The following is a 142,088-nucleotide window of genomic DNA, read 5'->3' as shown; positions in this document are numbered from 1 at the left end:
ATTGGGATGTGATCATGTGAAAATATGTACTTCACATGTTAACATGTGATAGTGGGAAAACTTTCAAACCATTGGTTTTATCAGAACGAGGCCTATACTGCTTCCACATTATCATTCTCCACAACTATTCTTCTGAAACTACGTTGTTTCACTAGCCTAATACCATTTTGAAGAATAGCTTTTAACTCCGCCATAAGAATAGTAGACTTTCCAAATTGCATAGTGAAACCTAGCAACCAATGATTACTTGGAGAGATAGATGCATCCGTATTGAGTTTCATCGCCCCAACTGGAGGATTGGACCATTTAGAGATGTGTTGGACTATTAACCCTTTAGCTTTCGACATAAACATCTTACTAGCTAGTTGATGTACTGATCGTGCTTCTTCCATCAGTAATAGCACGAATCTCTCCAGGTTAATTGCTCTTTGATTAAAAATAATCGAATTTTTGTGCAGTCATAATCTCTAACTGCCAAAACCAAAATAGAGCGACTAGAGAAGGTCCTGAGTTTGATTAACCTCATCTTGTATGTTCTGTCGAAGCCATTCCTAAATTGACACTATGGTGTCGAAGAACTTGTTTTGTATGGTAAGACTATTATAATCTTATTTGTGTCATATTGTGAAATGTTAATGATTTTCAATTTCATTAGGAAAAAGAAGACTTGATTTTAAGGTGGCTAATTTAGATTAATTTATTTAAATTACTGGAATTAAAAGAAAAAGAAAACAAAAAAAGAGAGAAAAAAAAGGATGGAGGGGATCTGGACCAATTCCCTTGAACTGATCAGTTGTACCGTTGGGGACTGTTTGATTTTGTTTGTGGGCCTCATTGTACAACGTTGTTTTCTAAAAGTTAAGGGTTTACGTTGTCAGCCCATGTCTATTTCACGTGGCATCCTGATCTTTTTATCTTTTTATTATTTTTTTAAAAATTATTTTCACCGGGTGTTTTAGATTAAAATTATATATACTCCTTTGTTTAATAATTTCTATCTATTTTTTTAATTATTTTAAAATTATTGTTATATTTTTTTATAATTATAATATATAAATTAATTATTATAATTTATCTTATTTTATTTTTAAATTTTTAAAAATATTTCTTAATATTTAATAAATTTTAATATATTTATAAAAAAATATAATTAATAAATTTATCTTTATTAATATATATATATATATATATATATATATATATATATATATATATATATATATATATATATATATATATATTATTTTCACTAGATTTTTTCTTCTCTGTGTTGAGTAATTTTATAGGCTATATTGATATTTATCTTTTTTAAAAAGGAGTTCTTGAAATTATAATTTTCAATTATACACACATATAAAAATATCCCTTTTAAAGAACAATCTTTTTTTTTTATTTTATTTTATTTTTTATCTTGATGAGTTTAATTTCTTTCGTAAATTGATTGACATTTGTTTTGGTTTATTAGCTAGGTTTTTATATGTTGGTAATCACATGCATGCGTGTATATATATATATATATATATATATTAATTTTTAGAATAAAGAAAAAAACGATTTATCTATCTCTAATTTATAATTTAAAAAAAATATTTAGAAGAGAGAATAAAGTAAAAAAAAAATAGAATTGTCTATTTTTATAAAATAGAAGCTATTTATAATGAAAAAAATAGTTGTGGTAAAAAAATTTTATAAATAAAATTTTCAATGATTATAAAATCAATAACATTAATTTCTGCGAAAAGAATAAGTCATACTATATTCCTATCAATCTTATAACAAGTTCCTAACTATAGCATCTGGTCCGTTGATATCTTTGGCATGAGATTTGAGTCGCAACCAAAACAAGAATTTCATGGTTTTCATCTGAATAATTTTCCTTCAAAGAGAACACTGTATGGACTATTAATCAACCTGCACAGTCCAACCACAAGAAATAGCATGAAATTTTAGTAAACAAAGAACGAATTTATCAAACCCTAAACATAAAAGATCAAGCTTGTTCTAAATTAAACATGAAATTTTCCATTTACAAACAAAAGCTTTTAACAAGCCCAGAAAATTTTAAACCAAATCATAGTTCCAAAAAAATGTAGAAATAACATAAAATAATAGAAAAATAGAAAGGAAAGGGCAAATCTGAAGAATCCATCATGAAAAGCTGTGGATTTTCATCAAGCGACCATGGGACAACCAAATCCACTACGATTTTCATGATGTACAGAAGCAGAAGAAGCATAAGAAAAATCATTGTACTTGAGACTTTGTTCTATATTCCAAACACATCATGTCCTCTTTCGATCCCCACAAAGAAAAAAAGAACAAAAGCAGATAATAGACTGTTTAAAAGTAAAATTATAATCAAGATCTACAGAAAGAAGAAGTAAATAAACCCTTCAATTAGCCAAAAAATAAAAGCCACCCATGATTCGTAATGGCTCAGAACAGAAGAGAAGTTCATCAAAGGACAGACATAGCTACTGAGAAACCAGGTGGTGGCAGTTAAAAAACCCACCTGAGAAAAAGCTAGTCAGAGAGAAAATGCACTCAAGAAAATGAAAAGCTATGGTAGCTGAAGATGAAATCTCCAGTTAACACGCAGATTTACAGCTTATTATCAAATGGACTATGGCCAACAGTAAACATAAAACGCGGTGCAAGTTGAGAACTAAGCACAAAACCCTAGCTGTGTCAGTGCATACATTAGCATAAACAAATCAACTAATATATAGAGAAATAGAGCAGCAGTATCAAGATCATGACCTTCTGTTGTATACATATTTAATGACTTCTTTCACCTTCATCTTTGGGAGCTGGTATCGATATCGATCTCTTTGTGGGTATAATCTGTGCTGAAAGTGGAGATAAAATTAGCCATTTATTGCCGCTGCAGCATCATCAAGATTCCCATATCAAAGGGCCGTTTGGATTGAAGCAAAAGCGACCAAGAAAAGCCACCATAAACTTCTACTCCACTAGCCCTGGATAAAGTGTGTGAATCTTGATGATGCTCCATCAGCAAACAGTGACTGGTGTAATGTTTCTCAAGATCTTAGCAATCAGCATCATCAACTGGCCATGCAAAAAGAAGATAAAAGGGAGAAGAAAGAGCGAAGAGTTGGTTAACCCTAACCCTAAATCTCATCCCATGAGAGAAAAAGTAAAGGGGAATAAAAAGCAAAGCCAAATACATCAATTAAAAAAGAAAAAAAAAAGCAAGCTTTAAAATGTTTAAGCCCATGTCTAGATGTATGAAACAGGTGAAGAATCTACTGTTATTCTATGCATAAACTTACAAGTATCGATTACCGAAGACTCTAAAAAAGAATTGGAGAGAACATGGAAGAATAAATTTTAGAACCCACTACCCATGAAAACCTAAAACGCTAAAGAAAAGAAACTCAAAGGAAGAGTAGAGAAGAAAAACAGATGCTTGAGCTTTGAAGCTTTGATGGGTATAAATACTTGTAGAGGAAGAAGTGAAAGGGTTGAATGGGTAATGGATTTGAGGATTGGTTGGTGCTGAGAGATTTGTCAGTAGAGAGAAACAGCGAGAGAGAGAGAAAGAGAGAGAGACTGTGTACCAACAACAGTTATACATCGTAATCCTAGGTACCAAATTTACCTAAATCTTTAATCCTCACTGACCAAGTCACTCTTCTCTACAAATGTGAAGGTGGAATAATGGCCGATCTGAGAATGGGTAAATGAAGCTAGCTCTCATTAACCCAGGCTAGTAATTTGTGGTGGATATTGATATACGGGTTGCGTCCTCTACAAGCATTTTTCAAGTGGGTGGGGGGATGGAATTGACAGGGCCCTGACCCCTACACACAACAAGGGTTGTGACCATGGCTGTGGCCTGTAACTCCTCCATTAACCCTCATTAGGTTCCTTGTTTTGATCCCTCATTTGCCATTTTTAGACCCTTTTATGCTTTTATTCTCTGTGTGTGTTTTTGCAGGTTTATGGCCGTTTATGGATATTCATCTAACATAACTTCAAAACTTACTCATGGTTTTATTTAATTGATACTAGCAAATTATGTGCAGGGCGTTCAAACTATACTCGAAGTCAACTGTATATATTACTACTACATTTTAAATTTTATTTATTAAATAAAATTTCAATATTATTATTATTATTATTATTATCAGCAGAATGTCTTTATACCAGTATTTTATTAATTTATATTGAAAAATAAAGCTACTAAAGTTATTAAATAATAGCATATATTTGATAAAATAATCTAAAAATTGTATTTACTTTGCATCTTTAATTAAACAAAATATTTTTAAAGTCAAAATATTAATATTAAAATTTAATTATCATAAATTAACTTAAAATAAAATAAAATATAAAAATTTAAACGCCTATCATTTTATTGGTTTTAATAAGCATATTAACATATTTAAACAGTATAAATTTATAATATGATTTTTTTTGGAGATATAATAATTTTATTTTCTTTGACGATAATATATTAGGTTAGTATCAACTTCAATTTTTCATTTTTCATAAATATTAATATATTTAATATCAAATAATTTTACTACAGTAGTAATTGTATATATTTTTTTTAAAAAAATATAAATTTAGAATTTGAGACATCTAAAATTTAGTCAAATGTACTTACTATTAAACTAAGCCTAGGAGTATCTTAACAAATGATACGTTTAATATTTTTATTCCCTAAAAATAAAATAAATATCAATAATATTTTTTTGAAAAAAATACTTTTATGCTATAAATATATGGATTATAATTTTAAATAGTAAATTATATAATTTTATTTATTTTTTATTTCATTAAAATTATTTTTTTATCCATTATGATATATAATTTTATGCTAACTTTTTTGACATGAGAGTAAATTTATTATAATAACTTTGAAGTGATTTTATTTTATATTCATGACTAACAAATAAAATAATTATTTTTAACAATATTAATTAAAAATAACTCATTACATAAAATATAAAATTTCATATAAAATAACGCAATTTATATAAATCTAATTTACTCTTCAATTTTAAACAACAAAAATGAATAATTTAGTTTAACCTTTGTGAGAATTGAAAAATATTATATGTTAATATTGGGGAGCTCTATTAAAAATATTAGCATTTTTTTTAATCAATTTTGATAAAAAATTTATGATCTGTAGGATTATTTTTTGGAAAATCTATTTGATAAAAAATTTAAATGTTTATTTTAAATTTTGGATAATAAAACTAAATTTTTTTTCAATTTAATACAATTATAATTAATAATACTAAATTGAATCAAAAAAGTTAATGATAAATAATATATTCAATTTGGATTACTATTTAGCATGTTTTTGAATTAAAAATTAATATATTTTAAATTGAAATTTTTATTACACAAATAAAAGTTAAAGAACGTTTATGATATGTCTATTTAATTAGTTGAACGATGATAAATCAAATTTAACAAAAATTTTAATAATATATAAATTGAATTAAAGGGAAACTACGGATGCAAACACTATATATATATTGAGCAAAATTAATCTCAAAAGCATATCTCTGTTGGCAAGAAAAGAAAAGAGAAAATACAAAAAGAAATGTTAATCTCAGTTTAAAATCAATAATTTTGTAAAAATTTAATTTAATTTTTAATAATTATCTTATTTGAAATTAAAGAATTTAATTTTTTTAAATAAAAAAAGTTAAATCTTACAGGATGAAAAATCAATAGGAAACAACCTGAAACAGTGAAATTGGTTTGATTTCGATACGAGCACATTATCCGAATTTGATTTTGATTTGGTTGCATTACTTCTATTTTAGAAAGGGATATTTGCTTCATATTTCAAGCACATAAATTAGGGCTGAGCATTCGGTCGGTTCGGTTTAAAATCGAACCGAATCGAATAAACCAAAACTGAAATTTTAGTATTTATAAAAACCGAATCGAATTGATTTTGGTCAGAAACCGAATCGAACTGGTCTGATTCGGTTCGATTCAGTTTGATTTGATCGGTTTTGATTTTTAATAAATTTTTTATTTTTTACACTTTATTTTTAGTTTTTTAAAATTTAATTAAAATATTTTTAATTTTAATATAATTTAATTTCTCTATATTATTAGAAATAACATATTATTATCACTAATCAGTTCGGTTCGGTTTTTTCAATTTTTTCTGATCAAAACCAAACTGAACCAAAATAACAGAAATTTTTGAAATTAAAAACTAAACCGAACCAAATTAAATAAAAAACTGAACCAAATTTTAAAATTAATTTGGTTTAATCAATTTTTTCGATTTGAACCGAATAGTGCTCACCCCTAACATAACTTACTTTTGGTACATTAATCAAAGTTGATATTATAAAAATAAATTATAAGATTTTTCTACTATTTATACCGTGAAAACTCTAATTTAAATATGAAGTTTTTTTAAAAAAAATTTAAAATTGTTAGAATTATATTATAAATAAAAAAACTTAGCATTTTTATTAATTTAGATATAGATTAATCTCTGATAAATATTTATTTATTTTTAATTTAAAATGCATGCTAGTTGATTATTTAAATATATCTATCTGAAAAAGATATATTCAACCGCTATAAACAGATATTTAGACAGTTTTATCTGAAAATGTGCCTCCACAGTTAAAAACATTTATTTTAAATTCTATATATTCATTCTTTTTCTCTTTTAAATATTTAATCTGAATTTTTTTAAAAAAATTACAAAATTACTGGAATTCTGTATTTTTTTTACTTGATTGCATTTTAAAGGAAATCCTATAATAAACATAACGGCAACAATTAGCTCAAGGAGGCATTTTATTTCATGTCTCAAAACTAATTTATACATTATTAAATTAACAGTTAATTGATTTTTTTAAAAAAAATTAATAAATAATTAGATTTTCCATTCTCAACTTGGGTGAGATTCGAAATAATAGAAACATTATATATGCTTTTAATTTTATTTCTCAAAGAAAAAAAAACAAGCATTGATTTTACAAAATTAATTTAATCAGAAGACCATCCTGATTTTTTTTTTCCCTCAATGTTATTAAGAAGGAAATAAAAGTACATGGAAGAACATAATTACCAATAATTATATATTATAATAATGTGAATCATGTATTACGTATTAAATCATTATTTTTAACTTATTCAAAATTTAAATATAAAATAATACCCAAATCTCAATTTTTTTTGAAATTTTAATTGTAAATAATAATAATAATAATAATAAATAACTAAAAAAATATTATTAATTAATGTAAATGTAGCTAAGAGCACAAAGGTTTATGTACTCGAGGTAATACATATTATAAAATTAGGGCTATGGTTGGGTCTAATAATTAAGTCGAAGATTATTATATAATTAATTAAATATCCTTAAAATCCAGCTAATAATATTCCTAACATTAAGTTAATCCACGGAATATATGTAATTAAATTAATCCCTACAGTATATGTAATGGTCACTTGTTTAATGTTGGAATCCTACCTCGACAGAATATGAAAAATCATGTATATAATAATTAATATAAAATTATTAAATAATTTGAATTAATTATTTTGAGAAACGGAAAATAGTTTCAAACGTTATTTGAATTTATTTGGAGCGAGTTATTTTAGTTGATATCATTAGACTCTGAGTCAGAAAATTGTATATAGTTAGAGGATAGAACTATTCATGTGGGACGAGTGGAGGATAAGGCTACTCATGTGAGACTTGGTGGAGCCGCTCGAGATACTAACGAACTACAATACTCGAGGATTCGGTTCTAACTTAACAATTATATATGATTTAGTTGCGACGAAAACGTTGTAAATTTAGCGGGAGAGAGTGTAATGGTCAACTACGGGAGAGGGTGTAAAGGTCAACTACTTGCTTAGCGTAGAAATTCTGGAATCCCATATCAGTGAAATACGGAAAAATAAAATTATATATAATAGTTAGGATGAAACTATCAAAGATTTAGCGGGAGAAGATGTAATGGTCAATCACTTACGTAAGGTGAAAATCTCACATTCACGAAATACGAAAAATTAAAATTATATATAATAGTTATAATGAAACTATTAAATAACTTAAATTAATCATTTTTAAGTGAAAAATGATTCTAAATGTCGAGCCGCCCGAGATATTAGCGAACCGCTATATACGAGGATTCGATTTTAATTTAACAATTATAAGACATTGCAAATTTAGCAGGATATTACAAATTTAATGGGAGAGAGTGTAATGATCAACTACTTGATTACCACAAAATTAAAAAACAGTTTTAAAAATTATTTGGATCAGTTTGAACCGTACTATTTTTATATAATTTTTGATACATAATTAATTAAAAAAATATATTTTTACAAGTAGATAAATAAAAGTGATAAAACCAAATAGAAATGTAGATCCCTTCAAGATTTACCAATTTGCATAACATGACATGAATTATTGATATAAAGAAGGCAAAAGTTTATTGTATTTTTCTGAAATTTATATCTTTTAATACTTATTTCGCATTATGTGATTGGCTAGTTTTGTAATCAAATTAAAAAGAAAAATAAATAGGTGCAATATTATTAATTAACTAGTGTAAATAAAATATATTTATTGTATACTTATTTAAAAAAATAAAAAAACTTATTATTACTACTAAAGTAATTACAAAAAAAAAAAGTTATGTTTATCAATAAAATTATTAATTATTAATCAGTAAAAAAATGCAATTGTTTTACATGGTTTCATTATTAAATTAAGAGGATTATAAAATTTTAAAATTAAATGGAATCAGAGATATTTATTTAGTATTGTCCGATAAATATGCAGACGCGCCTATCGGAAATAATGGCTTTGTGTACTAAAATCAAGAGAGAGAGAGAAATGATGATGAGACATTGATGTGGGAGCAGGTGTACGGACAATGTAAGAGAGCGAGGAACAGGCGTCGGACACGGTGAAGTGGATGAGTAGCTGCTGCCTAGTTGGCCACCTCGTACGGATAAATATTTTACTACTCAAAGTAGACTGATATTTACTATATTTTGGATTATAGTTTAAACTAAAATAAATTCAGAATTCAATTTTTAATTATTCTAATTTATTAATTAAATATTTCGATACAAAAAAATATGTATAGGGTAGACATTCAGTCTGTTCGATTTTGATTTAAAATCGAACTGAATTTAATAAATTAAAAATTGAAATTTTAGTGTTTATAAAAATTGAACCGAATCGATTTTGATCAGAAATCAAATCAAATCAGTCTGATTCGGTTCGATTCGATTCAGTTTGATCAGTTTCGATTTTTAATAATTTTTTTTATTTTTTACACTTTATTTTTAATATGATTTAATTTCTCTATATGATTGAAAAAATATATTATTATCACTAATTGATTCGGTTTGATTTTTTTAGTTTTTTTTTGATAAAAATCAAACCGAATCAAAATGACCGAAATTTCTGAAATTAAAAACTGAATCAAACCGAAATATATAAAAAATCGAACTAAATTTTTAAATCGATTCGATTTAATCAATTTTTTCAATTTGAACCGAATACTCCTCAGCCCAAATATGGACATGTTGATTCATACTTAGATAATTAATATGAATAAAATTTAATTTAAATTTAATAAAAAATACATATACTTATAAAAAAAATAAATTATTTTCTAAAATGGGTACCAATTTGGTACCAAATAAATTATCCCCACACACTCGTTCCTTGGCAAAATTGACATCCTAACAACAATTTGGTACCAATCAATATATTTCCATGGATCACCAAATCCTAAAATAACAAAAATTTCATATCATCGTATTTGTCTTAAGCCGTAAATATTAAGATTTTATAAGTGGTTGTTGTCCATTTTCATTCCTTTAGCTAAACAGAGATGCTTCCAAATTTATTACCATCAAAGATTCAGACCATAAATTAATTTCCTACCTGTTTCAACCAGCTTTTAATAAAAAAAAAAAAACATGTTTTTATTTTTTTATTTTGAAAAAAACTATATCATTTCTTTATATAAGAGAATTAACTTGATAAATTATATTTTCATAATAAAGTAAAATATAAATTACCAATTTATCCTTTAAATTATATTATAAATATTATTTTTTTTTATTTTTGGAAACATAATAATTGATGAGTAGGACAGAGAAAAAAAGAGAGGACATAAATGTAATGAGGTTGATTCCTCAGACTCATTGATTTGGTGGAGATCTACTTTTGACAGAGTGTGTGGGGATATACCTGCTTTTCTCTGCTGCCCTACAACCTTGTCATCTTTTCTATAACCCATAAATAATTTAACCTCTTCTTTCCAATTAATTATATTTTTTACAAAAATCTGTAATATAAATATTTAATAAATTATATATTTATATATAACGTTCCATTACTCTTACCATAGTACACTTCTTATTAATTAATTACATTTATAATTTATTTAATTTTTATTGAAGAATTATTTACTCTCAAAATTGAATTAATGGGTATGTAAACCTAATAAATTTGGTTAATAAATCTTAATCCTCTCCAATATCCTTTTACCTTGAGGACTCATTACTACACTTTTTAAATTTTAAACAATATTATTTTCAGCAGTAAATATAAAATTATTATCTTAAAATAATAATTTCTCAATAATTTAAAGTTACTATTAAAAAAATTAATTTTTTTATTATTCATAATATTATATTATAATAAATAATTTATTTCATATCTCGCACCTGTCTAATATAAAAGTAACGGATTAGTAATCTGTTATTAATTTTATAATAAAGTTTAGTAACAGAGTTTTAATTTATTATTAATTCTTTATCAATTAATTAAAATAAAAATAAAAAATATATCGAAACTATATTTTATTATTAATTTTTTAAAAAATATTTACACTATTTATTTTTCATTATATTTTACATTAAATATTAATTTAATTATGGTAAACTATTAATTTTACCATTATATTTTATATTAAATATTAACTTTAGGATTTTAAATTTTATTAATTTTATGAGAAAATTATTATAAAATTACATTAAAAAAATCTAAGAGAATGAAAAAAGTGAGAGAATAGAAGAAAATAATATACAAAAGCGAAAAAAAGAAAAAAAAATAAAATAATAATAAATATGAAGAGAAAATTAAAGAAAATGAGAAAAAAGAAGAAAAAAGGAAAAAGGGAAGAAAATAAATGAAAAATGGAGAGAAAATGAAGAAAAATAAAAGAGAAAATGAAAAAAATAGAATTAAATAGAAAAGAATGAAAGAAAAAAGTTAGAGAATATGAGAGAAAAGGAAAGTAAATGAAGGAATAATGAAAAAAAAGGAAAGAAAAATTATAAAAATTATAAGAGAAAATAATAGAAAATGGAAGAGAAAATAAAAGAAAATGGAAGAAAATGAAAGAATAAGAAAAAATGTGAGAAAATAAAGAAAATAAAAGAAAGAATAATGAAATAAAATGGAAAAAAAATTGAAGAAAATGAAATGAAATAAAAGATTAAAAAAAAAAGATATCAATAAAGAGAAGAAATAAAATAAGAGAAAAATGAAAGAATGAAAAGAGAGAAGAGAGAAAATGAATGAAATGATAAAAGGAAATAAGATATGCGGATATATAATAAGTAAATTAATAATAGATTTAGTAACAGATTGAATGTATTAAAAACATATTAGTAAGAAATTTAATAATGAATTCAAAATTTTAGATTAATAACTGATTATTGTCGTTACTAAATTAGAAAAAATGTTAGATTTCAAAATAAAAATAAAATAATTTTTTAAAATAATTTTTTAATTAATAATAAATTTATTGAAGGATTATATCCGAAAAAACATGTTAAATTTCAAAAAATAAAAAGTTAAATTTTGTTCCAGAAATAATAACATTATTATTACTAAATTGGTAATAGATTGCATTCTCTATTTATTATAATTTATTTATTTAATAATCAATTTAGTAATAGATTTAAAACATCATTAATTTTTTATTAATTTAATAATAAATTAGTAACGAATTTCAAATTGATTACTGAATTAGTAAACAATTTTATTAAATAAGTAACGAATTACAAAATTTGTTATTAATTTATAACCACTAATATTCATTACTATTCTGATAAATTTTAATAATAAAATCATTTATCCTTAACATATATAATAGTTCTTGATAAATAATTACAATTCAAATATACATACCTAGTAATCAATGTGTGACATTTACAAATTTTATCTATGTACTTGGACGTATTAATTTTATTATCCATCAAGTTTTTTCGCTTAATATAATTTAAGCAACATTTGTGTATTCCGAGAAGCCTACTAGCTAAATTTTGCTTGACATTTTCTATGTATCATATTTTGCCCTAATTTTTAGGTTTAATGCATGGGTAGCTAGGCAAAGGACTATAGAAGCCCTAATCTATAGTTGGTGGGCAGCAGCCTAAACAGCTGATTTGAAATGAAATGTCAAAAAAATTTTTAAAAAAATTGAAGAGAAACAGAAATACAGCCCAGAAATCTCTCACACGAAACACCAGATTTGCTATGCTGTTTATTAATGTATAGCTTTCTTCAAATGGAAACCCAAATGTTCACAGCCTACTCATCGTATAGCCTTCTTTCAGTTTCCCCCTTTTCTTCTATATATACTCATACACGTTATCTCACTTTTCTTTAATTTGCTCCTCCTTTTCCTTCTTTTAATATTCATTTCTATGAAAAATTCAACCACTTGCTTCAATTTATAAGGATAAAAAATTTTATTCTTCGTTGATTAGGGTTTGATTTCATCGAAAAATACACAACCCTTATTTCATAAATTACTATAAATTATAAGTCTGTTCTCTAATTAAAGATTTTAAATTTGAATATTGGGTATAGAGTATATCTAGATTTTATGAAGAAATTTTAATTTTTTAATGAGGCTGTTAGGTATAAATTTAAATTAATTTAATAATTTTTTTTAAAAAATAAAATATGATGTGGATATTAGGTATAAAGTCATGTGGAGAATCTAGCATAAATTAAATGGTTGCAATCCAACAAAACACAAAGACATACGAGGAGAGGAAGAAGGTGTCGTGAGTTGAAATAATGAAGAATTTTTAGGTAATCGTGTAGTAAAGTGATGCCAAACAAAATCACATCTGAGAAAAAATCTCATCGAGAGCTGAGAAAAAGATTAGCTTTTTTTATTTTTTATTTTTACTTCACACCAAGAATAAATCTGTAATCTGTAATCTGTAATCTGTAATCTATGATCAGAGTCTGAGTTTGACAACAACTGTGGGGTTCTTGTTCTTAAGGGTAAAACAAAACCTTCCATCAACTTCCCATTAAAGCTCACCTCTCTTTTCTTTCTACGTACCTCTGCAACTCTCTCTATCACTCCCATAATTATTAAAATTTACCTTTAAACTATAAAGAAAGAAAATCCAACTGTCAGCTTCTGTGTCTGAAACACAAGGCAGTGAAACTTAACGTAGAGTAAATGGGTGAGTTTTTGATCGATTTCAAAGATTGTTTTTATTATTTTTATTTTCTCTTCTCCCTATAGATCTCTTTCTCTGACCATTTTGTTCAATCTGATTTGACCCCCATGACGCCATTGCCTCTTCATCCATCCAAGAATATGTCTTTTAAGCTTTTCATATGTCCATTTCTCATGATTTTGAAAAAAAGTTATAGATTAATTATTTTACTAACAATGTTGATTAAAATGAGAAATATATTTAAGTAGAAAACTATATAATTATTTGTCACCTTTCATTTATTTATCAAGTACGTGGTCTTGTAGAATAATATTGGCAGCAGCCTGTGAAATCTAATAATTTCATCTCATTCAAGGGATGCATAATCGATTTCTTGACTACCTATACTAAATTATAAGAGATCATCTTTGATATTTTCTTCTAAGGCATGGTATCCAATGCATTTTGCAAACCCATGAATTAAAAAAAAAAAAAAAATCATTTCTAGTAGGAGAAATTACACAGACTTCTAAGACTTGTCTCATTTCCTCCCTAATTACTATCATTGCCTATCAACAGAAGATAAATATTGTAAAATTTAAAAGAAAAAAGCTATGGCTCAGTGAGTGGAAAGAAAATGGCTTATATTAAATGGGAATCCTGGTTGATAGCAGAAGCTTTAGGTAGGTGTCAGGAGGGCAGTGGAGTTAGCTACAGATAGAGGGAGATGGGATGATAGAATCAGATTCCAAGATTATTGTTCACTCCATTGTGTAATGTTTGTCACCATCTCCTTGGAAGATACATTCAGACAGACAGCAGCTAATTTGGTTGAGGATACAAAAAGTTATGTTTGCAAACAAAACTCAGGCATTTTCAGTCTCTCATATTAGCGGGCAAGCTAGCAGCTGTCCTCGTTGGTTCTCCAAGTGTCTGCTAGACTTTGTTCTTGTCTCCCCTTCCTTATCAGCTACAATCTATCTTGTCTTTCTTTGATTTTGTATCCTTCTCTCTGTTTCAGTTCTTTCTCATGATGAAATTCTCTCTTAAATTAAAGAAATAAAATAAAGTAGAAGATTGGAACAAAACCAACATAGAGCTGCAGGCCCAATTGAAGGAATAAGATCATTTTGGTTTGGGCTTGGCTCAATTTCTCTTTTAAACTAAAGCTCATAGGAGAATAATACTCTTACTCAAGCCAATCGCAGCACCAAGGAAGGAGATGCCTAAAAGATAAACTCAGGACAAACGCATGCAACAATAGATCAAAGAGGGAAAAGGAGACTATTTTTTTCAAAAAAAATACAACAAATTTAGCCATTTTGGTGCAAAAAATTGAATTTAGCGATGTACTGTCTAAAACGCTAGCATGGATAATTAATTATTTGACTGCACGATATAAATATTGTGTCGGTCATAATTATTAAAATCAAACCAAATTAATTAATCATAATTTATATTTCTCTTCATTTATTAAATCGATCTAACCAACCTAATAATTATTAAACTCGAAAACTCTTCAACAGATGCTAATGATAAAAAAAAATTGAAAAATCAATTATATTTTTTTAAAATTTTAAATATTTTAAATTAAAATTTTTAAATCAAACCGCTCATTTTTAATAGGAAAAAAAAAATATTGTGTTGTCATTAAGGCTTGATTCTAAGATCTCTTAGAGTAACTTATACCTACCTCCTTTACCACTTGAAATACTTTTAATATTATTAAAATATTATCTATATCTTTAATTATGTTTACATAAATAATTATTAATCTATAATTAATGATTATAAAAATAAAAATACAATTTAAATAAGCATATCTAATTTTTTAAATTAAATTAAATTATTAAACTTTTTATTTTTTATTTTTTTATAAAAAAATATAAATTTAATAATATATTAATTAAATTCCAGATCCATCCGATTGACTTTAAATTCTTATTTAAGATCGTGTTACATTTAATTTGACAAGGGTATATAATTAGGGGTGAGCATTCGGTCAGTTCGGTTTAATTTTAAACCGAACTGAATAAACCGAAAATCGAAATTTTAGTGTTTATGAAAACCGAATCAAACCGATTTTGGTCAGAAACCGAACCGGTTTGATCGGTTCGATTCGGTTCGGTTTAATCGGTTTCAATTTTTAATAATTTTTTTATTTTTTACACTTTATTTTTAATATTTTAAAATTTAATTAAAATATTTTAATTTTAATATGATTAAATTTCTCTATATTATTGAAAAAATATATTATTATCACTAATCGGTTTGATTCGGTTTTTTCTGATCAAAATCGAATCGAACCAAAATAACTGAAATTTTTGAAATTAAAAATCGAACCGAAATGTATAAAAAACCGAACTAAAATTTTAAATCGATTCGGTTCGATCAATTTTTTCGGTTTGAACCGAATACTGCTCACCCCTATATGTAATTGATTGTTTTGATTTCAAACCCAATAAAATTAAAATTAATTTTAGGTTTTAATCAAATTAAATCAAAATCAGTTATTTTTATTTTAAATTAAATCGAAATAAAATTAATTATTTTCTAATCAAATTTAATTTAATTTTTCAGTTTAAAAGTAAGATGAATTGTAATTTTTGTGAAATCGAAGTTATAAGTAAATGAATCTAACTGAAAAATTGAATTAGAATAAAAAATTAATTTTTAAATTGATTTATAAAAAATAAATTTAATTAAAAAATTAAACCGATTAATAATAAATAAAAAATTCAATGATTGGTTCATTTAAAATGTAGCGACATAAATTTTTAAATGTCAGTATATAATTAAAATTATTTGACATTTATACATGTATTATAAAATTTTTGACATTTGTATAATTAATCGATATTTATATTTTTAAATTGAAAGATTTTTATTAGTAAAAATCTATATGGCGACATAGTGTGGAGATATAATTAAAATTTGGAGACATATATGAAAATATTTTTTATTTGTATAATATATGAACGCCATATTCTTATTGATATTTGCATATCGCATCGAAAAATTTATGTCAAAATAGATGTATTTTATTGTAGTGAAATGCGCCATTGCAGGGAAGAAAAACTTGTGCATATCAATGCAAACAATCTCTTTTTAGGTAGAATAAAGTTTAAAGCTTATCTCATAAGATCCCGGTTAAGATGGTAGTGGTGAGCTTTTTGAGACTAGTTCCTCTAGCTACCATAGCATTCCCTTTTGTCGGATTGAGAATCAAAAGAAATGCAAAAGGATATATAACTTTACGACTAGGTGGGAGAAGTCTTCCTCTACCTAGAGAAACAAAAAGAAACCTTGTATTGAAATAGAAAATGGGCAAAAATTCAATAATTATAATTTTAAAAAATGCCCATATAATTAAGGGATTTGAAGATAAAGAAATTTTTAGCATTTAATATATGTATTTCGAATACTAAAATCGTTGATAGATGGACGAACCTATTGCTACAGAATTAAAACTTATATTCAAAATTATTAAGCTATGATGAATAATAAAGCCAAAAAGTAAATTTTTTCCCTAAATTATTTATGAAAATAATAAAAACAGAGTGAATCACTTTCTTCAAATATAAAAAGCTTTAATTAACTTTTTATATATACACACACACGTGCAAAGGTTTGTTGTGAGAAAATAATAAGGTAAATTACAAAAGCAGAATCCAAATCCTTACCTACGGCTTCGGGAACTGGTTGCCTACCTTACCAACCACAGCATTGCCCACGCCCACAGCTTTGACTGCCAAATTAATTTAATAACAAAAAAAAAAACAATTTATTTAGAGATATATTTTAGTGATAATATTTATATTTTTTTTGCATATTGTATAGTAAATAAATAAAATGTAAATTTTAAAATGTAAATAATTTAATCTAAAATAAATTTTAATAATAAAAATGATATATGATAAATTTTTCTCACTCTCACCTTTTACTATTTCTTAAATTTAATTTTTCCTTTTCCCTTTTCATGAAAAATCAATTGACTATCGATGAAAAAAAAAATATTATTGTCCCTATTAAGAATTGGTGAAAATATTTTTTAGATACAATTCAATCAAATTTCAAAATATATAGATTTTTTTGGCAGATTTATAACGTTTTTTAGAGATAATATATATTATGAAATTAGAGATAAAAAAATATATATTTCGATTTTTTAATAATGTTGATTTTAAAAATATAGTAAATGAGACTTTTAATTGTATAATCGGTTACTATTTATTTGGAATGAGATATAAATCAATAAACAAGAATTGGGAGGAGGCCTTTCGTTAGTGTAAAAGAGTATGTGTCTATTTTTGTAGTTGATTTTTTTTAAATTTTATTAATTCGGTTGTTTTATAAAGTAATGTAACATGAAAATTTACTAGTAATTATAAGTTTTCGGAATTATAAGACAATATCAGTTTTAAAATTTTATTCGAATTTTATCTCGTAAAAACTCTATTCCGTAATTTTGTTCAGAAGATTTTAATGATTTATACTCGAAATATGAAAAAAAACGAAGAATATCTTTATCAAATTATGGGGTTTAGACAGACACTTGAGAAGTATTTTTGCTAAATTATTTTATATATGGTTTGATTTTGAATAATTGTAAATGTTTGTTAGAGTTTAAAACTAATATTTCTATTAAATAGGTTCGTTGTAATACTATTCTAATTGCTCGTACTTTGATTATAAAATTTAAAAAAAATTGATATTTCTATTATACTTTAATTAGAAATATTTTTTAAATTTTAAAACTGATAATTTTATTAAATGGGTTGGTTGTAAAATGGATTTATTGTAATTTTCGCAATACTTACAGCTGAGATGGAAAATTACTGTGTTCACTAAAACCATATTTACAATACTGCAACTTAAAAACTACACTGCCCAGTACTTGCCGAGGAAATAGACCAAAAACAAAATTGCATAACAACAGCCACCTGATCTTTTCCGAGCTAGTCAAGCACAAGCCTCCTTTCTTGCTTTTGGTGCAATCACGAAGAAAGCTTCAAGGTCAGGCGGCTCAAAATAACCTTCCTTTGGCGGCATCCTTTTCTTCAAGTAAACCAGTTTCTTCTTCGGCGCCGGTGGACAGGCTAACGCCGTTGGTATTCTACTCTCCCAGCGTCTCGGTGTCTTGCACCCTTCATGATCCACTTCCATAATCTTGCAAAACAAGCTTTGAATCTTCAAAAAATCTCTAATCAAAGTGAAGAAGAAGAAAAAGAAGAAGAAGAAGACGAAGAAGTAATTGGGCTGGTTCCATTTGGGTTTGTTTGCAGAGTTCCATTTTATAGCCATAAGATAAAATGAGATTGTCAATGCCGCCTGGCGCCTTCTTCTTCGGTAAGGTGGCATTTGACATCACCAACGTGTATCACTTGCAACAATATATATTAATTTTTTTTAAAAAACTTAAATGTATTTTTTTAAAAAATAAATAGATGGAAATATTTTTATATACAAGATTAAATTTTTTGGCTTAAGAGTTGCGCGATTTTGATAATTTTTTCACAAATTAAATTAAAAAAAAAATTATTTTTTCGTTAATAAAAGGTAATATAATTAATAAATTTATCTTTTTATTTTAAAATTTTAACACTTTATTTTCCAAAATTAATGACTTCTCACGTGAAAATACTATTAATGAAATGAAAAATAATCAAATTACCTTTAATTCTTCTTTCCCTTTTACTCTCAACAAATTCTCTTTTTGTGTTTATTTTTTCATAGCTACATAGAATAGAAGTCTATTCACAAATTATAATAACTGAAATTTCAATTTTTATAAGTAAATAAAAATTTTAATAAATTTAAAATTTAAACTCAATAATCTAATAAAAATCAAAATAAATAAAATTTAAATTACGAAAATTAAAAAATCAACAGAACAATTCTTGCTCCCGCCGCCCGAATCTCACTGTCTCTCGCTACTCACCGTCGATTGTCGCTCGTATTTCGTGCTACTCTCATCGTCGACTGATCTATCGTCTACCACTCTTGTTAGCGCGTTGCTTCTTGTTTCTTGATGCTTTCGTTGTCCATCTTTCCCATAGATTGTATCGCTCTGGTTGCTTGTTGCTACCGTACCTGTTCATTTGACATTTGCAGCTCTAGTTGCTCGCGTCATCTGTCGCTTAGTTGCACGTCACTCGCTGCTGCTACTACATCTCTACCGCTTGTGAAGGAGAAAATAATTGTGATGGGAAAAAGATGAATTATGACGAAAAGAAGATGAAAAAAAATAAATGGATTTAGATTAAATTTTTGTGATGGAAAGAAGATGAAAAAAAAAAGGTTTAGATTGAATTTTTGATGTAAAGAAGATGAAAAAAATTTAGAAATTGAAGGATATAGTAATTTTTATTATTGATAAAGATATTTTTAAAAGTATATTTTAATTTATTTTTTTATTAAATTTAAAATTTTGATTTAATATAATTATTAGATGAAAAAATTTTAATTTTTAATGAAAAGATTTTAAAATTTAAGAAATAAAGCATTAAATTTTAAAAGTAAAAAAAAAAAAAGAATGACGCGTATCCTAGTCGGTAACGAATTAAAAGCGGAGCACACGTGAAGTCAAGTCTATGAGGACGAGGGTTAGTTTGGTCCGGTGCAAATGTTAAGTGCTTTGGATTCCAACTACGTCGTTTTCTAATAGGACGTGAGCAGTGAGTTTCTTGCCACACGTGCCAGCCTGAAAGTGACCTGGAATTGGTTCAGTTGGGAGACTTTTTCTTATATTTTTAGGGGATTGAAGACTCTTTTTTTTTCCTCTAATGAAAATGGGAGGTTTTAAAATTAAGAAACATTAATAACTAATAATGAAATTAATTCATAATTGAAAATTTAAATTAATAAAATAAGTGAATTACTGACTAAAATTTTTTTTTTGATAAATTAATAATTAATGTGTATTGACTATAATTTGCCATTCTAGAGCTGTTCAACCATGTTCCTGTGATGTCCATAGAGTCAGTGAGTTAAATTTCTACCTTATCCACGTTCTCTTTTCTTTTGGCTTTTTATTTTTTTAAATTTATCCTTTTCTATTTGTCTAAAATTTTTTATTTAAATTTCTCATAAATATAATTTTTTTAATTTTACTTTTTTTTTTTTTTATAGATATAGCAGATTGACTTGGACGCCTTGACTTTCAAATCTGTTGTGGCTTTCTTAATTTTTAGCTCCTAGCCCAGGTGGAACGACCTCCTATTTTGTAGTTTCATGGATGTTGTTTTTGCCATAGATTTTGTAGATCAAGAAAGAAAAAAGATTTACATAAGATTTAATATCACTATGTTAAATTTGAATTAAATCTAATTTACTTTAAAACTAATTTAAAAGGAGAATAGTATTAAATTTAGATCAGATCTAATTCACTTTAAAATTAATTCAAAAGGAATAGCTTTTAAAACGTATTAATTTTATTCTAAATAATTTAACAGTATTTATTTATTATTTTTTTATATAAATTTAAAACTTACAGATTAAATTTTTAATGCGTTAACTGCATTATTTACTCTGATACTTTTGACAGCTTAAATAAAATAGAAAACATCTGTTTGATTAGGAATGAATAATATTTAATTCAAATTGAAAAAATTAATCGAATTGAATTAATTAAAAAATTTAATTTAATTTTTTATTCATTTTGATTCGATTTAATTTTTAATTTTAAAAATTTCAATTATTTCAATTTAGTTGAATTTTAATTAAAAAAAAATTTAAATCAAACCGATTAGTGATAATCATATAGAGATTAGATGATATTAAAGTTAAAATATTTTAATTAAATTTTAAAATATTAAAAATAAAGTGTAAAAAATAAAAATTTATTAAAAATTAAAATTAATTAAATCGAACTGAATCAGACCAATTCAGTTCAATTCGATTGATTCAATTTGATTTTCATAAATATTAAAATTTTAATTTATTCCGTTAGATTTAATTTTAAATTAAACTCACCAAATAGTTACTGTCTTTTTTATGATGCACAATGATTAAATATTTACCCTTATTAGGATTGGAGGAAAATAAAAACCTTCTTTCTTTAATTGAGCGAAAATAATAAGAAAAAATAACATAACTTTTATTATCCCACATTTATTAACCTCTCCATTTTGAAGAGAAAATAACAAATTGGAGAAAAGTTACTAACCATGAAATTACAATTCCAATTTTATTAACTTATTAAAACTTGAGAGAATTTTAAGGGGTAAAATTGTAAAATTATATGTCATATTTTTTTTTATCTCTATTTTTTTTCTTTTCAAATAAGGTAAAATATTTTTATTTTATTTTCCTTTTCTTTATTTTGCTCTCATCTAAATAAGAAAAAGAAAAATAATAGAGAATGATTTTTCTTTTTAAATAATAGAGATAGATAATATTTTTTTCTATTTAATTTGTTTTTTTGTATTAAATAAAATATTTTGATTCTTACATTGTATAAAAATACACCATATGCAAAAATATTCTTATAACGGCTACATTGGCGTCTCAGACCAAATATCCAGCTACACAGTAACCTTTGCTTCATGTAATATTTGACCGTTAGAATCCAAACCTAACCACGTCACCATATAAAATGCAATTTCAAAAATCTACAATTTCTCCTCTTTCCCAAAACCTCCCCGCTCCTCCTCCTCTCGAATTTGACCGTTGCAAATCTTCTTCCACACGCACAAGAAAGAAAGCAGCAAAACCCCACCAAAACCTCCATTGAAAAGCCCTCTCTTTGCTTCCACAAAGAGAGGTCTTTTCCGTTTCAATCTCTCCCTCTCTCAGCAGAAATCTGAGAACCATTAATCTCCATAGCTCAAAATTAGTCCCAGTAGCTCAAAATTATCATACAAAATTCCCCAAAACATGGATTCGCCACCAAGAAGAAAGAGTGGCCTCAACCTCCCTTCTGGGATGACTGAAACTTCTCTGCGATTGGATACCTTTCCGGGTTCTGTTCGAGCTATAACGTGTGTATCATCACCTCGAGCATTATCAAGCCTGTCATCACCGTCTAAATCTTCCAATTGTAGTGATAGATTCATACCTTGTAGATCATCTTCAAGGCTTCACACTTTTGGGCTTGTAGAGAAGGGGTCTCCCGTTAAAGAAGGAGGCAATGAGGCCTACTCAAGGTTGTTGAAATCAGAGCTTTTTGGGTCTGATTTTTCTTCGTTTTCTTCTCCTGCAGGTGTTCAAGGGGGTTCTGCTTTGAGCAGCCCTAGCAAAAATATGTTGAGGTTTAAGACTGATCAATCAGGGCCTAATTCTCCATACTCTCCTTCAATCTTGGGATATGATAGTGGGATTTCTAGTGAGGCTTCTACACCTCCTAAGCCACCACGAAAAGTCCCCAAGACACCACATAAGGTAAGAGGAGCAAGCTTCCTTGGCGTTTCTGATCTTTTGAAGGTTAAAATTTCTAATTTTGAATAGGAAATTGCTTCAGGTTTTAGATGCCCCATCACTTCAAGATGACTTCTACTTGAATCTTGTGGATTGGTCCTCACAGAATGTACTTGCAGTTGGGTTGGGTACTTGTGTTTATCTGTGGACTGCATCAAATAGCAAAGTAAGTTTGATATTTCTTGTCCTTAGCAAACAGAAAAATTCCACCTTTGCATTGTCTAAATCTAAAATTGGTCTCTTTAAGGTGTTTAATTTCTTCATCTTCCTGTTCTCAGGTTACAAAGTTGTGTGACCTGGGACCTCATGACAGTGTGTGCTCTGTGCAATGGACTCGGGAGGGCTCATACATATCAATTGGCACTTATCTCGGTCAAGTTCAGGTAGCCATAAAAGTCTAGTTTTTTTGGCCCAGCTTAACATCTAATTATATGATGCTTAACGGTTCAATTCACAGGCTATTAATGGCTTGAGATATGTAATAAGGATGTTGACTCTTGTTCAGGTATGGGATGGAACTCAGTGCAAGAAGGTGCGAACTATGGCCGGCCATCAAACGAGAACTGGAGTTTTGGCATGGAATTCTCGCATATTGTCATCAGGAAGCAGAGACAGGAACATACTCCAGCATGATCTTCGTGTTTCAAATGACTATGTTAGCAAGCTTGTTGGTCATAAATCTGAGGTAAAAAAGGACAGTTTCAATTACATTGAATGATTAATCTGTTCAGCAACCATGACTTGAATTCCCAACACTTTGAAATTGAACTGGGAATTCTTTGAAATTGAACGGACTGGCATATATAATAATACGAGAGGTAATCTATTCCTTTTTCTTCGTTGTAGGTGTGTGGCTTAAAATGGTCTCATGATGACAGAGAACTTGCTTCAGGTGGAAATGATAATCAGGTAATGGTTATTGCATGGCTTTTATATCAATTTCAGTGTCCAATTGCCTGATTATGGAGTACTAACTGTTTGATTGATTTTCAGCTCCTGGTATGGAACCAGCATTCTCAGCAGCCAATTTTAAAACTTACCGAGCACACAGCTGCTGTCAAAGCCATTGCATGGTCACCCCATCAGAATGGTCTTCTTGCATCTGGAGGTGGAACTGCAGATAGATGTATTCGTTTTTGGAACACAACCAATGGTCATCAATTAAACCATGTTGACACTGGGAGTCAGGTTTCTGCTTCTTCTTTGCTTTCCCACTTTCACTTCATGTTCTTCAACAGGTTATCTTCTCCTGGAGACCCCATCTGCTTACCAAAATTTCAATGTTTTTTCAACTTCAGGTGTGTAATCTAGCATGGAGCAAGAATGTGAATGAGCTTGTCAGCACCCATGGTTACTCCCAGAATCAAATCATGGTGTGGAAATATCCATCAATGGCAAAGGTATGTAACTATTTTGCCAAAGTTGTCCAAAATAAATCCATCTATACACAATCCTACAGCAGAGAACTAATCTATGTTTTCTTGGCTTATGTCAGGTTGCAACTCTAACTGGCCATAGCCTGCGAGTACTCTATCTTGCAATGTCACCTGATGGCCAGGTAATATGTCAAGCCTCCAAGGCATTATACATTGTTGTGAATTTCTATGATCATAATCATGTGCATAATAGAATCATGTTCCTTGATTGTTATGCAGACAATTGTTACTGGAGCAGGAGATGAGACTCTTCGGTTTTGGAATGTATTCCCATCCGTTAAAACGCCGGTAAGTCCAGCAGCATGATGCTCCAATTTTTACTGGTTACAGTCTCCCCAGCTGCTTCCATTGAAACTGTTTTATGTTGTTGTTTGTTTTCAGACACCAGTAAAAGATACAGGGCTTTGGTCGTTAGGACGAACTCACATTCGGTGACAATCCCTTAGCTCTCTAACATCAAGTTAAATACTGTAAATGGAGAATGCTGCCACGATAAGCTTGTAAAGAGGTGGGAGTGTGTAATATGAAATTTTTTTGCCAGTGTGCCAATAATGAAAGTGAGTGTGGGGGTGGTGTTGATTTTTTTAAGCCAGATTTTTGTAGAGTGTTCTTCCTCACCCTTATAGATTGTAGAGTGTGTAATTGTGAAGCTAGAAAATAATACATGAAAAAGAAAATAAGGATTTTTTGAATCTAGAATGAATATTACATTGAAGTTCTGTTTCTTTCACATGTGATCAGTAATTTCATCAAATGTAAAGTGTAATTTGATGTTATGTTAATAAAAAGAATACGGGTCATCATCCTCAACCCTAACACGGTTGTTCACTCGAGCAATAAAGCAAACAGAACGAAGGAATTTCCATTGCCGGGATTTCAACCCGGGTCGCCTGGGTGAAAACCTGGTATCCTAAACCTGACGACGACAATGGATTCCATAATTCAAGCTTACTAAAACAAAGACCTGTGTAATTATTATTAGACTAATAACTAAAGGTTGTATGAGAGTTACTGATAACCAGACTTCGATTCCTTCCTCTCCCCTGAATGCCTACCGGGAAAAAAAAAAAAAAGAAAAAGCAAGCAGCATACTATGACTGCAGATGAGCCTTTGCCCAAAAACACAAGCATGAGAGTTACTGATAAACAAGGAAAACATTACTGAAGTTGATAGATTCTATACAAGGTCTGCTTGAAAGTTAATGCCATAGCCATGAAGATGACCTCTTTTGCAACAAAATTTTCAAGTAAAAGAACAGCCAGTCCAATACTGCATTAATTTTGAATCACTATTAACTACCCTAAAAATAAGCATTAATTTAGAATTGCTTCTGTTGAAACCATGAGAGAGGAGGGTTCAGGTACCATTCCTTTCTTTCTTCCCTTTCCTTTTCCTGCATTCATATATTTACCATGATACAAGAACCGGGCTTCATGTAGATCAGATGAATCTTTCACCTTATCAAATTGACAATTGCTGCTGCTGCTGCATGCAACTGAAGAATTGCCATTGTATAGCATCATAATCAGCAACAGAAAACAATCCACTGCCAATGTCCTGCTCAGCAAATGAGTAAAAACAGTGAGTTTTCAAGTTCTTATGGCCATTACGTAGAAAAACAATGGCTCGGTGAGGAGGCCAAGTGCCTTTACCTTAAAGTTATTGATTCAGAAATTCATGATAGAAACCATCATTGCATGTGGGTAGTAAACAGGCCACAAGTCGAACCTTATGATCCTGTCTACTGATATGAAGAGGAGCACATTTTAAGAATCAGGCTTCCATGAAGAGAGTGCATAAATAATCCGACCCTTCCATCCTTGGAGCAACCACTGGCTATCTTCGTCAATCACAAAATCTTTATGGTATAGTGCATTTACCTTCTCTTTTGCTGCTGCGAAGATCTCCCGGTCCAATGGTAGCTGCCTAAACCCAGCTCTTAAAGCACGAACCTGCCACTGCTTGTATGTCTCTGGCCTCTCAATCCTCTCAGCACCTTCACATGCAATGACATTCATTGCTTCCCATCCAAAAATATCTCTCTCAATCAGCATCCTCTCCGGGATTTCTCGAGGCACATTAGTCTCCAGCATATCAAACAGAGTTGTGTAGTGGAAGAGAGCCTCTCGGAATCGTGTGATAAAAAATGGAGCGCTGTACGCTCCATTTACAATCCCGGTAATGAAAACATCCGGGTTCATCTCCCTGATCAGATTGAGAACAGTATTTCTTGGACTTTCCACCACCACAGTCTCATCCAGTAGGTTTCTTAAACGGTACAGACAGTTCACAACAAGAACCTCATCTTTATCTATCCTGAGATCCTCGATTTTGATTGTATCCCACTTCTGTGCTATAGCATTAAACTCAAATGGAACATTGAAAGTTTTTGCATAGTTTGACAAGCGGCGTCCTGTCTCCTCGACCCTTACTGCTGGTCGGAAACCTGGATGTGGAAAATCAACCCCAGTAATTCGAAGCTTGGGAGGTCCACCCGGCCTAGATGAGAGACGCTGAATAAGGCAAGGCCATTGGAAACCATAAAGAATTCCAAAATCAACAATATGTAGTTTTCTTGCATTTTGAGCCACATTCATAATTGTTTTATTTGAGAAGAAATTGGACAGCTTCCTAAAAGGACATGCTGCAAGAAACAGATGGTAGGCTTTCAAGACATCAGAAGCTGATGTATGCTTTCTCATAAATGCTTTGTAAATCTGGGTTCCTGAGCCAGCCATGCGTGCCTCAAGGCCATCAGCAAAAATGTGGGCTACTCTCTGCATCCCATCGCCTGTAGAAGAAGCATTCTGTCTGATTTGCTTCAGCAGATCATTTGCATTCCTACGATCATCTGCCGCAACAGCTTGTGCACAAAGGGTCAAAAGTGTTCTCAAATCCACTACATTCCTTTTACCTCCGTGTTTCTTACCTCGACCCTTTCCACCACCAGACCCTTTTATCTGTCCATTCTGCTGCACATTCTTGCTTTTTTCATTCTGCAAAGCTTCACGAAGTGCAGATTCACTTTGTCCACAGTTCAGCAATATTGTATCAAAATCTGCTGAACTTACAGTTGATTCAGTACAAACTGCAGACTGCTTGTTACTCCTTCCTCCCTCTAAATTCAAATCTTCTGAATAAGGATTCTTCTTTTTCCTTGAATCATCTGGAAAGTACCCAATCTCCTGCTTCTCCTCAACCTTAACTGCCACGTCCTTAGACTCTTCATTCAGGTCTTTCAGAAACAGTCCATTACTCTCCAAATCAATAAACAGACTACCATTTGGAATGAACTTACTTGCTTCTTCAAACCCTTTTCTAAACTGCATAATAGACTCACTGTCACTAAATATCTCGGAAATTGTACTCGCTGGAGAATCCACAAACCAATCAACACCAGCACCTGTGCTGTTCCCAGAACTATGAGATGACTGGGAAGCAGATTGAGAAACATATCTCAAGGGGTTATACTCACTCAGATTGCAGTTCAACCCAGGATCTACCAAGTTACTACCACTACTGCAGCTTGAACTACTAGTATAATTAACGTAATTCGAGTCAGGATTTTGATCTGAACTTTTGTGGTTTTGATCTAACTCAGATGCTGATTCACAATTGGGTGAAGGAGGATACTTCTCCCCTATAAGTTCATACAATGATTTCTCAGCAGCTTGAAGCGCTGTTGAAGATTCTTGAAACATACATGTTTTCTCTTCTATATCTTCTTCCATAAGCATCTCACTAATGTACTTCAGTACCACATCACTAAAATCAAAATCCTCATGGGAATCCCCAATTTGGCTCTTACTCGAAGACGAGATCGAACTATTAGGGGTTAGAGTTAGATCAGGTAGCAAAGAAGGAACATTGGCATAGTTTTGGCTGACTAAGCAATTATCCAAGTTCGATCCATTAACAAGATTCTGACCTGATAAAACAGAAAGGATCTCATCATTGAGCTTTAAGCCACTCACAGAACCATATAATCCTTTTAAAGATCGATCCATGACCATCTATACAGCAAAAAAGCTATCAACAATGGAACATACCCAATACAAAAATTTTAATAAATCCAACTCTTACAACAAAACCCACTTTAAATTTCCCAATAACAATACCAAAAACCCACCAAAGCCAAAAGGTACCAACTTCAAAAGCTATCGCTTCCAATATTTCAGTGTTCCCTTCCACCGAAATAGCTTCTCAACAGGTATCAGCTGTTACCATGAATGACAAAATCAAAGTCCAGAACTTCAAACCTAAAGAAGCAGCAAAAGTACACAGAAAAAGAGAAAAAAAAATGAGATTTACAACAAATGAATGTGCATATACAAGAGACAAAATGTTAATAAGGGTTTAATTAAACATAAACACAAACAAAATGAATTAACAGATATTGACCAAAGCGATGACTTAGAACTATACTACACAGGTATATCAAAAAGAGGCACAAAAAGATAGATTTTTTTTTTTATCATATAATATTAAAAAAACACCATAGAAATCAATCAAAATAGATCCTTGAGTGAGAAAAACGAATAAATAGCATCATATAGAAAGTGAAGATATTAGATAAGAACCTCAACTAAGGCAAAGACGCAAAGATAAAAAGCTTCTCCAGTCCCGCAGGCCGCAGAAATTGAGAAGAGCTTCTGTCCCTTTTGTTTTCATGTTGATCAACAAAGGAGCATCTTTTCAAGCATTAAAAGGAAAGGTAGATAAAAAGGAAGGGTGATCGTGAGTCTAGTTGTCTGTGGCTGGAAAATCTAAGCCGTCCAAATATCGAATTGTCTGCCAAATTTACACTTTTTTTTTTAATGTTAAAATCTTTGCTCTCCATATAATTTTTTTTTTAACTATCCAAATACCAACACACAAGTCAATGAGAGGACTCCGATAAAAAATATTTATTATTATATTTTTTTATATAGAAAGATGGAAAATTGAGAATTGAATTTAAAATTAATTATTATATTTAATAGAGATAATTTTTAAAATTAATATTATTTAATATTCTAAAAGTAATAAATAATTTCAGAAATGGAGCAAGTCATAATCTTCCTTCCATCCACATCAAATCAAATCCCAATATATATTTCTGTTCGCATATGCAAAATTTTCAATTGTCCCACACCTTTAATGGTTGACAGTTTACAGAAGAACATGGGCATGGCCCAAAGCTCAAGACAAAATATTTAAATTTGGATTAAGGTTTTTTTTTAAGGATAATTTTAATTTTTTATTAATTTAAATTATTTTATTTTATTTGAAATTATGAAGTACTGGCCACAAATAGTTTACCTTTTTCTGAAGATGATAATTGATGAAGAAGCTGTCCTATTAGATTGTATCACTTTCATTACAGGTTCTTATCTTATGCATGCTCATCTTCTGGAATTGATATGATGCTCATGAAAATTCATAGGTTTTTTTTTTTTTGGGAAATGAAAATTGATAGGTGAAACTTGTCTTCTACAGCTTTATTTATTTTCCTTGGAATTTTCTTTCCTGGAAAAAGGAAGATAGCATATGGGATACTGGATAAAAACAAGCTAATACATCCAAACAAAATATACAGATAATCTATCTTTGCTTTGACGGGGTTTCTAGAAGAATATGAAAATAAATATATAGATATAAAAGTAGAAATCAAATCATCATTTTCTTTAATTTATTTTTAAGATTTTAAAAAAGTGAGTGATTTTTTTTCAATTTATTTAATTTTATTTAAATCCTTAGCAATAATTTAAAGATAAATTTATAAAAAATAAAATAAAATTTGATATATTTGGAAATTTTGGTCCAATATACCATCAATTTTCATATGTAAGCTATTTTTGTTCTTTCTTTTCTTATGTAATTATTCGCACACAATTTTTGACAACGTCAACCTTAGCTCTGTCATAATAAATTAGGTTAATAAAACATTTCATATAAGTACATTACATAATATTTTATGATAGTAGCCTATACCGAAATTCAATTAGCAGTTGAATTTAGCAGTTGAATTTTTATAGAAAAGCCAGATTCAAGACTTATCAGAATTTATTATACAATTTGATCCATTAGTACATAATTCTGTCTAAACTAATTAGAATTTAGACTCGTTAGAAAATAATTTAATTCATCTAACGTAATAGAGAGTAAAAGAGCAAGCACAATAAATCATAATTCTATGACGAACGCTATAAAAGAATTAAATATAATGGTGAGGAGATAGATACGTCTCTATATATTTTTATGTGATAAAGTGGCGGTTATATATTACTGAATAATAAAAAAACAAACCAGATATAAATTATTGAGACTAAATTTATTTATTTATATCAAGACTCTATCTCTTTTAAATTTCATATTATGAATATTTAATTATTTTATTTTATTTAATTAAAAAAATTGATACAAGGAAATAATGATAACGGAAGCTTAATATTTGTTAGCACATCATAAATAAAATTGAATATTATTATTATTTTATTTTGCAATTAAATATAATATTATTATAACAATTACTTTACACTACATCGTTCATTATATTATATAATTAAATACATAGCATTGTGATATAAACATTATATTATTATAATTTTAAAAATTATAGATATTTTAATAAGTTTTAAAAATTAATTTTTTAATTATATTATAGAACTAAATTAAAAAAATCATGCTACTTGTATAATAGTAAGTGGAGTTCCCACTAGAAAGGACAAATTGGGTCCAACAAAAAGTCTTGTCTTCTTCTTACCGTCATCTTGTATACTCACAATATCCTGTTGGAATAATCGAAGTCATCAAGCATTAGCCATGCACGCAATTTTTTTTTTTATTATTTTTTTTCTACTTTAATGATGTATTTTAATACTTATTTTTTAATAATTTTCACTAATGTTAAAAAAATAAATTTTAAATTTATATTAAATAAGATTTTAATAATCGAATTTTAAAAATTTTAATAAAAAATAAATAGGAAATTTAAAATTGAATAAATAAATCAACCCAGTTCCACAACTCATGTAAATAAATTCATGACTTGAAATTTTTGAACTGTATTAATAATGAGGAGGCTGGGCCCAACCCATCAAAATTTGAAAGGTAGGTTTTTCTTCTAATTTATTAATTAATTATAAGTTTATAAATTGACTAAGTGTTTTCTTAAATTGTAAGAAAAAAAATATATAAATAATGGGATGTAAGAATGAAGTAGTTAATATGTCCACGTTGAAATTTTATTTATTTATTTATTTATAATTATTAAATTGAGAGTCAATAAAAGCAAATGAGATTCAAAGTTTAATAATTAAATTGAATTAAATAAATTAAAAATTAAAATTTTAATATTTATAAAAATTAATTAAATCAATTTTAATATAAATTAATTTAAATCGAATCGATTTGATTTAATTTAATTTAATCGGTATTTTATTTTTAATATTTTAAAATTTAATTAAAGTATTTAAATTTTATTTATAGTATAATATCCCTACATTTTTAAAAATAATATATAATTACTCAATTTAATTTGATTTTATTGATATTTTTTTATTAAAATTAAATCGAATTAAATTAATTAAAATTTTTAAAAATAACAATTAAATAAAAAAACTTTTGTAAACTAGGTGGTGGATTGAAGCCCATGGCTGAATTCGGCCTATTCTTTCACCATTGTGAAGTCCTAGGGAGGCTAACCAATAAACCCTCGATTAATTATTTTCCTTTCATTTTCTTTTGAAAAATATATTTCTTTCATTTCTTTTATTATAAAGTTATTTTATAATTTAAACATGTTTAAATATATAGTTACACTTTAGATTAATCTATTAAACAGTTAAATTAAATTTTTTAATTTATTAAATATTTAAATTTATAAAAATTATAATTTTTTCTGTACTATAACTTTATTCATTTTATTTTTTTATACATATTAAAAAATATAATTATTTAATTATATTCATTTTAAATATATTAAATATTTAAATTATTTAAATTATTTATTTAAAAAAAATAATTAATAAGAGATTGTATTGAAAATAAAATAAAATTATAATATTTAATTTATATGTTAATTATGATGTAAAAAAATAATAATTAAAAATAAATAAATAAAAATTATAGCACGGAATGAATAAATTAATTAATTCATTAATGGCTTATAGAAAAGATGAAAAATAGTTTAAAGTATCGTTGATCCTATTTTAATTTTTATGATTGTATTGTAAATGACAAAATTATACTAAAAAAATAAAAAAGAATTAATTTTCTCATTTTTTAGAAAATTTAAAGCAAACTGGTTAATATTTAAAATATTTTTAATTTTATTAATAATTTATCGTTGAAATTATTAATTTATATTTAATTATTATTAATTTTATATCGAGCAAGCACAACATTATTGAATAGAAAAATTATAAAAAAAATGAAAATCACTTATATATTTAATCTGATGGTAAATGCATTTAAATAAAATTGAGAGTGTCATATTTTATTCTCTATTTTTCATCTAAATTTTAAAAAAAATACTAAGATTATTTGGTAATAATAGAATTTAATTATTTTAATAATTGTTTATTAAATTTAATTTTAGTAATAATGTTTTTATTCTCTTAATTTTTTTTCTTTACGAATAATTTATTGTTTATAAAGCAAAGCAATAGGTTGAATCTAATACTTAGAATAATAGTATTTAAAAATGGGAATATTTTTGTATGCAATTGCAAGCTAAGGCTATCCAACCAATCCCAAAGCTTCTTTCAAAAGTTAATAATTCTTCTTCCATTAACTTATTCCTATTTTCATATAATTTTTCTTAAATAAAAACTTTATAATATTTTTTAGCTGAAAAAACTATATAATTAAATTAACCACTTTTATTTTATTTACTCTTCCTGTTATATATATATTTTCACACTATATTAACAAAATTCAAAAAATAAAAGTATTTTACAGAAATAAAAACTCCAACCATAGTGAATGGATCCAAAATCAAAACAACCAAAGAAATCAACTCAGAGAATGAGAAGCTTCATGCAACCATTCGGCCTCTCAATCAACCATATATACGTAGTCCATTAAAATTAAAAAATTTAACTTTTTAAGAGGAGTAATTTATAATTTAGGATTAATTGAATAAAAATAAAATATTTTTGTGAGAGAGGAATAGAATAATTTATCAATCTCAATCAATCCCAAATAGGTTCTTCGTGGATCATTATTAGATTCCATGTAGATATGATCCACATGTCAAATGCCACCGACTGGACCCACCTGCTTAAACTTTTATACACCCACATTCCACATCCTAATCCTCAAATTTGGACCTACTTCCATTAAATTAACCACTTTTTTTTAGAAATTACATTAAATTAACTTTAAAATTTAAAAAAAATTGATTCACTCCCATAATGGAAATATCATACTTTTAATTATATTGCAAACACAAAGACATATATTATCCCTCAATTTAATGATATTAAAATTATTAAATAAAAATAATGAATTTGAGTTTTTCTAATTCTACAGGTATCTCCATATAAATTTTAAGAAAGAAAGTGATAAAAAGAAAAGAGAGCACGTGGTTTGGAAACGGTTGTAACAAGTAAAGAGAATATTAAAAGACTTGGGTTGTTGGGTTGGATGAAACCTAACTGCGTACCCATCTTCCAAACGCACTTCCAATTCGATTACCTAAATTTCCAATCAAGACTTATTTTTTAACGAAATAATTTACTTCAAAAAGATATTTTTCCTTAAAAACAAACGAAATCTCAATTAAAATATTAACTAACACACCAGCAAATGACACAGTCGCACACAACCTGCAAACTCGATGTAAAAACAAAATTTACATTTCACTTATTCAGAGTCTTCTGTTCAATCTGTTACAATTACAACAATTAAATCAATGAATTGAAAAAACACTCTAATTTTCTGTTAGACTATTCTTTATTTCATCCAATCATTTACAAATGCCATTAGGCAGGTGGCTATGAATCATGTGAGTGTGAGAAAATATTACACAAATTTTCAATCATTTGTACAAGTTTCTTCTTCTCTGTTCCTGTCAACAATTCCCTTTTCTTTACATCACAACAACTGAAGCTCACCTTCAACTCCATTTCTACCACCATGGCCATGGGTCTCGGTGATCTTTACAACTGCACCCTGATTCTTGCTATGTTGCTTGGCTTGATGCTGAGACCAGTATGCGTGAGCAGCCAAGACCCTGTCCAACACCGCCTGGGGCACGGGCTCCCCTCTTCTTTGCTGAGGGGCAATCTTGGCCGTGTGAACCAATGTCTTCCATTTGTCCTGCAAAGTCACCCTTCCAATCATCTTCTCTATTAAGCAAACATAAAAGCTCAACGTTCATGATTCCATTTTTTATTACGAAAGAAATACAGTACTTGCCTTCAAATCCACGTAAGTTCGGTGGTCTGCATTTTCAAAAGATCTTAACTTAACATCACGCCACCTGCAAGATGAGATGGAACATTATAAAGATTCTCACTAAGAAATACAAGATCCATAATGAATTCAACTTTGAGTCGCGCAGCACCTTCCAGTTCCCAGATCCTCAACTGCCTGCACAAGTGCTTCTACTTCTGAGACTGAAAATGGTCTCCTGGTTCGACGCTGTACCAGATCAGATCGCCTAGCTTTCTGGTTAACAGGAACAACAGCAAGTGCCTCAACACTCACAGGTGGAACTGCAACCAGAGCTCTAGATTCTGACATTGTTTTGTCGGCTAATTTGTCAGTATGGGAGGAAACTGATTTGTGATTACTGTCAATTCTACTTTCTGAATTAGTCAACATAGGAGGGTCAGGTAAGGCATCAGAAGTCCCCAAGTCTAAAACAGGAGCAGCTGGGGACCTGGAACAAAGCAAAACACTTCAGGCATCACAAAAATGTCTTGCAATACGTCATTGCAACAGTAAAAAATAAAAAACAAAAGAAAGCAAAGAAAAGAATAACACTGAATCACAATCCAAAATGTCAACCAATATGATATTAAGTTTAACACGAATGTGCACAAGACATTGCACCTTATGGTAAAGATAATACAGTGCAAATTTAAATTACCTTGGTACAAGTTGAGACATGTCACAAGGTAATGGAATGGGAGGATCTTCAGTGCACACAGTTGGAGGAGCTTGCACAGGACTAGGTTCCAATGTGAAACCCAGAGTATCAAGATTCTCTTTAGAACTGATACCAGTCTGTAGTAAGGTTGTGTTATCATCCCTAACCTTCTTTCCATGAAGAAGCACTCCAACGCATAAACCACTTCCAAGTATAGCTGTCACAGTCTCCATAACTGTCCTCTGTAGAGCAAGTCACATAACAAGATGGTACAAAAATCAGGAACCCAGCAAGAAATGATCCTTGGCAGCAACTTGCCAAAGAAAAGTATTTAAATTTAAATTTAAATGCATAATACAACTTACCACATTTTAACATGTAAAAGACACATTCGTATGTATTTGTTAAGCAATAAAATTTATCAACAGAAAAGTAGAAAAGAAACCATTAGAAAGGAAACAACTAACAGATATTGCTGTCTATGATAAGGTTCCTAAATATATTTGCAGTGAAAACAAGAAGACTGGACATCTATACCTTTAGTGAACCAACAGTTGCAGTTTCAGGAACCTCAATAACAAGCTCTGGTATCCTGAAGGACTTAATGCTGAACTTCACTGTACAAAGAATGACCCACATATAAGGACCTCTCGCTGATGTAAGTTGACAAAATAAAATGATATCAACAATGGTGCATCAATTCAACAATAGCTTTAGTACCATGAGAATTCTTGGAATGGAAAGATTGGTGGCCAATAATTGATGACGTTGAAAACCCATTTGCTGAACACAATAAGTAAAACCATTTAGCAAACCAACACTGGAAACTTCAAACACCAAGAAAATATGGAGATATCAACTTAACAAGATAGAAAAAGACCTCCACTAAACATTGAAGCAGGGCCATTCTTGTCCATATTTATCTTTTCTGGAGAATTACAAACACTCTCACTGCTGAACCCTCCATCAGATGTCGCAGTTAAGCTATGGTCAGAAAACTTCCTCCTCTTGTAAAGAGTATCATGTTGATATCTTTCACGACTGTAACATATTTTTCGCTTGCGATAAAGAGGCCTTATTCCCCCATCTGAAAAACCTGAGGCAAAAGTAACAGAATAAATCCCATTTACCATCCTAGGAACATTAAGACATGCAGACATACTAAAGAAGTAATTGAAGCATACTATAAACAAATCATCAAACAATTGCTTACCAACATTTGAAAGTTCGCAATCCCTCAGTTTTGGAGCTACTTTCCAGTATTTAGAGGCCAATAATTTCCTCATTCTTCGGTCCCCAATTCGGGATTGATACCTAAATGCTCTTGGCTTGGTGCCAGGTTTGTTACACCTAGAAAAATTTTCGTCATCATCTCTAATACCTAATTTGCTATCATTCCTAAGCCTTAAAACAGAGGCATCAGGAACAGGGTTCCTACATGGTGGAAATTTGACATTATTATCTGAATTGATCAGTGCAGGAAATTTCCTACACAAGTCCATAGGATCCTTTAAATTGGATGCGTTATCAATAGTCAGACCTCCATTCTCCATACCATCAGCCTCTCGCTGTCTGCTGAATCCATTTTTCACAAAATCAGCACTGTGTTCCTCAACATGAGGAGACCTTCCCTCTAATTTACACGAGAAATTATCACATGAAATCTTGCTTTTGCAAATCACAGACTTAACATTACTGCTATTTTTCTCTGAGGATTCTGAATTGGTGATTATTGAGGAGCGCTCCAGAACAGCTTCACTCTCTACATGTTGGGATTCCTTTAGAAGGCACTTTTTATCACCATTTGATGGACCAACCTCAGGGAGAAAAATACTTTCTTCACAGCTTCCCTGATCAAAGCATTCAGTTTTCAGCAGTTTATCTTCATTTCGCTCCTGTTTAATAACACCATCACCAAATGCAGATTGATTTGTATCAGATGCACTACTAGAAGCAGAAGAACCTTCACTCTCCAGCAATAATTTTCCAGCTAAAGCAGCAAGTAATTCAAATGGACATATTTGACCATCAACAACTTTCTTTTTATGCAGACCCCTCAGCTGGAAGCAATAACCAAGAAAATAAGGTCAGAAGAGTGATCACCGAGCATTGCGATTAAAAAGCTAGGCATACCCGAAAGTGCACTGAGTACTTACTCTAGCTGATCTAGGAGCCCGAGGAATGAAGGGAACATGGAAGCCATTGAAACCATAATCTTGCCTCTTCTTCATCACCATATCTTAAGCAAACATGACAATTACGCTGCCCACATTCCTTCACTGTCATCAAATCCACAAGAGATAAAAAAAACTAAATCAACCGACTATAGATGCAATTCGACAACTCCATCTGAACCGCATGGTACAAGGACGAACAAGCAACGATCTCAATCAAAGAAAAATAAGAAACATCGCAAGCATATATTGTGATAACCAGCATTTGCTTTTGAGAGATCAGAAAAACAAATAACATCGTCCAAATTTCACATGCACAAGAAAATTTAGGACCCCTTAAATGAACAATGATCATAACTGACCCACCAGCCATCATCCAAAACAGAGATCCATAATATCATGGCCCAATGAGAAGCAGAATATACCCAAAAATATTCTAGAAAAACACATCGATTGTGATCTGATAGGATAATAACATAAGAACCCGCTGATCAACAAAAAGAATCAAAGAAACACGTCTTCACGCTAAATTGTTCTAAGAAAACTATCACTGGAATTAAAAAATCTGCAGTAATTATATCACGTCAATTAGAATAAAATCCTCATAAAATTTGGCATCAATGTAAATAAAAACTAATTTCCACTGGAATCATCATATTATTTGAGATCCCAAGATTCCCAACATAGATCAGTCGAATGTTCACATCCGTGATCGATCCAACTTTTACACAGCAATAATTCATCTGGGACTGTGTTTCAGGAATTACAATTCAAGCTGCTACTTCCAAATTCAGGATTTGGTTTCTGCTCTACATGATCATGGAATTAGAATTGGATATCAGCTTCCATAAAACCAATCTACACACTCAATTTAACCAAATTCCACGAATTTAAAACTCCTAGAAGCAATTCAAATCAATTTGCAATTTTCTCAATGAACGATCAAAATAGAAAGACATCTAAATCCCTTAAACCCCAAACCAGTCCAGATAAAAACGGATAACCCAAAATCACAATCCTTTCGTAAAATTCCAGAGAATTCGAACTCCCACTCAAATACAATTTCCACCAAACCAACCAAAACACAACTTCGACGATCAGATCCCGATCTTAGTCTCCAATTCAGCAAAACATTTCTCTACAAGTGAAACTCCTGAGAATTCCCACCGAATGATAGATCTCAATTTGCTCAACAACAATTCAGAACAAAATTAAACCAGGAAAAACAAAATCCAACAAGAGAAAATACAAGCAAACTGAATCCCACGATTAATTCGATATACTCACCATAAAGAAACGATGTTCAGAGTAAATAAAAAATCTACAAAGTAGGTAGAGAGAAACAAATAATTATCTGCTCTGATTAACAAATGGAAAATGAAATTCCTTGAGAATTGCGAATCAGAAGATCGGAGAATTCAAAGAAAACGCAACGAATAATGTAGAAAAGAACAAAAAAGAAAGATTCAAGACATTTTCTCTTCTCTGTTCTGTCTCTGTGGTTTTGTGATGAAAATGATAACGAAGAGTTGAGATTTAAAAAAAAAAAAAAAAGCACAAAAACCTCTCCTTCTCTTTCTCTTTCTCTCTGTCTCTCTCTAAAAACAGTGGCTTAAACCTCCCTTATATCTTTTTAATTTTTATAAAGTCTTGACCACAAAACCGGATCAGCCAGTAGAAGGGCATTAATGTCCAGGCAATAGTAGGTCACCAAAAGCCCCTCTCTCTTTCTATGAACTGTTCAAGACAATATGGGTTTTGCCACGTGTCAATTTTCGGATTATCTAAAACCTTGTCAGATTTCTATATTTTTTAGGGATAAGGTAAGCAAGAAAAATTAGACAATGAATTGGGCGCGGATTTGGTGCGGGCGCCTACAGCTTATGCATGTGGTTAGGCTCTCGTAATCGAAATTCCATTAATTAAAAAAAATGGAAAAATAACTGATTATTAAAATTAAATTAAATTTTTTGTATTTGCCAAGGTTTAGGTTTGGCTCTAACCTAATTGGCAAAAACTGTTTAATTAATATATCATTTAAAAAAATATATTTAAAATTTTATTTTTATTAATAATATCAAATAAATCAATAAACTGAATATCTTACTCTAGTTTTATGCTTTTTGCTGAAATTTTTTTTTAGCTTAAAATTTTATTTTATTTTTCTTATTTTCTGACAATATAATATTTATAATAACATTAAAACATTATATATTGTGGTAAATCTACTCTTTTAGTATTTTAATAAATTAAAATATTTTATTTCATATTTTTAATTTTTCATTATCTTTAAATAAATAAATATGTATGTGGCGTCTAAAAGAGAAAGAAAGGTATCGAAAAGGAGTGGACCAAATTGTCTGTACTGTTAGTGTTTGACACGACTTGTTTAAACAGTTTTTCATCACTGCCAAGTGTCAAGCAGCCGGTTTCACGGCGGTAATTTCCTCTACACGTGCCAGTCACCATCCAGGTTAAAAACAAAAGGGAATAATCCGCTTCACTTGAAGAGATGCGTTTCCGGTTTTCCCTTTCCTGGTTTGGCAGTTGGTTGCTTGCTGAGAGCCGTTTGATAAAAAGGATGAATGTTTGTGCATATAACTAGAGCTAAACCCAACTAGAATAAAATATAATTTAATTAAAAATTATATTTTTTTTTCTATAATTTAATTTATTTTAATTAAAAATCTGTTGGGTGATGCACCCTACGGCTACAAGTAAGAGAAATGTTTTTGTCCCAATCCATTTATTGCAACTAAGAGCTTAATTATTAATCTAGTTTTAAGGCAGCACATTTCAATTAATGGGCAAATTAACCATTAATCATAGATATTAGGGATATGATTTGTTAGCTAAATTTTTCTTTTTGTAGATATTAAGGATATAATTTAATTAAAAATATTTTTTTATATAAAAAATTTATTTTAAATAGAGGGAAAAAAGTCAGTTATCCAACATTAGTGATAAAAAGTCAGAGTGAAACTGGCAAGAGAAGGGGAATCTCCCAGAAATATACTCCTAGCAATCAAAGAAAAAACATCTAGGCAAAGACCCACAAGCAGATTCCTTCTCTATCTGAGATTTGGCTGAAAAAGCTAATAAAGGGAGAAAATTTTTTAGAGAATGGTGCCTTTTGGTGAAGCTCCATAATGCACCCAATAATAATTAATAGAAAAAGTGATGAGTTAATTGAGTGTAGGAGTTAGCATAGAAGACCTCACATGATAGATTCATGGATAAGGGAGAATCCATGTGATTTGAAGAGGGTTATGGCATTAACTACATGTGATGGCATGTCTAGCTTAGCTATAGGCCAGCTAATTGTCTCACAACACACTGGAAGAAGCAAAAAAAAAAAAAGAGTGGAGAAAAAAGTGAAAGCTAAGCTAAAGATTGGCTGATGGATCCAATCGGTGAGAAAAATGTGAAGTTGGCAGTGGCAAATACACAAACAGATAGAGGACAACCAATTAATCACCTATTAAGGTTTTGATTTTTGATTTTTTAAATTTTTTTTAGAGATATAGAATAATCACCTAGTTAAATAAGATGATTTCAGATCTGGGGTTGGCCAGCTGATGATGTAAATAAGTCAATGTATTTTGTTTTGTTTAACTACAAAGACAAAACCATGTTGAAGTATCAATTTGCTTGAGACAAGTGTGGTGTAATATAAAATTCCAACCAGAAAAGAATAGTTACACACTGAATCTGACTGTTATTATAAAAATTATAACAATTTTAATTTAAAGAATTTACTTGGTGAATGAATGAATGTTCATTACAAATAGCCCAGAGGCCCACTTCTCATACTTCAAGCCCAAGAGGGATCAGTGGCCCTTTTTCTTTTGCTTCCCTCACCTTTTCCCTAAAGGCAACTAAGCAAATTATAAAAAAGGAAAGTTAAGCCAAATCGGCTTAAGCTATTTTGATGGAAATAACTCCAATTTCCAAGCTCAACATGACTTGTTGATTGTCATTCAAACAATGTGAATCAGAAAATTTGACACAAATATTTCCAAGTGTAATCTTTGAGAATAAGAACCTCTTTTAATTAGCACTCATCTGGCCAACAATGTAATGGGCAAAGCAAATGCTAAAGACAATTGATTGTCTCTCTGTTGATGACCTATGTGCCCTGAAATCTCAGCATTTGATCAAGCATTTGCCAATGTTGCTTCTGCACTTGAACTTCCTTGTTACCTTAAACTATGATTTGGCAATGTTCTCAACTTTTGGTTGAATTTAGTTGGGCATGTGAGCTCAATTGTGGTATGCACAATGTCCCTACTCATCAAATTGCCTGCTAGCTGTTTGCGTATTTGCTTTGCTGTCTACCTTAAATCAAGTCACTTTTCTTTCATTGGGAAGGCACTATTGTTTAAATTCAAGAGCATCTACAGTGACCCTAAATCCTTATAAATAATATTTCTTGAATTCCATGTGGTTTATTTAGTTTTTATAGTTTCAAAAATATATTAATCAATTCCTCGTTGTTCAAATAGTTAATTTTACTAAATTATAAGGATCAAATAGTAATTTACCATATAAATAATTTTCACAAGCACTCCAAAGATTAAAGAAACAATCTAATAATTTCACCACAATAATTAGGTTTTAGCAGTACTTTCAAAATCCATCATCAAATTCTATTACCAAACAATAAAGCATAGTCCTTTCATATATATATATCTTTAGCTAAAGTCTAAAATGCATAGCAGAAACACCCTTTTCAATGAGTTATCAGTTTCAAATTGTACAAAAAATTTGCTTAAATTTCCTCTGCAATTTGCAGTTACATACCTTTAATAGCCCAAACCAATGGATTGGCCTCTTTTGGTTGGGGACCTCACCTTGTTTCTTGGGGAAGAGATGACCATGACCATCATGCATGTGAAGGACTGTGTTCATTTGCTTTTTCGTCTTCTGAGGCTTCTGTTCTGAGCCAAAAAGTTGAAATTGACTGGTTTGTTTGTGATACCTAATTATGTGGTCCTTAGTTGCAGCAATTTCTAGTATATCACTCAAATAATTTTCAATATCCCAAAGCTATATGTTGGAAAACTCCATTTTCAAGATTGAGAGCTTTTGATTTTGAAAGGGATACATGAAAATGACCTTTAGTCCAGGGATATCAAAATTTTTAAGTGGGATAAAGTCTTATATGGTGTTAAAGTTTTATTGCAAATAGATGAGACTTGGGAAAATTTTCAAACATGTATGATTATGTTCCACAATCATGAAAACATGCATGGCCATCTTCCTGATTATTTAGATTCTGTTGGACGAACCTTTTCCAGTGGTTGATCTTGATGGTGGTTAGGTTAGTTATAGTGTGTTAGTTAGTCTCCACTTAGACAAGCATATTTTAAGGAGAACTTATACTGTGATAAGATTGTTTATATAATATAACAAGCTATTTTTTAGGGTTTGACGTAAAAATCCTGTATGGTACAAAGGGTCAAAAAGTAAATAAAGGGCAAAGGGAGAGGACACAATCCTAGGGATGATGCAAAGAAAGCATGAGACAACATGGGCCGTTGAAAGAGAAAGTGGTGGTGCATGGGAAGAAGTAAAGAAGGGTGGTGAGATATGATTCGTATTGTTTTGCTTGCTCGAGAAACTTGGAACATATTTTTTAGGGATTGCGTAAAGCTCAATGGAGGCTACTTATGTTTATGTTGGTGTAGAATTTGAGTCTTATGTTTAAGAGTGGAGACATCAAAGATTAACATGGTCCCTTGCTCTACATAACGGTCCACAAAAGTGCAGGCAAGTTTTCCAGAAGAAGCACACATCAACACTTTATATTTCCGATCCATAAAATTAAATTATAATCGTACTGAATCGACTCACGAATAAATAAAAATATTTTTAATCTCCATATAAAATTAGGTCTCTTGCTTTAGATCAAATCTCAAAATAATGATAATTAATTTTCATTATATAATAAGTTGTGGAAAATTATGATGTTTCAATTAATTTATTAATTTGATTTTTCAGGGAGAGAAGCCATCTCTTCATCATGCTATACAACACAGTCAGTGTATAAATTAAAATATAAAATTAATAGGATGTCATGATTTTTAATAATTGTAGGAATAAATATAAATGATTATCCCAATTGTAATGAAAAGTATAATACAAGAAAAACTATAAGGATTACAATGACATTATTATTTTTAATAATATGACATTTAAACATTTTAAGAATCAATCATAATTATAACAATTTATATCATCAGTAAAAAATAATAAAATTTTAAAATTAATATGCAACTATATATATATATATATATATATATATATATAATATGTCAAATTGATTATAGGGAAAATTGATTTGTAAATTTAATTTGAATATGAAAAAAATTATGAAAACAAAAAAAAAAAATAAATTAATCTTCTCATTTTCAAGTCTAACAATCACAATTAAATTTTCTTTTGTTTTTCCTTTTTTTACTCTATTTAATAAATTAATAAGTAGTTGCAAAAATTAAAAAAAAATTTAAATTTCATCTTTTTATTAAAGTTTATTTTAAATTATTATTAAAATATTAAATAAATTCAAATAATATTACGAGTTAATGACAAAAAAATATGTATTTTTCATTTTGGTGCAATTACCCTCTTATTTATTTTTTATCAATTAAATTATGATATTTTAAAATTATTTTAATTGTACATTCATATTACTGTTACTTACTGTTAAAAATTAATTAAATTATCACACTACTAACTTAATTCAATTATTATATTATTCACCATATCAGCATGCTACTGACAAAAGAATGAAATCTGAGTCTATAATCTCATATGAATTACATATTTTTTAAAATTTTTTAATTAAACAATTAAATATTTAATTCATATATTATTAATTTTTTTGAAATTCACTTGAGTATAATTTAAAAAAAATTAGTGTATTAATATTATAATTTAAGAGTTAAAAGAATAATTTAAAAAAATATTCTAAAAAATTATTTTATTATTGTTAATATTTTTTAAATTAAATCATGTTAATATTATTTTAAATTATTTTTAATATTTTATAACTAATATATTTAATAAGATTATTTTATTAATGATAATTTTAAAAATAATGCAAAATAGGAAGCACATTAAACAGATTAAAAAAATCAGTTGATTGTTATTATAAAATTATTGACAAAAATAAAAATAAAAATAAATTAAATAATAATATAATATGTAATTTTTAAATACATTTAACAAAAAAAAATAAAAAATAATAACGTGATAATTTTATAAGTTTTCAATTATATAAATAAAGAGTATAGTATATTTGATTTGATTAGATATTATATAGATAGAATTTAATAAAAAAATATAGAGTATAATTATAATAAAAATAAAATATAAAAAATTTTTATTAATTAAATTTAAATTTTATTGACGTGCTGAGTAATATAACAATTCCTTTAATTTTTTTAAAATACAAATAACAGTAGAGTTAATTTAGAGTAATGTTAGAATTTAATTGAAAAAATTATAATTATAACAAAATAAAAGTATAAAATTTTTTGAATATTAATTTTAATATTAAATAAATTAAAAAAAGCATAGTTTATACTATTAAAGTTTATCAAATAATGACTTTAATATTTTAATAATAAGTCGATAGCAATTTTAAATAAAAAATAAATTTTGATATTTTTAATTTATTGCACAGTTTAAAGATAAATTTAATCTTTTAATTCATTTTATAATATATCCTTCTCATATTACATTATTACTAAATTATTTTTATAATCAACAAAATTTATTTTTCGATGCATATTAAATAAAAAAGTATTAAAACATAAATAAATAAATTATTATCTAAAAATAATTTATAATTTGACAAAATAAGTTTTTTTTTTTCTAAAAAGTAAGCCTAGGGGAGGGAGGGTTAAAACAAAACGTACCGTTTGGCATTCCATTTTCATGTGAAATCACAATGGAGAGAATATGTGAGGGACGACAGATGAGAGTCCACTGAATCGTACGGCTAATGCACGGCGTAATACGTGGAGCGATAAATCCGCAAAATTAGCGGGGCCCAGCTTCTCCACCTGCAGCCCAATTGAAATTAGGCTTCGGCTGCCGAACATCTCGAATTCGGCGGGTAAAGAGTCCAAGTCATCTTCCAAATTACAATTAGCTCCTCACATAATTATTTATTCCCACATTTACCTTTCTCTAATCCCTAGTGGATAAGAGTTGCTGCCTTTTGTTTACGCGCGCCATACTTTACCTTACGCTTTAGTGAGTGGTAGGCATAGACAAATGCATGTTAATCTTGTGCCTAATTTTCTATTTAATAATTTATAATTATTTTCAAACAAATTAAAAAATTAAATTAATATAATTAAAATAGTAATTTTTATATTATACTTCTTAATATACTCTCTGATTATATTATTCCGTTATTTAATTATTTTTAAAATTAGTAAATTTTATTTTTTTTTACCAATATAAATATTGTGTATTTTTTCAATACGTATAGATTTATGTACACAATTTAGTTTAAACTAGAACGAGCACTATACGATTCAACCAGAAAAAATTGATCGAATTGAATTAATTTAAATATTTAATTTAATTTTTTATATATTAATTAGATTTAATTTTTAATTTAAAAAATTTTAATTATTTTTATTGGATTTGATTTTGATAAAAAAAATTAAAAAATTAAACCGCACCCATTAATGATAATAATATATTATTTTCAATAATATAGAGATTATATCATACTAAGATTAAAATATTTCAATGAAATTTTAAAATACTAAAAATAAATGATAAAAAATAAAAAATAAAAAATTTATTAAAACTTTAAATCAATTAAATCAAATCGAATTGAATCAGATCAATTCAGTTTGATTCTATTTCTAATCAAAATCAATTCGATTTATATAAATATCAAAATTTTAATTTTTGATTTATTTGATTCGGTTTAATTTTAAACTGAACCGACTAAACGCGCCCCTATCCTAAACAATAAAACAAATCAAATTAATTCAATCTTAATAAAAGTAAATAAAATCATAATTACATGAAAAACTAATGAGTTACCATTAAGAAAGACTAATGAATTGCACTTATAGAATTAGGCCAATGATTAGTGAATTTAATTAAATTTTGAAAGATTTAGATAAAAAAATTTCAAATTTAACCTTAAAATTCTCATTTCCTAATAAAAAAAAAACCTAATAAATTAGGGTATATGCTTCAAAATTTTGGGGTATGAAAAACATTGTCACTAAGTATCTAACTATGTAGGTTAAAGAGTTTCTATTTTACCAAGTACTACCAACTAGTAGTTCCCTCCAAATTCAACTCCATCACCTCCCATTCAAGAGAGGGAAAAGTCTCAAAAAGAAACCAAAAGGAAAGGAAACCAAAGTAAAGGAATGGAAAGGACTTGCAAGTGAAGCAAAGCCCTTTCATACTCGGCCTTAAAGCATCATTCCCTCATATGCCCATACTTTTTACTAAAACCATAATGACACTATTCCCAAAATGGTAAAACCCTAAGGGCATTTCTGTCAAATAATAAAGAGCATTAAATTGCAATAAAGACCAATAAAGATTCCCAAACGTTGAAAGGATTACCGCCGTAGAGGCAAAAGAAAGAAAAGGTTTTTGGTTTAATTAACTAGAGAACAAATAAACACCATTGATTAAGGATGATAATTGGGTTTCTCTTTTTTCACAATCTCATCCCTCTTGCATCCATAAATACCAGCCCTCTCTTTGCTTTCTTCTCACACCCCACCACCCTAAAAATCCTCATCTCTCTCTTTTTCTCTCTTCTCTTTAGAGCATAGATTAGTGAACAAATCAATGGCTGCAAGGTCTGCATTTGGTGTTGTGTCTGTAGTGCTGTTGCTGACTCTTGCTGATGCAAGAATTCCTGGTGTTTACACTGGTGGATCCTGGCAGAGCGCCCATGCTACTTTCTATGGTGGTAGTGATGCATCTGGAACAATGGGTACTGCAATTTTCAGCTATACTACTTGTTAAGCTCATCATTTTTCAAAAAGTAGATACAATTTCCACTGATTTTATTCATCTGTATTTGCTCTGTTCTTCACCTCTCGAGGGTATCTGCATTTTTCATAATTGACCCATGATGTGTTGTGCATTTTCCAAGAAAAGCCCATCCGTTAGAAATTGAAAATGATCTTATCATTCTGTTTGTTTGTGTGCAGGTGGCGCCTGTGGCTATGGAAACCTCTACAGCCAAGGCTATGGGGTGAACACTGCAGCGCTGAGCACAGCCCTTTTCAACAATGGACTTAGTTGCGGTGCTTGTTTCGAAATCAAGTGCGCTAATGACCCACAATGGTGCCACTCCGGCAGCCCATCAATCTTTATCACTGCCACCAACTTTTGCCCTCCTAACTATGCTCTGCCTAATGACAATGGCGGGTGGTGCAACCCTCCTCGCCCTCACTTTGATCTTGCCATGCCCATGTTCCTCAAGATCGCCGAGTACCATGCCGGAATCGTCCCTGTATCCTATCGCCGGTAAAATGATCGTTTTCTTACTCTGTTAACTCCTTTCTGGTGTTCTTTCTTTGAAAAAATTTCAAGGAAAATTATTCACAAATTTACACCTTTTGGAAAAGTATTTGAATTTATTATCGCTAATGGTATTTTTTTTTTAATTTAAATAATTTATTTTAAACTTTAATTTTTTTAAATAGTATTTATGCAATAATTTTTTTTTAAATAGCAATTCTAAATTTAACTGAATTACATTGTTTGTAACACATTTTGTAAATTATTAAAACATAAAAGAAAAATAATTAAATTTCCATGATTTTGTAGGGTGCCATGCAGGAAGCAAGGAGGAATCAGGTTCACAATCAACGGCTTCCGTTATTTCAACTTGGTATTGATCACCAACGTCGCAGGTGCAGGAGATATAGTGAAGGCGAGCGTGAAGGGCTCAAAGACTGGATGGATGAGCATGAGCCGCAATTGGGGTCAAAACTGGCAATCAAATTCTATTTTGGTTGGTCAGTCACTCTCCTTCAGGGTCACAGGCAGTGACAGACGCAGCTCCACTTCTTGGAATATTGTCCCTTCAAATTGGCAATTTGGTCAAACTTTCATTGGAAAGAATTTCAGGGTTTAATTTTCCCTTTAAAATTTTGGATTTTCCCCCTTTTTCTGGGAAAATTTGAAATGGGGAAAAGTGTGCCGGCGAACTTTAAAAATGGAGTTTTTCTTTGCTTTTTTGGGGTAAAAGGTGAAAAAGTTGATGTAATGGAGGAGCTGAGGTGGCTGCATAGTCATATAGCCCGCAGCTTTTATTTACCGCAATATAATTTAATATAATACAACATATATACGTGTTATTTTAATTCTCTTAAATTTTTGCCCAGCGAATCTGTGGTTATTAAAATAGAATGATGATTATCCAATTTAAATAAAAAATTAATAAATTAATTTAATTTAATTTTTTATTTATTTTGATTTTATTAAATTTTTAATTTTAAAAATTTTAATTATTTCAATTTAATTTTAATAAAAAAATTAAAAAAATAAAACAAATTGATTAATAATTATAATATTTTATTTTTAATAATATAAAAAAATTAGATTATAATTAAATTTTAAAATATTAAAAATAAAATATAAAAATTAAAAAAATCTATTAAAAAATTTAATTGATTAAAACTGAATTAAATCGAATTATATTGATTTGATTCCATTTAAATTTTATCTAAAATCAATTTAATTTTTATAAATATTAAAATTTTAAATTTTAATTTATTCAATTTAAAACTGCATGCATCAAATCTTTAAATAGAAAGATTATGCATTTAATATATATTGTTTAAAATAAATATATTTTTATATCTTTAAATTTTATTAAAAACGAGGCTTAAACTTTTCAAAAGAGTATAATAAAATCATAATATAAAATACTATAAATTATAAATATATTTATATATATCTATAAAACTCAAATTATTACTTAATTTCATCATTAACAGTTAATATAGATTTTAAAATTAAAATTTAATATATTTTTTATATTAAAAAATTCTCTTTGAATTTAAATTCATCTAAAAATATTATCTCCCATCTCATAATTTTTATCAACTTTAATTTTTGTATATATTAAAAAAGAATTTTTATTAAATATTTTAAGTATATCTATTTTAAAATATTAAATTTTATTAAATACTAAAAAGTATTTTGAGAAATTTTTTATAAATAAAATAAAATTGTAATAGTTAATTTATATATGTTATTATAACATAAAAAAAAAATTGTAGGTACAATATTTAAAGCCTTATTAAGTGCAAACTATAGAGGACAAACTATAGATATCTCAACTTTAATCATAATTTAATAAATACTTAAACTTTAAAAATATTATTTTAAATACTTAAATTTTTTTAAAAAATCTATTTTTAAACACAATTTTAAAAATTACTTTTAAACATAGTTTTAAAACTATAAATTTAAAAAATTATTTTTAAACACAATTTTAAAATCATGAATTTGACAAAATTGTATTTTAAAATATATTTTTTTAATTTAAAGGCTTGTTAGAAAACACGATCAAATTTAAGATATTTAATAGATAAAAATATTAAAATACATGTGTAAATATCCATTTAATAAAAGATTTTTTTTATTATTATTATTTATGTACTTGAAGGAAAAGTGTTTGGATGGAATGAAATGGAACTTGGAAGGAACTAACTTTCCCTAATAAAAATCAGAGTGTCCAAGTTGAAATTGAACCAGTGGAATGGAAGTGCTGCTTTAGTATATAATCTTTTTCAGTTTCACACAAAAATATTCTTCTTTTACTTAAAGTTAAAGCTTTAGTGCCAAAGTAGAAATTTTCTTCTTGTCTTCCAATGGTATCAGACAATGAGATTAATGAATTAATGGTCATGATTAGCTATTTAGGGTAAGAAAGGAATAAAAACTAGAAAGATATTTCATGGATTATAAGAAAGTTTTTAACTTTTAGGGCTAAGTAGAATTTTGTTTATAAGTATTTATATAAGATAATAAGAATATAAATTTAAAAATATGGGAACTCTTCTAATCATAAATTAGTTTAAGTAGGTTAACTAATTAGAGGTGTGAATGCTATCAATATTAAACATATATAGTAATAAATTTATTCTTATCCAATTTGATAATAGTGAGAATAGGTTCATCATTAATACCCTCTTTTGTTTTTTATGATCTGAAATCCAAAAACGAATAGAGTTTTGGGTATGTATACATAAATTTAATCCGAATAGTTTACGTCATCTTTTTTTATTTTTTATTTTTTTTTTTATTTTTTGATGATATATAACCGCTATTTTACTACGGTGCTACATGTCGTTATTATACAGAACTATACGTATGGACGTACCGTTCCCTTTCTCCATTCTGGCATCCGTGCTGATATGGTTTTGTATGTGCAGGGGTCTATCCCCTCCTGACCTATCAAGTCAAGTGAGATAGATCCTTCTCTATTGGGTACGAGTGCCGTTCTGTCCAAACGTAATTTGAGCTGTGTGTTAGAAGACAAGGTTGCATATTGAACTCTGATAAGTTACGACCTGACTCTCCTACGTGGATTCGACTGCGATCTGTATAGCAGATATCCAACAATTATCAGATTTTATTTTTAAAATGTGGAATGGGATCGCACGATTTTTTTAATATAAGATACTTAAAACTTTGGGAGTCACTGCTTATTCACTTAATGAGTTAATCAAGTTTAAAGATTTAAATAATTAGTCGAGAAAATAAGTTTTCAATACTAAGAAAAATATCCATTAACTTTTAAGGACTTTCGCTATGCATAGAAAGAAAATGAAGGATCAAACTTTAAAGAATTTTTATCCAGCAATTGAAAGTTTTTTTATTTTTTTTTTAAAACAAAACTACTAATTATATTAATAAAATTTTATCAGAAATATTATCTCAAATAGAGAGACGATTATACCAGTTCTAAAATCTAATAAAAATTTACAATTATTTAAAATCAAATTCCCTACATAAGATAATTTGGTAAAAATATTTCTCAAGTGTCTGTCTAAATCTCTATATAAAATCATTTGACAAAGATGCTCCTCCTTTCTCATCTCTCGAGAAGAAATCATTAAAATCTTCCGAACAAAGCTACGGAAGAGAGCTTATACGAGATAAAACTCGAATAAGGTTTTAAAACTGACGTCGTTATTGCGATTTCGAAAATCTATAATAACTAGTAAATCTCTATTGAATATTATATTCCGAATCAACCGAATCAATAAAATTTGAAAAAAAGTCAACCACAAAAATAGACACATGACTCTTCCACATTAATGAAAAGTCTCCTCCCAATTATTGTCTATCGATTGAGGAGCAACCATCAAAATGTAAAAAAATTATAAAAAAAAATTTATACGAGAACTAAACATTTTTATTTTTATCAAAAATAAAATGTATTGGATTATTGTATGTGAGAAACATCCCCACTATACAGAAATTAAAGAGTATTTTTGAATCTCTTAACAGGGACAATAACATTTTTTTTTTTATCAATAGAATCAATTTCTATAGAGAAAGAAAAAAAAAATTAAATTTAAGTAAGAGAAAAAGACGAAAGTATCAAGTCACAAATAAATTATAGAAGTAAACTTGCGAAAGTTGAATGAGATGTCATTATGTTCAATTGAAAGTTTTAATAAGTTAAAACTTTGAGTGTATATTTTAAAGAATTCATGGATCTTCAAATAAGATTTGAGTTTTTATTTTTGGACAAATTTTCATTTTTTTTATCTCACTAATTTAAATTTTTTAAATACTTGATAACTTTTCATTAAACTTTATTTTAACACATTTTACTTTAATATAAACCTTACCTTATCTCTACTTAAAAAACATGAACTAGCTGCACTCGGATAAGCACATAAATCTATTTTATAATTGAAATATCATTTAAACTATTGAATTTTATTAAAAAATAAAACAAGTCTTATCGAAGATAATGATATTAATTATATTATTAAATGAAGTTGTATAAATAAAATACAAGATAAAGAAAATATTTTATAATTATCAGTTGGAACATACAAGACAGCCAGAGATTGTCGTAGCTTTATCAAGGATGGGCCAGTTGCATCAACGAAAACAATCAAAGGAACCATTTTGACATAAATCGATTCACAGTTCCCCATTCCGAAATTGTGCTCTGTTTTTTCTATTGATCATGCTGCTGCGTTGAATTGCTAGGTTTGCATTCATAAGCATACAAATAATAACAATGGAGCTCAGCCTATGAATACATCCACAAAAGGGAAGCTAAAGGCTTCTGCTCATTACTTACAAGCTCCCCATGTAATGCATCATCTAGGGCCAAAGAGATGACTAATTAATAGTCGAATACAGTCTTTGTTTCACAAACCATTTGCCGAAAGAGATTACTAATGTTTCAAGTCTTTGTTTCACAATCCTTGAAACGAAACACAAGGATGGTAAATATTGCAGATAGCAAATGCAAAATGGAAGATTTCAGCTTCACAACAACTTTAAATATGAAGAAATGGAACCAACAAACATGCCAATAGTATTGCATACCGACGCCAAATGCCAGAAATATGTTCTTAGCATTTAATATAATGTTTTGTCATTCACAAATATTCAACCAGGTGAAGTGGCACTAACAAATTGTAGAATGTATTCTCCTCTCTCCAAAATTATCATGCATCAGTCAAGAAAAAATTTATGAAACTTTAATTCACTTTACTAGAAAACATAAGCGGAACGAGCAGCACCATGAGTCCAGAAACATCATTAAAATTGACTCACAACATGTCATGGGCCAAGGCTCATGGTAAAGGTATTCCATCAGTTCTACCTGCTTATTTAAATGGTGGTAGAGAATTAAAATCATTTACTTGAGATTGACAGCATGTAAGCTGGTGTGCATAAGGTAATAGTTGAAATCTTTTAGGCATATCATCAAACAACTTGGGGGTTTCCGTTCAGCCGCTAATTCAGTACATCAGATTAAATAACTAGCAACACCCAACAACAATCTCATGAGTGCAATCAATGTCATCCATTAAAAATTTAAATGTGAGATGGGATTTAGTAGACAAAGCGGTATCAAAAATCCGCCATCTGTGGATTCCATCCCTACGGTTGTCTGGCCGCTGCCTAATTACATAACTATTTTCCCCAAAACAGCACTCTGCTTTGAGAAAACGAAGTAGCAATCAGGCTTTCTCTGTCTGCACTGTTGTTCAATGAGAAAACAAAAACAAAGTGCTTCCTCATAACAAAAAAAACAACAAATGCAAATTGTTACAAACTCCGAAGCAAAAAGGAGAAGAGATAATAATAATATGCATAAAATTTGAGATTTGGGTTCATATCTCAAGTGTAAAGGATTGAAAGATCCCTCACTGTGGGAAAACCCAACTCAAAAGAGGCAAAAAAGAAGGAAAAAATGGCAAATTGGAGACATCCAAGCTCAATTCCTTAAGAAGAATGGCGGCATCTTCTTTGCCTTTCACTCCCTTTACCCTCTGGTTAGATTTTTGAGATCCCCACTCAAGCCTCTCTCTTTCAAATCATCACCCATTAGTTTATACACCTAATTAAAGAATCAAAAGATGCAAATTTGGGAGAAAAAATAACGAAAAATTTTAGCCGAGGGAGGTTTTGGTGACGGCTGGAAACTCAAGACACAGATGCAGAGCTATTCCAGCAAGAATGCTTGAAATTCTAGGTTTTTTCAATTTTATAGGACAGTCCGAACTCCTAGGGCTTTCGAGAGCCCATTAGTAAAGCCCATTGTTCAATTTGAATACAATTTTGAGGACGACTAACACAAAGTGCATGGAATTCTATAGAATTCACTGAAATTACATTGGCTCCATGCTATTCGCCTTCTTGCTCATTATCATCCTCTTCTCTTTTAGCAACCAATGGCCGAAACAAATAGTATCACTGCCATTGCCACTAATCAAAATCCAACCCAGGCTTCTGAAAATAACCTTGTTCATCTGCAAAATTCAGATCACCTAGGCACAATGTTGTTGAGTGCTCCTTTGACAGGAAGAAATTACCTATCATGGAGTAGCTCCATGATTCTTGCCCAGAGAACCAAGGGTAAATTTGGTTTCATGGATGGAAGCTTTCCAGCTCCAGCAGTTGGATCTGCAACTAGTGAAAAATGGAATAAAGTCGATAGCAGTGATCCAAAGCATAAATAACTAGTAGATGCTAATTGGATTTATATATATTCATAGATTTATATGTTAAAACAAAGTATTATTAGCTTAAGCAACAATGGTATTAAGTAATGAATTCATTTACATAAACAACAACGGTCTAACATGGATCTATTATGAAGCTGGAACACCTCTCTCTCTCTCTGTGAACATGAACTATTAATAATGCTAAGTAATCCAGATTTATTCATAAAAACTGGAATTATATATCATCTTGCAATAATAATAATAATAACAACAACAACTAGATTACCATGTGAATATCATTGACACGCTCACGGGTTAGAATTATTAATATTTTTTTTTTCTTTCATGCGAGTATGTGTAAATAACTCATAATATGGTAGCAATTTAGGGTAGCACCCTGAAGGAAACTGTTTCTTCAATGATGCATTGCTGAAACATTCTCTAATTTCCCCTGCTCAAGGGGAAGAAAGCATTGGCTCTATAAGCTGCAATCCACATTTAGCTTTGAATCCACATGTCCCAAAGGCTCGTTGTTTTGACAGATTATTATCTCGTCAAAAGCGATCCATAGTCGTTCACAAAAGAGCTGTCAGGGAACCAAGCTTATAACCCACCTCTTACGTAACTGGAAACCATCCGATTAACGGCTGACTCCCCAAGACACGCGTAAAGACAACAATAAATCATAGATTTTAAAGTCAAGCCTTCTCCCTTGATACACAAACTTATACCAGACGATGCACATTTGCATTGAAAATTGGAGAGTCAGGCAGATTTCTCTCCAAACATATGCCTACAAGTTGTTGTAACACCGATAAACTACAAGTTACATGGAAAGTTGAGGCAAGCTGCTCCACAAGAGCAGCATCTCCTGCAACCATCATATTCAATATATCACAGCAAATAAGCCAAGTTATTTCTCCAGTTCTCACAAGCCAGAGCATTTCGCGACTGACGTGAAGCTGATTTGGCTTATGGCAAAGTCAAACACAACGTAAAATACAGTTCTGAAAGACAAACAATAAATCAGCCTAGCCTGCACGGAATTAATGCCTGAAGCAAACGAGAATATGAAATAAGAAGGCTGCTCATTTTATAACGCCTCATCCCCCGTTCAGCTGCCTCCCAACTTTGGGGCACATCATCTCAGCATAGGATATGATTGTTTCCTGTAAGCAGCATCAATGCTTCTATGTGAGACCAATGCTAACAATTTGATCGACAAATGAAAAGAACGAACATAACCAGTTTATGTGACTGTTGAATTATTTCCCACATCATTATTGTTATTTGCTTCAAGAAAAAGGTAGCTGATTTTCATCAACATGCCTTCCAGCAGCACGAGTTCTGAGCACCGCTTTTCTTCTTTTTTTTTTCCTGTCATTTTTTCTCCCCTGAATAACCACTCTTTTTTCTTTCCTTATTGAGACAATATAATCAAAGTGGACAATAACTATGCAATGCAAATAGGAGAAATGAACTGACAATTCTGTTTCAACCACTGGGAATTGTACCAACCTTCAAAGAAGCCTCTTGCGTTTAGCTATTTGCCATTGCTTCATTAAAAATGAGACTCCCTCTTTCAACGTAGCCTTCTGCCCTTCTTTATAATTCCACAGCTCTGAGATTATATACCTTCCACTGGGGTTGTATTCATTTATCTCCATTAAAGCATCAGTAACGGCCTTGTAAACTTCATCGCCCATCTCATCTCGCAAATCTTTCAATTTTTCGTCCTCATTGTTAATTACTTCCTGAACCAACAAATAGAAATATAGCCATATCATTGTGAAAGGAAGCAAGAACCAGGGTTCAGTTGCAAAGAAGGGAAAATTGAGGTATAAACAAATCCCATAATAACACATTAACTTGTATAAATTAAATTGTCCAGTTACTAAATATGCAAGAAAAGACAATCTTCCTAAATTTTCCAAAATCATTTACAGCAAATGACATGCACTTGGCCGCTTAAATTCTATCAGAAGTATAGCAAAGGCACATTATCAGCAAGGTAATAAATAAGCATACAATTATATAAATATGCAACCAGAGCTCATAAGTGCATAAGGCATTCAATTCACGTCAACTCTCAAAAGAAAATCACATTGAAAAAAATGTAGACATGAGAACAAGAAAGTCAAGAATTGAAAATGATGTTACACTGGGAAGATTACAGTGAAGAATACAAACTACAATTAAATGTTCCAGGCTGTGGAGCAATTGTGGTAAATTGCAGGCTCATGGCACAGAATGTATAAGTGCGCAGTTTCTTCAATTTGCCAATCCTCTCACTTGAGAATAGGTTAATAAAAATAAAAACATTTTCTGGCAAAAAAATAATTGATTACTGAAACACTACATAGACAACTATTTTGATGGATATTCATGCAAACGAATATACCAGTAACATAAATTAACAGAAAGTCCTTATGCTTGTTCATGTTCATTCCAGCACTAAAGAGATATCAAACAAATCCAATAACAATGCACATGATACACATTATTCATTCTGTGATATAGTGATTTTCTAAAGACAAATATGTGGCAGCCAAATGTTAAGAGATACTTGTCCAAAACATACCCTGTGTTCTCCATCAACCATGACAACTTTAAAAGGATGCCAGTCAGGATCCTTGAGATATTCCACCCACAATGAGCAAAGTTCTGAAGCCCTGACTTCTGCTTCATCTTCTGTATACTTTTTCTTCATTACTTCAAGGAATGGTTTACTGTCTAGTTCTCCCATTCTCTTAACACCAATATGAGCACGAGTTGATACCTCTTTCAGGCCCTGAAAGGTAAGTGAATTAGTACTCTGCCACAAGCAAGGTGTAGAAAACAGGTTCTAGTGCTTCAAGCATAACTTGATGAATTATCTGACAAATATTTAAATAAAAATTAAAACTGTCTTTGTAAATATCAGAAATTTTAATACTATGGCCAGTGAGCTAAGGTTTTTACGACACATCTGTCATCAACAAATCCTTAAATAACCATTTGGGCAAGCAGCTCGACTATGGAATAGAAAAAACGTTGTATCATGAATGAACCAAATAACAAAATGTTGCCAGGTTGTGAAAAAGGCAGATGCCCGCTCTATCATAACTTGAAACCTAACTGGAGGAAACTTTTAAAAACTGGAAAAATAGAATTACATTAATTAATTCCTTCCGAGCTTCCTGCAGTTCATCATTGCTCTTGCGCTCTTTTACAATAAGAGCCTGGTTCAGGGTTTCTAATTCCTCAAATTCTATTTCCTTTTCTCTCAGATTCTCAATTATTAATTCCATCCTTTTCAGAACTTCTGCATCGCCATCATCTCCCATATGCTTCATCACGTTATATGAGCCTCTAAGTCTCTCAATTTCCAGTTCCAGAGCTTGTTTGGCGTCCAGCTTCTTTTCCAGTTGAATGATTCTGTTGTGCAGTTCCTCTTTTTGCCTCTGAAAAAATTAAACATCAATTTGTATTTGTTTAACAGTGACTCCAGTAATTATTCGAGCACTTCAAACAACAAAAATACCTTCTGATCTTCAGCCAATTTCAAAACATTCTCATCAGCCTTCTCTTGCTCCAAAGAAGCCAACTGAAGTGAGCTATTTCTGATTGCATTCTAACAAGAAATCAGAATAGATAAACTAATCAAATGACCAGAATATTTGAGTAGATAATGTGATAAACATTTAAATGTGCCCTTCAGTCACAAATTATATCACAGTTCTGAATGAACCTTTTCTTTCCCTTTTTTACCTTTAAGCCATATCATAATAAGAAGAAAGAAACAGCTAATTTTCTGAAATTTCCCCCACAGAGACGCAAAAGATCACCAAGAAGGATGAATCTAAAGACCAGAACATTCACAGATGTTTTATAATAGCAAAAACCAGTTGTATGTGACAGTCTCCAGTAACACAGCTGAGGGCAGCATCAACACCAACTTCACCACTGTTCCTATGGCAACTGCTGCATGCTCCCCGTGCAATGGCTTCTCATAAAAGACACTCATTAAATAATGGATTTATTTTATCTTATGCATTATGTGGATGGCTGGATGCTGAAACAGGAGATAAAATCGACGAATAGATCACATGCACTAACAGCACCGTAAGAAGAAGCTTTGGGCCTGTTTACTTATGGAAAACAATTTTCCGTTTTTCATTTTCAATTTTCAAAGAAAGTCTCAATTTTCATTCTGTGGAAGCACATAATACAACTACTTATAGAAAACAATTTTCCGTTTTCATTTTCAATTTTCAAAGAAAGACTCAATTTCCATTCTGTGGAAGCACAGAAAACAACTAAAAATATGTTTTTAGTAAAACTGTTTTGTGAAGGGAACAGAAAAATGTTCTGCACCAAACATAAAATTATATATGTACATAATGCACAGTGTCATTTACTTCATGAAATGTTTTTAAATTTTCTCATTATCTTTCTTTTCACTGGTAAATATTTTTTATGTAAAAATAATCAATCACATATCAAATAGAATATTGAAAATAAACAACAAAAATTAAAAAATAAGACTATTTATTGAAAAAGGAAAAAATTATAAGGCAAAAATAGTATAAAAGAAATAACAAGATAAAATTAAGAATTAATGAAAGGGGAAAAAAGAAAAAGACAACCTAGCCAAAAAGAAATTAAAAACTTGGCACAAATGAAACCTTTACAGAAAAAGGGTACAAAAGAAAAGTTCATTTTTCTTAGAAAAATTTTCCACAAATCCATGCTAGTTTTCCTCAAGTAAACACACCATTAGCCAACAGGAAATCCCATGAGCATAAAATCATTCAGAAAACAAGCCTAGGATATATGAAAATAAAACCATTATATATTCCTGCTCAGTAAAGACAGTTTCTTTCTGGAAGCAAATGAAATGATTGGAACCAGAGACAGTTTAACTTCACGCAAGTAGTAAGTTACCAGTAAAAAATTAGAGAGATAGTGATCTGTTATTGATTCAATGAAACCCCCAATGCTAGTAGACTGTGAATCTGTGATAGCTTATAACTCGCTCATTTTACCAAACACAATGTACCTTTTCAATCTCTTCAGAAAGCTGCCTTCTATCAATTTCATTCTTGGCTTCGCGCATTTCCAATTCTGACCCACGCATTTCAAGCTCCTGTTTCTGAGATTCTAGTTGCAACTTTAGCTTTTCGTGTTCATTAAATATCTTCTGAAAGTGCTCCCTTGCACTCATTTGAATTTTTTTAATCTCTGAAATGCAAAGAGACGAGGCATAAATCAGTTCCCCCATAATATATCGGACACCAGAAATCCAAGGCACCTTTTCCCTAGAATATGGATTATGGAGCAATGTAAATGAACTGCAGAAAGCCTAAACTAACCAAGAAAGAGAGTCCACTGACTTTTCACAATCTTAATAGTAGTAAGTAAATAAAAGACATACTAAGGTATTACAGAAATTACCTTCATTATAGGCATGAAGAAGCCTATCTTTTTCTTCCATCAACTTGTTGAGGGAGATTGAAGTCTCACTACACTTCTGTTCCATCTCTTTTAAGTGTTTATTCTTAGTCTCAATAATGTTATTGAGATTGGATATTAGTTTGTCCTGCTTTCTTGCTTCTTCCTCCATGATTTCAGAAATTGTTTTAAGGTCTCCAGTCTTTCTTAGGTGTTCTCCAATTATATTATCTGCTTTATAATCATCAGCACGTGCAACCCAACAATAGACACCAAATTTTTCTCCACTACTGACAAACCAAGCTTTTTTCCCATGATGATCAGCTTCATAGGCCTTCTCAAATGAAAGGGCATTATGTAAACCAGGCCAATCTTTGTGGAATTCAACAACAGCAGTTCCTGAATGACCTCGGTAATTCCATAATGGATGAACTCTTATGGGATTAAAGCCCCTACTTATCAACTCGTCCCTAAACTTGGATCCACTAGCTCCTACACATCGTCCATCCTGTGCCATTGCAGTTGGAATATTAACCACAATGCCTGTCCAAGGCCACACCAGTTTCTCATTTTGGTTGCAACCACTGAGAGGATCAGTGTCACCCTTTTGCTTTGATGGGCTGCCTACATCTGCTAGATCCTTCTCCAAGTACTTAACTAATGCCAAGTGATTTGCCTTTTCCTTGGCAGATCTTTTTTTTGATGAACTCTTGCCCACCCCAGAAGCATGCTGGAGAAGATCCTTGTACAAGTAATCTCTCTTTCTTTTCTTGGGGCAGTAAGGACAAGTGAAAGTCTCATCTGAAATTTTCACAGAGTGATTTCCATTCTTCAGTTCTTCATAAGATTGAGCTTCATACTCATCCATTTCAGATTCACTCATATCTGTGTCCCCATCAGAACTTTGATCCATTGAACTTCCCATTTAAATTTGGCTATGGAGTACTGAAAACTGAAACAAATATTAAAATTAAGTGAGATATTCTATAAATAGTATTGACAGATTACTATTATTGACGAGCAAGCTCTGTGCAACCAAATTCCAAAGAACAGAATGCATTACCTAAAAACCTTAAGAATGATATTGACTTAAATAAACAGCACAAAAGTACAGAATGCTGTGGAAAAATTGAGTCAAAGGGAACAAGAGGAAGGCCTTCAAGCCTGACTTATATAGCAAACTGCAAAATCAAATCACAAAACTGCACTCTCTAAGAAAGAAACCTAACAATGAGATATGGTAGAAAAACAAAATAATATGGGAAGTGGAAAATTTTAGCAAAATTAAAATGCTGCAGGTTTAGTTCTTGTGGATAAATTGAGATTTAAAGGTCTCTAGCTGTTTTTGGGAAAATGCAGAGAAGACATGGACTTAAAGGTTTCTATTTATCAGAAAGCCAGAAAGAAAGGACACATTCAGAAGGTATTATTTTGGCCCAATTCACATTCTTCATCACTCAAGAACTCAAATTCAGGCTCACGAGACAAATGCAGTCACATAGTTGATCTGCATTTCACAGCAATCCAGTCAATTCATTAAGCAACAAAACGTCAAAAAGGGGATGAAACAAATCAGGTTGGAGTCGGTTGACCAGGTCAAATATGTAAAGCAGTGAACAAATACAAGAAAATAGTACACAATTCAAAAACGAACATGGCCCAGGCATATTCACTGGTTAGGAAGAACCCAAAAAAATGAAACATTCATTCTGAAGCAAAAATTTCATACCAATCCAGAAAATGGAAATGTAAACAATTGAATCACTATACAAACAGTTTGTTGGCTTGAACAAACCAAGTATATTTGGCATGATAACCTAATAATTGAAAAAAAAAAAAATCCCCCGCAAATTACTAAAACTTCAGGGTCGGCATGCTTCGCCAGGAAAAAATAGAGAACAAAGAGAAGCTGGTTTAGAAGATTCTCCTATGATTTCATATGCTAAGCTCACATATCATACACTGAAGAAATGGCAAAATATGTGCCCATTCCCGAGAAAAAAAAACAGTAAAAAAGGTAAAATTTCGGGTTAATGTCCGCGCTAACTTTCCTGAGAACCAAACAGAATCTAAATCAAAGATATGGAAAAAAAAATTGACCGCTACTTCTAGTGCACGTGATAATCAGAAAACATAATCATGATTAGCTAAGCTTAAACCAAAAATGGCACATGCAGATCAGGGAAAATAAAGGCCAGCAAACAAAGAAAAACATGAGACAATGCATTATAAATGCAACAATCGAAAGCCAAAGAACCATGCATGGATCAAAAATAGGTCAAAATAGACTATGAAACAATGACCAGATAAAATGCGAACAAACCAAAGAACGTCGCCGGTGGAAAAAATTGGAGGTTGAAATTAAGCAACTGATAGCTTCATGGACAGAATCGGCGGAGAAGGGAAGGATTTTGGGGGGATTTGATGGAGAATAATTTGGGCTTTAGCACTTTCGGAGGAGTTTGGTACCTGAAGAAGATGACAATAGAGTAGAGTGTGTCTGCGCGGGTTAAAGTGGCAGAGAGTTTGGTGGACTGCACGCGCTATTGAGGCGATTGGTGAAAGTGGGAATTGCAGAGATGCAGAGAGACGGAGACTCGCAAGTGCAAGTGTGCCCCTCTTTTTCTTTTTTTGTTTTATAGTTCTTCTGATTTTATTTTTAATTTCTTAGACAAATTTTTCTTTCTAATATTTATCATAAATTTCTTTATTATTTAATTTAATTTATAAAGTAAACTTTTCGTTTAAAAAACTTGTCTATTTAATTTAAATATGCTTAAGCTTTTTTAATGTTTTCAATTTGAAATTTCGAATAAAATAACTGAGGAATGTTTTACATAGGGGTAGAAATATCATTTCAAGTCAGGAACTCTGCGCACTGCCTCTGTTAGACTGAGAGCTATCACGTGCTTAAGCCAAAACAGGAAGATGACATCATCAATGGCAGGTGAATAATGCTGCTTTCATGATAGTGACAATTAACGCAAAACTCGTTTTTAACTTACCTTATTATTATCGAGTGTATCATTCTACATATAACAGAATTTTTGTACATGATCTTCCATAAGTTACGGAGAAGTTTTTATTTTGCTTTTTCACAATGGCAACAGATAGCGGAACTCAGATTCATAAGCTTGAATCTCCACCATTTTTGTTGAAGGAGATTTAACCTCTCCATTAATGCACTCCATCATCAAACGTTTGAGCGACCCAGAGCGTGGCAGCTGGCTATATATCCATTCCAACAGTGATTCCATGTTGTCTGCAAAATCTTGCATGTACCATTGAAGAAGCTTGGGAATCATAATCTTCCTCTTGCTTGTAACCCCAACTGAAGCTTCCAGATACTCCACTTTTGCTTTCTCCAATTCATTTACCACTTCTTCTGGGGTATAAACCCTTAGCTGCATACAAACTCTTCCTTCTAAACATAACATTCACACTAATAATATATGCGAATGGCATAATGTATATATACTCACTGCTGGGGAGGACCAGGTGCCCCGGCAAAGAGCGAAGGTGATGTTGGATTCTGGATACCCAAGACCATAAGCACGTCGTAGTAGCATTTCCTTCTCATCTGGAGGGCCCTTGGAAGTGAAAACATCACCTTGTTAAGCTTTTACATTGAAAGAGGGACCTTAAAGTAAAGTTACAACCAAAAATTTGAGACATCTAATCAATTGAGAACATTAAGTATGAATTTGTCTGTTTGCCTTACATGTTTTGTTTCACATGGATGTCGGAGAATAAAATGCTCGATGGCCAAGGCATTCAGCACTATCCCACCAACATTCAAGGCAGCCTGAGTTAAAACAGTCTCAGTAAATTTATAACAGCCCAGCCAAAACTGAATTGAAATGGTTTAACTTTTATGATAAATCAGAATCAGGATATTGACATACCTTGTTCATGATTGCCAACAGTTTCTCCTGAGAGGAAGGCAGCCCATGCTCTAGAAATGCCTGGAAATTTCATAAAAACAAGTGGACTCGATATTGATGTATGAGACATTTATTTGACTGACATGATTAATTAGCTAAAGATATCTTACTATACATGCATTATGCTGGCGTTGTAGATATTAATCCAAAATGCTAGCTTCTGCTTGTAAGTCAAGAATGTCAAGTCAACATTGCCTAATTTCTGAATTAAAACCCTGGAAAAAAAAAGCAGCAGAATCATGACATAAATGCATGGACAAAAAAAAATTATTTTATGTTCTCAGGAAACCTTTTCAACCTCATTTTTCCAGAGGATGACAAGCCTTCTGAAAAACGACAGACATCTAACGAGTTTCTAACAATGTGGATGAAGTTCTTGTAAGGTCCAATGTCTCTGATATTGCTGTCTAAATCTGGAATAATGCAGTAGGGATCAAGATTTGATGTATTGTGGTTGAGAGGAAACATGGATGATTTACTGTTGAACGAGGGTTTTGAGATTTTTGAACTCATGCATGAAAGGCCAAGCTTCGGGATAATGGCTGATTCTGCTCTATCCTGTGGTGGCTGATTTAGATCAAGAAATATGCCTATTAGGCATTTGATTAATTCTTCTGAGAGTTCATTTGGTTTCTCATCACAAATTTCTTTATACATATGATGTTCCTTCTGCATTCTTCCTCTTCTTGATTTTTCATCACCTGCATTACACAACAAAGACCAAATAAAATTTTAAATTAGCTCCTGGTGCAGCCGTGACTAAGAAAATTATTACTATAGTTAGGCCTTTTTTTTTCCTAAAATTAGCTCCGACTGAGGTTTGAAATTAGTTTTGAGTAGCTTCTCGTTTCCCACGGTTGTAATTTTGATAATAGTAAATTTTAGGTCAGTGAAAAATTCTTAGTGTTCTTCGTAATTTTAATCAGAGAATTAATTATCTTATAATAGATATTTGATTCTAGTTAAAGCCTGGATTATTTTACAATTAGCCATGCTTAACTGTCTTCCAAATTTTGATAAGCAAAAATGCCAACGAAAGAACTCCATGAATTGCCAAAAAATATATTACATATCACGAATAAAATAATTTCCATTTTTCATGGCTGTAGGAAACAAGCATCAGCCAATGCTGAAGGGATGTTCATACACAATCTTTTGATGGAGAAAATGGAAGCTTACTAGTGGAACCTGTTGAAATCACACAAGACATTTCCTCTGCAGAACCCACTGAAGCTCTTCTGAATTTCCTGAACTCTTTGAAATGCTGTGATCTTGATAGGTGACTGCAGTTATCTTCAAGCAGCGATGCATTACCTGGTCTGCATGGTGGTAAGTGATTCTGGTTTCTGAGTTTCCTCTGCTGCTTCCTTTGAAGTTTCCATTTCTCAGTTTGTTTCCTTTCTTGGTACAAGTTTAGTTTCAGCTCATCAACTTTTCTCTCTAGCCATATGATCTCCTCCTCTACCATTGCTAGTTCTGTAAGAATCCCTTGAACCTGCAGATTTATAATTCCTCTTTATAACATCATTCCCTTACAAAAACTACTGTCGTCTTAGATTATTGCTCTTACCTGTGGTGGAAGCAAAAAGGCAAGGCATGGCTGTGATGAGACAGGACCATGCAGTGCAGAGTGTAAGACCTTGTTCATCGTCTGTTCTTCTTCTAATTTTACTCTCAAGCTCTCAACCTGCACCAGTTATAAAGGGTCATTTGGAGTTATTTCAATGCCGAATTTTCATCAACCCAGATGGAAAAATGAAGTTTATATTCACCTCAAAAATGAAGTTTATATTCACCTCATTCTCGAGATCGAGCCTTTTCTGCTTATCATCACTTTGTTGCATCAGGAAGTCTTCAAATTTCATTATCTGAGAAGCCAAGGATCGAAAAAGAATCAAACTTGTCAACCTCAGGGCAACATGTTAGGAACTAGCAAGCAAAAGGTCCTTAATAAAACAGAGAAAAGGAAGGCTTACTTGGATCGTGGGAACCATTAAGGGTTCAGTTAGAAGAGCTGGAAAGAATGGAGTGAACAAAAGGGAGAGAAATTAACAATGTGCGGTGGAAAGAATTTTTAGCTGTAAAGGACGGTGGTAGTGGCGGTGGTGGTGGTGGTGGTGGCTGATATAAGTGAAGGAACATGGCTATCTCATGAACTTATTTCAAAATGTAAAAAACATTAAATTTAGAAGAAATTGACGAAGGTGAAGACGTGAAGCCCATGAATAGTTTGAAACTTTCCTATACATTTCTTGAACAAAAGGGCAAAAATTTTTCGTGGTCACCTCATCATCAAGATTCAAGAATGACTTTTATGAACAAAAATCTAGTAATTCTAATGGATATATTGTCTTTCGACCCAAAAATAATTAATCTAATGGATAAATTCCATTTGTTTTTTCTGTGAAAAATGGAAATAGAATCATTTTTTTCTTTTGGTAAATTATCAACGTCAAAACACAACGCCGTCTGTGGGAATCGAACCCACGACCACGTGGTTAAAAGCCACGCGCTCTACCGGCTGAGCTAAGCCGGCTGCTGCGTCAGATAAAAATAAATTTATTAATAAATTTATTTATTTTTTTGTGAAAAATGGAAGCAGAATCAATTTTTCAACGCCGTCTGTGGGAATCGAACCCACGACCACGTGGTTAAAAGCCACGCGCTCTACCAGCTGAGCTAAGACGGCTGTTGGGTCAAATGACAATAAATTTATTCTATTTGTTTTTTTGTGAAAATGGAAATAGAATCATTTTTTCTTCATCAAGAAAGTTCCCTGTCAAAGTAAAACAAACGCAGCCAAAAAGGTCAAAACACAACGCCGTCTGTGGGAATCGAACCCACGACCACGTGGTTAAAAGCCACGCGCTCTACCAGCTGAGCTAAGACGGCTGTTGGGTCAAATGACAATAAATTTATTCTATTTGTTTTTTTGTGAAAGATGGAAATAGAATCATTTTTTCTTCATCAAGAAAGTTCCCTGTCAAAGTAAAACAGACGCAGCCAAAAAGGTCAAAACACAACGCCGTCTGTGGGAATCGAACCCACGACCACGTGGTTAAAAGCCACGCGCTCTACCAGCTGAGCTAAGACGGCTGTCGGATCAAATGACAATAAATTTATTTTATTTGTTTTTTTGTGAAAAATGGAAATAGAATCATTTTTTCTTTATCAAGAAAGTTCCCTGTCAAAGTAAAACAGACGCAGCAAAAAAGATCATAAGACGACGCCGTCTGTGGGAATCGAACCCACGACCACGTGGTTAAAAGCCACGCGCTCTACCGGCTGAGCTAAGACGGCTGTTGCGTTCTATTTGTCAATTAGTTAATTTTAAACAAAATATTTTATTTTTCTTAAATTGTTTATACTTGATGCATTCTTTTATCAACAAATATAGAGTTAATTAATTATATTCATACGTAGGGGATTTTTGTGTTAGAAAATAAATAAGTTAAATTTATTATTTTCCTTTATTATATTTCCATTTGTCATTATGATTTTCGATAAGAAAAGAATATTGAATTTTTTTTAAAAAATATATTTTAAATACTGTTAAAGAAAATGATTTGAAAATTTCATTAAAATATATTAGAATTCAATTTCAAAAATTTGGAAAGAAAAAATCTCACACTCTGTCGGGGATTAAAAATGGATTCAATAACTTATGAAATAAATTTTAGTTTTGATATAGTTAAAAATATATTAACCCTTTATTTAAAATAAAAATTTTTCAAAGAATTTAATTTAATTTCCATTTTATTAAATTTTTATTTTGAATGAAATATTTCTTTTCTAATTTATATAATTTTTATTTTTTAAAAAAATAAATTATGCAACAAGTCGATTTATGCAACACTAAGTCGAGCAGTATTCAGTTCAAATCGAAAAAATTGTTCGAATTGAATTAATTTAAAAATTCAGTTTAATTTTTTATTCATTTTGATTTGATTTGATTTTTAATTTTAAAAATTTCAGTTATTTCAATTCGATTCGATTTTAATAAAAAAAAATCGAAAAAACCAAATCGAATCGATTAGTGATAATAGTATATTATTTTCAATAATATAGAAATATTAGATCATATTAATATTAAAATATTCTAATTAAATTTTAAAATACTAAAAGTAACGTATAAAAAATAAAAAATTTATTAAAAATTTAAATCAATCAAATCAAATTAAATCAATCAAATCAAATTAAACCAAATCAATTCAATTCGATTTAATTTTTTTATTAAAATCAATTCGATTCGATTTTCATAAATACTAAAATTTTAATTTTTAATTTATTCTGTTGAATTAATTTTAAATTAAACCGATCAAATTGCTAACCTTTTACACGGATAACACTCGGCATAGCAATATAGATTATATAAGTTTCATTGCATCCATACCTCATGAAAAAAATTTGCTTCAAAATTAATAATAAATTAAAAGTTAAAGAAATTGTTTTCATTTAAATTCAAACTCTCACATCAAACTAAACTACTTTGATATTTTAGAAAAAAAAAAGAAAAAAAAACACTCAAAAGTAGCTTTCCTTCCACCCACCAAACTCTTCATGGTTGCCACCATCTTCCACCTAATACAATCAACAAAGCAACCATAAGATTTAAATATTTTTTAAAAAATGTGGATATTTAAGTAAGGATTTTAAATACCTTGAGGGTGAAAGTGACGCCAACTTGAATCTCTCCACAGTAACACTGATCTGCTTGAACAATGCTATATTTTTTAGGCTGAATTTCAGCACTTCCCTTCTCCACTCCTAATTCCAACAAATCCTTCACATATATCCTATATATAAAAAAAAAATTTACTCTCTTGTCAAAATATTAATAAATTAATTTTTTATCTCAAAGACTTGATTCCCAATTCATATTTTCTTCCCCTTTTAATATAAGTAAGAAAATAAATAATAATTTAACTTAAAAAATTATTAAATAGAAATAGTCTTACGTGGCTTGGCCAAGAAAATCATCAGTAGAGAAGGTGTCCTTGTCCATGATTTTGAGAATGAGCTTGTAATCAGCACCTTGTCCTGGATATTCCACTTTGAATGCAATTTTCTCATCCCACACTGGATTCCCACCTGCACCTGCCCCGTTCATTAATCAAGTTGATCAGTAAAGATCATTGATGTGCTGGAAACAGCTCTACATGCTTATTATTCTCTGAAATCAAATCCTTCCCTTTGATTCTCGATTTATTACGTCAGCGCATTTATATTTTAATATTTTTATTATTTAAATAATATTTAAATAGTCAAATTAATTTAAAAATAAATTATATAATAGAATTAAAAATATTTAATTTATTTATTATAATAAGAAAATTGATGATAATTTGAATCGAGTAATAGAAAAGCTAACCTCCGGCGACACTGCTCTCGCGCTCTTGGTTTTTGTACTTGACGATAACATATGGATCTATCTTACCTATCATCACATTTCAAAAACCAAACAAAATTAACTTCTTAAATTTCACACAAAAACAAAAGAAAATTTTTTTTCATTTTCCAAAAAAATAAATAATTTTATGTGATTTTCTGATCATCAATAATATTATTGGAAATGATCCAGCTTTTAACTGCGTCTTTGAGCAGAATCAGTAGGAAAATCGTTTGAAACAAGAAGCAGTGAGGATATGGTGAAAAAGAAGAGAAGGAGAGAAAAATGATGGTAGAGAGGGGATTAGGCTTATATATATACCTAAGAAATCAGTGCCTCTGAGGCCTTTTGCATTCAGCAGCTGCACTTCCAATAATCCGATAGCCATATCTGTTTGTTTCTTGCTTTCTTGAATCTTTCTGAAGGATTGAATAGAACACCTCTGAATGAGAAGAAGAAGAAGAAGATATAAATAGCTTAAAGAATTGAGCATGTGGACATGGAAAGTAAACAAGAAATTTTAATACCTAAATTCTCGCAGAAAGAGAGAAGAAAGAAGTAGGAAAGCTCCATTGACATTTTCAATGTTTTTTATTGTTATAAAAAATTTAATATTTTTATTTAGAGCTTATTTGAAACAAGGAAAATAATATTAATATGATCTATTCTTTTATTTAGAGCTTATTTGAAACAAGAAAAATAATATTAATATGATCTATTCAATTTCATTTTTAACTATTAAAGAAATTTAATATTTTTATTATTAAGAAAATTGTGATATATCAAAATAAATAATCTAAAAATAATTTTGAACAAAAACAATGAACCCAATTGATAAAAAAGAGTATTGTCATCCTTATTAATTAAGCCATTTGGATTCTTACAATTTAATATGGTTGATGAAGTTTGCAGTTCATTAAGACGGCTATTAATGGTATTGACGAAGTATTTTTGATATACCAAGTCAACGTGAATAGAAGCCACCAGAATTTTCTTATTGGTTCAACTAATGACTGCTGTGACCAGTCATAGTCATTTAGCCTAACCTGCGTAATCAGTCACGACGCTTATGCGAGGAAAACTTTTTTAACCACATTAGGGTCTAAGTTCATAGATAAGATTTATTATAACTTTAGTTTTATAATATTTTTTTAAATAAGTATTCTCTAAATGCGTGATCAATTTGATTAAATTTCATGAATTTTGATGAAATTTGATGATTTGAGATTTAAAGAACTTAAAATTTAAGTGTGTATGAATAAATTTGATGTGAATGAGTCATATCTCTTTTTTTTTGTCTTATCTTCTAATTATATATAACCGCCACCTGTCACTTTTATACAAAATCATAGGTATCCACCTGTCCACTATTGTTAGACGCCGTTTAATTTTCTTTCAACGTTCATGCTGATAGGATCGCAGTATAATTGGACTTGCTTTTCTACTCTTTTATGTCAAATGAGTTGAATTCCTTTCTGATAAGTTCAGACTCCCAGTCAGTCTGGTCCATTTCAGCCACGGATTGAGTTGTGTGCTAATGGATCAATTTGTGCAGTGAATTCCGATAGATTTTAGGTTTGACTCTCTTATTTTCGATCTCAATTTGATTGCGTGACTCAGCGGTCATCAAAATTTAACATTTTTATGTTTTACAAAAATCAAGTGAAGAACCATTTGGAATTTGGGATTTAGAAAATTTTAAAACATTTTACCTTCCTCCACATGATTCAACAACAGGACTACTGATATGGCTCTACCAGGTTCAAGTTCAAGCAAAACATGTTACAGAAATTGACAACCGAGTAATAACACTTCCTCGTCTACTGCGCCTGGTGACAAGTCAGCTGATCTAGATCTTGATCTAGAAACTGACCTTGAAGCTCTATCAGATGATGCTATTCAAGTTTTTGTGATAAAGGACATATACTAAAAAATTAAAAATTTTATTAAAATTTTTAAAAAATTAAAAAAAAAAACAAAGCATTACAATTTATAATAAAAATAAAATTTTAATATATAAAATTATAAAAATATTTAAAATATATAAAAAATAATTAAAATAAAAAATTTATATTCTAAACTATAGAATTTTCGTATTGAATTTTATGATAAAGTCCGATTCAAAGGTCCGATTTAAATTTATCATAAAATTTAAAACTAATTGATCCATATCATCTCGTTATCTTGTCTACATTCACGTTTTTTTTCAATGAAGCAATCAAATTTTGATTATAGTATAATACAAATACACACGACCGGATTTGCTATCAACTGCACTGAATGGCAAAAACAACAAAATTTTGAAATGGTAGAATAGAGAAAACACTTGCTCGCTGTAACCATGGCATTTTTCATCCACACCATAACCAGGGGAATAAGACCTTCGAATGTGATCACCATTGCGCGCTGGTGGAGGACCCCCAGGAGATCTCAGACGGTCTGCAAGTCTTCTACCTGGGGAAGCAGAATAGTCCAGCCGTCTTGAAGCAGGAGAGTATGACCTGACAACATTTAAATACATTTTCTCACCAACTTTGACAAGCACAAGGACAAGTAAACCAAAATACTATTATGAAAGCTTACCTTGAACGATACCGAAACCTAGAACCTAAATGATGACGAGGGGCTTCTTACATATCATATCCATTTTTCTTAATATAAATAAAAATTATTATTTAAAAAAATTATTATTATTATAGTTTTAAAAAATATTTTTAATACTTTAAAAGCATCTTGATGTTCAACTGAATTTATGAATTAAGCTTATAAGTTAATTTATAAGTTAACTTTGCTCAAGAGAAACACCCTCTTCTATATCAAAATAGGAAACTGGAAAAGATGCAGTTTTATTTTCAAGTATAATGATGCTTACAACAATCCACGTCAACGGCAAAAATCTGACTCAAGATTCAGAAGAAATCCTCCATAATCTGACGTATGCTTGGGATCATTTTACGAGATCGCAGAGAAAATATATCACTTGTTTTCATGCAAGAGATCAAAGACCACATGGTCATACAACTCTTTTTCTGTGGTCGCCGACAATCAAAGCCTTCAATTGGATTGAAAGGCACCAGATTCCCATGAGAACCACGACCCACTTGTGGGGTAGCTCGGCAAATTTTATTACATATTCTGTTCTACCATTGACTTCATCTGTCCAAACAAATGACAACTTGGTCTTAAGAAAATGCCTTCACATGTACTTTCTGCTGTAAAACCTCAACCGAACATGGGGACATGAGGAAGCATAGGCATGAAAGTTCTCCAAGCTCAGCAGCTAAATACATTTTCTGCAAAAACTTTCCAGGTCTGTACAACATTCCTTCAAGGCACCCCTGTAGATTGAGAATCCTGATAGTTCTTTAGTTAATATAGGCTGAACAAAGGCACCTCCTACCTTAAAAATGTACTGGGTCACGAACGACGAGCGAAAAGAGAACACCGCAAAGAAATGTCAAATTTAGATGTCATGGAAATGAAGAACTGTACAATAGCAGACTCATTATGTTAACAAACTATATATACTCATACAATGAAATTCATAATTTCCTTTGGATAGTTGTGAGTAGCAAAGCATTTATTTCACTCTTCTAAGCACGCAGAGGAGAAGCGGTTGGCTTTGGATTAGAGGCAGCTTTTCCAGCAGAAATTTCTTTGGTACTTCTACGATTTTTAGGATCGTTGCTTGAACTTCGATAGCGTTTTCGGGGTTTTTCACTTTGAGAACCTCTAGATTCCTCATTGTCATTGGATTCGAGCAATAGTTCCAATGCTTTTACCAATTCTTCCACCTTTGGTCTAAACCTTGGCTCCGTCGATAGGCATTGTACTGCAAGATTAGCTGCTTTTAGTGCATCTTTCAGTGAATACTGGCCTTCTAGTCGGGCGTCCATTACTTGGAAAACTTTGCGTTTGCTGCCAAGATAAGGCCTTGCCCAGTCAACTAGATTTTGTTCCCTTGATGGTTTGCTTTTGTCTATAGCTCGCCTGCCAGATAAAATTTCAAGAAGCACAACGCCGAAACTGTATATGTCGCTCTTCTTAGTTAGATGACCTTCATAAAAAATGAAAGAAAGTGAGATATGGGTAGGTAAAAGAATATCAAATGGACAACGACCCATAAACATTTGATGGATCAGCATGATGATAGTTAGAGCATGCACCAAAATCAACTTTCAACACGCAAAAAGAAAAAAAGAACATAAAATATGAACTTGAACAAAGTAAAGAATGGAAGGCCAGGTACCTGTAGCCATATATTCAGGTGCTGCATACCCATAAGTACCCATTACTCGAGTTGAAACGTGGCTTTTACTACCTGTTGGCCCGTCCTTGGCCAACCCAAAATCAGAGAGTTTGGCATTATAGTTCTGTCGTTACGATTTAAAAAAGAAAAGAAAGGAGGAGGGTGTTAGAGAGGTGCAAATATTGTGACTCCAGTATAAGCCAAAATTAAAACATTTTCACATACTGAATCAAGCAGGATATTGGAAGCCTTAAGGTCTCGATATATCACTTTGGCCTTATCACTATGAAGAAATGCCAGACCCTTAGCAGCATCAAGAGCAATCTTGATTCGAAGGTTCCAAGAGAGTGGTTGAACATAAGAAGCCCCTGTTTACACCAGGAGTATTATTATTTCAAAACTTTTTTTTATTTTTTGAGATATTCTGAAGTCATAGAAAATGTCACCCATGTTGAAATGGCTGCACAAGAGAGGATATGAATTACTTACTTCTAAATAAATGATTCTCCAAGCTGCCCTTTGGCATAAACTCGTACACAAGAAGGCGATGGTCATCCTCTAAGCAGTATCCAATCAATTTCACAAGATTTGGATGATAAAGCTGCCCGAGAAAGTTGATTTCGGTCTAGATTCCAAGAAGCACCAAAAAATTTATCAATGATGCTGTCTTTAAATGCTAGCATTCATGCATATGAGTTAACAAGAGCAATATCCTTAAAGATGTTAATATGTCTGTTTTAGGTAATTAAAAAGCATTTTCGAGTGCTACACTTGCCTTATGGAATGTAATAATAAGTAATAAATTTAGGTAATTGGCGGTGCCTAATGACAGCTCTAGAAATAGGCAGCAAGGCGAATCAAAGAGGGGAATACTTACCAACCATTCCTGGTGACCCTGGAAACTCTCTTGGTTAAGCCTCTTCACAGCAATAACCATGCCAGTTCCAGGCCTGGCAGGTGTTAGTGAATGTTCATCAATCCATCCTTTGTAGACACAGCCAAATCCTCCTTCACCCAGCACGCTATCGGGGCGGAAGTTCCTGGTGGCTGCCTTTAGTTCACCAAAGCTAAAGCTCTTCAAATTGGAAGACTGCAAGATCTCGCCCTCAGTCCGAGGAGTTGAAGGCACTGTGCTGCTAGTTCCACTCGCATCATATCCACCTTTGCTGCCAGATTTTGGATCTGCCCCTACAGAATTAACAATTAAATATCACAAATCTTGCAAGTCCATCAAAAAGCTATAATGCCAAATAAAATAAATAATGAGCAATCTAACTCACCATCCAATAAATAACCAAATCTTTGCTCAATTAGCAAATCAATTTAAGGGAAAATAAACAACAGGAAGTAAAATTTAAACACTTCTATCATAATCAAAGCCCCTACTAACTAAGCCTTGCCAATTGCCAAATGGCAGAGCTAGTTAGGCTCAAACAACTAGAGGCTTGTGTTCTTTTATCTATTTTTGGTTGTCTACACTTTTAAGAAAACAAAATCAATGGATTGGATAATTCTTTGATGGTGATACAAAATTTCTAATGAGCAGAGAATGGTAATGCAACAAAATTTCGCAGTGAAATCAATAGAATACTGTGAAGATTAATTGGATCTTAGAAAGGAATCAAAATTTTCTTTTTGTCTAAAGGGCTAAAATTCTCGCTTTCTCTTCTTTCCTTTACCTTTTCTCAGGAACCAAACAGAATCTAACACCGAAAATGTAAGCAAAAAGTATCCAACATGATTATACTTTTTCAAGAAAAGCTATCTAAAGCTTCTGTCTTTCCTGTTTTACTAATCAAAACCAAACAGCTTCACGTTAAAAGAAAGATCCCGGAAAAGGAAAGAAAAACAAAAGTCCGCCGCTAATTACAAAGCTCAAATTAGCATTAAAAAAATGAAAAACAAGGCAAAAAAACATACCATGATGAAGAGGACTCTCAGCTTTGATTCTCACACTAAAGCACGAACCCATGAACAAAAACCTCAAAGCTCAAGCTTCAAGTTGCTCACTCTTTCTCACCAGCCTTCAGCTGCCAAAGATTATACAAAGTAGAAAAAACCCAACTCAAAATACCCGACAAAAACAAAGCAAGGAAGCTTGAACCCGTGAACAAAGGAAAAAAATCAAGTGTGAAACCGAGCTTTATAGGCAGAGTTAGCTGTCACCCACAACGATGACCAACCAATCGCACAATTTGACCGAATGAAAGCTTGAGAGGGAAAGATACTAATAAGAGTAAAGAGACGAGACGAGTACGCAGGCAGATGGGTGGTTTTTGTCGCTTTGTGCTTATTTTGGGATTTCTTAGAAAGTTCTATTTTACCAGAGAGCTTTAGCCATGGACAAAGTGGAAAAGGTTGACCATGCCTTCAATTATGCATTTTTATCAAACAAGTGGAAAAATTTATAAAGAGAAAAGTCCTTTGACTAATTATCTCTTCACATTCTTATGGGTATTATTAATTTATTGTATTCTTTGAATATAATATAAGATATTACTTTGAAATTTCTTAATAATTACCATGAATGTTCAATTTGTATTATGCACTTTAAAACAAACATTGCTTCATTTATTATATAAATATATATCCTTAAAATATTAGATTTGATATCTGGACGTTACCGATTCAGTATGAGGCTAGACTTGCGAAGACAATACCAGTCTAAAGTTTATGAAGTTTCTAGAATCGATCAGATCAACGCCTTCCGCCTTGATCCGAACGCATGGAGTGGATCAGATCACTCACCAGTCCAAGTCTAATAAAAAGAAGCTCAGTCAGAGAAAAAAATTAAATGGTCGACTAGTGTGAAAAAAGTGCATGACGTTTTCATACGTAAGTCCCAGTGTGACAAAAGCAGATGGCACAGTGACCGTTAAACGTCAATAGTTAAGCTTACACCACTACTATTGTAATACCTGGCTAGACTCCGGTATCGGAATCCCTACCGTCCGGTGGGACCTCGGATGTCGGAAACCTCTAGAAGGGTAAAACTATGATTTTATGAAATGTTTTCATGTATTTCATGTTTTTAAGTAAGAAATTAAATGAGTTTTTGCATGAAAAGTCTTTGGAGGAAAACCCAGGTTCGGCCGCCGAAAGTCAAGTTCGGCCGCCGAACATGCATGCGTTTTGGAGGCACGTTAGGCCCCCGAAAGCATGAGTGAGGGAAGTCCAGGTTCGGCCGCCGAACCTCATGTTCGGCCGCCGAACATGGCATGCATGCGGAGGCACATTCGGCCCCCGAACGTGGTCTGGCCAGCCACTATAAAAGGGTCCCTTAGCCGAAAACGGGCGAGTTTTTCCCCATTTTCGGCCAAGGTGAGCTTTCCGCCGCCCCTCACCCATTTTTGATGTTCTTCCTCTAAATCTTTCAAGATTTTCACTTGTTTTCCCTTGGTTTTGAAGATTTAAGCTTTTGAAACAAGTTTTGGGGCTTGGAAGTCTTGGAGCTAAATCCCTCCATTTTCCGAGCTAGGGTCGTTCTTCCTCTCGATCTTCAAGAGGTAAGCTTCGATCTATGCTTCTTTTATGTTTTATGAAAGTTTTATGCAAGTTGATGGGGTAGAATGTATGTTTAGGCTTGTTGTTAGGTTTATGGGTTTATGTTGTGATTTGAACAATGTATGTTGGAAATGTGTTGTTTGAAGTGTTGTAGTTGGGGTATATTATAGTTTGAGACCCCTAGGTGTGATGTATGATGTGTATGCATGTGTAGAAACAAGTTTATGCATGTTTTGAGGCGTTTTGGAGGCTGTGGACACAAGGGAGCCAAGTTTCTGCCCTTCGGCAGAAACTCAGGTTCGGCCGCCGAAGTGACTTTCGGCCGCCGAACCCCCTTGTGGAGGCAGTTTCGGCTGCCGAAGCCTGCCCCCGAAACTCAAGTTTCGTCTCTGTCTGGGAGGTTCGGCCGCCGAAAGTGCCGCCTAACCTGCATGACTTTCGGCTGCAGAGGGACTTTCGGCCGCCGAACCTGCCGCCGAAAGTGCCCTGTTCGGTCATTTTTTTGCATGTTTTCATGTGATGTTTTCAGGACGTTTTAGGGGGTTTTGGGGGAGTATTTTAGAGTCATATTCATGTATGTTTGGTCCCTCATTTGAGTCCACCTGTGTAGGTTCGGACCCGAGGAACCGAGACCCCCAGCAGTGAGCCAGCTGCTTCAGAGTCTCTTCAGAGCTAGCCAGAGGTGAGTGGAATAAACTTTAAGTTTTAAAGCAAATTAATGAAATGTTTTAGCATGATTCACGCATCATGAATGCCATGAGATATATTAGGTTGTTTGCATTAGAATTCACGAATATGTTGCATTGCATACCTTGTTGTTGATGTGGATGAATGTTGAATGATCCATTAGCCCTTGTATGTCATGATAGCCTATGTGAGTCCAGGTGTGCCTGCTACGGCTCTACGCCCCTGGCACTATGACAGATTATGGAAGTCCGGGTGTGCCTGCTACGGCTCTACGCCCCCGGCATGTATAAGTAAGAAAGATAGGGGCTAAATGGTGACAAGTTCATCCTTGTTGTGAAATGTTTGTGTTATGGCGCATACATGAAAGCATGATTTAAATTGATGTTTTATTATTCTGCTCACTGGGCTCTAGTAGCTCACCCCACTCCCTTTATCCCCAGAGTTGCAGGTACAGGATAGATCAGGAAGTCGGCTAGAGTGAAGTTCAGTCATGTATATTGTAATAGATAGTAGTGGACATGAACATGATGTAATGAGTAATTATGACCATGTAATGTAATGAATGATTTGATGATGTATTGAGGATTATAGTAGTGCTTGACCTAGAGGTGTGTGAATTCCCATTATGTACAGAGTGTTTAATGAGTAATGATGTTAATGACCATGATTATCCAAGCTGATATGTATGATGATGATACCCCATTGGAGTATTTGATGAGGACTCCAGTGTGGGGTTTATGTATGATTTTGTGCATGCACAGGTTTTGCTTGGATAAGAGAAAAGAAAATTTTTTTACAGATCATGTATATGTTGTTATGTATGGGATTCCACAGGTTTACAGGAGGTATGTAGGCTTGCTACGGGTCCCGGCGGCCTTAAGCCGATCTGGATTCTAGCGCCGGTAACGGGTCGGATTTCCGGGTCGTTACAACTATAAACCTTATTTCCTGAATTTCATAACATCAACGTCTTAATTAATTTTTTCCCTTTTGTCAATCTTATTTTCGCACAACTATATTAGGGTTGGATGTCTTGACCTTTGCACAGAAGGCAAAGCCACATTTTCATTTTGGCAATTGGATTAGAACATTTGTCCACATTAAGCATATCTTTTAATAATTAATTAATTATTAAGAGGTGGAGGGTGAGGTTGAAATAATTGTACAACTTCAATTATTTTCAAATTAATGCCGGCATGAAGAAGGTGATGGTAGCTAGAACATAAAAGTCTACCTTTGTTTTGATTGAGATGTCAACATTCAACAATTACCAATGCATTTAATTCTCCCGTTTCTTTCAATTTAATATTTTTCTCTTTTTCTAAATAAATTAAATCAAATTTCATTATCTTCTAATAAATTATTTAAATATTTTTATACATATGAAATTTTCAATTACAATTAAATTGTATGTATATTCAAAATTAAAAGATGATACCACTTGAAGTTTTTTTTTTAAAATTGTTATATGTGCAATTAACACTATTTAAAATAATTTTTTTCTCCGACTTAATTTAATTAAAAAATTAAAAGCATATTACTCATTTAGTAAATTTATATATTAATTAATTATATGATGTAAATCCTACCAATGACATACAAAAATTTTTTAAACAGATTATTTTTTAATTTTTATGATATAAAAAAACTCATTAATTTGTACCTTAATTTTTAAAAATATATTAAAATATTTTTGAAATTTTAAAAATTTGATAATTAATTTTTTTATTAATTTTAACTGTTAAATATTATAAAAAAATTTAAAATATCTCTAATATAAATAAATTAATAAATAAATTTTTTAAAAGTGTGAGAGACCAACTAATAAATTTTTTAAAATTATAAGAACTAAATAGTAAAATATTTAATTATTAAGATTAATCGATAAAATAATTAGTAAAATTTTTAAAATGTTAAAAATATTTTAATATATTTTTTAAAATTAAAAAATCAATTAGCTAGTGTTCTAAAATTATAAAAATAAAATAATAATTTTTAAAAATTTTAAAATATATAATATTTTCTCTTTTAATAGAAATACCTATATACCTACTAAGATTCATGAATACAATTTTTATACGTATTATGTTATGTGGATTCAATCCGTTGCTATTTTGACTAGATGCTCCAAGGTGGTGAGTCACAAGATGATTAGATTAAGATAGGACATAAGATGCAACAAAGTGGCATTGTCTCCTTGCAAAGATCCATAGTATGTAGTAACAATCATCTTCAAGAGATCATGATAAAATCATGGATGAGAAATTGAATTTGGAAAAAGAAAGGTATGAAGATAAAAGAAAATTCTCGTGATGCCAAACTTATTTGACTTTTTTTTTTTTTTTGAAAAAAGTAGATAAATGCAAATATACAAATCAGAAATATGATTTTTTTTTCATATAATCATAATAATTTTATTAAAGCATGCTAATTTATATAACTCACGTGGTACATATGTGATGTGGGATTTCAAAAAACTTGCAGCTCTTTATATAGTTAATATGTTTTAATTTTTTTAAATTAAATAAATATATACATACGAATGAGTGTTATTCTGTTGAAATTAAAAAATTTGGTCGAATTTAATTAATTTGAAAATGTAATTTGATTTTTTATTGATTTTAGTTTGATTTTTAATTTTAAAATTTCTAGTTATTTTGATTCAATTTGATTTTAGTATAAAAAAATAAAAAATTAAAGCAAATCGATTAGTGATAATAGTATATTATTTTTAATAATATAAAGAGATTAAATTATAATCAACGTTGAAATATTTTAATTAAATTTTAGAATATTAAAAATAAAGTGAAAAATAAAAATTTATTAAAAAATCAAACTAATCAAATCAAATCGAATTGAACTGACTTATACTGATTCAATTTGATTCATTTTTATTTAAAATTGATTCAGTTTGATTTTCATGGACACATAAATTTTAATCAATTCAATTCGATTTCGAATAAATTAACCGAATACTCAACTCATTATGTATATATTTTTTTTATTAGAATAAGTATACACATATACTTGGCAAAAAAGAAATAATATACATTAGATGTGAGCAGTATTCGGTTCAAACAAAAAAAATCGATCGAATAAAAAAAATCAATCGAATCGAATTAATTTAGAAATTCAATTTAATTGTTTATTCATTTCGGTTCGATTCGATTTTTAATTTTAAATTTTTTATTATTTTAATTTTGATTTGATTTTAATTAAAAAAATTAAAAAAATCAAACCTACTTATTAGTAATAATGATGATCTGAGATTCAATGGAATAGGGTTTTACAAGGGTTTTGTATTACAAGACAATGGTTGATACCACTTTTTTTAGACTCCTCTTCCCACCTCCCCTTTTATCTTTTCTGCTTGGCTCATGGTGACGTGTAAAGGCCTCTCTGTGATTGGGACACGCGTCTCTGGCATGCGGATTTGGGTGTACGAGGGTATCAGCCGCCTGCTCCATGCGTAACGGCTTCTGATTCTCCCCATGCGTACATCCGTATGGATCTGCCAGGCTGTCTGAGTTGGGTCTGACACTGGGCTGGGCTGAGAGTCGGACCAGATGCTGAGCCCAAGAGGAGAGGGCTTGCTTGGCGCGGGTTGGGCCGGCTTGAATGAAGGAGATGGGTGAGCCCGGCCTTTGAAGGCATACGGGTCAGGCTTGTCTCACGTGTGTATGTGGGCCTCTGCTTGATGGGCTTTTGGCTATGGTCGAGGCCCTGGTTCGGGGTTAAGAAATCCAGCGGTTATCAAATAATAATATATTATTTTCAATAATATAAAAAAATTAAATCATATTAATATTATAATATTTTAATTAATTTTTAAAATACTAAAAATAAAATATAAAAAATAAAAAATTATTAAAAATTTAAAATATCAAATTAAATTAAATTAAATTAATTTAATTTATTTTTATAAATATCAAAATTTTAATTTAACCGAACAATTACTCATCCTAATATAAATAAAATAGGTTGAGTGATAAAATTATAGCTATTTCATTAAGAAGCCCTACCCTATGAAATTGACTTTTGCAAAAGAATAGATATGTTAAAAAATTGAATATTGGTTCACGTACCCATCTGCCATTCTTTGACTCTCCTTTATGACGTGTGTTGAGAATTGTGAATTTTAGCTTCTTGCTTTTAACGAAACCCTTTTTTTTTTTCCTTTTTTTGGTTTCAGACCAATTCAGTGTATGCATACCCATCACCTAAACCTATTCATGCCCCATTACTGCCATGTTTGGATGGATGAAAATAAAGGGAGGACCACAAGTTTGAGAGTAAAATATACAAAAGAAAATAAATTTTACAAGCCATGTCTGTTTTCTCTACAAATTGAAGGAAAATGGAAACAAAAATTTTCAAATGGAATTTTCAAAATATTAATTATCAAATTTATATGGTTGAATTAAGGTCACCCATTAATAATTTGTGCAGTTTATTATGTATTTATAGAAAAATAATTAAATTAAATTAAAATTTTATAATCGAATATGGAATATCTTGATGGATATTTTCTCATTTTTAGAATCTTTTGATATTTTATTGAGTGCTTAATTTAGGAAGTTTGGTGTAATTCTGTCGTCACGATGCTTGTCCAACGGTGATGTCATTTGACAAACATCCAAGGACAAAAAATATTTTAAAGATAAAATATTTTTTTATTTTTTAATAATTTATAAAAAATTTTTAAAAATATTATTTATTATTATAATTAAATAATAAAAATATTATTTTAAAAAATAATTTTCCTTAAATATATTTCTCGCACAAATTTATTTTATTTGAAATAAATAGAGGATAATTATCTTATTATGATTATAGTATTTTATGAGTTTGGTATTCGTTGACTCACATGCATGCTTAGAAATTCAACTACTTATTCGTTTCCTATCTATTTTACGTTTGAATAGTTGGCTTTTATTATTATTATTATTTGATTCTCTCTTTGAACAGTCTGCAAAATGTTATCCTGTAGGAAATATATTAAAAAATAAAATGAATATATAGTTCTTTTACATTAATATCAATTATATTAAAAAATAAAAAATAAAAAATATTATATAATTTTACTCATTTTTATTTTAAAATTTAAAATTTAATTTATATTAAAATAATATTATTTCACTGTAGTAAACAACAGTAATATTGTTAAAAATTACTAATATAATCATTCATTAATATTTCATTTCAGGGTTGTGTAAAGTAAATATATAGAAAAATGTTTACAATGATGAATTTTCTAATTTTAGTTAAACTGATTTACTTTTATCATTTTAGTCTTCAAATCTTCATATTGATTTTAATTTTAGCAATTAAATTAATTAAAAGATTTAATTGATAAAAATAAATTAAATATTTATGACATTATATATACACCCGTATTATTTAAAAATGTCAAATATATAATTTTCCCTTTAAATTTTATTTAAAAGGAGCATCATTTTCAAAATATTTTATAATACACTTAAATTAATAAAAAATATAACTAAGATAAATTTATAATTTTAATATAAAGTAACAAAAACAAAAAACATGCTGACATATATCTACAAAATTCACATTATTACCTAATTTTTATTATTATCAATCATTAATTTAATATTAATAATAATTATACATCATATGTTAGGCTCACTCATATAAATTATCTCAATGATTGGCAACCTACCAGCAAGAATGGACAAATCCCGGAAAACAATATTATCTCTCAGAAGAAATTCCTAAAAGTCTGAGCTTGGAATTCCTTTCGAGTGAGAGGGACCATTAATTTAATTCCTACATCTTTTGATTTGATGAGAGTACAGCGTGAGAGACAATCATTTTACAAAGCACAAGGCATGCCATGAAATTCAATCCTTCCCTTGTAAACGTAAACTTCACTATCTAAATTATCTTAACATCAAGTGCCTAATTCCCAAGATGGCAGAATGGTTAGCTTTTTCTTCCTTCATTTGTCATTAGAAAATAATATCTTGAGCCCAATCCCATATATTCCATCCTTTTAAGTCTACAAGGGCTTATACAAAAAAATCTACTAAGCTTTTATTTTAACTAATGGATCCCTTAAATTTAATAATTTGTATATCTGTTTGATGCTATTAAGTAGTGAGCCATTGAACCAGAACCCTCAAATTCAATTACGAGCCATAAAATGCAAATAACAAAAGCAAGGATAAAATCTAGTTTCTTAATAAAAAAAACTACATCAAAAGCATGAGAATTGAGAAGAAATTGCCTACTTTTTCTCTCTCGTTGGAGAGAAGTTCCTTTGTATAGATTTTTTACTTTTGTGAGACAGTAAGTCTTTTTTTTTGCTAGAGTTGCGGCAACTCCCATCTGAGTGAGGTGTAAATATTTTTACTTTGATTTTTTTTTTTTCTTCTAGTTAGGTTGAACTTTATTTGGGAAAGTTTTCTATGGTTTTGCCTTTGTATTTTGTTTAGATGTTTTTTTGATTTTCTTTTTTCTTCTTCAAATAGGTGTTCTTCAAATAAATTCCCAATGGAAGAGGAACTTCTGTGGCTATCCCTTTTGCCAGCCCTGTTTCAGATATCAGATATGGAGTTGAGTTTTCTCAGTTTTAGCAATGACTGCTCGAGGCGAGAGACGATCGATGGAGCTCAAGGAGTGACAGCTTGCGATTGAGGTTGCTATTCGAAATCTCTTCTTCTCCAACGTTAATATTGATGTTCCAAGATTTTCTTTTAAGATCTCTTTCGTAATACCAGCTTCGGTGGTGTTCTTCCATTTGGTTCATACATTCCTTCTGGTCTCTCTCTCTCTTTCGTTCTTTGTTTGTTTTTAGAAATTAAGTTGCATATTGTTTTATGCTTTCTCCTAAGTTCCTCAATAAGTACGAATGTCTTTTGAGCTGCTATAGTTTTCTTCGGCTTCAATCTTTTCAACCAACAACGGTGATTAGAGCTTCCAGAGACGAGGAGCAATTCGTTTTTGCCGGGTCAAAATCAGGTCAAGTTTTTTGGTTTTGGGTTACTAGAGTATATGGTGTATTAGGCTTTTTCTGTATGAACTCTAGATTGTTTTCTATGACCTTTGGGCCTTTGTCTATTGCATTGGACCGTAATGCCTTTTTATTGAATGAAATTTCTTTTATCTTTGAGAAAAAAAAAATTGAGAAGGAAATAATATTATAATCTATTTAAATATAGAAAACCAGTTTGAGGTGCAGTATCTCATTACAGGAAGAAAATTTTATTTCCTCGAAAAAGCATGTCTAAAATTACACTCAATCGGTTCTGTACCTGCCCCGATATCGACACAAGCTTCTAAGAGTCACCACCAATGCCTACTGCCTAGTGTGCAGGTTCAAGCATTTTTCTTTACCTCTGCAGACTTGATGATTTCGATGAACTCCGGCTGATGACGAAAGCACAAAAAGAAAAAACAAGGAATGTAAGGACAAGGATAAAATTGGGGATAAAATTTAAAATGAAATAAGAACCACATCATTACCTTTAGCGAGGCTCCACCAACCAAAAAGCCATCAACATCCGGCTGAGCTGCCAATTCCTTGCAGTTGGCAGCACTGACCGATCCTGAAAGAGGCACCCAATTAGCAATCAAATGAAGAAGGAAGGAGGGAAGAGAGTTAAACACTAATCTGTTCTTTTTTCGCCATCCCTTTAATTACGAGGACAAAAGCCAACTGTTAGACAGTTGCAAGTAGAAATGATATGAACAGATTTTAAATAGACATCTGTCTATTCTGAAAAGCAGTAAGGTTTAAGGAAGAAAAAGGAGATCAAAATAAAATAGAGGTGCTTCTAAAACAAAGCCTGGTGATACAGTATTCTGTCACTAAGCTGTAAATGCCGAAAGGTCCATATAAAATCTGTTTTGCAAATACACTTCAGGTTCAAGATTCCATGAATGTTTCAATTGAATTATTACTATTTAGTTCCTGTCTTGTGAAAAAATTCATTAGTTGGTTCATGAATTTTAAAAAAAAAACCTACTTATTAGTTCTATATGCAGGCATTTTGATTTTTTTTTTTCTAACATTTAACAGCTAAATTTAATGAAGGGACCAATTAGTGAATTTTTTTAAAACCTCAAAGACAATTTAATGTATTTTTGAAAATGGAAGGGCCAATTAATCAGTTTTCTTATACTACAGGGACTAAATAGTAATTTTCTCGTGTTTTAACATTAGAGGCATCAGAGAAGGCGACCAAGGCATACCGGGCCAAGCAGGAATCAACTTGGTCCATTGAACAAACAAAAGCTTTACTTGTTCTGTGCAACGCTTGGCTGACCAGGCCAAGCTACAGGGATTGTTGTTTTACTAGTTTACATATTATACAGCCTCCTCCCATCGAAGTGGAAGGCTGTATCCATCTGTCTCTGCAAAACCCGCAGCTTCAAAATCCTGATCCACTAAGTCACTTTCCTAGCCCATGGTTAAGATACAGGCATACAGCCTTCTTGCAATGAAAGAGAACGCTGCATACACTATGTTGCCAAAACCACAGTTAGCAAGGTGTTACCAAACCACTGCAAGTCTATATCCGATTCAGTCATGGATCCAAGTCAAAGCAGCCACATATTGAGCCTTTGAATTAGTCAAATATTTCAGTTATCTTTCAGCTATTTTTTAGTTAATTGTTTTAATGATTTCCTGTTTGTAGGAGGGTATTCCTCCGCTTTTTATTTCATGCGGTTAGTTGAGGAGGGTGTTCCTCCATGTTGAAGTAGTACTCATTTGATGTCGAAAGCAGTTATACTTCCTTTCTATATTTAAGCAATAATATCAATGAAGATGACAATTTCCAAAATCAGTTACGTCTTGAACGCTTTAAGTCTCGTAGGTTTCAGGTTCCTTTTTTTAGAGCCTGAATTATTAATGACCAGAAGTTGTAAAAAGACTCTTAACCCAAACACTCAAACTCCTGCTCCTACTGTACCCTTAGCCCACAAACCTATAACCAGATCCACAACCCAGAACCATAACACAAGGCCTCATATACTATGGAACATTGGAACCCTTTTTGCATCTCATGGTGGCTCCTCCTAAACCCAGACTCAATTCACATGCAAGTCGCACAGGGGCATTGACCACGATGTTTAAAGAGTGGGAGAACATTGGAGAAGGTAAACTCACATTCTCATGAGGATTTGTGTTAAGCAGGAGCAAGTGTGAGAGACATTCAGGAAGATTGATCCAGATGTATTTCTTAGCAAGTGCAATGAACAGCCATGATTCAAAATGCTTCTAACGAAGCATTTGACTAATGTTAACCTGCCTCTGTCCAATATAAACTTTCAGCCCATATGGAAATGTCCTACGTAAGCTTCCTTATTCGATATATTCTCAAGAGCTATTCCCTTAAAATCTAGCATGCACTACATTTTATCCTAGATTTTGTTAGTCTGCACGACCGCTCTCAACCATAAGCTTATTCTTATGCAAATATCTACTCACGTTATGCAGTGCATTTTTCTCTGTGATAATATGATTCACTTTCAAGGAAAAAATGATTGAAAACAAAAAGAAATGAAGAGTTATAACCAAAATCCACATCATCTAGATTCTATATATAATGAATAGCATAATCAGAAAAGATAAAGAGTTAGATATAGCTCTGATAAACAAAAATACCTCCATAAATAATCCTGGTTGTTGCAGCAATTTCAGGACTGGTGTTTGCTTTAAGCCACTTCCTCAGTTCAGAATGTACCTTTTATATTGACGAAATGATTGCATAGAAAAATCAAATTGATTAAAAATAACAAAAAAGAAAAAGAAAACTGACGTTCCACCGGAAATATCATCTAGCTAAAATACACTAACACAGTACGCAATCAAGAAGCAAGCAAACAAATATGGGCAACATTATAATTTATCAGCTCTGTTTCAACTCTTTTGAGATCTAGAGTTCAAAGAGTCACAGAAGCCTTTAAAAATCTCCTTAAACTAGAGAAGAAAGAGAGATTCAACTCCACCTGCATGTTTGAATGTCAGTCTATTTGCATTTTTCAATAGAGAGGTTAGCAGCACACGTTAACACAAGCAATAACTAGTTGAATTATAAATTAGATTAATAGAAAACCAAATGCTTCAAGAAAAGGAGCTTAGGATGTCAGAAAAAGGAAATAGCTAATAAAGTTAATGTTTTGGCCAAACACCTTGAAACTCTCAGTTTCTCAAGTCAATCAAGCTAACATTCTATGTCCTAGAGCAAACAAACAGAGACGAATTAATTGGCCCTCTTCAACCATCACGGTAAAGCTTTAGTAAAAAATGATAGCCCTGGAAAAGAAGAGCATATCTATTTAAGATTCGAATCACTTCATCATGTACAAGCAGCTCTATGTATATTATTTTTTAAGCTCCACTTCCTGAAGGATTTGGCTTCCAAAGACATAACAAAGTTATATAATTGAAAATGGAACTGAGAGGACAAAAATAATTCTGTAACCAAACTATTATATGATAATAATGAGGGATATGAAGTTCATGGTTTTCACAGTTAGTAATTCAGTAATGCTACCTCTCCTTTGCAAATGACTCCCCCAATCACTTTTATATACTTGTACTGAAAACTTCACAAATTAATGACACTAAAAATACAAAGAAGCAACATCAATACATTCAGTGCACCTACATGAACATAATTCCTACCAAAAGAGGCAAAGGCTAGACTTACTTCCTGTGCCTGAGCAGGAGTTGCAACCTTCCCTGTTCCAATAGCCCACACAGGCTCATAGGCCAAAACCACATCTGTCCAATCCTTTACTCGCTCTACAAAGAAGCAAATTTGGAACATGCATAAGAACGTTTGAATCTTGTAAGAATTGGCATATATGTCGTTGCACAATGAATCTTTTAAGGATATTATTAATATAAACAACTATCTGGTCTGTCATTTAGACAACGCTCTGAGCCTAGCAAATAAATTGATTATCAGATGTACCACCTTTAGTGAAAGCACATATAACAAAAGCACAAACACTTATTACTACAAGTCCCATGACATGATAGAATTACATTTCTTTGACTTATTGTCCTAACATACACCAATTTAATGCTAATGTAGTAGAACAGTGTCTAAAATCACTTCACTAACCAAAGAGGAGACAACAGTTTACATTTCCATCCACTTACATCTAATAGAAATTGGTTGATAAAGTGCTTTAATCTAGAAAAATTACAACTTTATAGTTGAACATGAACTTAGAACTTTATGTTCCAGTCTTATAGTTCTTTTTCTAATTTCTTTATTTTAAACGGCCAACTAATCTTGAAAATCCTATCAATATATTACCCGCAATAGCTTTAGTCTGTGCAGCAACAACTTCCATGGTAGATCCTGATTCACGCTGCTCAAGAGTCTCACCCACACAAGCTATCACCTTCAAACCTTGAGAAAGTGCATATGCAACCTTATCCCCAACAAACTAAAAAGAACACATCTCTTCATTAATAAGCAATGAATGAGCCCTTGTGAAGAGGGATTCATCAAAATATCAATTTGCAAACTATTGGATGCCTACCTCATTTGACTCATTTAAGATAAGTCTTCTTTCAGAATGGCCAAGAATGACCCAAGGAATACCCAGATTTACAAGCATTTCCGCACTGTACATAGAAGAAAAATATATTATCTCAATAATGAATGTACCAAAATGAAAGATGCACTCATGGAACAAATGGTTTAAAATGTCAAACAAAAGTATTGCACGTTAACAAATAAGAAACACGATCTAATGTCACAGACGATATAAACAAACGGAATTGACTAAACTCCTTCAAAATCAACTTGAAGTTGTTGGATTTGTTCGAGTAACTTAAAGTTGTGTTTTCTTAAACTAAGTCATCTCTCTCTGTACACCCTTACAGTTACAATTCTACCTCTTCTTTTTGAAGGATGAAACTGAAAGTCCTAACAATGAATGAACTCTCTGGACCCACCAGCAAATCAATGAGAACAAATAAATGATTTGTGAAAACTGAAAACATAAAGAAAATAAAATAAACAGTAAATGTAAGCATACCTAACTTCACCAGTGAAAGCACCTCCTTTCTTGACCCAACAATTTTGTGCCGCAACATGAAAATCAGGTCTCAACAAACTTTTCACCAGTGGAAGATAGACAAATGGAGGGCTTATCACAACCTCTGGAAGAAGAACAAGTTTTAATCGCATAAATAAGAGTAACAATAATAGTTTGCATGTTTAAATTACCCACATTGCAACAAGAAGTTATCCAGTTCAGCCAATACACTTGAAATGACGCACCCTCCTCTTACTATTATGAAAAACTGACAAGTTTAGTTCATGCATGATGAATGTGAGGGGTGATGTACTTCGTTTGACACACCGCTGAACCGTGTAATTTCACCATGATGATACTCTTAGCGCCCAGTGGCTCCCAAATTATATATATATATATATATATATATATCTTACTTGCTACTTGAAGCACAAATCCAGCCCATAATTTTTAATCCATTTCTGTTCAGTACAGTTCTAGCAATTTTCATAAACAGCAGAACGGATTTAACAGAAGGAATGAAACTACAGTTTTTTAAACATTCTTTGGTTATAGAAAAGTGAAGCCGAAGTGACAAAAAATGCAGGGGGCAGAGTTAGATTAAACTTACCAACAACATCTGGGGACGGCACCTGACCTTCATTGAGAGTGGAGACTATCTTCTTCACTTCTTCAGTGGTTCCATTCTACATCCAAATTCAATTCAAAACAAACAAATATTTAAACCTCCTTTGTCATTTCAAAATTACATCAGAAATCAAAAATCCATCCGCATCATTCATAAATCTTACATTACTCAAAGCTCATCGAAATCACATAATAGACAAAGACAACCATCAGCTAAACAACAATGCTCCATTTGGTTTTCGAGACATCAAAATAACAAAAATATTCAGATTCATCAAGTTGATCAAACAAACATAAGCAACATTGCCAATAATTTTTTTTTTTTAAAAAAAAAAGGGAAACGGCGGACGGAGACTCACGCATTTCCAGTTTCCGCCGACGAAAAACTTCCTGGCCATTGTTCTTCGCAATAGAAATCTCCGATTTCGCCTTCTGCAAATAATAGGAGCTTCTGGAGTCGCCGGTTGATATTTATGGACTTTTCGTGGTCACAGATTATTTTCATACCAGGGGCTACAATAAACCAATTTAACTGATGAAACTATCATTGTGCCCTCGCATAAGGAATATGCTTTGATCCTCTAAAGGTTTTAGAGGAGTAGTGGTGGGAGGGTAGATTTGTAAATACAACTGAGGTAGTTGAGATGAGCTGTGGGCCATGGTCCTGGGTTGGGGACGCTCATAGGAAGTGCGTGGTGCACAGGGGATTTACCTGACCTTGTTGACCACTCATGGAGTGCGTGATGTCCGATGATGGATGAGTCACTTGTCACACGGCCCGCGCACTGTTTTTCCCCCTTTCTTTTTTATGATATTATAAATAAAATAAAAGTAAATTATATTTTAATTTTTAAATTTTAGTATAATTAATAAATTTATTTTTATATTTTTAAAATTATATACTTAAATTTTTTTTTATTTTTATTCCATTTAAATGTATAATTAATAAATCTGTTATTATTTTTTTTAATTTTAAATTCAATGTCAAACATTTTCTTAAAGTATTCGAAATTATATTTTCTTAAAATAAAATGATGAAATATTAAAAGAAGTTGAAATTGAGGGACTCATGTCTCTGTTTGTTTAGCAGAAAAATAATTTTTTTATTGTATTTTTTAGCGTTTAATATTTAAAAATTTTAATAAATGGTGGAAAAATCAAAGTTATTTTTTATATTTTAAAATCTTTATATATAAATTTATTAATATACTTTATTTTTAAATTAAATTTAAATAATAAAAATAAATTATAAAAAATATTATTCTAAATATAAATTAATTTTTCAAAACAAAACGGAGGGTAAATAAGAATTTTAAAAAGGGTCCACTCATAGTGAGTGGCTAAAAAATCACTCTAAACGCATTTGGGCGCCAAAGCTATTTTTCGTTAAACTTTGGTTACTTTTCCCGCCGCTTAGGACCTAGGTTTCAAAGGAATGAGTAATATTATATTCAAATATGAAAATAATCGAATGGATTTAAATTCTATTTATTATAAAAGATAATTTGTATTTAGAAGACGAAGTCATATTAAAAATAGTTAATTTTACTTTCAATTAGAAATTTATATATTTTTAAATTTTATTAAATATATTAAACATTAAAAAATAAAAAAATATTATTTGTAAAATATTTTTATAAATGGCAAATTGACTAAAAAATTTAATATACGTGCATATTTATATTTTAATTAAATTTAATAATCTACCTGATATATTATTATTATTTTTTTATTATAGATTAATGATTAAATAATTGAAAATTTTTGATATTTATATTAATTTTTATTTTAATCTAAACGTTTAATTTTAAATAAATAAATTTAATGCTTATATTTGAGTGTAATTTTGATAATATTTAAAATTAAAATATAAGAATTTAAATAAAATATAAAATATAAAATTTTATTACTTTTTAAATATAAATTAATTTTATATATAAAAATAATATGAGTATATATTTATTTATAATTAAATGATATATTTAATTTTAAAATAATAATAATTTAATAATTAAATATGTTATTGACATTTTTACCAGTAAATAAATTTTATTTTATATTAATAATTATAAAAATTTTATAATATATATATTATTTTTAATTATTTTATACATACTATTATTTTGAATTAAATAAATTGTATATTATAAAATATTTATAATTATTATTATAAAATAAAATTTATCATTGTTAAAATATATATTTAATAATTAAATTATTTATATTTAATTTTAATTTTAAAAATTTGTTAAAATTATATTCAAATTTCATGGTTAATTTTTTTATAATTAATTAATTAAAAGAAATAATAATATACCTGATGTATCAATTAAATTATTAAATTTAAAAATTTAAAAATTAATTAAACTTATATTAAAATATAAAAATTGGATGAATTGAATTAAATTAAAATACAGATATGTATAAATGTCGGATCTTTTGGTTAATTGCGCATTAAAAATTTGATTTTTATGTTTTTATAAATTGTGTTGAGTTTGATTTTCAAAACCAAAAAGGTAACCGAAAGTCGGTGTGTTTCAGTTTGGTTTCTTAAAGCTCGGGGGTTTGGTTCATTTCGGTCTTGCAGTTTGGAAAATTCGATTTTGGTTTGGCGGTTCGGTCCAAAACCCAGACTTCATCGTCGCTTGTTCATTTTCCGCGTTCAGTTCCTTCTGTCGTCCGAGTTACTCACTCATTCTCTAATTGAAAATCACAACCCTCAGACAGCTCAAACTCGCAGAATGGCTGGTCAATCTGACTCCCACCTCTCTCTGTTTTCCCCCGAAGAGGTCTATCTCTAGTGCATTTTGATCTCATTTATTACACGGTCGTTTATTTGTGTGATTTGTAATTGTTTGGGTTTTTTTCGTTTTCCAGGTAGAGTTCATGGCCGAAGATGAGCTGGTGGAGATTGTTCCCAATCTGAGGATGGATTCTCTCAATTTTATCTGTGTATTCTCCTCTTTCTCCCTCTTTTCTGTGCGTTCTTGTATATTTGCTTTTGTAGTTTTGTTTCATATGTGGGTGGTTTACTGATAATTCCAGGGGGATTATGGTCCATTTTATCCACAAATAGCCACGCAAGTGCCGTTGTGGCTAGCAGTGGCTCTGAAGAAGCGGGGGAAGTGCACAATTAGGCCTCCTCAGTGGATGTCTATTGGTGAGTTTGTGTGTATAAAATACACATGCGGACACACAACATAAAAGACATTACTCTGTGTGTGTATAGTTGTGATTCCTGGGTTTAGGCGTTGATTTTTGCCTTGGTCACAGATTCCTAAATTTGTTTTTGGTCTGATGCTATACATCTCATTGGAATGAACTGTGAACCAGTCAAGGAGGGACTCTTTTTTGCATAACAAAGATGGAAATATTTAGAGGGGTTGATGAGTACTAAAATTAAGGGTTGTTAACTTGTTATTATTCAGTTTCCATCTCATATTATTTTATTTTATTTTTTGTTTTGCCTATACATTATAAGGAACGACTGCATGTCTATATGTCATCTAAAAGCCGCCAATAGAATTCTAGATTCTCAAGGAGGATTTGCTTCTCTAAACCCTTGAGATGTTTGAACTCCAAACCACTTGCATACTGATGCATCTTAAGAACTGGAAAAACAATAAACACGCATCAAAGATTCAAATGTGAGCGTCATTGTAAAGATGCAAAGATTCAAAGATGCATTATAACATGATAATGCTTAAGACCTACTTGCTATTAGTTGTCTCCTTTTCATTCAATCAGCTTCAGCTATTCATTAAAAATACTCTTTAACAATGTGATTGTTTATTGTTATATGACAAATAGAAGACGTTTTCAGACAGTTCCAATTTTGAGCATATCTTCTGTCAGTGTCATAATTTTGAAGTTAGCTTTAATTATCAAATATTGCACTTTTTGCCTTCTCTGTCTCGTAAGAAAGATTATGAAATCTCAGGACTAAAGAGTTTTAGTTCCATCTGGTAGAAAGTAAATATTATGTCATAATCTTTATTAGCGTTTTTTTTTTTGTTTGTGGATCAGAAAATTTGACTCGGGTTTTGGAAGGGGAAAGAGATTCACATGCTTTTCAACCCCTACCTTTTCACTATGTGGAGATCTCTCGACTGCTTTTTGACCAGTAAATCCTCTCGTTTTGTGTTTCATACTTCATTTTGCAGCAGCAGGACATTGAATATTGACTTTAATTTTGTTGATGGCAGTGCACGCGAAGACATACCTGATATATATATGGTGAGTGTGAAAATGCATTTCATTATTTTTGCCAATATGCATCTTGAGTTATTTCCAGGAATTCTTTTCTATTTACAGGTGAGATCACTTATTGAGGACATTAGAGACGTAAGGTTTCATAAAGTGGAGACTAATCTAGAAAAGTTTACTGCATCAACAGTGACGGTAACATTCTATTCATGATTTCTTAATAAAGTACCATTTTGTTATATGTATATTTTATAGTTTTGAAAATTGTCTAAACATGTGCTTTTAATACCTGGTCGTTGTTGTGATTATTTCAATCCATCATGGGATTTTTTTGTTCTTTTTTGTTTGAACTTTTCTTTTTGCCTAAACAAATGTGGTACTAACCACTGAATCGAAGTGAGATAATGCTAAATACATCACGGGCAATTGAACAGCAAGAGTTTGAAAATAGCAGCCTAATACCATTGTGAAGAGCAAGAAAGATGATGAAAATTATGAACCAAAAATTATTTGTCTCACTTTCTTCATACTGAATTGAAGTGAGATAATGCTAAATACATCATGGGCAATTAAACAGCAGGAGTTTCAAAATAGCATTGTTCCTAACTGTATTGCGAAGGGCAAGAAAGACACTGAAATTTATGAACCAAATGTTACTGTCTCATTTTCCAAAGTTATTTCAATCCACCACAGGTTTCTTTGTCGTTCTTTCTTTTTGTTTGAACATTCTTATTTATTTATTTTTGTGTAAACCAATGTTGTACCACTGAATTGAAGTGAGATAATGCAAAACATATCATGGGCAATTAAACAGCTAGTGTTTGAAAACAGCGTTGTGCTTAATTCCATTGCAAAGAGCAAGAAAGACACTGAATGAACCAAAGTTATTTTCTCACTTTTCCAATTCAAACTTCAGCTTCCAGTAATCTCACATGATCAGAGAAAGAAAATATGAAACAGTCTGATTATTGTCCCTACAGCAAATATACAGATGGAAAAGGCTGTTGTTAAACATGGTTTTGCTCCTCAGATCCTGTGCTGTCCACACAACTAGCAAAAAAAGTCTGCATGATCCCATATGTATAGTAATATTAAGATTTTCAAAACTGTATTATTGTGGTTCATTTAGGAAAAATCTTTTTTTTTTTTTTTATTATGAAAATTTATTTATTAAGTTTAGGTCTTTCTGAAATCCATTTCTTGAATTCATGAATTCAGAAGCAAAGCAAGGATATCTGCGAGGTATCTGCTTTGGACTTGAAGTCTGTTATTGAAATAACTTAAAATCACTCCCTGAATTTGGTTGTTCTTTGCATCATGACTTTAGAAGCTTAGCTGAGTCATAAGATCAAATTTAGAACTTAGAAGGCACATATATCAAGAATATTTAGACATTAAGTGAAGTTAATTTGAGATGTGCTAAATCTGGGGTTTGGGTACCTATGATTTGTAAATTACACATAGTGTGATTGCAGTCTTTAAAAAATCAAGAGAACATACTGCAAGAAAGCTGAAAATAGAGATGGTTATCATAGGGTTTAGGAAATGGTTTTGCATCTTTCATGTGTAAATTGCTATGGCATGATTGCAATATTTCTGAATTATGTTATGATATGTTGTTTCTGTGGTTCAGTAGACTGCATGGATGCGTATAGAGGGGCAAATTGGTTCTCCTCAAATCTCCTTTATGTTGGATTACTTCTCTAGTTCAAACTTCGCTTTATACTTCTTTGTCCAGTGATTTCTTATGCTTGATGTTGCAGTGGAAGAATATGTCTGCAATGGAAGTCAACATAATACGTGCATTTTCTGGGAGAGCCTTACAAGCATTCTATAAGCATGAGAATGAACATATGATGCCAGATACAGATAGGACACAGGATAGACAGCCACAAATACTTAACGCACCAAAAGTATGTTCTTCATTAAAAACATCTCTTCTTTTCTCTTTCTTTGTGTTGTAACTGTGATAGTAGGCAAAGGAAGTGTTACGATAGAGGATTAAGCCAAAAACGTGTCCTTGATGGCTGAATTTTGCTTTTGGAAAAGTTAGGTGATTCTTCATGCTTTAATTCTTGAATTGCAGGGGACAAGTTGTGTAAAGGCATAGAGTGTTGCTATCTTCTTATTTTAGGAGTACTGTGTGCAGTATGTTAGGTATTCTTTAATTAATGAATCTTCTTTGTTTTGCAGCGGAATCTGAAGCCTCGATGATTAGTCATCAGCATTTCTAATCCCTTCCCATCTCAACCATGATAACAAATGATCTCAGCAGGCTACTATAGAAGGTATTTCCATTTGCTTTCCAGAAAATTCTTATCTAATGCTCATTGTAGTGATAAAAGTACAGTTCTCTGTTGAAGCCATTTGATTAGTATTCTAACAATTATTACTGTTATTATTTTAACAATCTGGAAAATGGTCATGTGCAATGGGAGGTCTTTGCTGCATCTTTAAAGCTATCTGAAACACTTAACTTCTAAGTTTTGTTTTTGATTTGACAATTCTGTGCCTTCAATGTGTAAATTGATTTCTAAGTGTAAGCGAGACAATTACAATACAACTTATAAGGGATTAGAGCGGCCTGATATGAAGATAGTTTTGTAAGAGACAGAGCGTGCAGAATGTTTGCATTAGATTTGTTTGGATCCCTAATCCACCTTTCAAGTAGGCAAGTGAAACATGCCGTTCCTAATATTTGATAACAAAAATGCGATCAGTTTTGGTTGAGCTTTTCCTTACCATGGTTTTGGTTCATGTAATGATTTTGATATATATGTCAGGCAACTAATGGTCGGCATGTGAAAAAAAATTAGGTTAGAATTTCTAGGTCCTTATCACTGTCCAGTTGTGTTACTCTGCATTAGCAATTTTTGAGTCCTGCAAAGATTGTCAGCTGAAGGAAAGATCTTATTTCCTCTTTATGATGTTAAAGAACTCAAATTGCTGGAATTTCTTTTTGTCTTTAAATATCAATGTTTATTTTATCTAAACAGAAAATTCATCAACTAACGTTTAATCTCAAATTAATTGGAGTCAAAAGTGTATAGATTCTTTTTTTTCATTTCAACTCTGTTAGATACCAAGTACATATCTATATTTAAAACTTATCAAACTTATGTGCTAACATTTGATACCGTGTATTAAATATGATAAAACCATATTAATCGATCATTTGTCTTTTAATCTACAATGTTATGTAAATATTATGTACTGATCATTCTTCATCTTGTGCAAAATAAAATAAATAAATAAAAAGAACATAAGATGGCAGTATGCACAAAAGCCCTTGCTAGACCACCTTTCTCATAAGAAATAAAACTCAACCTAGAGAGGTAAGAAAGGAAGCTACAACCCAACCTGGCACACTTAAATCAGCTGCAATAGCTTGCATCTGATTTTGGTTCTACTAAATAAATTATCTTTTCATATTTAATTTGTAGCTCCATTTGAAATGATATTTTGTAATTTTCGCCCTTTATTTGCTCCTGTGGAATCGCAATTTACAGGATGAACTCTGAAGCATCTTCTCTGTCCCTTTCACTATAATATTAACCTGTCAGATGTCCAACCCATGCATTGTATATTACTGTAGAGAATCAAAATTCATGTTGTATCAAAGAAAGATAGAGATTATCGAGATATCCCCCAAGTAGCCAGTTAGGACTAGAATATGCCCCTTGTTTCATTGTCAGCCCCATCGAGTTATGGTTGTGAAGCTATTAAATTATTGTTTGTTTGCTCATGCTGTGGTCCTCAAGTCTTCCCATCTTTGTTGCTAGTTCAACGCTCACCTTAACTGTGAAAGAGAGTGTTGGCTGTTGCAAAGAAATCCCATCTCTTTCAGGGAATTTACTTTGCAAGGGAAGCTAGATTAAATTCAAAAGCCTTTTTACTAAAACCCTTTTTTCTTTAACACACTAACTAATTATTTCAAATATGAATTGTCTTGGTCTTCTAAACCTTGAGCATCAGAGCTCTTAGAATTTGGAATGTTTGTCTTTTCTCTAAATGAAATCTACCTGAGGGGTTCTTTTCTTCGTTGAATTGGTTGTTAGCTAATGAAGTTATATGCAGACCGTCTGCGTTGGACAATGTTCTCCCATATTCACACTCAAATACTTTCTACAATTATTTTTATGCTATTTATATTTATTATACATAGTAATACTTTAAGTTTAATATAATTGTTATAAAATGCTTTGTATATAATAATATTATCATATTAATTTTGAATAACTAATTAAATTTAAGTCTTTCATTATTATCATACTAAATTACTATAAAAATATTTCAACCCTAATAAAAAATTTTATTTTTCAAACTTTTATATATTATAGTTTCTTAGTCCTAAACATTTTTAGTAATGTGCAATGCCTTTTCAATTTTAGAATATTCTTATTTTTGCTTAAAATATATTAATTTCAATATTTAATTAAATTTATTTTTCATTATTATACTGTTAAATTGTTAGATATTTTTATCCATTCCTTAATTAATTCTCTCCACTCCTATTTTTATATATTATACATAAAAGATGATATTAAAATAATATAAACAATAATGACTATAATAAAACTTTTAGGGTGTGTTTACAGTTGTGTTTTTTATTTTTTATTTTTCTTAAGAAAACTATAGTTTTCATTTTTTTTAATGAAAAATAAGTAAAAATATAGAAAATATGACCTGTTAACAATAAAGAAATCATTTTTAAATTTAAAATAAGAAAAAACCCATAAATTTTATAATTAAAAATAAATGATTTAAGAATTTATTTAAAACTTAATTAGTTTTACTTTTAATTTTTTTATGTACTAATAATTTATTTTCTAATAATATAACGATTTTTAAATAATTATTTATTTTCATAATAAAAATATTATAATATTCTTATTATGAAAAAAAATTGTTATTTTCTATTTGAAAAACAGTTAAAAAAACAATTGGAAAGCATCTTTAAATTGGTTTTAAATTAAATGTTAGAAAACTGACATGCCAGCACAACTTTGTTTTCCAGTTGTTTAGGAAAAATTTTTCAAAAAATTGCTCTGTAGAACATGACCTTAATTTTTTTAAAAGAAATTTTAATTTCAAACCAATCAGAGTTGATAATAAGTATTTTTTTTTTCATCATTTTTTTTTTTTAACAAAGATTTTTTTCATCATTCAATTATGTTAAATATTAAGCCCACATCAATATCCAAAGCTTGCAAATGATCTTAGTCTAGGAACACTAAGAGCAAACCGCCTGTAACAACAACAGCCACCTGAGACCGATACATCACCACTATTGGAAGGGCCGCATTGACTCCAGCTGATCTGCATGCATCAGCAAGCAAAGCCGAATACCACAGAAGCAAGAGCGTATCTGAGAATTACGACCATTTAAAGGAGACGAGGAGAGCTCAACTTGGAAAAAGTAAATTGTCAACATAAGGGGTTCAATCCCGAAGATGTACCTGTCAAACACATGCAACAACCTTCTGGTGGAAATCACCCTCAATCCTATAGAGACTTTAGTGCAGAGGCCAAATAAATAAAAAAAAATCCTCTATCAAATAGATTCAAATTTAGAAGAAATTACACTAAAAGAAAATAAAAGAAAACAACAAGAAACAAACATAACAAACACATCTCTTTATCAGCAATGGTGAGAAAAAAACTAAAACAGATCACAAAACAAACAAGCCTTTTCCTGTCCAAAAGGGAAGGGAAAGGCCTGAAAATCCAAACAATGATATAAAGAAAACAGGTAAAGAAGTCATAAAGAAAATTAAATATAATTTAATTAGAATCTACTATAATTAAAATTTTAATTTCTATTGTATAATTTAAAATATAATAGAAAGTGAAATTTAGGAGTTTTATTCCTCCATCTTTATAAATTTTAATAAAATTAAATATAATTTAATTAGAAGCATTTTATTTTTTTTTTAAATTTTTATATAGTGGAGTTTTATCCCTTAAAAAAAATTTAATAAAATTAAATATAATTTAATTAGAATTTACTGTGAATAAAATTTTAATTTAAAATATAATAAAAAATGAAATCTTTATTTATAAAAAAGTTTTACCCTCTATCCCTATAAATTTCTGATGTGTAATAGGAGATATTGTTTTAGTAACTTTCAATATCTCATATGATGTTTTATAAGTTTTGAGTTCTAATTTCATTGATTGATTAATTTTTTATTATTATTTAAATTTTAATATTTTAATATTTATTTATATCATCAAATAATATTTATTATTCAAATACTAATTATAAATTTTTAATTAATTATATAAAATATATTTAATATAAAATTAATTATATAATGTTAAATTTAATAATTATTTATTTAAATATTTATATTACATAGAAAATTAATTGAAATATATATAATAAATATATAAATTCATATATAAATAGTCTATACAGGTTAGAGAGAGAGTTTTTTTTTTTAAATTACATAATTTTAATTAAATTTATATAATTTTATTGTTAGTATCAATAAATATTTTTATATAAAATTTATTAATATATTATAATTAATTATTCATATGTTATCATATCATTATTTATATATTATTATTTATTTTTATTTAAATATATAATTTATATTAAATTATTTATTATATAAAAATATTATACATATAATATAAATATAAAATATATATATACATCATACTCAAATTTTATTAATAAAATCATATTGATTTATATTTAAATTATATAAAAATTTTAATTTATAAAATTAAGCGAATAATATTAAATAAGAAAATAATTATATAAATACATATATAAACATATAAAAATAATAATAACAACAATAGTTTATTAAAAAATTTAATAATTTAAAAAAAGTGTTTGCACAATAAATGAAAAATAAATATATAAATTAATAATATGGTTATATAATTAATGTATAAAAATATAAAAATTAATAATATATATAATAAATAGATTAAGTGGCAAATAGTAGGGCTGAGCAGAATCCGGTTCAAACCGAAAAAACCGACCGAACCGAACCGATTTGAAAATTTGGTTCGGTTTTTTATACATTTCGGTTCGGTTCGGTTTTAAATTTCAGAAATTCCGGTTATTTCGGTTCGGTTCGGTTTTGATCAGAAAAAAACCGAAAAAACCGAACCGAACCGATTAGGGATAATAATATATTTTTTCAATAATATAGAGAAATTAAATTATATTAAAATTAAAATATTTTAATTAAATTTTAAAATACTAAAAATAAAGAGTAAAAAATTAAAAAAATATTAAAAATCGAAACCGATCAAACCGAACCGAACCGAACCGAATCAGACCGGTTCGGTTCGATTCGGTTTCTGACCAAAATCGGTTCGGTTCGGTTTTCATAAAAACTAAAATTTCGGTTTTCGGTTTATTCGGTTCGGTTCGGTTTTGAACCGAACCGACCGAATGCTCACCCCTAGCAAATAGTGTAATCGAATCGAGTCTGTTCACAAGTTTTTTAATGAGTCTCTTAACGAGTTTGTTCATCAGCCTCTTAATGAGTCCGTTCACGAGCCTCTTAACGAGCCCCATTCACGAGTCTCTTAATGAGTCAGTTCACGAATCTTAATGAACCGAATACTACGGAATTTAAGTTTGGCTCGTTTAATAAATGAATCTAAAAATTAAACTCGAATTCGGCTCATTTAGAAATCAAATTGAGATTTTATTAAGTTGAGTATCAAATAATTTACGAATAGTTTAATTCGTTTACGGCACTGGAAATAACTTTGAAAATAGCTTGGATTTATCAGAACTTGTTAGAATGGTCTCCCTCTAAGGCTAATAGTTAAAATTTGGAGGATATTTAGTTTAGCCAATAAGTTTGCAAAATAGTAAAATTTAAACTAATTATGTATTTGATTAAAATATTTATAAATAATTTAATAATTTAATAAAAATAACTTATAAATATATTTATTTTAAAATTATTTAAAATGATATTAATAAAATATATAATGAAATTTTAAAATTAAATAAAAATAATATATTATATAGTACCTAGTCAAACTAAACCTTAAATACTAAAATATTAAAAAGTTAAAATTTTTTAATTTAGACTATTTTTATTTCATGAAAAATATTTATCAACAAAATATTTTTCATATTTTCTAGTATTTAGAGTATTTAGAATAATTAATAAAAAATATTTTTATAGTCAAAGAAAAAATTAAGTTATTTTAAAATAATTTTATTTTTCAAAATAAAAAATTATTTTTTACACTTTCAAATCTTACTTTTTTGTTTGGAATTAAAAATTTCACAAAAATTTAATTCAATTAAATTAATTTTTTTTATTAATTTTATTATTTAAAATGAAAAAATATTTTATTTTTAATTTGTAAAAAATTTATTTAAAAAAATAAATTAATTTTATAAGAATTCATTAAATTTTTTTTTGAAATAAATTATATCAAATGGATAGATTAAAATATTTCGATATATAAATTTATTAATATATTTTATTTTTTAAATTAAAAATAAATTATTTTGTTAAAAATATATTTATGAAAACCATTTTTAAGAGAAAATATATTTTAAATATAAAATATATTTTAAAAATAAATGAAGTGACAGTGTATAAGTTAACTTAATAATTACAAATAAATTAATTAATTTACTTTTACTCCCAGGATAAACACATTTAATTAAGTTCAAGAATCATTTGAGTGCGTATCATATTTCATTCGTTTTATAATTTTTATTATTTTTAGTTTTATTTTTTAATTGTTTTAAAATTATTATTTATTTTTTAAGTATAATAATATATAAATTTATTATTATAATTTTATTTTATTTTTAATAAATTTTTTAAAATATTTAATAAAATTTAATATATTTAAGATGATATAATTAAAATTTAATAAAAATTATAATTTTTAATAGATATAAAAAAATAAAATAAATAAAAATTATAAAATGGAGTGATTGAAATCAGATTAAACTGAAATTGAGGGAGTGTCTTTGAAATTAACGTTGATTGAGGAGATTAATGGAATAAATCAATAACTAAACGAGACGCGTTGCTAATTATTACGATCAAATGACAAAAAAATAAAAAAATCGGTTAAATCGCCACCCATCTGCAGATTCCGCGTCGGCTTTACGCGTTTGTATTTATGCCATAAAGCTATATAATAAAAGAAAAAGAGATAAAACATCTGGAGTCTAGTCCAAGTTGAGGTGGTCGTGTTCACACTTTACCAATTCAAATATAGGCACGTGCATCGGACAAATCAAAACTATTACTAGATCTCCATAGCTTTACGTCACATGGAGGGCTTCAAATTCGTCACCGTTTTGTCTACAGAAACGATCTCCACCCGCCACGTATCTCCTCTAGACGCGAACACGGAATACCACCATTTTTCTTTCCACCCCTTTCGCCGGAATCGTTCCGTGTACATCTTGTACACGTCCCCATCAAAATTTGATTTTCGTGGAGAAATTCTTACGCACTTAATTAAATAACTATAAAATTTTTAAATAAATAAATTATTTTATGAATTGCAATTTTAATCGCAGAACAGTCAAAGCAAACCATGAATAAGCTAAATTTGTGGTATTCCAAAATGGTAAAAAGTCAAAACATTCGACTCCAACCAGCTGGTTTCTGTATATTTTATACCTTTCTCTCTTGGTAGACAAAATTAAAGCTTTTAGTTTCAGTTTCAATTAATTTTTTTTCACCTAATTTATCTGATTGGTTTCAATATTTCTTTTTTTTCTTTCATTTTCCCATCAAAATTAGCTGTCCACTAAGGAATTTCTATTTATATCTTCCGATCCCCACTTCTTTCATGTCACAAAGATGACCACCACTACTCTCACAACCGCCCTCCTCCTCTTATCCACTCTCCTCCGCTTCTCCACTACCACCTTAGCCATCGGAGTAAACTATGGGACTCTAGGAAACAACCTGCCACCGCCTTCCCAGGTGGCCAACTTCCTCAAAACACAAACAATTATAGACAGCATCAAAATCTTTGACACCAATCCTGACGTTCTTCGAGCTTTTGCCAACACAAATATTTCCGTCACAGTCACGGTCGGTAATGGTGATATTCCGGCGCTTTCTGACGAACGTGCTGCCCGACGTTGGGTTGCTGACAATATTAAACCGTATTATCCCAGGACAAAGATTAATCGAATTGCTGTTGGGAATGAAATCTTAATGTCTGCAGTGCAGGATTGGATTGCTCATCTTGTTCCTTGCATGAAAGCTCTGCATCATGCTCTTGTTGTTGCTGGGATCAACGATGTGAAGGTCTCAACACCTCACACCCTCGGAATTCTTCACAATTCTGTGCCACCGAGTGCTGCTCGGATCAGGCCTGGCTATCAGAAATCAATATTTGCACCCATGCTCGCGTTTCTACGTGAAACCAAATCGCCTCTCATGGTTAATCCATATCCTTATTTCAGTTACGCTCCAAAAGTGGCAAAATACATTCTTTTCCAGCCAAACCGTGGGATCCATGACAGATTCACCGGCATCACATATTCTAACATGTTTGATGCGATGATGGATGCGGTTTATTCAGCGCTTAAAGCTATGGGCTATCCTGATGTAGATATTCTGGTGGCCGAGACAGGTTGGCCGTCTGCCGGTGACCCGGATCAGCCGGCGTGTACGGTGGAGAATGCGATTACGTATAATGGGAATTTGATTAAGCATGTCACTTCGGGGAAAGGGACACCACTGATGCCGAACCGGAGGTTCGAGACGTATATTTTTGCGTTGTTTAACGAGAATCTGAAACCTGGAACCTCTGCTGAGAGGAATTGGGGTTTGTTCAGGCCGGATTTTAGCCCTGTTTACGATGTTGGGATCTTGCGTAATCAGAAGGTATGCTAATGCTCCGATTTCAACTTTCCTTTACATTTTCCAGATACTGTTATATTAATTTTTTTCTTTAAATTGTTACTCAGAACAATCCAGCAAATCCAAAACCTTCACCAAAACCAGCCCCAGGGAAGAAATGGTGCGTGCCAAAACCAGAAGCTAATGATCAACAATTGCAAGGAAACATAGACTACGTTTGCAGCCAAGGTGTAGACTGCAAGCCCATCCAAGCTGGTGGAGTCTGCTTTGATCCAAACAATGTCAGGTCTCATGCATCATTTGTTATGAACTCCTTCTATCAGAGCCAAGGCCAGAATGCTTTCAACTGTGATTTCTCTCAAACTGGCGTCCTCACCACTGCCAACCCAAGTAAGTGAAACTAGGCATTGATTGGTGGAATGATCAATGTATATACACAATATTAGTTATGAAAAATGAAATTGATCTTCTTTGCTTCTGTTTGCAGGTCACGGGGCGTGTAAATACCTTTGAGATCATGACAAAACTCGGTGGAATTTCAGGCATTTCATTTATATGTTCATTTGTTCTTGTTGGAAGTTAATTAATTTTAATGAAATTAATTACTTAATTCTCATAATTATAAATTCTCTCATAATTTTAAAATACAACTATCAAATATTTCTATTAAATATTTTATTAATCTACTAATAAAATCATCTAAGAAATTAGAAAATTACTTTTAATCAGATTCCTTTACCAAAAATTTAAACCTCTCTCTTTTTCTCTCCCCATCTTTCTCCTCCATTTCGTTTTCCTCTGCGGCCTTCTCTTTGAGCTCCCTTACCTCCATTGCTAAGGATCTCCACCATGCCATTCACCTTCTTGAATCCTAACAAATTACTGAAATTTTATCTTGCCATCAAAATCCTCAACAAGTTATCGCCTCCTTGGCCATACCCTCCACCATTGACGCACCGTCTCCTCTCTTATATTCTTTGTACGTTTATTTTCCCCTGTATTATACTAGGACTCTCCCTCACTTCTTACTCTCAGTTGATAGATCGTCTCCTTACCTTCTCACTCTTAGTTGACAGTCGCTGGTTTTTATCGATCATCGCAATATCACCTTCATTAATTCATAGTTTAGTTGATAGTCGCAAGTTCTCATCACTCACACACCTTATATTTTTATCAACATTATAAATCTTGATAGTATAAGGGACAACTCATCGGCATCACAACATTGTCGCATCATAACGAGCAGTGATTGGCAATGTGTAAGGTACTGAGTGCAAGTAAGGATTGTTTCTAAATTTAGATTATTCTTCTGTGTTCTGTACTAAGAATTAAATATGACCAATTAGATTCTTTATATTTAGATTATGTTGACGGGTATATTTTACAATTGGAAATTCGTTAATTATTTACAGATTTTGTTGATTTTAAGAATCTTTTGTTGGATGGAATATTGTGTTTGGATTGCTTCGGAAAAAACTTGGAAGAACAATTGTGAAATGATAAAATGAAAGTTCTATAGAGAGGAATGGGGAGGGAGGGATAATGGATATTTCAGACATTTCATAAAAATATTAATACAAATAATAATAGTTTTTAATAGAAGAACTTAATAGCTATATTTTAAAATTAAAAGATACATTTTAATTAGAATTTATAATTATAAAAATTAAATAATTAATTTCGTTAAAATTTAGAAACTCTTGTTTTAAAGTAAAACTAGTGATTATATTAATAAAATTACATCAAACAAAGCGGGATATCATCTCAAACAGAGAGACGATTATACTTAATAAATTCTCTAGCCAAATATGAGCAGTTAGAGTAGTATTACGACGAACCCATGTAACAGAAATATCATTTCTAGAGTCTAAGAAAGATTTATGATTATTCAAAATCAAATCCCTATATAAGATAATTTAGCAAAAATACTCTTTAAGTGTCTAAACTCTTGCATAAAATAATTTGGTAAAGATATTTCTCATTCTTTCTCATTTCTCGAGTATAAATCATTAAAATCTCCCGAACAAAGTTAAAGAAGAGAGTTTCTACGAAATAAAACTCGAATAAAGTTCCAAAACTGACGTCGTCGTTGCGATTCTAGAAACTCATAATAACTAGTAAATCTCCATTGAATATTTTCTTCCGAAACAATCGAATGAATAAAATTTAAAGAAAAATTAACTATAGAAACATACATATGACTCTTCAATGTTAACAAAAGGTTTCATCCCAATTCTTGTTTATTCACCGAGAAACAATATCAAAATGTAAAAAATTAGAAAAAAATTACATACGAGAACCAAAAACTTTTATTTCCATTAAAAATAAAATATTTAGCTTGTAATTAGTAACAAAATCCTTCGATACATTAACTGTCTGAGAATTGTCGAGTTTTCTTCAGTTCCAATAAAATTCAGAGACTCTATAATAATTTTCCTGTTAAATAATGCGAGAGAGTAGTATATAGTTGAGACATTAATGCTTGTAGTTAATGTAGCCAAAAACATGATCAGCATCTTCGTCTCCATTGCCTAGACGCTGCTGGCGAGGAAAAAAAATAAAAATAAAAATAAAATCTACCATGTAGAGGCAAAAACAATATTTTTCTCGTTCTATATATGATTCTCAGAACTCCAAATTGTCAAACTCCCTTACGGACACTCGCATATTTATTCTGTTTCGTCGAAAGCGCCTTCTGGCAGATTGGGTTTTGAAGGCAAGTCCCTGTGGTTGTGTTGAACTTTGACAAGTAAACCTTGGCTGCGTGAGATCAAAGAAGCAGCAACTCTTCACCTTCTTCTCTAATACGAGGAAACTGCTCGAAAGGAAGTTTCCCAGAGATGGTAAAATCTTAATCCGATGGCAGTTTTGAGTTCTAGATTTACCTTGTTTCAGATATATGTGAATCTGAAAAATGATGGACGACAGAAATCTCAGTAATCTAACTCCAGGTTGCAGTAGTTTGGATGAAGAAGAACTTCCTATTAATTCAAACAACCTTTCGTCCTCCAAAAGGCTAAATATTGCGAGCGGATCTAATTCTGTACGCTCGCCTGAAACCCCATATGGTTTCTCTCTTCTAATTTTCTTGAAAATTCTATCTTTTCGGTGGCTTCAGTTACTGCCAGGTCGACGGCGGCTATGGAGACCTGAGTTACCGCCACCTCCTGAATCGAGTATTGAGTCATCGAGTTTCCAGTCATTACTGGAACTTCCACCGAGTGCTCAATCATCAGACGTGTATCCATCAAATAATCTAGCTCCAGGGACAGATTGTAGCTCTGGGGAGGACACCCACTTTAATGTTGAATCTCCTTCCACGGAAACTAATTTCTATAGCTGCAACAGTAACAATTCCGATAGAAGAAGCAAAAAACACAAGGTTAAAACTTCAAATCCAGATAAATTAATAATCTTTTTGCTTTTAATTATAGTTTTTTTACCCTAACAGTGGTAGTTGCTTCTTCTTTTTAAGGTTTTGGATTGGGTGTTTGCCATTGCCAACTTCATTCTTGAGCTTACGTTGATAGTTTTCGACCAAATATCATCGCAGCACAGCTCTCTTTTTCTGCCAATATGTGCAGGAATGTCTTTTCTATCAGTGTTGATTTGCATATGCGAACTCTTCTATAACGTTCGGAAGGAAGGAGGTGTTTGGAGATGGAACACAATACCCTGGTTCTATTATCCATCTCGAAGCAGCCTTCCTGTTGGTTCCTTCGCAGACATTGTTGGACTTGTCTGTGCCTTTGGTCAGTTCATTCTTGCTACTGTAAGTTATTGTTTATTCCTTAAAACTGGTAAAAATCCAATCAAAATCTCCATTTCGGCTGCCATTTTGGTCTTCTGTCAGTTGTGTTCTAAATTCTTCAAGGAATTGATCATCAAACAGGATGTTCACGAATCATATGAGCAAGATCTCTAATTAGTTCCATGCTAAACAAATATTTATTATGATTCCGTATTAGTATCAAATATTTTCTGCATTTCCTTTGACAGTGGAACACATTGACTGTTTCCAATCATGAATTAGTCCAGAGGGTAGCTAGGCTTAAATGCACAGGCCAGAGGATAGGAGTTTAATCTTAGCTGCCTTTATGAGAACTGCTATACATGATTGCTAGTTCAAAACTATTAAATAACTTGTGTTAAGTGTTCTTCTTATTCAAATAACAAATGAATGAATGAAAAACTTATTTAGCTTAGAGCTGCGCTTATGGTGGAAATTTTAAAATTTTAAAATTTTAAAATTTCCTCTACTTTAAAAAGAAAAATGTTGATATATTAATCTCTGTCTCTATATTGGGTTGATGTTTTGTAATGTTTCATTTTCTTTTGTCTCTGTTTTTGTTTGAGTTCTGAGTGTTTGACTGTTCTCACTTTTTGTTTTAATTTCTTATTAGTGGGTTTGAGATACAAGCTGGGAATGCATTCTCTTGTAATTCTTTGTACAACATTGTACTATTAATAAGAGATCGTATAGTGAATGATATATATATATATATATATATATATATACATAGAGTTCTTCGATCCAATTTAATGTTGAATTATTTTTAATTATTTATTTTATGAGAAAAAGATCAAATAAATTTTTAAAAAATTATTTATAATTTTAATTTTTTTAAATGAAACCAAGTTAGAAAAAAATAAATTAAATAGAAAAAATTAAATAAATTAAATTATTACGAAATTATTAATTTCAATAGAAACGATAAGTATTCAACTTTCTAACTAATTGCAGTTCAATGCAGCAATATCACACATATATATCTAAGACGAAAATTACTAATGATCAGAAAATTCTGGCAACATTATGAATTACATTGTTATGTTAAAAAATTCTATGGAAATAAAAAAAAATACATTGTAACGACCCGAAAATCGAACCGCTACCGGCGCTAGGATCCAGATCGGCTTAAGGCCGCCGGGACCCGTAGCAAGCCTAACATGCAACCTGTGAACCTGATTAATCCCATACATGATCAACAACATACATAAAAAAATTGAACTTTTCTTTTTCATTCATGAACCAAACTCAACCTATGCATGCATTAACATAGATATTAACATTAACCCCACCTTAGAGTCCTCATCGATGCTCCAATGGGGTGACATAATCATGCATTAAGTTTGGTTAAACATAGTCATCCATAAACATTTAAGATCATGTATCTAAAAAGGGATTTACAACATATTATGGTCAAGCACACTTCTAGACCTCAATATCATCATTACATTACATAACTCAACTTTACATTACAATATCCATCATGTCCACTACGAGCTATAACATGACTAAGACTTTACTCTTTCCGACCTCCTACTCTATCCTGTACCTGCAAACCTGGGGGTCAAGGGAGAGGGGTGAGCTAACAAGCCCAGTGAGTAGAACCATAAAAACATGTTAACAAACATGCTCATATGAAATGCATCATAACTCAGACAATTCACATCAAGGGTTAGGTGAACTTGTCACCAAATAGTCCCAGCATCATTTCGTGCCAGGCCGTAGCATGGGGTCCTGGTCTTCCTGTCATGTCATACATTACTTACCATTGCCCCAGGGCCTCCTCTGGGCACCTGGTCTTCAAGTTCCATATCCGTGTTAGGCCGTATAATGGGGTCCTGGTCTTTCATTTCCGTGCCAGGCCGTAGAATGAGGTCCTGGTCTTTCCTCAGGGACAAATTGGGTCATCCAACATTCACCCACATCAACAACAGAGAATGCGATGCAACATTTTCGTGAAATCTAATGCAATCATCCTATTGCATAATCATAATGCATGAAACATGATAAAACATTTAATTTCTCAATTTAAAAGTGTAACGACCCCAAAATGGACCGTCACCGGCACTAGGATTCAGGTCGGCTTAAGGCCGCCAGAACCCGTAGCAAGCCTACTATACTCTCTGTGTACCTGTAAATCTCATACATGATCATACATTTTCTGTGAAAATAAAAACTCTTTTCTCTGGATCAAGGCTTAATCTGTGCATGCACTATCTCTGTACTCTGTACTCTGTACCCCTGACTAGAGCTTACTCTAGATGGGTTAACTCATACCTGTTAAACCTGGTTTTTCACATACTTTGTAAAACATAAAGATATACAGATCAGATCATGTACATAACAAAAGATTTACAACACAAACATCACTAAGTCAAGCACATTTCTAACTTTATACACAACTATTACATCTCTTTACTATTACATGTCCACTCTAAGCTATGACAAATCTCTTTACTCTTTCTGTACTCTGTGGATCCCTTCTGTACACTGTACACTGAACCTGCAAAACTGGGGTTAAGGGAGTGGGATGAGCCCTATAGCCCAGTGAGTAGAACAGTAAAATAGTCATTAACACATGCTCTGATGGAATGCATCAAACCACAGACAATCCACATCAAGGGTAACCTGTCACCACATAGTCCCGGTAACTCTGCCGTGCCAGGGCGTAGAATCGAGCACCTGGTCTTCCTGTTATATATATATATATATATGTGTTTATAACACCTCTGTACTTACCATTGCTAGGGCGTAGTCAAAGGCTCCTGGACTTTACTATAAACCTGCCAAGGCGTAGTCAAAGGCTCCTGGACTTTTTTATACCTGCCAGGGCGTAGTCAAAGGCTCCTGGACTTCTCTCAGAGACTATAGGATCATTCAGCATTCACCCACATCAACAAATAACTATGCAATGCAACATATTCGTGAATACTAATGCAAACAACCTACTGTATACTCATGATGCATGAATTATGCTAAAAGCAGTTTATTTCTCAATTAAAAACATTAAGTTTAGTTCCACTCACCTCTGGCTAGCTGGACTGACTCTGCAGGCTCTGAAAACTCTGGAGCAGTACTCACTGCTGCTCTCTCTGGTTCCTCTGGTCTGTACCTATACAGATAGACTCAAATGAAGGACCAACTAGCTTATGAACAACTCTATTAAACTCCCCAAGAATTCCCTTAAACTCACTCAAACATCCATGCAAAGCATGCAAAAGAAGGCTGGACAGGACACCTATTTTCGGCAACCGAACCCTTTCGGGGGCAAGTTTTGGAGGCTGAAAGGTACTCCAGAGACGAAAGTCTCTAACCTTCGGCGGCACCTTCGGCGGCCGAACTCCCCTCCAGAGCCGAAAGTCCAAAAGCTCGGGGGCAAGCTTGGGCAGCCGAAGCCACCTCCTCATGGGTTCGGCGGCCGAATGTACCTTCGGCGGCCGAACCTAAGTTCATCCGTAAGGCAGAAACTTGCTCTGCCTCTCGCCAAAAGCACCAAAACTCTCTCCAACTCAAACACCTCAATCCCTCAACTTGCATACACTCATGTATATGTTCAAAGGGGTCAAAAACTGCCTTAAAACCCCAAACACACAACACACACAACACATAACCAAGCGTTACTCACAAAATCATCAAAACCTCAAAAATAACCCTATTCATGCAACTCTCCCCCAAAACCTCATAAAACCTTCAGAAAACATAAAAACAAGCTCAGGATCTTCACTTACCTCTTGAAACCAAGAAGATGAACAATCCTAACGTGGAGTTTTGGAGCAACTCTCCTTCAAACTCTCCAAAATACACAACTTTGAGTTTTTAGCTTAAAACCTTCAAAAGAACATAAAAACTAATCAAACCTTTGCAAGATTGGATAAAAACATGTAAAATACTCAAGAAGGACAGAGTCTCACCTCAGAAATCGAAAGGAATCGGCGTGCCTTATCCTTTCAACTGACTGAGGGCCTTTTATAGGTGGCTGGCCAGACCACCTTCGGCGGCCACACGTGAAACCGAAAGCCATGCATGTTCGGCTGCCGAACCTCAACTTCGGCGGCCGAACCTGGCTTTTCTGCCTTGGTTCATTTCACTCACAAACTTCGTTCCTTATGCTTTAAAACTATGAACATATCAAAACATTTTAGAAAACCATAAATCTAACCCTTCTCGAGACTTCCGACATCCCGGACTCCACCGAAAAGTAGAATTCCGATGTCGGACTCCAGCCGGGTATTACATTCTCCCCCCTTAAGACCATTCATCCTCGAATATTCCTAAAACAAACAAACAAGTAACCACATAAAAGGAGAAAAACGAACCTCAAAACAGATATGGATACTGCTGGAGCATCGACTCCCGCGTCTCCCAAGTACATTCTTCGAGATTATGGTGGTTCCACAGGACTTTCACCATTGGGATCTCTTTGTTCCTTAGCTGTCTGATCTGTGTGTCCAGAATCCGTACTGGCTGCTCTATATAAGTGAGATCCCCTAGAATCTCCACATCAGGCTCACTCAGAACCTGATTCGGATCTGACACAAACTGCCGTAGCATAGAAACATGAAATACCGGGTGAATTCTTTCCATAGAAGCAGGTAAATCCAACTTATACGACACATTTCCGATCCTCTGCAAAATCTCAAAGGGTCCAATGTATCGTGGGGCTAACTTACCTTTTCTTCCAAAATGAACCACTCCTTTTATTGGAGACACCTTCAGCAATACCGGATTACCCTCCTGAAACTCTAATTGCTTTCTGCGAACGTCTGCATAACTTTTCTGTCTGCTCTGAGCTGTTCTGATTCTCTCTCTGATCATGGGCACCACTCTACTGGTAATCTCTACTAACTCTGGTCCTGCAAGACCCTTCTCTCCTATTTCTTCCCAGCAAACAGGGGATCTGCACTTCCTCCCATACAAAGCTTCATAAGGAGCCATCCCTATGCTAGCATGATGGCTGTTATTGTAGGCAAACTCCACCAAAGGTAGATGCTGCCTCCAAGAACCGCCAAAGTCTAACACACACAGTCGAAGCATATCCTCTATGGTCTGGATGGTCCTCTCTGACTGTCCATCAGTCTGTGGGTGGAAAGCAGTGCTAAAATCTAGTCTCGTGCCCATCGCACTCTGCAGATTCCGCCAAAAGCGGGAGGTAAACTGAGGTCCTCTGTCTGAGACTATAGACACTGGAACTCCATGTAATCTCACTATCTCATCCAGATATACCTGTGCTAATTTATCCACAGAAGAATTACTCCGAACTGGAAGAAAATGAGCAGATTTCGTGAGTCTGTCCACAATCACCCATATGGAGTCTATCCTGTTGGCCACTGCTGGTAAGCCCACTACAAAATCCATGGCTATGTTCTCCCATTTCCACTTTGGAATCGGCAGTGGGTTAAGCATTCCAGCCAGCTTCTGATGTTCTATCTTCACCCTTTGACAAACCTCACAGGCTGTCACGAACTGCGCCACTTCTTTCTTTATGGCTGGCCACCAATAGACCCTTTTCAGATCCTGATACATCTTGGTGGCTCCTGGGTGAACACTATACCGCGCATTATGAGCTTCCCTCATAATATCTTCCTTCACACTGCTACTATCTAGTACACAAAGTCGACTCCTATAGCGAAGGATCCCTTTGCTGTCAAATCTGAACTCTGCACTGTTGCCTGACTGAACAGTCCTGGCAATTTTCATCAACTCTGGGTCCTCGTGCTATTTCTGCGCTATCTGCTCCAGAAACACAGGTGTCACTCTCATCTGTGCTATCAACGCACCTGTACCAGACAACTCTAGCTGTAACCCCTCTTCTAAGAGCTTGTAAAGCTCCATCACGATTGGTCTCCGCTCTGCTGCTATATGGGATAAACTGCCTAGTGACTTCCGGCTTAGGGCGTCTGCCACAACATTCGCCTTACCCGGATGATACTGGATCTTACAATCATAATCACTGAGCAATTCTATCCATCTTCTCTGCCTCAAATTCAGCTCTCTCTAGCTCAAGATGTACTGTAAACTCTTATGATCAGTGAAGATCTCGCATTTAACCCCGTAGAGGTAATGCCGCCACATCTTGAGTGCAAAGACAACTGCTGTCATCTCAAGGTCATGGGTAGGGTAATTCAACTTGTGCTTCTTCAACTATCTAGAAGCATAAGCAATCACCCTATCAGTCTGTATCAAAACACAACCCAATCCCACTCGAGATGCATCACAGAACACTGTGAAATCCTCATGACTAACAGGCAGAGCTAACACTGGTGCTGTTGTCAATCTCCTCTTGAGCTCCTCAAAGCTCTCCTCGCACTGGTCTGACCAGACAAACTTCTGGTTCTTCTGAGTCAGTTTGGTCATAGGAGCTGCTATCTTGGAGAAGTCCTGAACGAACCTCCTGTAGTAACCTGCCAGTCCCAAAAAGCTTTTAATCTCAGTCACTGTAGTAGGTCTGGGCCAGTTAGCTACAGCCTCTATCTTCTTGGGGTCTACTTCAATACCCTCTGCTGATACCACGTGTCCCAAGAAGGAAATGCTCCTCAACCAAAACTCACACTTCGAGAACTTGGCATACAAACCATGCTCTCTCAGTGTTTGCAAAACTATCCTCAGATGCTGGGCATGCTCCTCTGCATCTCTGGAATACACTAAGATATCATCAATAAAAACAATGACAAAGTGATCCAGAAACTCACTAAAAACTCTGTTCATGAGATCCATGAATCCTGCAGGGGCGTTAGTCAATCCGAACGGCATCACTAAGAACTCATAATGCCCATATCTGGTCCTGAAAGCTGTCTTTGGCACATCTGCCTCTCTGACTCTCAACTGATGATACCCGGATCTCAGATCTATTTTAGAGAAACAACCTGCTCCAGCTAGCTGGTCGAATAGATCATCAATCCTAGGTAAAGGATACCTATTCTTGGTAGTGACCTTGTTCAACTGTCTGTAGTCGATATAAAGTCTGAGGGATCCATCCTTCTTTCTGACAAAGAGCACTGGAGCACCCCAAGGTGAGGTACTAGGGCGGATGAAACCCTTATCTACCAAATCCTGCAACTGCTCTTTCAACTCCTTTAACTCTTCTGGCGCCATCCTGTAGGGAGGAATAGAGATAGGTCTGGTATCAGGTAGCAATTCGATTTCAAACTCTATCTCCCTACCAGGTGTGTAACAGCCCGGAAACCGAACTGCCACCGGCACTAGGATCCAGATCGACTTAAGGTCGCCGGGACCCGTAGTAAGCCTGCTATCCTGTCTGTATACCTGTGAAATCCCATACATGATCATACATTGGCTGTAAAAACATAAAACTTTTCTTTATTCCAAGGCTTAACCTGTGCATGCACTCTCTCTGTGCTCTACTCATCCCTACTAGCGCCCCTCATGGCTCTAGGCGGATCACACTCATAATGTTAAGCCTGGTTTTGCTCATAAACATACAACAATAAAAAAACATACATAAACTGATCATGTGACTCCACAAAGGGATTACAATTCTTATAGTCAAGCATCATTCTACACACTGTACATATACATTATCTCTATACATTGACATGTCCACACTAGCTATTACACAGCTCTGTACTCTTCCTGTACCCTGCTGAGTTCTCTCTGACCTCTGAACCTGCACAACTGAAATTAGGGGAGAGGGATGAGCTACAATAGCCCAGTGAGTAGAATAGGCAAATACAGGTGATAAAACATGCTCTCATGGAATGCAACACATAAGCACATCACCTCGGCCGGACGGATCAAAACTCCCTCTATATCATCTGGGGTACCTAAGTACCATGTGCCTGGTCCCCGTAGGGCTGTTCCAGGTCTTCATATATGTGCCTGGTCCCCGTAGGGCTGTTCCAGGTCTTTCCTCTGAGGGCTAATGAATCCTCACGAAGTCCGTGCCGTCTCACATAAGCAATGTACAAGGAGCAGTGCCAAGTACAAGGATAAATGCAATGCATCATCTTTGTGTACACTAATGCACTCACCCTATAGCATATTCATGATGCATGAAGCATGATAAAATATTCAGTTCTCATATTAAAACATTAAGTTAACTTCCACTCACCTGGTTATCTCTGAACTGACTCTGCAGGTTCTGACTCTGGACTCACTGCTGATGTCCCTGATTCCTCTGGTCCGTACCTACACAGGTGGACTCAAATGAGGGACTAAACTCACTCAAGAACATCTCTAAGAAACTCCCCAAAACCCCTCTAAACAATCCTCAAACCATCACATAAAACATGCAAAAGAAAGCTGGACAGGGCACTTTCGGCGGCAGGTTCGGCGGCCGAAACCCCACTCCAGAGACGAAACTCATGCATGTTCGGCGGCACCTTCGGCGGCCGAAGGTCTCGTCCAGAGACGAAACTCACACACTTTCGGCGGCCGAACTCCCTCTTTCGGCGGCCGAAAGTCCCTTTCTAAACCGAAAGCCTAGCTTTCGGGGGCAACCTTTGGCAGCCGAACTGCCTCCACAAAGGGTTCGGCGGCCGAACCTTCCTTCGGCGGCCGAACCTGGTTTTGCCCGAAGGGCAGAACCCTGCTCTGTTTCATGCAAACTTTGCCCAAAAACCTACCAACATGCACATCAACTACTCCCAACTAGCATATACACATATATATGCACAAAGGGGTCTAAAACTATCCTAAAACCCCAAACAAACATAACACACACCACTTAATCATGCTGGAACACCACAAATCACCAAAAACCTCACCTAAACCTAAACATGCATACTACCCATACAAACTTCATAAAACCTTTCAAAACCATCAAAGAAGCTCAGGATCTTCACTTACCTCTTACACAACTTGAGGATGAAGGATCCTAACGTGGAGATATGAAGAAAAGCTCTTCCAAAGCTCCAAGCTTCAAAACTTGGTTCTTTTGCTCAAAACCTTCATAAATCACCAAAACTCTTAAAACTCTTGAAAGATTTGATGAAAATCATGGAAAACATGAAAGTCAACGTAGGAGAGGCTGAAACTCACCTCTGGCTGCAAGTGGAGGAGAAATAACCTCCTTCCACCGACCCTTGGCCCTTTTATAGGTGGCTGGCCAGACCACCTTCGGCAGCCGAACGTGAAGCCGCAACCATGCAATGTTCGGCGGCCGAAAGTGACCTTCGGCGGCCGAACCTTTGCATTTCTCCCTTGTTGCTTTTCTTTCAAAACTCAAGTCTTTTAACCCTTCAAACCATGAAAACCAGTGAAAATACCTTAAAAAAACATATGTATTACCCTTCTCGAGGGTTCCGACACCCGAGATTCCACCGGACTACAGGAATTCCGATGCCGGACTCGAGCCGGGTATTACATTCTCCCCCCCTTAAGAACATTCGTCCCCGAATGTCCCTAACACAACAGAAACACATAGAACAGGGAAAAAAACTAACCTTAAAACAGATACGGGTATTGCTGGAGCATGGACTCCCGAGTCTCCCAAGTGCACTCTTCTAGGTTGTGGTGGTTCCACAAAACTTTCACCATTGGTATCTCCTTGTTTCTCAGCTTTCTGATCTGGGTGTCAAGGATCCGCACTGGCTGCTCTACATAGGTGAGATCACTTAAGATTTCCACCTCAGGTTCACTAAGAACCTTTTCTGGATCTGACACAAATTTTCTCAACATAGAAACATGGAATACCGGGTGAATTCGTTCCATAGAAGCTGGTAAATCTAGCTTATACGATACAGGTCCGATCTTCTGCAAGATCTCAAAGGGACCAATGTACCGTGGGGCCAGTTTACCCTTCTTTCCAAACCGAACCACTCCCTTCATCGGAGACACTTTAAGCAATACCATATCCCCCTCCTGGAACTCTATCTGCTTCCTACGGATGTCTGCATAACTTTTCTGTCTGCTTACAGCTGTTCTGATCCTCTCTCTGATGATAGGCACTAACTTGCTGGTTATCTCAACTAACTCTGGCCCTGCAAGCGTTTTCTCTCCTACCTCTTCCCAGCAAACAGGTGTTCGGCACTTCCTTCCATACAAGCTTCATAAGGAGCCATCCCTATGCTAGCATGATGGCTGTTGTTGTAGGCAAACTCCACCAGAGGTAGATGCTGCCTCCAAGAACCGCCAAAGTCTAACACACACATTCTCAGCATATCTTCAATGGTCTGGATGGTCCTCTCTGACTGACCGTCTGTCTGTGGATGGAAAGCAGTGCTGAAATCCAATCTTGTGCCCATTTCATTTTGCAGACTCCGCCAAAACCTGGAGGTGAACTGAGGTCCTCGATCTGATACTATCGACACTGGAACTCCATGCACCCTTACTATCTCGTCGACATACACCTGCGCCAATTTGTCCACAGAGTAGTTACTCCTGACTGGAATGAAGTGAGCAGATTTAGTGAGTCTATCCACAATCACCCATATGGAGTCTAATCTGTTAGACGTCGCCGGTAACTCCACTACAAAATCCATCGCTATGTTCTCCCATTTCCATTCTGGAATCGGCAGTGGGTTAAGCATTCCAGCCGGCTTCTGGTGCTCTAGCTTCACCCTTTGACATGTCTCGCAGGCTGACACGAACTGTGCCACTTCTCGCTTCATTGCTGGCCACCAATACACCCTTCTCAGATCTTGATACATTTTGGTGGCTCCCGGGTGAATGCTATACCTCGCATTATGAGCTTCCCTCATAATGTCTTCCTTTAAACTGCTATCATCTGGTACACATAACCTCTTACCGTGCCGAAGAAGCCCCTCACTATCAAATCTGAACTCTGTACTGTTGCCCGACTGAACAGTCCTGGCAATCTTCACTAACTCGGGGTCTTCGTGCTGTTTCAGAGCCACTTGCTCTAGAAACACTGGTGTCACTTTCATCTGTGCGAGCAAAACACCGGTACCAGATAACTGCAACTGTAACCCTTCTTCCACGAGCTTGTAGAAATCCTTCACCACCGGTCTTCTCTCTACTGCAATGTGGGATAAACTGCCAAGTGACTTTCGGCTTAAGGCATCAGCTACAACATTCGCCTTGCCTGGATGATACTGGATCTTGCAATCATAATCACTGAGCAATTCTACCCACCGTCTCTGCCTCAAGTTTAACTCTCTCTGACTTAAGATGTGCTGCAGGCTCTTATGATCCGTATAGATCTCACACTTTACCCCATAGAGGTAATGCCTCCACATCTTAAGTGCAAAGATAACAGCTGCCATCTCAAGATCGTGTGTCGGATAGTTCAGCTCGTGCTTCTTCAGTTGTCTAGAAGCATAAGCTATCACTCTATCATTCTGCATCAACACACAACCTAATCCCACTCGGGATGCATCACAGAACACTGTGAAATCTTCATCACTGATCGGCAGTGCTAACACCGGTGCTGAAGTTAACCGTCTCTTCAACTCTGCAAAACTTTCCTCACATTCCTCTGACCACACAAACTTCTGATTCTTTCTGGTCAGTCTGGTCATAGGAGCAGCTATCTTCGAGAAGTCCTGAACAAATCTACGATAGTAGCCTGCCAAACCCAGAAAACTCTTGATTTCTGTCACTGTAGTGGGTGTAGGCCAGTTGGCTACTGCCTCTACCTTTTTGGGATCTACTGATATACCGTCCTCTGATACAACATGTCCCAAAAAGGAAATGCTCCTTAACCAGAACTCACACTTGGAGAACTTGGCATACAAGCCATGCTCTCTCAAGGTTTGCAGCACGAGCCGCAGATGCTGGGCATGGTCCTCTGCATTCCTGGAGTACACCAAGATATCATCAATAAAGACGATCACAAAACGATCCAAGTACTCCCTGAAAACCCTGTTCATGAGATCCATGAATGCTGCAGGGGCGTTAGTCAACCCGAACGGCATCACAAGGAACTCATAATGCCCATATCTGGTTCTGAAAGCAGTCTTGGACACATCTCCTTCCCTGATCTTCAACTGGTGGTATCCGGATCTCAGATCTATTTTCGAAAAACAACCTGCTCCTGCCAGCTGGTCGAATAGATCATCGATCCTGGGTAAAGGATACTTGTTTTTGATAGTGACTTTGTTCAACTGTCTATAGTCGACACAAAGTCTAAGAGGTCCATCCTTCTTTCTGACAAATAATACTGGAGCACCCCAGGGTGAGGTACTCGGGCGGATGAAACCCTTAGCTACCAAATCCTGTAACTGCTCTTTCAACTCTCGCAACTCTGCTGGTGCCATCCTGTAGGGAGGAATAGAGATCGGTCTGGCATTGGGCATCAACTCAATCTCGAACTCTATTTCCCTATCCGGTGGCAGTCCTGGAAGCTCTTCAGGAAACAAATCTGGGAAGTCTCTAACAACTGGTACTGAGGATGGTTCCCTAACCTGACTGTCTAGCTCTCTCACATAAGCTAGGAACCCCTGACACCCCTTCCTTAACATCCTATGAGCCTGGAGGGCTGATATCAAACCCCTAGGTGTCCCTCTCCTGTCTCCTTTGAAGACACACTCTGACCCATCCTGGTCTCTGACACTGACTACCTTGTCTCTACAGTTCAGGGTAGCATCATACGTAGATAACCAGTCCATCCCTAGAATGACATCAAAATCTGTCAACTCTAGAACCACCAGGTCAGCTGGAAGGTATCTGTAACGACCCGAAAACCGGACCGCTACCGGCGCTAGGATTCAGGTCGGCTTAAGGCCGCCGGAACCCGTAGCAAGCCAAACATACATCCTGTGAACCTGTTCAATCCCATACATGAACCAAAACATACATAAAAATTAAAACTTTTCTTTCATTTAAACATTTCTTTACCCAGCCTAGCCTGTGCAAGCATAACCATAACATAAACCCCTCATTGGAGTTCTCAACAAATACTCCAATGGGGTACATAACATATATCAGGCTTGGGTTACATAAACATCATAAAACATTTATCTCATGTATTCAAGGGATTACAACAGACTCTAGTCAAGCACACTATATAACTTACATTACATTACATAACATACTTTTACATTATGAATAAACCATGTCCACTTCTATGCTATTACAGAGACTTCTCTTACTCTTGCTGACTTCTCTATCTACACAGTACCTGCAAGACTGGGGTTAGGGGAGAGGGGTGAGCTAAAAAGCCCAGTGAGTAAAAAGTAAAAACATGATATTAATTCCTCCCTTTTTTGGTATTTTATTCTTAATTTTATTATTATTATCATTTGATTTAGTTCCACACTTTTTAGGTATATTATTATTCATTTTATTATTAACATTGAATAACTTAACTTTTACTTCACATGCTTTCATGAAATGCAACACATCACATTTAATCACATAAAGGATGGTATTGTCACCATTAGTCCTCACATCTCCAAGTGCCAGGGGCGTAGAATGGGCCTCGCTGGTCTTTCTCTTACATAACATACATATCATAACATTCCAAAGTGCCAGGGGCGTAGAATGGGCCTCGCTGGTCTTTCTCTTACATAGTGCCAGGGGCGTAGAATGGGCCTCACTGGTCTTCCATAACATATCATCATAACATAACATTAGAGGACTATGGATCACCCAATAACCATCCACATCAACATCAAATTATGCAATGCAACATATTCGTGAATTTCTAATGCAAACATCCTGAACATCACATGGCATTAATGATGCATGAGTATGCTATCAGATTCATTCATTTGTTCATTCATTCATTACTTAAAAACTTAGGGAATAATCCCACTCACCTGGTGACCGAAGCTTTAACGACGGACTCTGAAAGACTATCTCACAACCGGGGGTCTCGGGTCCTCGGGTCCGAACCTACACAGGTGGACTCAAATGAGGCACCAAACAACAAGAACATAACTCTAAACATACCCCCAAAAACTTCCTAAAAACACCTCAAAACATCCCTAGAAAACATGCAAGAAAAGGCTGGGAAGGGCACTTTCGGCGGCACCTTCGGCGGCCGGAAGTCCCTCCAGAGCCGAAAGTCAGGCAGGTTCGGCGGCACCTTCGGCGGCCGAAACTCCCAGACAGAGACGAAACTCATGCATGTTCGGCGGCACCTTCGGCGGCCGAAAGTCTCGGACAGAGCCGAAACTCAAACTTTCGGGGGCAGGCTTCGGCAGCCTAAAGCTGCCTCCCACGCTGGTTCGGCGGCCGAAAGTACCTTCGGCTGCCGAACCTGGTTTCTGCCAAAGGGCAGAAACTTGGTTCCTCTTGCCCAAAACAACCCCCTACACAACCAATCATGCATAAACCTATTCTACAACAATCATACTCAAGCATACAAACTCCTAGGGGCCTCCAACAAGCTTAAACCCCAACTACAACACACAAGCAAGCCACATTGCACATAAACACACATTAAACCATGGATTTTTCATAAAAACTCATCAAGCCTACTCATGCATTTCTACCCCAAAAACTTGCATAAAACTTACTTAAAACACATATAGAACTAGAGATCGGCTCTTACCTCTTGAAGATCGAGAGAGAAACGATCCTAGCTCGAAGATGGGGAGATTCGAGTTCTTGAACCTCAAAGCTCCAAAACTTGCTTAAACTTTAAAACTCTTCAAAAACAAGATGTAACTTGTTAAGATCTAAAGGATTTGAGGGAAAACACTTAAAATGATCATAGGAGGGCTAAAGCTTACCGTCGGCCGAAATGGGAGAGAAAACCTCGCCTGTTTCGGTCACGGGGTCTCTTATAGGGCAGGTTCTGTCACCTTTCGGCGGCCTAACGTGCCCCCACATCTCATGCATGTTCGGCGGCCGAACATGAGGTTCGGCGGCCGAACCTTGAGTCTTTCAAACAAGGCTTTCGGAGGCCTAAAGCGCTCCCAAAACCCCACCATGTTCGGCGGCCGAACCTCACTTTCGGCGGCCGAACCTGGCAAAGCCTCCTTTGGTCTTTTTCATTCAAAAACTCAATTTCCTTTTTGTTTAAAACATAAAATACATTAAAAACATTTCATAAAACATGGTTTTACCCTTCTAGAGGTTTCCGACATCCGAGATTCCACCGGACGGTAGGAATTCCGATACCGGAGTCTAGCCGGGTATTACATTCTTCCCCCCTTAAGAACATTCGTCCCCGAATGTTCACCAAACAACACATAACATGGCAAACATATAACATACATACTAAGCACATCAACACATAGGGATCTAACCTTAAAAGAGCTGAGGGTACTGCTGGAGCATAGACTCCCGTGTCTCCCAAGTGCACTCTTCCAAGTTGTGGTGGTTCCACAGGACTTTCACCATCGGGATTTCCTTGTTTCTTAACTTTCTGATCTGCGTGTCTATGATCCGTACTGGCTGTTCAACATAGGTGAGATCCTCTTGGACCTCCACATCAGGCTCACTAAGAACCTTGCTCGGATCTGACACAAACTTCCTCAACATCGAAACATGGAAGACCGGATGGATTCTTGCCATTGAAGCAGGTAAATCTAGCTTGTACGACACATTCCCAATCTTTTGCAAGATTTCAAAGGGTCCGATGTATCGTGGGGCTAGTTTACCTTTCTTCCCGAAGCGAACCACTCCCTTCATTGGAGACACCTTGAGCAATACCAGATCCCCCTCCTGAAACTCTAACTGCCTTCTGCGGTAGTCTGTATAACTCTTCTGCCTGCTTGCAGCAGTCTTGATTCTTTCTCTGATTATGGGTACCACCCTGCTGGTAATCTCTACTAGCTCAGGCCCTGCCAAGGCCTTCTCTCCAACTTCCTCCCAGCAAACAGGTGATCTGCACTTCCTTCCGTACAAAGCTTCATATGGAGCCATCCCGATGCTAGCATGATGGCTGTTATTGTAGGCAAACTCCACCAAAGGTAGATGCTGCCTCCAAGAACCGCCAAAGTCCAGCACACACATTCTGAGCATATCCTCGATAGTCTGGATGGTCCTTTCTGACTGTCCATCAGTCTGGGGGTGGAAGGCAGTACTGAAATCCAACCTAGTACCCATGGCATTCTGCAGACTCCGCCAAAACCTGGAGGTGAACTGGGGCCCTCTATCTGACACTATCGAAACGGGAACCCCATGCAGCCTGACGATCTCGTCCACATACACCTGCGCCAACTTGTCCACAGAATAGCCACTCCTGACAGGAATGAAGTGAGCAGATTTGGTGAGTCTGTCCACAATCACCCATATGGAGTCCACTCTGTTGGACGCCGCTGGTAACCCTACTACGAAGTCCATAGCTATATTTTCCCATTTCCATTCTGGAATAGGTAGCGGGTTAAGCATTCCAGCTGGCTTCTGATGTTCCAGCTTCACCCTCTGACACACTTCGCAGGCTGACACGAACTGTGCCACTTCTTTCTTCATTGCTGGCCACCAATAAACCTTTTTCAAATCTTGATACATCTTGGTGGCTCCGGGGTGAATGCTGTATCTTGCATTATGAGCCTCTCTCATAATGTCTCCTTTTAGCCCTATGTCGTCTGGTACACATAATCGACTCCCATAGCGGAGGATCCCTTTACTGTCGAATCTGAACTCACTATCATTGCCTGACTGAACAGTCCTGGCAATCTTCACTAACTCGGGGTCCTCATGCTGTTTCTGAGCAACTTGCTCAAGGAACACGGGTGTCACTTTCATCTGAGCCAACAAGGCACCTGTACCCGACAACTCTAACTGTAGCCCTTCTTCGATGAGCTTGTAGAACTCCTTTACTACTGGTCTTCGTTCTGCCGTGATGTGGGATAGACTGCCGAGTGATTTCCGGCTTAAGGCATCAGCTACTACATTAGCCTTACCCGGATGATACTGGATTTTGCAATCGTAGTCACTGAGCAGTTCTACCCATCTTCTCTGTCTCAAATTCAAATCTCTTTGACTCAGGATGTGCTGCAGGCTCTTATGATCTGTAAAGATCTCACATTTTACCCCATAGAGGTAGTGCCTCCACATCTTGAGTGCAAAGATTACTGCTGCCATCTCAAGGTCATGTGTGGGGTAATTCAACTCATGCTTCTTCAGCTGCCTAGAAGCATAAGCAATCACCCTCTCATTCTGCATCAGTACACAACCCAGTCCCACACGGGACGCATCACAAAAGACTGTAAAGCCCTCATCACCAGATGGCAGAGCTAAAACTGGTGCTGAAGTCAACCTCTTCTTAAGTTCTTCAAAACTCTCTTCGCACTGGTCGGTCCACAGAAATTTCTGATTCTTCCTGGTTAACCTGGTCAGAGGAGCTGCTATCTTTGAGAAGTCCTGAACGAACCTCCTGTAGTAACCAGCCAAACCCAAGAAACTTCTAATCTCTGTCACTGAAGTGGGTCTAGGCCAGTTAGCCACAGTTTCTGTCTTCTTGGGGTCCACCTCAATACCATTCTCTGACACTACATGCCCCAAGAACGAAATGCTCCTCAGCCAGAATTCACATTTAGAGAACTTGGCATACAAGCCATGTTCCCTCAAAGTCTGCAAGACCAACCGCAGATGATGGGCATGCTCTTCTGCATTCCTGGAATACACTAAGATATCATCTATGAAGACAATAACGAAGTGATCCAGGTATTGGCTAAATACTCTGTTCATGAGATCCATGAATGCTGCAGGGGCGTTTGTTAACCCGAACGGCATCACTAGGAACTCATAGTGCCCATATCTGGTTCTGAAAGCTGTCTTCGGCACGTCCTCATCTCTGATCCTCAGCTGATGATACCCAGATCTCAGATCTATTTTGGAGAAACAACCTGCTCCTGCTAGCTGGTCGAATAGATCATCGATCCTAGGCAACGGGTACTTGTTCTTGGTAGTGACCTTGTTCAACTGTCTGTAGTCGATACAAAGTCTAAGGGATCCATCCTTCTTTTTCACGAACAACACTGGAGCACCCCAGGGTGAGGTACTCGGTCGGATGAAACCCTTATCTACCAGCTCCTGCAACTGTTCTTTAAGCTCTTTCAGCTCTGCTGGCGCCATCCTGTAGGGAGGGATAGAGATCGGTCTGGTTCCTGGCATCAATTCTATCTCGAACTCTATCTCCCTAGGAGGCGGTAAACCTGGCAGTTCGTCTGGGAAGACATCTAAGAACTCTCTAACCACAGGCACTGAGGCGGGCTCTCTGACATCTCTGTCTAGCTCTCTCACATGAGCTAGATAACCCTGACAACCCCTCCTGAGCAGCCTACGAGCCTGTAGGGCTGATATCAAACCTCTAGGTGTACTCCCCCTGTCTCCTCTAAAGACAACCTCTGACCCATCCTGACATCTGAACTTAACTACCTTGTCTCTGCAATCCAAGGTAGCACCATGGGTAGATAGCCAATCCATCCCTAGAATGACGTCAAAATCTGTCAAGTCTAGAACCACAAGGTCGGCGGATAGGCATCTTCCCTCTATGAAAACTGGACTGTACTGGCAGACTGACTCCGCCACTGACGGGTCACACTTGGGTCCACTAACCCATAGGGGACACTCTAACCCAGAGACCATCAAACCCAACCTCTCGACCGCTCTCGGAGAAACAAAAGAATGGGATGCACCCGGGTCCATTAAGGCATAAGCATCTGAACAACCAATGATGATATTACCTGACACCACGGTGTTGGATGCGTTTGCCTCCTGCTGTGTCATAGTGAAGATCCGTGCTGGAGCTGACGGACCTTCCCCTCTGTAAGCTGATGAAGAAGAGGCTGACCCTCTCCCTCGGCCTCTGCCACTGGCCTGTGTCGCGGCTGAAGCTGCTGGCTGTGCCACACTACCCGAAGTAGTCTGCTGGGGCCGTGCCATAGGAACTGCTCTAGGACACTCCATGGACATGTGTCCCTCCTGCCCACACCTGTAGCAGGCTGTTGTCCCAAAACGGCATACCCCTCTGTGTAGCTTACCACACCGTGCACACACTGCATTATCAGCACCAGAGCTTGAGCCACTTCCTAGTCCCAGACCTGATTTGATCTTGCTCCAGAACTTATTCTTCTTTGGTTTCTTAGTGGTACTGCTCCACTTCTTACTAGCTGAACTCAAGGATGAAGGATCTATCCTTCCCCCACCTGGGGTCTTAGAACCAGAAGGTTGTGCCACTGACTGTTTAACTTTTCCCTCTATTACGGCACTAGCCTCCATTCTCCTGGCCATGTCTATAATGGCATGGAAACTTTCTCTATCGGCTGACTGAATCAAAGAGGAATACCTGGAATTGAGCCTCATGGTATACCTCCTCGACTTCTTCGAATCTGTGTCCAGATGTTGCCCAGCAAACGGCAACAACTCTAAGAATCTATCGGTGTACTCATCGACACCCATCTCATCTGTCTGTTTCAGCTGTTCAAACTCAATCATCTTCAACTCCCTTGAACTGTCAGGGAAAGCCCAACCTGCGAACTCAGTCGCGAACTCCTCCCATGAAAGATTGTCCACCCTCGGTTTCACATAGCCCTTGAACCATTCACGGGCCTTTTTGCATTTCAGGGTGAAACCAGCCATCTGAATGGCTCTGCTGTCATCAGCACCTATCTCATCTGTAATTGTTTTGACCTTCTCCAGGTACACAAACGGATCATCACCTGTATCAAACTGGGGAGCACCCAACTTCATGTAGTCGGTCATCTTGGCCTTGCTCCCTCTAGATGAGGTAGGTTGAGGTCTTTGGGTTTCTGGAACTGTGGGTTCTGCTGGTGGTGGTGGTGCGACATCCCCTGGGATAGGGTTTGCCGTGCCTGGATGGAAGGATGGAGGTGGGTACATAGGGTACTGTGGATACTGTGGGTAGAAAGGTGGGTATGGCATGTGAGAAGGGTAATGATTAAAACTGGGGTAATCCGATGTACTTCCCATCGAATACCCGGGGTATGGTGAAAAAGGTGGGTACTGGGGTGGTAGAACAAACCCCGAGGCCTGAGTGCCTCCCTGAGACTCACCCATGCCCTCTTCTGGCATGTTTACACCAAGGTTACCGTCCCTCCTCTGCTCCACATCCATCTCTTCTTCTCCATCAACTGACATTCTTTCCTGAACTGTACCCCTTACTGATCTGCTTCTACCCAGATCCAAGGACCTTCTAGGGTCCCTCACTGTTCTGTCTCTGTTGGACCTGCTTGACATTGCCCTTGGCAATGCTGGAGGACGGGCGCTCGTGCCCTCATCCTCCGGTGGTACTCTAGTCAATCTAGCTGATCGACGAGTTCCTCGCATTCTGTTTACTGAAAAACAGCACAGATAACAAAACATTAGCATCAGATGGTTCATGTGGAAACACATGAACCCACATCATATACACATCATAATCATAGCATATCTCATGGCATACATACTTGCATTCTAGACAGGACTCTACATCCTATCCTAGTGGACATGATTTCCTATTGTGCTTGACCTTTCTATAACATCTATGAGCCCGACACTCTAGGTCCGACCATATGAACCTAGGGCTCTGATACCATTTTGTAACGACCCGAAAACCGGACCGCTACCGGCGCTAGGATTCAGGTCGGCTTAAGGCCGCCGGAACCCGTAGCAAGCCAAACATACATCCTGTGAACCTGTTCAATCCCATACATGAACCAAAACATACATAAAAATTAAAACTTTTCTTTCATTTAAACATTTCTTTACCCAGCCTAGCCTGTGCAAGCATAACCATAACATAAACCCCTCATTGGAGTTCTCAACAAATACTCCAATGGGGTACATAACATATATCAGGCTTGGGTTACATAAACATCATAAAACATTTATCTCATGTATTCAAGGGATTACAACAGACTCTAGTCAAGCACACTATATAACTTACATTACATTACATAACATACTTTTACATTATGAATAAACCATGTCCACTTCTATGCTATTACAGAGACTTCTCTTACTCTTGCTGACTTCTCTATCTACACAGTACCTGCAAGACTGGGGTTAGGGGAGAGGGGTGAGCTAAAAAGCCCAGTGAGTAAAAAGTAAAAACATGATATTAATTCCTCCCTTTTTTGGTATTTTATTCTTAATTTTATTATTATTATCATTTGATTTAGTTCCACACTTTTTAGGTATATTATTATTCATTTTATTATTAACATTGAATAACTTAACTTTTACTTCACATGCTTTCATGAAATGCAACACATCACATTTAATCACATAAAGGATGGTATTGTCACCATTAGTCCTCACATCTCCAAGTGCCAGGGGCGTAGAATGGGCCTCGCTGGTCTTTCTCTTACATAACATACATATCATAACATTCCAAAGTGCCAGGGGCGTAGAATGGGCCTCGCTGGTCTTTCTCTTACATAGTGCCAGGGGCGTAGAATGGGCCTCACTGGTCTTCCATAACATATCATCATAACATAACATTAGAGGACTATGGATCACCCAATAACCATCCACATCAACATCAAATTATGCAATGCAACATATTCGTGAATTTCTAATGCAAACATCCTGAACATCACATGGCATTAATGATGCATGAGTATGCTATCAGATTCATTCATTTGTTCATTCATTCATTACTTAAAAACTTAGGGAATAATCCCACTCACCTGGTGACCGAAGCTTTAACGACGGACTCTGAAAGACTATCTCACAACCGGGGGTCTCGGGTCCTCGGGTCCGAACCTACACAGGTGGACTCAAATGAGGCACCAAACAACAAGAACATAACTCTAAACATACCCCCAAAAACTTCCTAAAAACACCTCAAAACATCCCTAGAAAACATGCAAGAAAAGGCTGGGAAGGGCACTTTCGGCGGCACCTTCGGCGGCCGGAAGTCCCTCCAGAGCCGAAAGTCAGGCAGGTTCGGCGGCACCTTCGGCGGCCGAAACTCCCAGACAGAGACGAAACTCATGCATGTTCGGCGGCACCTTCGGCGGCCGAAAGTCTCGGACAGAGCCGAAACTCAAACTTTCGGGGGCAGGCTTCGGCAGCCTAAAGCTGCCTCCCACGCTGGTTCGGCGGCCGAAAGTACCTTCGGCTGCCGAACCTGGTTTCTGCCAAAGGGCAGAAACTTGGTTCCTCTTGCCCAAAACAACCCCCTACACAACCAATCATGCATAAACCTATTCTACAACAATCATACTCAAGCATACAAACTCCTAGGGGCCTCCAACAAGCTTAAACCCCAACTACAACACACAAGCAAGCCACATTGCACATAAACACACATTAAACCATGGATTTTTCATAAAAACTCATCAAGCCTACTCATGCATTTCTACCCCAAAAACTTGCATAAAACTTACTTAAAACACATATAGAACTAGAGATCGGCTCTTACCTCTTGAAGATCGAGAGAGAAACGATCCTAGCTCGAAGATGGGGAGATTCGAGTTCTTGAACCTCAAAGCTCCAAAACTTGCTTAAACTTTAAAACTCTTCAAAAACAAGATGTAACTTGTTAAGATCTAAAGGATTTGAGGGAAAACACTTAAAATGATCATAGGAGGGCTAAAGCTTACCGTCGGCCGAAATGGGAGAGAAAACCTCGCCTGTTTCGGTCACGGGGTCTCTTATAGGGCAGGTTCTGTCACCTTTCGGCGGCCTAACGTGCCCCCACATCTCATGCATGTTCGGCGGCCGAACATGAGGTTCGGCGGCCGAACCTTGAGTCTTTCAAACAAGGCTTTCGGAGGCCTAAAGCGCTCCCAAAACCCCACCATGTTCGGCGGCCGAACCTCACTTTCGGCGGCCGAACCTGGCAAAGCCTCCTTTGGTCTTTTTCATTCAAAAACTCAATTTCCTTTTTGTTTAAAACATAAAATACATTAAAAACATTTCATAAAACATGGTTTTACCCTTCTAGAGGTTTCCGACATCCGAGATTCCACCGGACGGTAGGAATTCCGATACCGGAGTCTAGCCGGGTATTACAGTATCTACCCTCTAGGCACACTGGACTGAACTGACAGACTGACTCTGCCAAAGATGGATCACATTTGGGTCCACTGACCCATAGAGGACACTCTAACTCAGACACCATCAGACCCAACCTCTCTGCAGCTCTAGAAGAAATGAAAGAGTGAGAAGCACCGGGGTCCATTAAAGCATACACCTCAGAACACCCAATGATGAGATTACCTGACACCACCGTGTTCGACGTGTCTGCCTCCTGCTGAGTCAGGGTGAAAATCCGTGCTGGGGCTGACGGACCTGCACCTCGGGAACCCATCCCTGATGAAGAGGCTACCCCTCTTCCTCTTCCTCTGCCACTGCTTGGTGGTACGGCTGAAGCTACGGGCTGAACTACACTGCCCGTACTCATCTGCTGGGATGGTGCAACCAAAGTCGCCTGAGGACATTCCCGTGCATAATGTCCCTCCTGCCCACATCTATAGCAGGCTGTGGATCCCAACTGACAAGCTCCTCTATGCTGTTTGCCACACCTCTTGCACACTGGAAAATCTGCGCCAGAACTGGAGCCACTACTCATTCCTAAACCTGACTTAAGCCTGTTCCAGAACTTGCCTCTCTTTCCTCTGAATTTCTCCCATCTCTTCTTACTTGCACTTACTGTACCCTGTGAGGAGGAACCTGGTTTAGCACCAGAAGACTGTGCCTTAACTACACCTTGACTTATAGCACTGGCCTCCATCTTTCTAGCAGCATCCACAATAGAGTGGAAACTTTCCTTCTCCGCATGAAGAATCAAAGAGAAATACCTGGGATGAAGCCTTGTGGCATATCTCTTTGCCTTCTTCTGATCTGTATCATATGCCTGACCGACATATGGCAACAATTCCAGGAACTTATCTGTATATGCATCAACACTCATCTCCTCCGTCTGTCGCAACTGCTCAAACTCCACAACCTTTAGTTCCCTGGAACTGTCAGGAAAAGCCCATCCAGCAAATTCATTGGCGAACTCTTCCCATGTCATACTCTCAAGTCTCGGGTCCACATAGTTCTTGAACCATTCTCTAGCTTTCTTGCACTTTAACGTGAACCCTGCCATCTCAATGGCTCTACCATCATCTGCTCCCAACTCACTTGTTATCATTCTGACTGCACTGAGATACTCAAAGGGATCATCTCCTGTATTGAATTTAGGAGCATCCAACTTTAAGTACTCGGTCATCTTCACCTTACTTCCCCCTGACGAACTGGGTTGCTGTGCTTCCACAACAGGGGCTTCGAGGTGGTGGTGGAGGAACTGGTTCCCTCACTTCAGGCTGTACTGGACTTGGATGAACAGGTGGGGGTGGATACATGTGATATGGTGGATAAAAGGAAGGATAGGGCATATATGGCATGTAGGGTGGATATGGGGCAAAACTGGAGTACTCCGACGTGCCTCCCATCGGATACTCTGGGCCCTGTGGAAAGGGTGGATAGCCAAACCCCGAGGCCTGCATGCCTCCCTGGGACTCCCCCATACCTTCGTCTGACCTTCCTACACCCATGCTTACTTCTCTACTCTGATCCTCTTCCAGCACACCTCTTTCTTCTACTGACCTGCCCCCTCTGCTTACTCCTCTCCTGCTCTCGTCAGAAGACCTTCTCGGGTCTCGTGACGTTCCTTCCCTGCTTGACCTGTGAGATCTTGCCCTTGGCAAGGCAGGTGGACGAGCAGCTGTACCCTCACTTACGGGTGGGACTCCAGTCAATCTCGCGGATCGACGAGTTCCTCGCATCTTCACTCTCTGGAAAACAACAAACACAGAAAACATAAGCAACACATCACAAACATGCACATGCATAACTCATGACATTGTACATCAGCATATAGACAGGACTGACATCCTATCCTCGTGGACATGTTTTCCTATGGTGCTTGACCTGCTAAACCTCTCTATGAGCCCAACTCTCTCTCTATAGGTCCGACCATGTAAACCTAGGGCTCTGATACCAATCTGTAACAGCCCGGAAACCGAACTGCCACCGGCACTAGGATCCAGATCGACTTAAGGTCGCCGGGACCCGTAGTAAGCCTGCTATCCTGTCTGTATACCTGTGAAATCCCATACATGATCATACATTGGCTGTAAAAACATAAAACTTTTCTTTATTCCAAGGCTTAACCTGTGCATGCACTCTCTCTGTGCTCTACTCATCCCTACTAGCGCCCCTCATGGCTCTAGGCGGATCACACTCATAATGTTAAGCCTGGTTTTGCTCATAAACATACAACAATAAAAAAACATACATAAACTGATCATGTGACTCCACAAAGGGATTACAATTCTTATAGTCAAGCACCATTCTACACACTGTACATATACATTATCTCTATACATTGACATGTCCACACTAGCTATTACACAGCTCTGTACTCTTCCTGTACCCTGCTGAGTTCTCTCTGACCTCTGAACCTGCACAACTGAAATTAGGGGAGAGGGATGAGCTACAATAGCCCAGTGAGTAGAATAGGCAAATACAGGTGATAAAACATGCTCTCATGGAATGCAACACATAAGCACATCACCTCGGCCGGACGGATCAAAACTCCCTCTATATCATCTGGGGTACCTAAGTACCATGTGCCTGGTCCCCGTAGGGCTGTTCCAGGTCTTCATATATGTGCCTGGTCCCCGTAGGGCTGTTCCAGGTCTTTCCTCTGAGGGCTAATGAATCCTCACGAAGTCCGTGCCGTCTCACATAAGCAATGTACAAGGAGCAGTGCCAAGTACAAGGATAAATGCAATGCATCATCTTTGTGTACACTAATGCACTCACCCTATAGCATATTCATGATGCATGAAGCATGATAAAATATTCAGTTCTCATATTAAAACATTAAGTTAACTTCCACTCACCTGGTTATCTCTGAACTGACTCTGCAGGTTCTGACTCTGGACTCACTGCTGATGTCCCTGATTCCTCTGGTCCGTACCTACACAGGTGGACTCAAATGAGGGACTAAACTCACTCAAGAACATCTCTAAGAAACTCCCCAAAACCCCTCTAAACAATCCTCAAACCATCACATAAAACATGCAAAAGAAAGCTGGACAGGGCACTTTCGGCGGCAGGTTCGGCGGCCGAAACCCCACTCCAGAGACGAAACTCATGCATGTTCGGCGGCACCTTCGGCGGCCGAAGGTCTCGTCCAGAGACGAAACTCACACACTTTCGGCGGCCGAACTCCCTCTTTCGGCGGCCGAAAGTCCCTTTCTAAACCGAAAGCCTAGCTTTCGGGGGCAACCTTTGGCAGCCGAACTGCCTCCACAAAGGGTTCGGCGGCCGAACCTTCCTTCGGCGGCCGAACCTGGTTTTGCCCGAAGGGCAGAACCCTGCTCTGTTTCATGCAAACTTTGCCCAAAAACCTACCAACATGCACATCAACTACTCCCAACTAGCATATACACATATATATGCACAAAGGGGTCTAAAACTATCCTAAAACCCCAAACAAACATAACACACACCACTTAATCATGCTGGAACACCACAAATCACCAAAAACCTCACCTAAACCTAAACATGCATACTACCCATACAAACTTCATAAAACCTTTCAAAACCATCAAAGAAGCTCAGGATCTTCACTTACCTCTTACACAACTTGAGGATGAAGGATCCTAACGTGGAGATATGAAGAAAAGCTCTTCCAAAGCTCCAAGCTTCAAAACTTGGTTCTTTTGCTCAAAACCTTCATAAATCACCAAAACTCTTAAAACTCTTGAAAGATTTGATGAAAATCATGGAAAACATGAAAGTCAACGTAGGAGAGGCTGAAACTCACCTCTGGCTGCAAGTGGAGGAGAAATAACCTCCTTCCACCGACCCTTGGCCCTTTTATAGGTGGCTGGCCAGACCACCTTCGGCAGCCGAACGTGAAGCCGCAACCATGCAATGTTCGGCGGCCGAAAGTGACCTTCGGCGGCCGAACCTTTGCATTTCTCCCTTGTTGCTTTTCTTTCAAAACTCAAGTCTTTTAACCCTTCAAACCATGAAAACCAGTGAAAATACCTTAAAAAAACATATGTATTACCCTTCTCGAGGGTTCCGACACCCGAGATTCCACCGGACTACAGGAATTCCGATGCCGGACTCGAGCCGGGTATTACAAGGTGGTAGTCCTGGAAGTTCGTCTGGAAAAACATCGAGAAACTCTCGGACTACTGATACTGTGGCTGGTTCCCTAACCTGACTATCTAGCTCTCTCACATGAGCTAGAAACCCCTGACAACCCCTCCTAAGCAAACGACGAGCCTGAAGGGCTGAAATCATACCTCTGGGTGTACCTCTCCTGTCTCCTCTGAAGACACACTCTGACCCATCCTGGTCTCTAAGAATCACTATCTTCTCTCTACAGTCCAAAGTAGCACTATATGCAGATAGCCAATCCATCCCTAGAATGACATCAAAATCGGTCAAATCTAGAACCACAAGGTCAGCTGGAAGGCATCTACCCTCTATGAACACTGGACTGAAACGACAGACTGACGCTGCCACTGATGGGTCATACTTGGGTCCACTGACCCAGAGAGGATACTCTAACTCAGAACTGATCAAACCCAATCTCTCTATGGCTCTTGAAGCAGTAAAGGAATGAGAAGCACCGGGATCCATCAAAGCATACACATCTGAACACCCAATGATGAGATTACCTGACACCACTGTGTTCGACGTGTTAGCCTCCTCCTGTGTCACAGTGAAAATCCGCGCTGGGGCTACCGGATGTCCACCTCGGGAACCTGCTGCTGAAGTAGAGGCTGCCCCTCTCCCTCTACCTCTGCCACTACTCTGAGGCATGACTGGAGCTGCTGGCTGTACAACTGGCTGTACCACACTGCCTGAACTCATCTGCTAGGATGGTGCAAAAGTCACCTGAGGACAATCCCGAGCAATATGCCCTTCCTGTCCACAGCTAAAACAAGCTGTAGATCCCAACCGACAAGCTCCTCCATGTAGTCTTCCACATCTTCTGCATACTGGATAAGTTGTGCCAGAGCTTGAGCCACTACCTATTCCCAGACTAGACTTGGCTTTATTCCAGAACTTATTCTTTAACCCTTTTGCTCTATTCCATCTCTTACTGCCTGAAGTTGTTGCACTGGGGACCTTAGAACCCGAAGCCTGTGCCTTTGATTGTTTATGAATATTGGCACTAGCTTCCATTTTCCTGGCTGCGTCCACTATAGTGTGGAAACTCTCCTTCTCTGCTGGAAGAATCAAGGAAGAATACCTGGGATGCAGTCTCATAGTATATCTCCTTGCCTTCTTCTGATCAGTATCATAGGCTTGACCCACATACTGAAGCAAATCCAAGAACTTATCTGTGAATTCATCAACACTCATCTCATCTGTCTGTCTCAACTGTTCAAATTCTATTACTTTCATCTCCCTGGAGCTATCAGGAAAAGCCCACCCTGCAAACTCATTGGCGAACTCTCCCCACGACATACTGTTCATCCTGGGTTCCACATAATTCTTGAACCATTCTCTGGCTTTCTTGCATTTGAGTGTAAACCCTGCCATCTCAATGACTCTACTATCATCTGATCCCAATTCACTGGTTATCATCCTAACTGATCTGAGGTATTCAAATGGATCATCTCCCGTGTTGTATTTAGCAGCATCCAATTTCAAGTACTCTGTCATTTGTACCTTACCTCCAGATGAGCTAGGTTGATGTCTGTCAACAACAGGGGCTACTGGTTCTGGTGGTGGTGGTACTGGGTCATTTAGCTCTGGGTGTGCTGCACTTGGATGGGTAAGGGAAGGTGGATACATAGGATATGGTGGGTAATAATGAGGATAAGACATATATGGCATGTGTAATACCCGGCTAGACTCCGGTATCGGAATCCCTACCGTCCGGTGGGACCTCGGATGTCGGAAACCTCTAGAAGGGTAAAACCATGATTTTATGAAATGTTTTCATATTTTTAAGTAAGAATTAAATGAGTTTTGCATGAAAAATCTTTGGAGGAAAACCCAGGTTCGGCCGCCGAACTTTGAGGTTCGGCCGCCGAACATGCATGCTTTCGGAGGGACTTTAGGCGCCCGAAAGTTTTGAGTGAGGGAAATGCAGGTTCGGCCGCCGAACTCCAAGTTCGGCCGCCGAACCTTGCATGCATGCGGAGGCACCTTCGGCCCCCGAACGTGGCCTGGCCAGCCACTATAAAAGGGACCCTTAGCCGAAATGGGCGAGGTTTTCTCCCATTTTCGGCCACAACAAGCTTCCGATCTCCCTCTCCTCAAATCTTGTGTTCTTTCACTAGATCTCCTCCATCTTTCTTGAGTTTTAAACCCACATTGCAAGTTTCAAGCTTTAAAGGCAAGTTTTGGAGCTTTGGAAACTCAGGAGCTCTCGTGCTTGGATCTCCGAGTTGAGTCGTCTCTTCCTCGATCTTCAAGAGGTAAGAGCCGATCTTAAGCTCAATGTATGTTTTAAATGAGTTTCATGAAGTTTTAAGGGGTAGAGAAGCATGTTAGAGTTAGTTGAGCATATGTTAGGTTTATGTGATTTTTGAACAATGTGGCTTGCTTGATGTGTGTTTGAAGTGTTGTAGTTGGGGCATATGTTTGTATGAGGCCCCTAGGAACTGGTATGATGTGTATGCATGAGTAGAATCAAGTTTATGGAGGTTTTGAGGCGTTTTGGAGGCTGTGGACACAAGGGAGCCAAGTTTCTGCCCTTCGGCAGAAACTCAGGTTCGGCCGCCGAAGTGACTTTCGGCCGCCGAACCCCCTTGTGGAGGCAGTTTCGGCTGCCGAAGCCTGCCCCCGAAACTCAAGGTTCGTCTCTGTCTGGGAGGTTCGGCCGCCGAAAGTGCCGCCGAACCTGCATGACTTTCGGCTGCAGAGGGACTTTCGGCCGCCGAACCTGCCGCCGAAAGTGCCCTGTTCAGCCATTTCTTGCATGTTTTCATGTGATGTTTTCAGGATGTTTTAGGGGGTTTTTGGGGAGCTTTTCAGAGTCACGTTCGTGTATGTTTGGTGCCTCATTTGAGTCCACCTGTGTAGGTTCGGACCCGAGGAACCGAGACCCCCGGTTGTGAGATAGTTGTTCAGAGTTCGTTGTCAAAGCTTCAGTTACCAGGTGAGTGGAACAACCCCTTAAGTTTTAAAGTAATTGAATAAATGAATGAATCATAAAGCATTGCCCATGCATCATTATGCCATGCAATATTAGGTTGCTTGCATTAGAATGCACGAATATGTTGCATTGCATAATTTGTTGTTGATGTGGATGAACATTGAATGATCCATTAGCCCTCGTATGACATGATAGCCTATGTGAGTCCAGGTGTGCCTGCTACGGCTCTACGCCCCTGGCACTATGATTGATGATGGAAGTCCGGGTGTGCCTGCTACGGCTCTACGCCCCCGGCATGTATAAGTAAGAAGGATAGGGGCTAAATGGTGACAAGTTCATCCTTGTTGTGAAATGTTTGTGTTATGACGCATACATGAAAGCATGAATAAGAAAAAGAATGAGAATAAAAGTTATTTGATAATAAAAAATAAAAATGAATAATAATGTACCTAAAAATGGAGGAATTAAAACAAATGTTTTTAGTTTCCGCTCACTGGGCTTTTAGCTCACCCCACTCCCATTATCCCCAGAGTTGCAGGTACAGGAGAGATCAAGAAGTCGGCTAGAGTGAAGTCAAGTCATATGTATGTAATAGCTAGAGTATGTGGACATGACATATGATAAGAATGTAATGTAAAGTTTGAACAGTTATGTTTATGTAACTATGTTATTGAGGATAGATTTGTGCTTGACCATAGTATATGTTAATCCCTGGGTATGTACATGATCTTATTATATGATGTGTATGTGAACCAACTCAACACAGATTTTATATTGCCATTGAGGCTTTGATGAAATCCCACAGAGGGATTAATGTTTATGTATATGATGAATACAGTGCATGCACAGGTTGAGTTTGGTGTATGAAGAAAAAGAAAAGTTTTAATTCTTATGTATGTTTGTTGATCATGTATGGGATTAAACAAGTATACAGGATGTATGTAGGCTTGCTACGGGTCCCGGCGGCCTTAAGCCGATCTGGATCCTAGTGCCGGTAACGGGTCGGTTTTCCGGGTCGTTACAGCATGTAAGGAGGATATGAGACAAAACTAGAGTACTCCGACATACCTCCCATTGGATACTCTGGGTCCTGCGAAAAGGCTGGATAGCCAAAATCTGAGGCCTGAGCGCCTCCCTGCGACTCTCCCATACCTTCCTCAAATCTGCCTACACCCATGCTGTCATCTCTAGACTGATCAATCTCCATAGCCTCCCTCCTTTCCTCTGATCTTCCTCCCCTAGCTGTTCCCCTTCTGCTCTCGTCGACAGACCTTCTAGGGTCTATTGACGTACCTTCCCTGCTAGATATCTGAGACCTTGCCCTTGGCAATGCAGGAGGACGAGCAGCTGTTCTCTCACTATCTGGTGGGACTCCAGTCAATCGAGCTGATCGACGAGTTCCTCTCATCTTTACTCTGGAAAACAACACATAATATAGCACTTTAGCACATAAACATCACATATCAATAAGGCACATACATAACTCATGGCATTAAACGGATAGGACTCAATACCCTATCCTAGTGGACATGATTTCTTATTGTGCTTGACCACTTCTAACCTCTATGAGCCCGACACTTTCTCTATAGGTCCGATCATGTGAACCTAGGGCTTTGATATCAATCTGTAACGACCCCAAAATGGACCGTCACCGGCACTAGGATTCAGGTCAGCTTAAGGCCGCCAGAACCCGTAGCAAGCCTGCTATACTCTCTGTGTATCGGTAAATCTCATACATGATCATACATTTTCTGTGAAAATAAAAACTCTTTTCTCTGGATCAAGGCTTAACCTGTGCATGCACTATCTCTGTGCTCTGTACTCTGTACCCTTGACTAGAGCTTGCTCTAGATGGGTTAACTCATACCTGTTAAGCCTGGTTTTTCACATACTTTGTAAAACATAAAGATATACAGATCAGATCATGTACATAACAAAAGATTTACAACACAAACATCACTAAGTCAAGCACATTTCTAACTTTATACACAACTATTACATCTCTTTAATATTACATGTCCACTCTAAGCTATGACAAATCTCTTTACTCTTTCTGTACTCTGTGGATCTCTTCTGTACACTGTACACTGAACCTGCAAAACTGGGGTTAAGGGAGTGGGATGAGCTCTATAGCCCAGTGAGTAGAACAGTAAAATAGTCATTAACACATGCTCTGATGGAATGCATCAAACCACAGACAATCCACATCAAGGGTAACCTGTCACCACATAGTCTCGGTAACTCTGCCGTGCCAAGGCGTAGAATCGAGCACCTGGTCTTCCTGTTATATGTATATATGTGTGTTTATAACACCTCTGTACTTACCATTGCCAGGGCGTAGTCAAAGGCTCCTGGACTTTACTATAAACCTGCCAGGGCATAGTCAAAGGCTCCTGGACTTCTCTTAGAGACTATTGGATCATTCAGCATTCACCCACATCAACAAATAACTATGCAATGCAATATATTCGTGAATGCTAATGCAAACAACCTACTGTATACTCATGATGCATGAATTATGCTAAAAGCAGTTTATTTCTCAATTAAAAACATTAAGTTTAGTTCCACTCACCTCTGGCTAGCTGGACTGACTCTGCAGGCTCTGAAAACTCTGGAGCAGTACTCACTGCTGCTCTCTCTGGTTCCTCTGGTCTGTACCTATACAGATAGACTCAAATGAGGGACCAACTAGCTTATG

The 142,088-nt window shown here is 34.0% G+C and overlaps 12 protein-coding genes, 1 long non-coding RNA gene and 6 other non-coding genes across 34 annotated transcripts; 5 read left to right on the top strand and 14 right to left on the bottom strand.

Moving 5' to 3' along the window:
* Positions 1-1,674: 1,674 nt before the first annotated feature.
* Positions 1,675-3,734, bottom strand: LOC122724035. The gene is made up of 2 exons (XR_006351211.1): positions 2,761-3,734; positions 1,675-1,911 (listed from the first exon to the last, which is right to left on the bottom strand). It is a non-coding gene; the product is annotated as an uncharacterized LOC122724035 (long non-coding RNA).
* An 18,343-nt stretch (positions 3,735-22,077) lies between these two features.
* LOC110619144 (protein FIZZY-RELATED 3) lies at positions 22,078-25,050 on the top strand. The gene is made up of 10 exons (XM_021762402.2): positions 22,078-22,848; positions 22,928-23,050; positions 23,163-23,267; positions 23,390-23,569; positions 23,731-23,793; positions 23,878-24,072; positions 24,183-24,284; positions 24,380-24,442; positions 24,540-24,608; positions 24,702-25,050. The coding sequence occupies exons 1-10, from the start codon at positions 22,345-22,347 to the stop codon at positions 24,753-24,755; spliced, it is 1,458 nt and encodes a 485-aa protein (XP_021618094.1). The 5' UTR covers positions 22,078-22,344; the 3' UTR covers positions 24,756-25,050.
* Positions 25,051-25,456: 406 nt separating this feature from the next.
* On the bottom strand, positions 25,457-29,058 carry LOC110619143 (scarecrow-like protein 9). Its single transcript, XM_021762400.2, has 3 exons — positions 28,902-29,058; positions 25,974-28,580; positions 25,457-25,878 (listed from the first exon to the last, which is right to left on the bottom strand). Exon 2 carries the CDS (start codon positions 28,332-28,334, stop codon positions 26,088-26,090), a length of 2,247 nt encoding a protein of 748 aa, XP_021618092.1. The 5' UTR covers positions 28,335-28,580; positions 28,902-29,058; the 3' UTR covers positions 25,457-25,878; positions 25,974-26,087.
* A 5,089-nt stretch (positions 29,059-34,147) lies between these two features.
* On the bottom strand, positions 34,148-39,172 carry LOC110618811 (telomere repeat-binding protein 3). Of its 2 annotated transcripts, XM_021762055.2 has the most exons (10): positions 38,863-39,172; positions 37,558-37,680; positions 36,615-37,461; positions 36,282-36,497; positions 36,122-36,184; positions 35,939-36,018; positions 35,402-35,643; positions 34,874-35,191; positions 34,726-34,789; positions 34,148-34,626 (listed from the first exon to the last, which is right to left on the bottom strand). In XM_021762055.2, exons 2-10 carry the CDS (start codon positions 37,636-37,638, stop codon positions 34,402-34,404), a joined length of 2,136 nt encoding a protein of 711 aa, XP_021617747.1. In that variant the 5' UTR covers positions 37,639-37,680; positions 38,863-39,172; the 3' UTR covers positions 34,148-34,401. The 2 variants fall into 2 exon arrangements, with proteins under 2 accessions (XP_021617747.1, XP_043814215.1); XM_043958280.1 differs by having other exon boundaries at positions 37,558-39,172.
* Positions 39,173-47,332: 8,160 nt separating this feature from the next.
* On the top strand, positions 47,333-48,935 carry LOC110618812 (expansin-A4). Its single transcript, XM_021762056.2, has 3 exons — positions 47,333-47,569; positions 47,790-48,108; positions 48,412-48,935. Exons 1-3 carry the CDS (start codon positions 47,422-47,424, stop codon positions 48,719-48,721), a joined length of 777 nt encoding a protein of 258 aa, XP_021617748.1. The 5' UTR covers positions 47,333-47,421; the 3' UTR covers positions 48,722-48,935.
* A 4,702-nt stretch (positions 48,936-53,637) lies between these two features.
* Positions 53,638-62,847, bottom strand: LOC110619388 (protein INVOLVED IN DE NOVO 2). 5 transcript variants are annotated; one of them, XM_021762805.2, is made up of 8 exons: positions 62,537-62,846; positions 60,237-61,185; positions 59,842-60,023; positions 58,324-58,413; positions 57,956-58,243; positions 57,382-57,591; positions 56,319-56,554; positions 53,638-55,969 (listed from the first exon to the last, which is right to left on the bottom strand). In XM_021762805.2, the coding sequence occupies exons 2-7, from the start codon at positions 61,156-61,158 to the stop codon at positions 56,321-56,323; spliced, it is 1,926 nt and encodes a 641-aa protein (XP_021618497.1). In that variant the 5' UTR covers positions 61,159-61,185; positions 62,537-62,846; the 3' UTR covers positions 53,638-55,969; positions 56,319-56,320. The 5 variants fall into 5 exon arrangements, with proteins under 5 accessions (XP_021618497.1, XP_043814242.1, XP_021618495.1 ...); XM_043958307.1 differs by having other exon boundaries at positions 60,237-61,178; XM_021762803.2 differs by having other exon boundaries at positions 62,557-62,846.
* On the bottom strand, positions 53,670-53,801 carry LOC122724282. Its single transcript, XR_006351546.1, has one exon. It is a non-coding gene; the product is annotated as a small nucleolar RNA snoR143 (small nucleolar RNA).
* A 216-nt stretch (positions 62,848-63,063) lies between the features above and the next one.
* Positions 63,064-66,480, bottom strand: LOC110619753. Of its 5 annotated transcripts, none has more exons than XM_021763301.2 (10): positions 66,154-66,478; positions 65,974-66,045; positions 65,748-65,864; positions 65,357-65,672; positions 64,476-64,878; positions 64,293-64,392; positions 64,139-64,198; positions 63,955-64,038; positions 63,716-63,823; positions 63,064-63,637 (listed from the first exon to the last, which is right to left on the bottom strand). In XM_021763301.2, exons 1-10 carry the CDS (start codon positions 66,169-66,171, stop codon positions 63,329-63,331), a joined length of 1,587 nt encoding a protein of 528 aa, XP_021618993.1. In that variant the 5' UTR covers positions 66,172-66,478; the 3' UTR covers positions 63,064-63,328. The 5 variants fall into 5 exon arrangements, with proteins under 5 accessions (XP_021618993.1, XP_021618992.1, XP_043814181.1 ...); XM_021763300.2 differs by having other exon boundaries at positions 65,950-66,045; positions 66,154-66,477; XM_043958246.1 differs by having other exon boundaries at positions 63,455-63,648; positions 63,716-63,813; positions 65,950-66,045; positions 66,154-66,480.
* A 160-nt stretch (positions 66,481-66,640) lies between these two features.
* On the bottom strand, positions 66,641-66,713 carry TRNAK-UUU. Its single transcript has one exon. It is a non-coding gene; the product is annotated as a tRNA-Lys (tRNA).
* Positions 66,714-66,793: 80 nt separating this feature from the next.
* Positions 66,794-66,866, bottom strand: TRNAK-UUU. The gene has a single exon. It is a non-coding gene; the product is annotated as a tRNA-Lys (tRNA).
* A 130-nt stretch (positions 66,867-66,996) lies between these two features.
* On the bottom strand, positions 66,997-67,069 carry TRNAK-UUU. Its single transcript has one exon. It is a non-coding gene; the product is annotated as a tRNA-Lys (tRNA).
* Positions 67,070-67,200: 131 nt separating this feature from the next.
* Positions 67,201-67,273, bottom strand: TRNAK-UUU. The gene has a single exon. It is a non-coding gene; the product is annotated as a tRNA-Lys (tRNA).
* Positions 67,274-67,404: 131 nt separating this feature from the next.
* Positions 67,405-67,477, bottom strand: TRNAK-UUU. The gene has a single exon. It is a non-coding gene; the product is annotated as a tRNA-Lys (tRNA).
* Positions 67,478-68,575: 1,098 nt separating this feature from the next.
* LOC110619686 (16 kDa phloem protein 1) lies at positions 68,576-70,197 on the bottom strand. 5 transcript variants are annotated; one of them, XM_043958527.1, is made up of 6 exons: positions 70,094-70,118; positions 69,888-70,008; positions 69,549-69,614; positions 69,136-69,274; positions 68,838-68,973; positions 68,576-68,758 (listed from the first exon to the last, which is right to left on the bottom strand). In XM_043958527.1, exons 2-6 carry the CDS (start codon positions 69,952-69,954, stop codon positions 68,702-68,704), a joined length of 465 nt encoding a protein of 154 aa, XP_043814462.1. In that variant the 5' UTR covers positions 69,955-70,008; positions 70,094-70,118; the 3' UTR covers positions 68,576-68,701. The 5 variants fall into 5 exon arrangements, with proteins under 5 accessions (XP_043814462.1, XP_043814463.1, XP_021618916.1 ...); XM_043958528.1 differs by lacking the exon at positions 69,549-69,614 and having other exon boundaries at positions 70,094-70,197; XM_021763224.2 differs by lacking the exon at positions 70,094-70,118 and having other exon boundaries at positions 69,136-69,268; positions 69,888-70,084.
* Positions 70,198-73,005: 2,808 nt separating this feature from the next.
* LOC110619402 (receptor-like cytoplasmic kinase 176) lies at positions 73,006-76,097 on the bottom strand. 2 transcript variants are annotated; one of them, XM_043958525.1, is made up of 6 exons: positions 75,736-76,097; positions 74,693-74,997; positions 74,305-74,440; positions 74,041-74,183; positions 73,816-73,939; positions 73,006-73,623 (listed from the first exon to the last, which is right to left on the bottom strand). In XM_043958525.1, the coding sequence occupies exons 1-6, from the start codon at positions 75,785-75,787 to the stop codon at positions 73,160-73,162; spliced, it is 1,224 nt and encodes a 407-aa protein (XP_043814460.1). In that variant the 5' UTR covers positions 75,788-76,097; the 3' UTR covers positions 73,006-73,159. The 2 variants fall into 2 exon arrangements, with proteins under 2 accessions (XP_043814460.1, XP_021618520.1); XM_021762828.2 differs by having other exon boundaries at positions 74,693-75,003; positions 75,736-76,087.
* Positions 76,098-85,152: 9,055 nt separating this feature from the next.
* On the bottom strand, positions 85,153-91,215 carry LOC110619669 (triosephosphate isomerase, cytosolic). Its single transcript, XM_021763204.1, has 9 exons — positions 91,023-91,215; positions 90,647-90,722; positions 90,037-90,160; positions 89,536-89,620; positions 89,307-89,439; positions 88,689-88,783; positions 87,641-87,719; positions 85,495-85,577; positions 85,153-85,398 (listed from the first exon to the last, which is right to left on the bottom strand). Exons 1-9 carry the CDS (start codon positions 91,059-91,061, stop codon positions 85,348-85,350), a joined length of 765 nt encoding a protein of 254 aa, XP_021618896.1. The 5' UTR covers positions 91,062-91,215; the 3' UTR covers positions 85,153-85,347.
* A 2,030-nt stretch (positions 91,216-93,245) lies between these two features.
* LOC110618788 (DNA replication complex GINS protein PSF2) lies at positions 93,246-97,371 on the top strand. Its single transcript, XM_021762032.2, has 8 exons — positions 93,246-93,452; positions 93,541-93,615; positions 93,709-93,823; positions 94,690-94,786; positions 94,869-94,899; positions 94,978-95,064; positions 96,633-96,782; positions 97,063-97,371. Exons 1-8 carry the CDS (start codon positions 93,405-93,407, stop codon positions 97,081-97,083), a joined length of 624 nt encoding a protein of 207 aa, XP_021617724.1. The 5' UTR covers positions 93,246-93,404; the 3' UTR covers positions 97,084-97,371.
* Positions 97,372-104,653: 7,282 nt separating this feature from the next.
* LOC110618505 (glucan endo-1,3-beta-glucosidase) lies at positions 104,654-106,322 on the top strand. The gene is made up of 3 exons (XM_021761647.2): positions 104,654-105,731; positions 105,815-106,097; positions 106,195-106,322. Exons 1-3 carry the CDS (start codon positions 104,694-104,696, stop codon positions 106,218-106,220), a joined length of 1,347 nt encoding a protein of 448 aa, XP_021617339.1. The 5' UTR covers positions 104,654-104,693; the 3' UTR covers positions 106,221-106,322.
* Positions 106,323-106,474: 152 nt separating this feature from the next.
* On the top strand, positions 106,475-110,181 carry LOC110618895. 2 transcript variants are annotated; one of them, XM_021762170.2, is made up of 3 exons: positions 106,475-109,089; positions 109,183-109,479; positions 110,111-110,181. In XM_021762170.2, the coding sequence occupies exons 1-3, from the start codon at positions 108,622-108,624 to the stop codon at positions 110,117-110,119; spliced, it is 774 nt and encodes a 257-aa protein (XP_021617862.1). In that variant the 5' UTR covers positions 106,475-108,621; the 3' UTR covers positions 110,120-110,181. The 2 variants fall into 2 exon arrangements, with proteins under 2 accessions (XP_021617862.1, XP_021617861.1); XM_021762169.2 differs by lacking the exon at positions 110,111-110,181 and having other exon boundaries at positions 109,183-110,049.
* The last annotated feature ends 31,907 nt before the right edge of the window (positions 110,182-142,088 follow it).

Source organism: Manihot esculenta, chromosome 7, assembly GCF_001659605.2.
Source record: "Manihot esculenta cultivar AM560-2 chromosome 7, M.esculenta_v8, whole genome shotgun sequence".
Taxonomy (NCBI): Eukaryota; Viridiplantae; Streptophyta; class Magnoliopsida; order Malpighiales; family Euphorbiaceae; genus Manihot; species Manihot esculenta.
Note: the sequence above shows the minus strand (reverse complement) of the source record. Positions and strands in the feature narration are given on the sequence as shown.

Bases quoted from the DNA above. Each gene is read 5' to 3' on its own strand.
- LOC110618812 (XM_021762056.2), top strand. From the start codon at position 47,422: ATGGCTGCAAGGTCTGCATTTGGTGTTGTGTCTGTAGTGCTGTTGCTG. The intron at 47,570-47,789 runs GTACTGCAATTT...GTTTGTGTGCAG, and splicing joins TGATGCATCTGGAACAATGG to GTGGCGCCTGTGGCTATGGA. The intron at 48,109-48,411 runs GTAAAATGATCG...ATGATTTTGTAG, and splicing joins GTCCCTGTATCCTATCGCCG to GGTGCCATGCAGGAAGCAAG.
- LOC110619402 (XM_021762828.2), bottom strand. From the start codon at position 75,787: ATGGGTTCGTGCTTTAGTGTGAGAATCAAAGCTGAGAGTCCTCTTCAT. The intron at 73,940-74,040 runs GTATGTGAAAAT...TCGTAACGACAG, and splicing joins CCAATATCCTGCTTGATTCA to AACTATAATGCCAAACTCTC. The intron at 73,624-73,815 runs GTACCTGGCCTT...TTTTTTATGAAG, and splicing joins ACCTGAATATATGGCTACAG to GTCATCTAACTAAGAAGAGC.
- LOC110619143 (XM_021762400.2), bottom strand. From the start codon at position 28,334: ATGGTCATGGATCGATCTTTAAAAGGATTATATGGTTCTGTGAGTGGC.
- LOC110619753 (XM_021763300.2), bottom strand. The intron at 64,393-64,475 runs GTTGAAAAGGTT...TTTTTTTTCCAG, and splicing joins TCATCCTCTGGAAAAATGAG to GGTTTTAATTCAGAAATTAG. The intron at 64,039-64,138 runs GTATGTCAATAT...GTTTTAACTCAG, and splicing joins TGTTGGCAATCATGAACAAG to GCTGCCTTGAATGTTGGTGG.
- LOC110618895 (XM_021762169.2), top strand. From the start codon at position 108,622: ATGATGGACGACAGAAATCTCAGTAATCTAACTCCAGGTTGCAGTAGT. The intron at 109,090-109,182 runs GTTAAAACTTCA...CTTCTTTTTAAG, and splicing joins GAAGAAGCAAAAAACACAAG to GTTTTGGATTGGGTGTTTGC.
- LOC110618811 (XM_043958280.1), bottom strand. From the start codon at position 37,638: ATGGTGATGAAGAAGAGGCAAGATTATGGTTTCAATGGCTTCCATGTT. The intron at 36,498-36,614 runs GTAAGCAATTGT...CTTTTGCCTCAG, and splicing joins TTGCGAACTTTCAAATGTTG to GTTTTTCAGATGGGGGAATA. The intron at 34,790-34,873 runs GTGCTGCGCGAC...CTCATCTTGCAG, and splicing joins GAGGATCTGGGAACTGGAAG to GTGGCGTGATGTTAAGTTAA.
- LOC110619388 (XM_043958308.1), bottom strand. From the start codon at position 61,158: ATGGGAAGTTCAATGGATCAAAGTTCTGATGGGGACACAGATATGAGT. The intron at 60,024-60,236 runs GTAATTTCTGTA...TTTGCATTTCAG, and splicing joins TCTTCATGCCTATAATGAAG to AGATTAAAAAAATTCAAATG. The intron at 57,592-57,955 runs GTAATTCTATTT...CTTACCTTTCAG, and splicing joins CTCGGAAGGAATTAATTAAT to GGCCTGAAAGAGGTATCAAC.
- LOC110618788 (XM_021762032.2), top strand. From the start codon at position 93,405: ATGGCTGGTCAATCTGACTCCCACCTCTCTCTGTTTTCCCCCGAAGAG. The intron at 93,453-93,540 runs GTCTATCTCTAG...TTCGTTTTCCAG, and splicing joins CTCTGTTTTCCCCCGAAGAG to GTAGAGTTCATGGCCGAAGA. The intron at 93,616-93,708 runs GTATTCTCCTCT...TGATAATTCCAG, and splicing joins ATTCTCTCAATTTTATCTGT to GGGGATTATGGTCCATTTTA.
- LOC110618505 (XM_021761647.2), top strand. From the start codon at position 104,694: ATGACCACCACTACTCTCACAACCGCCCTCCTCCTCTTATCCACTCTC. The intron at 105,732-105,814 runs GTATGCTAATGC...ATTGTTACTCAG, and splicing joins GGATCTTGCGTAATCAGAAG to AACAATCCAGCAAATCCAAA. The intron at 106,098-106,194 runs GTAAGTGAAACT...TTCTGTTTGCAG, and splicing joins CCTCACCACTGCCAACCCAA to GTCACGGGGCGTGTAAATAC.
- LOC110619144 (XM_021762402.2), top strand. From the start codon at position 22,345: ATGGATTCGCCACCAAGAAGAAAGAGTGGCCTCAACCTCCCTTCTGGG. The intron at 23,268-23,389 runs GTAGCCATAAAA...ACTCTTGTTCAG, and splicing joins CTTATCTCGGTCAAGTTCAG to GTATGGGATGGAACTCAGTG. The intron at 24,285-24,379 runs GTATGTAACTAT...GGCTTATGTCAG, and splicing joins AATATCCATCAATGGCAAAG to GTTGCAACTCTAACTGGCCA.
- LOC110619686 (XM_021763223.2), bottom strand. From the start codon at position 70,059: ATGCTCAATTCTTTAAGCTATTTATATCTTCTTCTTCTTCTTCTCATT. The intron at 69,615-69,887 runs GTATATATATAA...ATGTGATGATAG, and splicing joins CAGAGGCACTGATTTCTTAG to GTAAGATAGATCCATATGTT. The intron at 68,759-68,837 runs GTATTTAAAATC...TGATTGTATTAG, and splicing joins GCGTCACTTTCACCCTCAAG to GTGGAAGATGGTGGCAACCA.
- LOC110619669 (XM_021763204.1), bottom strand. From the start codon at position 91,061: ATGGCCAGGAAGTTTTTCGTCGGCGGAAACTGGAAATGC. The intron at 89,621-90,036 runs GTATGCTTACAT...TTCTATGTACAG, and splicing joins GCTTTCACTGGTGAAGTTAG to TGCGGAAATGCTTGTAAATC. The intron at 87,720-88,688 runs GTAAGTCTAGCC...TCAATATAAAAG, and splicing joins CTCCTGCTCAGGCACAGGAA to GTACATTCTGAACTGAGGAA.